Raw genomic sequence first — 144,179 nt, 5'->3', positions numbered from 1 at the left:
TAGTGAACTGTCTTAATACTTAATAAATGATTAGTAATAACAACAGAAATAATAAGCAAGTTTTGCTGAATGACTTTAAATCTGAAAAAGAATAAAAGTAAATATAAGAAAATGAATAATTTTTGTTTTCTTTTTGAATGTGGTATAGATTTTAAAACTCTTACCTTGTAAGATACTGAAATTAACAGCAATAAAATTTTATCTCTAAAGAATCTGAGATGACTATTTTAATCCTTATGCTAGCTAATAGAAAATTGGGTATTTAGGAGGTGGGAGAGAGGGGAAGTGTAGAGATTTGCTTCAGCCACTCCTCTAGAGGCATTATCAAACTTAGAATTTCTAAGGTTTTCAAGGGACTCAACCAATGGGAATTGTTTTAGTCTACTGACTAAATATGTAAATATGTAAATATGTAAATTAATATATGTAAATTTCAAGTAAAAAAAACACACACACACACATGAGAACCAAACTAACAGTTGAATCACTATGTCTAGAATGCTCACCACTTCTTACAATCCCTCATTTCCTTCAAAACTCTGCTTAGGAGTTAAATTCTGTATGGAGTTTTTCCTTTTTCCTCAGATGTTAGTGTATGTCTCCCCCTGTACCAATAAATTAATTTGAATTTATTTCATATATATTTTGTATATGCTTTTTTATACACATATTGTCTTCCTTGAGAGAATGTGAAGTACTTGAGGACAGGGAATACATCCTGTTTGCCTTTGTAACACTAAAACCTAACATAGTTTCTATACTATAGTAGGCAGATAATGCATGCTTATTGGGCTATTGATTAACACAATTTTGACAGTCTTGAAGAATAATTTATTAGGTTTTGGAAGGAAGGGAATATCCAAAAGGTATGGAAACATCTCTAAGGATATTAATTACTACTGACAATGATGCCTACTTTCCCATACCTTTACAATTTTTATGAAAAAAATCTGCAAATATATTAAGAACCATCTTGATGAGAGTATTAGAAGGGATAGCAGATTTATTCTAGCAACATTTCATAGAAGATCTCATATTGTACCTTAGTGAAATTCATTGACAGAAGTAGAGATTATGAGAGACCACTATGACTATTGTCAATAGATTTTAGAAAAAGCATTTTTTTGGGGGAAAGGAAAGCAAAGTTCCATTTTAGGAGTTTCCCATGAACATGTTAAAATTATACACAATCTCATGAAATGCACAGTACAGTGAATTTTGCTTGAAGACTTTTTTCTTTTTTGACCACTGATATCAGATGAAGTATACTATATGGAGAAATTTGCTGGCCGCAAATATTCACTACTAACACGGTCAACCTCAATTTTAAGGAGGACACCCGAGCCAAACATATTTTCATTCTTCTCTAGACTTCACTCTTGGCTCTTATAGGCTTCTTCTACAATGTTTCTTTTGCAAATGACAATCACTCAAGGATGTTATTTAGTTTAATTTTGCTTATGAATATGAAGCAAAAATTAAACCTATTCTCCATTATTTCAACACGCATATAATGCCAGATAAAAAATGCTCTTTAATAAGAAAATGAGTTTATATTCTTTGTCTAATTTCCTACAGTATACTTGGAGAATTATGGTGTGTTATTGTGCAGCACTCTGAGTTTCCCACTTAAAGAATCAAAGGTAATCACGTAGAAGCAAAATGAACTGCTAAGACACTACAATACTATGTTTTGGAAGCACAGCTACATAGAAGATGCCAGTCAGTGTGACAAAAAAAGATGCAGATGAGATAATATGGAAATTAAATTAATGAGGAATTGAATGTTCTATAGTATCTTGAAGGGTAGAGCATTCCCAAATATGAAAATAATGAAATACAAGAGTTTTTTAAAAAGCTTCTTTAAACTAAGGCAAAGTTGAGTTAATAATTCCATAGTAAATGTAAATCCCTTCTTCTTAAGTACTTTGGTTTATAATTAAAAGAGATAGTGATATTTGTCAAAAAGGTATTATTGAGTTTTATTTGAAATAACAAGAAAAAAGTCATAAAGACAGGATAAGATCACAAAAATAAAATACAACTGAAGCATTATTTCTGGTAGTGTATTATTTTACCATATTGTAAAATGAGGACAGCACAATAAATTTTAAATTTTCATTGACTGGTATTCAATAAACATGTGGTTGAATAATGGGAAAATTGGATTTGTTTTTAGTATCTACATTTTTTTACTAAGTACTATGTCCCCGGGATATGCCCCCTCCCCTACTTTCTACAGCTTTTCTTCCTTCACTTGGTGGGGTGAGGGGTGAGGAAAAAAAATATTTCAGTTATTATATCCTTATAAAAGTAGAATAATTATATATCATTTGTGTTTTATTATTATGTTTTGCAATAATAAATAGATAATTAAGGAATCATTTCAGAAGACATGAAACAATCATTTTGAATGAGCTCTGATATTAAATGTCTACCTCATTAAAAAAAAAAAAACCTTCACATTTTTCACCTCTTCACAACTTAAACGTTTGGTAATTCTGAAGAGGTTTACTAAATGAAGATGCTTCCTGATGTGAATTAGCTCCTAAGGCTGGGAAAGCCCACAGAAAATTCCAAAATCCCTTGTTCAAAAGTTAATTTAAATTTATTCTAATATTTATAGCTTAAAATAGACCACCCTATCACACAGGAAAGTTGTCAAACATTTTTCTGCAAAGGAAACCTTACCAAGGTTTTGAAAAAAAAATCATACTCAGATTTAAGTAAATAATAAAGCCAAGCAAGAGGCTGTGTGGTCTAGCTGTATTTATTCCTTACACTGAGAGCTCTGCGTTAAATGGTGTGGATATTTTATTAACTTTTTCAGCATAATTCCAGTTACTCAACACAGGCTAAGTCTATATCTTGACAATGCTGCTGTATTGAGGGGTAGTTAACCTAGACCAAGTCAAATTTAGGCTGCCAATGAATGCATACTCTTGTTTTTATCTTTAAGAGGAACTAGATGAAGTTGTCCAAGGGAATATGGAATATTATCAATGGCCTCATTGATCAAAAGTACTTGAATATATGGACAAACACTCAGGTGATGACCAATGATATTTCCTTCTGTGCACTATAAAGAAAGGATAGATAGAATTGCCTTAAATTTAATATTTCTTTTTTTTCCCTTCTATATGGGGATCATTATCCATCTATGTCACCTAGGTTTTCATGGAGCAACAGACTGAACTTTTCAAAGATACCAGTTCAGTGAATGAATAAATAAACCAGTTTTTCTTTTGTTTGATTTTTAGTTTGACCCTGTGCAGGACTCTCTGAAGATACAAAGACAAAAAGGAAACAGTCTCTGACCTCAAAGAGCTTATAAGAGGAGGGTGCACGTGCGCGCACGCGTGTGTGTGTGTGTGTGTGTGTGTGTGTGTGTGTGTGTGTGTGTGATATAAAGTGACTTTGGAAGAATGAAGGCCTGGCACTTGGGAGTGGCCATAAAAAGTGCATGAAGGTAAAGACAACAAGTGAGATGGACTTGGAAGGAAATAATAAATTGGAAAGGTGTACATGAAAAGTGTGCATTCCAGGCATGGGGAACAAACTAGTGCAAAATACGAAGATTAGAGATTGAGTGTCTCTTTTTGAAGAAAAATAAGTCTGGTTTAATTGTATAATAGTGGAGAAAAGGGAGTGAAGTATACTAAGGTTTAATAAAAAATAGTCTAGAATCAGATGTGGAAAGCTACTGTTAAACCTTAAAGGAGCCAATGAAATTACTGAGTAGGAAACTGACATGGTGGAACTTTCACTTTAAAAAAATCACTTTAATAACTATATGCAAGGTAGATTGGCATAGGGAAGTGTGAGGCAGGGAAGTCAATTAGGAGTCTCTTGTAACATTCCACATAAAAGAAATGAGTTACTCAACTGATGTAGTGGGAGAAAAAGGCAGATATGAGAGATGCTGTAGAGGCAAAAATGACAAGTTTTGATTGCATACCTAGGTGAATGGAAAAACAGTAGTGTCCATGACAGAAATAAAGAAGTTTGGAAGAAGGGTAAGTTTTAGAGGAAAGATGGTTCTGTTCTGAATGTATTGATTTTGATTGCATCCTTCTTAACAATCTAAGACTTTTTTCCAGTCTGAATCCTTCTTCCAGGGGCAGCTAGGTGGTGCAGTAGATAGAGCTCTGGCCATGGAGTCAGGAGGACCTGAGTTGAAATCCAGCCTCAGACACATGACACTGTGTGACCCTGGGCAAGACACTTAACCCTGACTGCCTCACTAAAAAGCAAAATAAATAAATAAATAAATAAAACCTTCTTCCTGCATGATGTAAGTTCTTGATCTCTGTGATAATTATAAACATTGTCACCCAACTGCTGCAACTTGAAGTTATGGAAAAAGTGGTGTCTGAGGTCATGCCCACGTTAGAAATGCTGACACTTCTCTCTGGCCTCAGAATCAAGGTTTGCATAAAAATTAAAAAAGAAAAGATTTAAATTTGTTGTAAGGGAAACTTTCAGGGAGAAGAGTAATCTTCCTTAGGGCATGTTACTTTCCTTCTCATATGGTCTCCTGGTTGATCTCCTGCCTTCTCTGTAAAGAGTCAGTCAAGTCAGTTAATAATCATTTAAGTACCTTCTATGGGCCAGGCTCTGGGCTACAGTTGAGGATACAAATACAAATAAAAACAAAGACAGTTCCTGCCCTCAAAGACCTCAAAGAGAAGAAGATAATACACACCAGGAAACAGAAAAAGCCAGGGTTGGGTGGGGTGGAATAAAGAAGAGAATAGGTATCAGGTACTATCTAAAGCAGTCCCAAAGCAGTATAGCTGGTGGTAAATGGAGAGAAGAAAGCTGAGCTTTCTCTTTTTTCTTTTCTTTTTATTTAGTTTATTCTGAACTTAAGAAATAAAACAAGCATTTCCACAGCATAGTAGAATAGAAAAAATGATCGTATATGAAGGTGCAAATCTATTATGTACAACAGGGTTTTCCTTGTAAATATATAATAAAATAATCATGTAACTTTCTTTCCCCCCCTTTTTTTTCCCTCTCCTTCCCCCCCACCTCATGGCTACCATTAGACACAGATATGTACATATATGTAAAACCATTCTATATATGTCTATTTGTCAGTTCTTTCTCTGGATGCAGATAACATATTTCTTCATATGTCCTTTGCAGTTAATTTGAGTATTTAAAAGTCAAAATGACTTAGTCACTCCAAGTCACTCTTAAAACAATATTGTTGTTACTGTGTACAATGTTCTTTTGGTTCTGCTCATTTTGCTCTTCATTATTTTGTGCAAATCTATTCATGTGTTTTTTTTCCTAAAATCATTGAGCTCATCATTTCTTATAGCACGGTAGTATTCTATCATGATCACATACCATAACTTGTTCAGCCATTCCCCAACTGATGAGCATCCTCATGATTTCCAGCTCTTTGGCATCACAAAGAGAGCTGATATAATTATTTTACAACATATAAGTCTGTTTCCTTTTTTTCAAGTCACCTTTGGAAATAAGCCTAGTAGTGGTATTGCTGGGTAAAAGAGTAGAGGCATTTAATAACTGGGCATAATTCCAGATTTCTTTCCAAAATGGTTTGATCAGCTCACAGTTCCACCAACAGGGAATCAGTGTCCCAATTTTTCTACATCTACTCCAATTTTTGTCGTTTTCTCCTGCAATTGTTTTAGCCAATCTGATAGAGGTAAAATAATATCTCAAGGTTGTTTTAATTTGAATTTCTCTAATCAATAATGAATTAGAGCATTTTTTATAAATTGTTTTGAAAACATTGAAAAACCATCTGTTCATATCCTTTGATCATTTATCTATTGGGAATGACTTGTGTTCCTATATATTTGACAAAGTTACTTATATATTTTAGATACGAGACCTTTATATGATAAACTAGCTATGAAAATTCCCCCTCCAATTTTCTGCTTTCCTTCTGATCTTGGTTACATTTGTTTTATTTGTACAAAACCTTTTTAATTTAATGTAATCAAAACCATCCATTTTACACCTTATGCTGCTCTCTCTTTATTCATAAATTGTTCACCTATATAAGTCTGATAGGTGATATGTTCCATATTCTTCAAATTTTCTTGTGATATCTCTCTTCATATTTAGCTTATGTATCCATTTGACCTTACCTTGGAAAATGGTGTAAGCTATTGGTCTATGCCCAATTTGTACCAAACAGCTTTCCCAACAATTTTTACCAAATAATGAATTCTTATCCCCCAAACTTAAGTTTTTACATTTGTCAAACACAAGGTTGCTGTAGTCATTTGATGTTGTAAATTGTATAAATTAGTTTAGGTAAAATTTTCATTTCTATTGTATTGGCCCTGTCTACCCATAAACAATTAATATTTCTCCAATTATTTAAATTTTATTTTATATATAATTTTGTTTATATATTTCCTAAGTTTGTTCTGGCAAGTGTACTCCTAGGTATTTTATACTGTCTGGAGTTATTTTAAATTGGGTATCTCTTACTGTTTGTTCTTGCAGGGTTTTTTTTGTGATATATAGGCATGCTGGTGATTTATATGGATTTACTTTATATTCTTCCACTTTGCTAAAATTATCAATTATTTCTACTAGCTTTTTAGTTGAATCTTTAGGATTTTCTCCTTAAACAGAGGTCCTAGATCCTACAATCCTTCCCTCTAGTCAGAGGGTCAAATCAAAGGAGCAGAGGGTATTGATGAGATAAGAGTACTGAGGTGGATTCAGTCTCTCAGGCTGCTTAGATATTCCACTGATGAGCTTCCTAGAGAAAGAAGGCATGGTGGAGAAGTGAAAATAGTGCAAAAGTAGTGTAACTGGTGGGAAATGAGAAGAGGAGTGACAAAAATCTTCCATTCAATAAAGAATATTTTCACACTTGATCATACTCTAAACATTCTGGTGATTCTGAATCCCTGTAGGTAGCAATCCAAACCCCATTCCCCATATCCCAATACCCAATTCTTTATTTCCATCCCCCCTAAACTTTCACCTGCTAAGTCCTGGCCAAATACCCCCTGGCCCTGCTACTGTGCCATCTGGAATGCCTGTTCCATAAGCAACATACTTTTCTTTCATTCTAAATATTTTCCTCTCCCACTTTTTTCATCATCTACAAATCTTTGAGATTTGGCTCCCACAAGATGATATCACCTCCCTGGCCACCCTTTCTGGTACTGACTGTATTCTTCCTCATTCTTCACAGCTCACTGGAAGAGGCAGGAGTGTTAGGATGCTCCTTGTTCCCCATACACTTCCAGTTTCTCTCTCTACTGTCATCACCTAGTATCCTCTCTTCCTCTGGGATTTATACAAACCATACATATCAACATGTCAAAAGTCTGGTAGCAATGATCTATAGATTTCCAGACCACTCACTTTCTTTCCTCAACAAGTTCAGTACCTGGCTCACAATTTTTCTCTCCTCAAATCCTGTCTTCATACTGAGGGAGTGCAAAATGAATATTGATTTTCCCTTAAAATACCTTAACCATTAGGTACCTCAACCTACTCACTCCTCATGAACTATTCCTCCACCTTACCTCAGCCACAACAAAGATGGTTAATCTTGCCATTACTAACAAATGTACCACCTCCATGTTCAAGAATTATGAATTACCCATTTCTGACAATAATCTATTATTTTTTAATTTCTGTCTCTGCTTTAACTTGCATAATCCTCTCTTTATCTGCACCATGACTTCCAATCATTCAAACCTTCTTTTTCCCAGGCATCCCTGAACCAGCCACTCCTCTTCTTCCCATCTTGAACCCTCGGTGAACCAGGTTAAAGCAACACTTTTTCTCCTCTCTTGAAATGTGCTCCACTTCTCACATTGCCAGTTGTGTTCTGCCAAATCTCAGCCTTGGATCACTCCCATCATGTGCTGATTTTACTACTAAACACATGACACTCAATGGAGGGGGAGAAAATCATGCAACTGTTCTGACTATGTACAATAGAAATTTATGTTACAGACCCTCACCTGGGCTCTCACTGATGCTAGGTAATTTTACTACACCTTCCTTATCAATTTATTAACCTAGTCTTCACTTTTCCAAATTTTCAAAATTTCTTTATCCTCTTCAAACCTTTCATGGCCCTCTCATTTCTTCTTTGGCTCCTTTGCAGGTCCTTCCTCCAGATCAAGTCCTCTGACTGTAGTATTCCTTCAGGGATCATTCTGGGTCCTCTTCTCCGTCTATACTACTTGATGATCTCATCAGCTTCCATGGATTTAAGTACCATCTCTATGCTGAAGATTTTCAAATTTACCAATCCTTCTGCAATGTCTCTGCTGACCTCCAGTCTCACATATCTGACTGCCTTTCAGACATCTTAAACTAGATGTTCAATAGACATCTTAAACTCAATCTGTCCAAAATGTAACTTATTATCTTTCCCCCTAAACCATCCTTATCTGCTAACTTCCATATTACTGTAGAGACCAACACTATATTTCCAGTCTCTCAGGCTTTCTACCTAGGAAACATCCAGGATTGATCACTATCTTTCACCTCCCTCTTTTGCAATATCTCTCAAATACTCCCTCTTCTCTCCTCTGACACTGTAAGGTCCAGAATTTCCCTGTTTGGGGAACCCTGTACCTCTCCCATAACCATAGGGTGAGTTTGATACCAAAGGAAGAGGCCAAGAGGCTCCAAATTGATTTTAGGAATTTAATCAATCATTATGATTACTTACAAATAGGGGCAATCTGGGGCACCAGCCAGATGATTCAGTGGATCCTCACACAGACCCCCCCTAAAGCTCCCATGGTAATTATAGAAATCAGACAAAGGGAAGAGAAACAATGGAATTCATCACTACTGATTGGTGGATATTTTGTGTTTTCTGCTTATTAATGAGCTCATTTCCAAGCTTGGGCATTAAGGCAATGTTGTTGTATAAATGCCCAAACACAGGTTGTGTACATGATTTTTATGGACACGTTATCTGAGTTATGACTCAGTGTCTGAATTATGATTTTTAACAGGTGACCATGTCCAGGCTTCCACCTTTCACAGAGCTTAAGTTTATGCCTTTCACTTCTTACTGTGTATTATGGCTTTCATCTGTTGAGACCCCACAGCCACTGTCACCACTCTAGTATAGGTTGTCATCAATTCACACTAGGATTACTACAGTGGCCTGTTGCTGAGTCTGCCTGTCTTAAGTGTCTTCCCACTCCAATCCATCTTCCATTAAGGCTCTAAATTGTTTTTCTTAAAAGGCAGGTCTGGTCATGTCACCTCCATACTCGATAAACTCCAGGTACTTCCTATTGCCTCCAGGAGAAAATACAAAATGTCCTGTTTGTATTGAAAGCCCTTCATAACCTAATCCTCTCCTAATTTTCTAGTCTTCTTATATCTTACTCCCTGACACATACTCTTCAATTTAATGGCATTGCCTTCCTATCTATTTCATAAGCAAGATACTCCATCTCTCAGATCTAAGAGCTCTCTGGCTGTCCCCCATACCTGAACAACTCTCTCCTTTGCTTTAACTTCTGACCTCTATGGCTTCCTTCAAGTTCCAACTAAAATTCACCTTCTAAAAGAAGCTTTCCTCAACTCTTCTTAATTTCAATACATTCCCTCTGTAATTAGTTCATATTTTTCCCATATAGGGCTTGCTTTGTGTATATTTGTTTGAATTTCCCCTATTAGATTGTAATCTCCTTGAAGGCAGAGGTTGGTGTTTTGCCTCTTTTTGATTCTCAGTGCTTAGCACAATATCTTACACACAGAAGGTATTTAGTAAATGTTTATTGATTGATGTGAAAAATAGAATAGAATATGCTGATGCATTTTTTCTTTACAATATCTTTCATGGTTGTCTTATTTCAAATGTTATAAAAATCTACAGCATCATTATTTATTACTGGATTACCACAATCATCTTTATTTAGAATTTGACAAATTTTCTTTAGATCTGTGCGGTCACACACAGCTTTCAAGGAAATATTTTTTAATCGAAGCCTTCATGTTTCTCGATCATATCTTCCCAAAGCCAGTCTGTTCTCCCTTCTTTCCTCTTCCATGCATGTAGAAACTGACAAACCCAAATGAGTCTTCAGCAAGGTTCCATTTCAGATGAAAGGCACTATCGCGTGATTCAGAATTTGCTATTGTTGCTTCCTATATTAGGTCCCCTCAAAACTACACACACACAGACACACCCACACCTATACACACACACACACCCCCACACACACATTCACACACATACACATACACCTGCCCTCCAAGTTTATGGTGCAAATTCTGCCCAGTAGCACTATTCATGCGTTGTACATATTATTTTCAAGCACACGTAAGTGGGAAAAAAAATAAGTTCTCATATGTAGTTTGGGCAAAGATTGTTCTAGAAAGATTAGCCTTCGTGATTAAAAAAATATATACTTATTACCATGGATTTGTCAAGCATTCTTATCTGATCTTCCTGTCTTCTGATTCCTCCTCTTTCCCTCAATTGTGTTGCCAAAATATTCCTTCTGATGTATTTTATTCATTCATTCAATGAATATTCATTTGAGCATATACTAGAAAGGCAGAGTGTTGTGCTAAAAGATTGTATGTATTATCTTCAAATGAAGTATAAATGATGCAAAGGAATTTTTAAGCCTTGCTAGCCAATTTTTTTTTCCTCATTGCTTCCACATTAGAGAATGAACTCTTTAAAAGCAGAGACCCCCTGCTTTTCTGTTTGTATCCCCAGTGCTTAGCAGTATTTTTGTTATATATTAAGCATTTGATAAATGCTTCTTTCATCCTGCGTACGCCCATTCTTCATTCTTCATTCATTCATTCATCTAATACAAACTTTCTGTTCTATCACTGGCTTGATGGTAGAAGTGAATGGATGGGACAATAACTTGCCCAGGGCCAAGGATGTTAATTCTGGAGGCTCATCTCATAAAATGAAGAAAGCTTTTGAGCACTGATTTCCCAATCATCCACTACTAACTCTTCCTCGGGAGACAAAGTTGCAATACTCCAGAGATTGGCTTTTTCCCTAAGGATGAGGGAGGAATGGCCTGGTCATAACAAGTGCAAGTTGAGACTGCAGAAGATAGATTGAGAGGGATGAAGATTAAGAAAAGACCATCAGACTGGAAGAGAGCAGTTTCAGTTGAATGAGGATGTCAGAAGCCACATGGCAAATTGTTTTATTTCTTTTCACAGCATATAATAGACATTCAAAATGACTGTTGAATTGAATTGAACAGTTGGTATGACAGAGAACTGATATTATAAAAGTGAAATGATTATAAGAAAAGCAGAGAAGGTTTGATTGATGCTGTGCACCATAAATTTGTACATGTGACATCAGTTTTATTCTGTAACTGTATGTAGCAATTCTCAGCATCTTGGAAGCAGAAATAGGTAAATCAGATGTTGGAAGTTAAACATGTATGACTATTAACAAGCCAGGAATGTCAGAAGATCACAGAAAAAGGTATTCTAGATCAAATGTTAGCTGAATGTTAAAACAGCAGAGTCAGGGATCAAGTTTGGGTATGAAGGCATGTGAAGTCAAAGCAAAAAAAGATAAAATAGAAGAATAAAAATGAGTCAAGGGATGGGAACAGAAAATCACAAATTTAGAGTTATAGTCTGATCCAAGCCCTTCATTTTGTAGATAGGAAACTAAGGACCAAAGAGATTCAATGATGTTCAGAATCATCAGACAACAAAAAGGTAAAACCAGGATTTGACCCCAAGTCCTCTGACAACACACCTAGTAGTTTTTCCTTTATTTTCTCACAAAAATGTCTCATGAAAAGGAAGAAACGTGGGTTTACTATAGGTGACCGAAAGAGATAGGTTTAAGGAGAAGAAGTTTGGATATATAGTGTAAAGTCATAGTCTTAGAAGTGATGTAATTCCAAGAGATGACATGGTCTGTGGTGAAATTTTGTTGGTGTGTGACTGAAGTGGAGTGAAGGAAGACATCATTAAAGCTGATGAAGTTTAAGAATAGTTTGGTCATGTTGTTAGGGGATAAGTTATTGTGAATATTAAAAACTATAAGGATGATGATAAAGATTGTGGCTGAGAGGAAGACCCTAATTAAAGTCTTAAAATCACTGCAAAAATTACAATGCTGATCAAGAGGTTGGGAGATAACTAGAGCAAGAATAGAGGATGGTTTCAAGAGAGTATATGGCTTTTTAAAAAGGCAAATGGACTATTGACTGGTAGGGGAAGAGGAATGGTCTGGAAACAGCAGGGAAGATCAAGAAGCAGGTCAATGTCTTCTTCCAGCTTGGTGAGTAAGAGGGAGTAGGAAAAAGGGTTGCCTCCAGTGGAAATGTCTGCAAGAAATTTGCTATGTTCATTCAAAAGTCTTATATCAGCTAAAGTGAGTTTCTTGAAAAGTGCAAGGATTCACACAAATTTGTTGAAAATACTGACTGAGATCCAAAGAGCATAATCAGAGTCTATAGGATAGAAAGCCCATTTGGAATAGATCTAAGGAGGAATAGAGATCATTAGAATAGAAATACAAATTTGTTTTTTTAATCATTTTGTTATTTCCCAATTACATGTAAAAAAAAAGAATCATTCAAAAAATACTGAGCCAAATGCTCTTTCCCTTTTCCTAACCTCTTCTTGAAAAGTCAAGCAATTCAATATGAAGTATACATGTGAAGTTATGCAAAACATGTTTCCACATTAGCCATGATGCAAAAACAAACAAACAAATACAAACAAAATAAAACAATAAAAATAAAGGAAATAAAAAAGTAAGCACTACTCTGCATTCAAAGTTCATCAGTTCTCTCTCTGGAGGGGGATAATAATGCTCATCATGAGTCCTTCAGAATTGTCTTAAATCACTGTCTTGATCAGAGTAGCTAAGTCTTTTACAATTGATAATCCTTAAAATATTGCTCTTATTGTATACTCTATTCTTCCGGTTCTGCTCACTTCACCTTGTACAAGTTCGTTTGTCTTCCCTGGTTTTTCTGAAACCATCCTACTCATCCTTTCTTATAGCATAATAGCATACCATCATAATCATACACCACAGCTTGATCAGATATTCTCCAATTGTTCTCCAGCATGTTTGGGCTAGTTCATAGCTCCACTAACAGTGCATTAAGTGTCCCAATTTTTCCACATTTCCTCCAGCATTTATCATTTTCCTTTTCTGTCATGTTAGCCAATCTGAAGGGTGGGAGGTGGTATCTCAGAGTTGTTTTAATTTTAATTTCTCTAATCAGTAGTGATTTAGGACATTTTTCATGTCACTATTGAAAGTTTTGATTTCCTCTTCTGAAAACTGTCTGTTTACATTATTTGACCATTTATCAACTGGAGAATGGGTCTTATTTTTGCAAATTTGGCTTATTTCTTTGTACTTTTTAAAAATAAGGCCTTTATCAGAGAAACTCACTATATTTTTTTCTAACTTCCTGTTTTCCCTCTAATTTTAACTGCATTAATTTCATTTACGCAAAAGCATTTTACTTTCAGGTAATCAAAATTATCTATTTTATTTCCCCTAATGCTTTGTTCCTCTTGTTTAGTCATAAACCTTATTCATAGGTAAGGCAAGTGCATTTTTCCATGCTCACCTAATTTGCTTTTGATATCAACCTTTATGTCTAAAACATTTACCCATTTTGACCTTGTCTTGCTATACAGTGTGAGATGTTGGTTCATGCCTAGTTTCTGCCAAACTGCTTTCCAGTTTCCCTAGCAATTTTTGTCAAATATTGAGTTTTTACCCCTAAAGCTTGGATCTTTAGGTTTATCAAACATTACATTACTTTGATCATTTACTATTGTGGATTGTGTACTTAATCTTCCCCACTGATCAACCACTGTATTTCTCAGGTAGTAACAAATTTCTTTGATGATTACCACTTAGTAATTTAGTTTGAAATCTAGAACTACAAGGCCATCAAACTTAGTTGTTTTTTTTTCAGTAACTACCTTGATTTTTTTTTATCTTTGATTCTTCCAGATTAATTTTGTTTATATTTTTTCTAGGTCTATAAAATAATTCTTTGGTAGTTTGATTGGTATGAAACAGAATAAGTAAAAAGGGGTGTAAGCCAAATAGCAGAGTAAAAGCAGTGACTCGCTTGAGCTCTCCCACAAATCCCTGCAAAAACCTGTGAAAATGACTATAAAATTCGAGAATAGCATAACCCACAAAAAGACAGAGTGAAACAAATTTCCAGCCCCAAGACAACTTGCATGGTTGATAGGAAAGGTTTGTTGCACCCGGCTGGGAGAGGAGCTCAGTTCAGTGTGGGCTGCTCAGGCAAAGACACTGCCAGAGGAAACCCAGAACAGGGGTCAGGAGACTGAATCATGGGAAGCTGTGGAGGTTTCAGGACTTCTCAACCCACAAATGCCAAAGACAGCTTAAAAGGTCAGTGGAAAAGGTCTGTCAGAGCTAGGTGAGAAAGGAACACGGTCCAGCCCTAGCCCTAGCACAGCCCGGGGCAGTGACCACTGAGGCAGTGATTGCTTCTGGAGCTCTTAGTCCAAAGACGGTAGAGGGATCAAGTGGGGGGGGGATTGCAGGATCTCTTTTGCTGGCACTGAGGCAGGATTCTCTTGCTTCGCTCCATCTGGGTTGCAGTCCTGGGTGGTAGTCCTGGGGCAAGGAGGAAGGTTGGTGTGGTAGAGCTTGTGGCAGCAGTGGAGAAGGAATCCTTCTCACAGTTCCAAGGCAAAAACAGTATTATGGTCACTTATGGACCAGAGCACATGACAAGAAAGGAATAAACACATCACCTTTGATCATACCACCTTGGAAGAACTAAAAATTTACAGGTCCCTAGAAGTATCTCTGAAAACAGCTGCACAAAACCCCTGAAGCTTGAGACAGTATATCCTCCATATTGTAAGCAGAGCCTACCTTAACAAAGAGTTTAAAATTCAAGTAATGAGATGAGAACATAAGCAAAGAGAGGCAAAAACAGACTATAGAATCTTACTTTTGGTGACAGAGAAGATCAAAACATACAACCAAAAGAAGATAACAAAGTTAAAGATCCTAAATCCAAAGCCTCCAAGAAAAAATTAACTTAGTCTAAGGCCAAGGAGGAGCTCAAAAATGATTTTGAAGAGCAAGTAAGAGAAGTAGAGGAAAAACTGGGAAGAGAAATGAGAGTGATGCAAGAAAATCATGAAAAACTAGTCAACAGCTTGCTGAAGGAGAGCCAAAAAATGCTGAAGAAAATAATACCTTAAAAAATAGACTAACCAAAATGGCAAAAGAGGTCCAAAAAGCCAATAAGGAGAATAATACCTTAAAAAGCAGAATCACCCAAATGGAGAAAGAAGTCCAAAAAAGCTCACTGAAGAAAATACTTCCTTAAAAATTAGAATGGAGCAAATGGAAGATAATGATTCTATGAGAATTCAAGACATTATAAAACAAAACCAAAAGAATGACAAAATAGAAGACAATGTGAAATATCTCATTAGAAAAACAACTGACCTGGAAAACAGATCCAGGACAGATAATTTGAAAATTATTGGACTACCTGAAAACTATGATTAAGAAAAAAAAAACCTAGATATCATCTTTCAAGAAATTATCAAGGAAAACTGCCCTGATATTCTAGAACCAGAGGGTACAATAGAAATTGAAAGAACCCTCTGATCACCTCCTGAAAGAGATCCCCAAAGGAAAACTCCTAGGACTATTATAACCAGATTCCAGAGTTCCCTGGTCAAGAAGAAAATATTGTAAGCAGCTATAAAGAAACAATTCAGTATTGTGGAAACACAATCAGGATAATGCAATGTTTACCGGCTTCTACATTAAGGGAGCATTATGTTCTGGAGGTCAAAGGAACTAGGATTAAAACCAAGAATCACCTACCCAGCAAAACTGAGTATAATCCTTCAGGGGAAAAAATGGAAATTCAATGAAATAGAGGACTTTCAAACATTCTTGATGAAAAGACCAGAATTGAATAGAAAATTTAACTTTCATATACAAGACCCAAAGGAAGCTTGAAAAGGAAAACAGGAAAGAAGAAAGGAAAGGAAAGGGAGGTGAGAGTAGATTATACTGGGAGAAGGAGAAAGGGAGAGGTAGAATGGGGTAAACTATCTCACATAAAAGAAGCAAGAAAAAGCTTTTATGGTGGAGGGAAGGAGGGGGGAAGTGAGAGGGAATGAATGAACCTTACTCTTTTTGGATTTGGCTTAAGGAGGGAATAACATACACACTCAATTAGTCATGGAAATCTATCTTGCCCTACAGAAAAATAGTGGGAAAGGGGATAAAAGAGGGGTAGATGATAGAAGGGAGGGCAATTTAGGGGAGGGGGTAATCAGAAATAAGGGAGAGACAAGGCCAAAGGAGAGAATGGAATCAATGGAGGGCAGGGTGGGATGGAGGGAAATATAGTTAGTTTTTCACAAAATGGCTACTATGGAAGTGTGTTGCATGACTGCACATATATACGCTGTATCAAGTTGCTTGCCTCCTCAATGAGGGTGGATGGGGAGGGAGGAGGGGGGGAAAATTCAGAACCCAAAGTTTTAAAAATGAATGTTAAAAATTGCTTTCACAGGAAATGGGGATATAAGATATACAGGTTCTGGGGTATAGAAATCTATACTGCCCTACAGGAAAATAGAATTGGAAAGGGATAAGAACAGGGAGGGGCATGATAGAAGGGTGGGCATAGTAAAGGAATATTAGGATGCATACTGTCTTGGGGTGGAGGAGGGGAGAGATGGGGAGAAAATGTGGAACACAAAATCTTGTGAAAGTGAATGTTGAAAACTAAAAATTAATTATTAAAATAAGGAAACAAAAAGAATAAGTGAATTAAATTAGGTAGTATAGTAATTTTTATGATATTAGCTTGGCCTACCTGTGGGCAATTAATATTCCTCTAATTGTTTAGATCTGTCTCCATTTGTGTGAAAACTTTTGTAATTATATTCATACGGTTCCTGGATTTGCCTTGGCAGGTAGACTTACAAGTATTTAATATTGTCTGCAATTATTTTAATTGGAATTTCTTTTTCTGTCTGTTGCTACTAGGTTTTACTAGTAATATATAGAAATGCTGATGATATTATTTTATATCCTATGATTTTGTTAAGTTGTTAATTCTTTCAACTAGTTTTTTTTTTTAGTTGATTTTCTAATGTTCTCCAAGTAAGCCATAATATCATCTGCAAAGAGTGGTAGTTTTTTTTTCTTTCATTGCCTATTTTCATTACTTCATTTTGTTTCTCTTATTGCTACAGTTTGCATTTGTTACACAATATTGAATAACACCGGTAATAATGGATGTTCTTGCTTTACTCCTGATCTTATTAGGGAGGCTTTATCTTTATCCTCAATATAGATAATGCCTGGTCTTGTTTTTAGATATATGTTACTTACCATTTTAAAAAAGGCTCCATTGGTTCCTATGCCTTTTACTGTTTTTTAGTAGGAATGAGTGTTAGATTTTGACAAAAAGACTTTTTCCACTTCTATTAAAATAATCATATGATTTTTGTTGTTTTTGTTAGTGATATGGTCAATCATAATGAAAATTTAAATACTAATCCATCCCTTCATTTGTGGTAGAAATCCCACCTATCTTTGTGACATATTACTGTAATCTCCTGTATATTATTTTATTTAAAATTTTTGCATTGATAGTCATTAAGGAAATTGATCTATAGTTTTATTTCCCTATTTTTGTTCTCCCTAGTTTAGGTATCAAAACAGTATTTATATCATAAAAGAAATTTGGTAAGATTCCTTCTTTACCTATTTTCCAAAATTATGCATAAATTATTGGAACTAATTGTTTCTTAAATGTTTGTAGAATTTACTTGTGAATACAGCTGAGCCTAGAGACATTTTCTTAGGAAACTCATTGATGGCTTGTTCAGTTTCTTTTTTTTTTCTAAGATGGGGTTATTTAAGTATGCTGTTTCCTTTTCTGTTAATCTGGGCGATTTATATTTTTATCAATAATTATCCATTTTACTTAAATTTCTAATTTTACTGGAATATAATTATAAAAAATCATCTGTAAAAGTTGTTTTAATTCATCTTCACTGATCGTACACTCACTCTTTTCATTTTTGGTATGAGTAATTTGGTTTTCTTCTTTCTTTTTTTTTAAATCAAGTTAATTGATTTCTTATCTATTTTATTGGGTTTTCTCTCCATAAAATAAGCTTAGTTTTATTTATTATTTCAATGGTTTTCTTGCCTTCAATTTTATTAATCTCTTTTGATTTTTAGGATTTCCATTTTAGTGTTTAATTGTTGTTTTTTAATTTGTGCTTTTTTCTGATGTTTATAGTTGCTTGGTTAAGTCATTAATCTGTACTTTTATTGACGTATGCATTTAGAGAAATACATTTTTTTCCTAAGCACTGTTTTAGCTGCATCCCACAAATTTTGAAATGTTATCTCATTATTCTCATTCTCTTTAATGAAATTGCTGATTGTTTCTATAATTTGTTCTTTGACCCACTCATTCTTTAGGATTGTATTATTTAGTTTCCAAGTAACTTTTAACATATACTTCCATCTCTTTATTAAATGTAATTTTATTGAATTATGGTTTGCAAAGGGTGCATTTAATATTTCTGTTTTTCTACATTTGGTCATAAGGTTATTATGCCCTAATATATGGTCAATTTTTGTGAAGGTGCCATGTACAGCTAGGGAAAAAGTACTCCTTTTTATTCCTATTCAGTTTTCTCTAGAAGTTTATCATATCTACATTCTTAAAAATTCTATTCATCTCTTTGATTTCCTTCTTATTTTGTGGTTAGATTTATCTTGTCCTGAGAGGAGAATGTTAAAGTCCCTCAATAGTATAATTTTACTATTTCCTACTGCAATTCATATAACTTTTCCTTTATGAATTTGGATGCCATTCCATTTCGTCCATATATGCTTAGTACTGAGATTACTTTATTGTCTGTGATGACCTTTAGAAAGATGTAGTTTCCCTGCTTATCTATTTTAATTTGATCAATTTTTGTTTTTGCTTTGACTTAGATCAAGATTGCTGCTTCTGCCTTTTTTACTTCACCTGATGCATAATAGATTGTGCTCCAGGCCTTATTTTAACTCTGTGTGCATCTCTCTATTTAAATGTGTTTCTTGTAAGCAACATGATGCTGGATTTTAGTTTCTAATCCATTCTGTTATCCACTTTTGTTTTATGGGTGAATTCATCCCATTTACATTCATTGTTATGATTACTAACATTGTATTTTCCTCAGTTGTATTTTCTTTTATTCATTCTTCTCTCTCCTCTCTCTCTCTCTCTCTCTCTCTCTCTCTCTTCTCTCTCTCTCTCTTTTATCCTGTCTCTCCTCTAAAATTTATTTTGCTTTGTTTTATTGTTTCTCGGTTTCTCATGAAGTCATTAGTTTCCACTTGCCCAATTCTAATTTTGAAAGAACCATTTTTTTCAGGGAGCTTTTATATCTCTTTTTTCCCCCATGTGACCAATTCTTTTTTTTAAGGACTTATATTCATTGATGAATATTTGTAACTGTTTTTTTTTCATTTGACCAGTTCTGTTTTGTCAGATGTTATAGTCTTTAGTATTTTTCTGCCTCTTTTATCAACCTCTTAATTGTCTTTTCATAATTTCTTCTTTTGCTTTCATTTCTTTAACATTTACCCACCCCCACCCCATCGCTCTTATTTGAGTTTGAAAATCATTTTTATCTCTTTTAGGAATTCTTGTTGGGTTTGTGTCTAATTTACACTTTCCTTTGAGGCTTTGTTTACAATTCTTCTGACTTCATTGTCTTCTTCTAAGTTTGTGTCCTGATCTTCCCTGGCACCGTAGTAGCTTTTTAATGGTTTAATGGTTTAATGGTTCTTTTTTGTTGTTGTTGTACGCTCATTTTTCCACCATAATTCTTGATCTGAAACATGTTGAAATTGGGCTCTGTTCCCACATGGTGAAGGACAGGCACTGTATCATACTTAAGGCTTTTTTGCACTGCTGTTTTCACAGTTAGTGCTGGTGGTTTGGAAACTTTAGGTGCTTTCAAGGTGGTGTGAGCTTGTGAGAGGTGGAGTCAGTCTTCTCTTAACCAGTATTTTGGGCCTCACCAGGGAAGGGCCCCTGATGTCTTGGGATTTTAATTGATAATATTCCTCAGGGACCCTAATTGCTTGGAGCCAAAAGTGATACTGCCCCTCAGGGCATTCACTCCCTCTTCATTAAAAATGCTCCTCTCTGCCCTTGAGCTATGACTTAGATATGGATATAGGCAATGAAGTTACCAAAACAGTGTCTTGTCCTACATCCATTGCTAGCACAAGGCTCCTCTATAATCTCTTCATGATCAATTTCCAGGTCCCCTTACCATCTCTGGCTTGAGAGCTTCTGAAGCTACTACTGCTCCTGTCACTACCACCTAGTCCCACCACTGGTGTTTTATCCACATGGGACCAGTCTTCTCTATTAATGCCAATCTCTTTTTGACCTCCTATGTTGCCTTGGCCAGGAAGAACATCTCACTCTGACCTTTTTGGGCTCTGCCACTCCAATATTCAATTTGAGGTGATATTATAAAGTTGTTTGGAGGGGAGTGTTGGGACAGATGAGCTGAGTTCTTTCTCTGCTCCCCTGTCTTCAAGGATGAGTATTTGGAAGGAGGTAATGTAAGCTTATTAAGTCCCTTATAATTTCTCTTTCCTGTTTGCTTCCTGTATTTGAAAGTCAAACTTTCTATTCAGCTCTGGTCTTCTCATCAGGAATGGTTGAAAGTTTTATATTTCATTAAATATCCCTTTTTGCCTGGAAGGATTAGATTCTGTTTTGCTGGGTAGGTTATTCTTGGTTGTAATCCTAGCTCCTTTGCCTTCCATATATCATATACTAAGCCCTCTGACCCTTTGTGTAGATGCTGCTAAGTCATATATTATTCTGACTGCAGCTCCATGATACTTGAATTGTTTCTTTCTGAATGCTTACGATATGCTCTCTTTGACCTGGGAGCTCTGAAAACTGACTATAATATTTTGGGGAGTTTTAATTTTTGGATCTCTTTCAGCAGGTGATTGGTGGATTCTTTCAATTTCTATTTTAATTTTTGATTGTAAGATATCAGGGCAGTTTTCTTTGATAATTTCTTGAAAGATGGTGTTTAGGCTCATTTTTTTTATCGTGTCTCTCCTCAATCTGTTTCAGTTATTTTTCCCAATGGGATATCTCATATTTTCTTCCATTTTTTTCATTCTTTCTGATTTTGTGTGGTTGTTTCTTGACGTCTCAAGGAGTTGTTAGCTTCCACTTACCCAATTTGTTTTTAAAGAATCATCATCATCGTCATCACCATTATTGTTAGTGAGCTTTTGTACTACCTTTTCAATTTGTCCAGTTCTACTTTTAAGAGTTCTTTCCTTCAGTGAATTTTTGTAATTTTTCCCCTACTCCATTTGCTTAATTCTGCTTTTTAATGAGTTCTTCTCTATAGTGAATTTTTTTACCTCTTTTTCCCTTTGGCCAATTCTACTTTTTAAAGAATTCTTTTCCTCAGTGCAGTTTTCTACATTTAAAAAATTTGGTTAATTCTACTTTTTAATGAGTTCTTTTCAGTGAATTTTTGTGCTTTCTTTACCACTAGGCCTAGTCTGAGTTTTTAAGGTATAATTTTAATCAGTAATTTTTGTGTCTCTTTTACCAAATTATTGACTTCTTTTTTCATGATTTTATTGTATAATTCTCATTTCTTTCCCAATTTTTCTTTACCTCTCTTATTTAATTTTTAAAATCTTCTTTTGAGCTCTTCAAGGAATTATTTTGGTCCCTGAGACAAATTCAAATTTTTTTTGAGGCTTTGGATGTAGCTGTTTTGATTTTGTTGTCTTATCAGTTTACATTTGGATCTTACCTGTCACTATAATAAGTTTCTATGGTCAGGTTATTTTTTGTTCTTTGCTCATTTTTCCAGCCTATTTCTTGACTTCTAACTTTTCATTTAAGTTGGGCTCTGCTCCTGATGTGGAGGGAGCACTGTCCAAAGCTTCAGGGTTTTTATACTTTTGTTTTCAGAGCTAGTTCTGGGGGTTTGCAAGTTTTCAATTCTTCCAAAATAGTATGATCTAAGAAGTGTTGTCATTTCTCTCTTGGTTTATGGTGTATTCTGTGAGTGACTACAAGCACTCTTTTCCACCCTGGATCTGTGACCAAGTTCCCTGCTCCCCTGTGGCTATAGGCTTTAAATGTGCTAGTGCTCCTCCTCACCCTGGAACTTCAACCAAGAACCACTATAGCTATAGTCTATCATCTATCATCTAGCTATCTATCCATCTGTCTCTCCATCTTCTATCTCCATTTATCTAAATATATATGTAGTTGTGATTGAAATGAGTCCTACCTACTCCTAGGCTGTATATAAAAACAAAAACTGGAAGTTTATAATTATGCCACATCTGAGAACACTACTTTATCATTTTCCATCTTATTAACTGAAAAATCTGCACCCTTACCCAATATGTAATATCATGCAATACAATACATATTTATTAAGTGTCTTTTATGTGCCAGGTACTGTAATAAGTACTGGGGATACAATTAAGAAACAGAAAGAGTATCCATGCCCTTAAGATGCTTACAATCCAATGGGGGAAGACAACAAAGAAAAGGAAGCTGGATGGGGAGGGGCATCATTTTCCAGGGAGCTGAAACCAGTTAGAATTGTAGATGAAAAACAGAGAGTTCTCTGGAAATTTCAGGTCTCAACTCTATATGAAGGAAAGCTTTGGGAGAATTTTAGTTCTCCACCCTCCAGCCCTCACTATATTTTTTTAATGAGCATAATGAAAAATGAATCACATACTGTAAGGCACCTTCCTGAATTCACAGTAATCTGAGATAGTTATAATTGTAAATGGAATACACACACAGAAATGTCTAACATGACTTACTATTCTTTTAATTGTTAGGAATACTTTCAAAGAACACATTCATTCTTCTAGCAAAAATTCAGTTTAGTTGTTGAGCTAACTTCTATATAACAAGTATAATTTTAAGATTTTTTTTTACCTTTAAAAAGGCCAGAGATGCTTGTCCATAGGAATGTAGTATAGTGACAGTTCTTACATATTATTAATCAATATCAGTTGCTTAAAGAATCTGTCAATGTACAACATGAATCATGTTCCTATTTTTTAAAATAAACTGCCATTGGCTAATTTAATTAAAAAAAATAAATTGCTGATTATAAACTGGATCAATGATAACTGGTTTGTATAGACACAATTATATCTACATACCTCAAATAATCAGATTTCTTTTAATATCTGTTGCTTTAGAGAAATTAGAACTTTAGTGATATCAAAATTACATGGCTCAAAATTTAGTTGAAATTAAACTCCTGTTTCTGATTGTTTATCAGATTCAGAATCAGATTCTGTTTATTAGCCCACTGATATTCTTTCAAGATCAGAACTTGGTCAATTTAGATAATTATTATCCTCAATTTTCCTAAACATTTCTCAAAGTTCTCTGCAGTAAGAGAAAGAGTTCTAATGCATGTTGCTTACATTTGTCACATGAAACTACTTAAAGGTTATTTCGATTTCTGAATAAAATAACCTAGCTTGCTTCCAGTTTGTTCTGTTTTTTGGATCATTCCTGAGTACACAAAGGATAATTAAATTGATAATAAAAGAGTGATATCAACTTAGTTTTCTCCTTTCACTTTAAGAAGAATACAATAAGACCTTCTAGGATGCAAGTGGAAAGGGAACCTCTATAATCTTATCTATAAGAGCAGCTGCCATAGCCAAATTCATTCCAGAAAACCACCTGAATCTGGTTTCCTTGTATGATTCTGAGCTAAGAACCAACAAAACCTAAACCCTGATTGTGTGCGTACACACACACACACACACACACACACACACACACACACACACACACGGTTATTGTGACATGAATTGCAAAAAGAGATCTATGATCTCCAGGAAAAAAAAAAAGGTAGTTCTACTATACTGTACTCAGACCATCTTTGAATTTTGTTCATATCCTATGGTTCTATATTTTAGGAAAGACACTAACAGGCCAAAAAGTTCTGAGAGAACAGTGACCAGGGCGCTCAGCGATCTGGAAACATGGGGCATGATAACCGTCTTCAATAATTTGGAGATACATAGAATAAACATTGGACTTCTTGTTGTTGGTCCCACGGCAGGGAACCAGAAGCAAGGGAAAAGAAGCTGCAGGCAGCCAGATTTAAGCTCACTGCAATTAAAAATTTACTAACAATTCCAGCTGTACAAAATAGCAATGGGGTGTCTCAGTAAGCAGTAGGATCCCTCTCACTAAAGTTCTTGAGGTGATTTTTAGATAATCACTTGTTGAGAAGTCACAAATCTTACCTTGCTCAGGTACAAGTTGGATAGAGGTGTTTGGAGTCACTTCCAGTGCTGAGAGTAAGTGAATTATGGATACCCACATCTACAGATGAACTGACACAAGAACATACAGGAGAGCACCTACAGAGCAAATTCTTCTCAAACACATACATTCTTCTTCAGGGCAACACCTCCAGAATGGCCACCTAGAGGCAGTTAGGTGGGGCAGTGGATGGAGCACTGGAAAAAACATCAGAAAGATTGCATTCATTTTGCAACCTCAGATATTTTTAAACTGTGCTAACTTATTCAAGTTACATAACCTCTATTTGCTTCAGTGTTTTCAACTGAAAAGTAGGGATAATAAGATTACCTCTCAGGTTGTTGTGAGGATATTAATTATAAAGCACTTCACATAAAACTGAGCAGATATTAAAGAATTCAGATCTCTGACAAGAAGTCAGAATTTGAATAAAAATCCAAAAGTTTAAAGCACATAATTTTTATGAAGGGCATTTTAAAATTTATTTATTTATTTTTAGTTTTCAACATTCACTTCCATAAGCTTTTCAGTTTCAAATTTTCTCCACCTCACTTCCCCCCTCTCTGATATAGCCTCTACATATACATTCTTATCAAACATATTTTCACATTAGTCATGATGTAAAGAAGAATTAGAACAAATGAGAGGAATCACAAAAAAGAAGAAACAAAACTAAACCAAGAGATAGATAGATAGATAGCGAGCGCAAAGAGTATGCTCCAATCTGCTGTTGGACTCCAAAATACTTTCTCTGGATGTAGACAGTATTTTCCATCATGAGTCTTTTGGAGTTGCCTTAGATCCTTGCATTGCTGAGAAGAGATGTCTAACAAAGTCAGTCATCACACAATGTGGCTGTTACTATGTACAATGTTCTTCTGGTTTTGCTCACTTCCCTCAGTATCTGTTCATGCAAGTCTTTCCAGGTTTTTATGAAGTCTGCCTGCTCATCATTTCTTATAGAACAATGGTATTCCATTATATCCATATACCACAACTTGTTCAGCCATTCCTCAATGGATTGGCATCCCTTCAATTTCCAATTGTAAGCTACCACAAAAAGAGTTGTTATAAATATTTTTCTACATGTAGGTCTTTTCCTGATCTTTATGATTTCTTTGGGATACAGCTGGGTCAAAGGGTATACACATTTTTATAGCCCTTTGGGTACAGTTCCAAATTGCTCTCCAGAATGGTTGGATTAGTTCACAACTCCACCAACAATGCATGAGTGTTTCAATCTTCCCCAGCGCTTATAATTTTCCTGTTTTGTCATGTTGGCCAATCTGATAGATGTGGGTACCTCAGAGTTGTTTTGGTTTGTATTTCTCTAATCAATAGTGATTTAGAGCATTTTTTCATATGATTATAGATACCTTTAATTTCTTCATCTAAAAACTGCCTATTCATATTCTTTGACCATCTATCAATTGGGAAATGACTTGTATTCTTATAAATTTGATTCACTTCTCTATATATTTTATATATGAGGCCTTTATCAGAGATACTGGTTGTAAAAATTCTTCCCCAATTTTCTGCTTCCCTCCTAACTTTGGTTGCTTTGGCTTAGTTTGTGCATAAGCTTTTCAATTTAATGTAATCAAAATTATTCATTTTGCATTTGATAATGTTCTCTATCTGTATTTGGGCATAAATTCTTCTGTTCTCCATAAATCTGACAGGTAAGTTATTCCTTGCTCTCCCAGTTTGCTTATAGTATCAGCCTTTATATCTACATCATGAGCCCATTTTTACTTTATTTTAGTAGACATGAAAAATGTTGGTCTATGCCCAGATTCCACTATTCTGTTTTCTAGTTTTCCCAGCAGTTTTTGTTAAATAGTGAGTTCTTATCCCAGAAACTGGGGTCTTTGTGTTTATTGAACAGTATATTACTAGTCATTGACTACTGTGTCTCATATACCTAACCTATTCCACTGATCCACCACTTATAAAGGACATTTTTAAGCAAAAACAAAAAAATGAGCCTTTGTTCATGGCTTATTACATAGATAATATTTTCTGTGTGATGGTTAAATTCATCTTTTGCTCACTATAGATAGCCAAAACTATAAAATGGTGATTATAATAGTACTTACTTCCCAGACTTGTTGTAAGGATCAAAAGAATTAATATTTGTAAAATATTTAGCACAGTGTTTTGTACATAGTAAGCACTTGATAAATCTTACATTCATCCTTCCATCTTGTGTATAACTTATGTAGATGTTATTGCTATCCAGGTTCCCCAATTAAGTAGGAACAATTGGGATTTAAGCATTTTTAACTCATAGTAATATTATCTAGAATTCAAAATGCAAAATAATTCATATTAAAAGTTACTGTAGATTCTTAAACCCCAGGTATTTTTAAAACTATTTTGTCCCACCAGACATTTTGATACTTCTTTGATAATTGGCATTTATGCTAAAAAAAAAAAAAACATGACAGTATGTATGGGATTAATGATTTGAATATTCTATATAATGTATTTATTTTATAGATTTGCTTTTATAGACGACATTAAATCAAAATCAGAGCATAAAGCTTAGTGCTAGCCACATCACCATCAAATCCAATTTGTTTTTATCATTAGTATAACTGAAAGTTCATGTCTGTTAACAACTATGTAAATTGATGAGATGCTTTCAGGTCAACTGTCAATAAGTAGTGATTTGATTCATTTCCTCTGTGAATATTCATATTTAATCAAAGTAAAGCATTTATAGTAGAGAAGATAAATGGTAGAACACAGGATTAATAATTTATAGTCTCCTATTTATATAAGTCGAAAAAAAAAACCCCAAAACCACAAGTATCATTGATTAAATAGAAAATAATGCATATGCACAAGTATGAGATGAAAACCTGTAAATAAGTCTTAGCAAAAATATTCCTTTCAACCATCATGCATAAACAAAGATTCAGCTGTTAGTAAGTGAAACATATGCAAAAAAGATATGAAAAATAATTCACTTTTAAAAATGTTCATGTGTAAAGGTAATAATTTTTCCAATGTATTGGCAAATAATGTGATTAATTATGCTAATTTATAGTTGCATAATATGCTTTCCATACAGACAGCCAAATAGAAATCTATGTCATGTGACTAAAATTTAAAGGCATCCATGTGCTAGAGAAGTGAAATGTTTTGTCTGGGAGCGCAATGCATACTGTGTGTATTACCTGGTTCCTTACTATTATCATCTTTTCCAATATACATACATCTACTCAGATCAACAGAGGCCACTGACAGTTCAACATTATTAAATAAGATCATTATGTACATAGTTGATAACAAAGGTACTGAGAAATATGGTGGCAATGACATATCATAGTGATTCTGGAGGTTCTTGTTTACTGTAATGTTAGACACATATTTTAGTATGATAGAACAAAATAGCATGACAAAATACAACATTAGTTTATGCTATCAAGTTCATAAATTTTATGAGTCATTTAAGAGTCGTTTTCATGAGTTAAATAATACATATCTAACATTTGTGATGAAGAAACTCTAGAAACTTTCTTAATAAATGTAAAAGTAAAGGAAGGAATCACCATTTTCCCACTACTATTTAACATAATTCTAGAAATGATAGCAATAGCAATAAGAAAAAAAATGATTGAATGAACATAAGTAAAAAGGAGACAAACTATCCCTATTTGCTTATGATGTGACGTTCAGCTTAGAAAACCCCAGAAATTCAACAAGAAATGAATAGAAAAAAGAATCATAACTTAAGTAGCAGGATAAAAATAACTCCATAAAAATTGACAGAATTTTATGCAGCAATGACATTATCCAAGAGGAAATAGTAGAAAATTCATTATTAAAATTTCATTTCATTCAATATCAAACTAAAGAGGCACAACCAAGATATAAATATAACAATTAAATATACTTAAAAAAAAGACTAGATTGGCTAGCCAGGAGAGTGGAGTAGCATGAGATAATAAAACCAAGCTATCTCACTTACTACTTTTACACAAAGATTTAGAAAACATAACCAGATTGAGTCCTGATTGAGAAATGCAAACAAACAAAAAAATTCACACTGCTACTATTCAGTTCCAGGTCACAGATCCAGGGAAATACCAAGGAGGGGACTGGAACCCAAGGTTGGTAGTACTGCACAAGGAGCAGTCAGAGGCCAAGGAAGGGTAATGAAGGAGGGGCAATTTCAGCAACAAGGAGCAGCTGTATGACTCTGATCCGAGAGGTAGAACAGGATATCACTTACAGCCCCCACCCCTCTGAAGCCTACAGTGAAATAGACAGGATGAGAATCTTAAACCAAAAGGGATCTGTCAGCTCTGTTAACAATTAGAGCTTTGCTGCTAGTTGATCATAGCTGAGTATAGTACAAGCCCAAGGAACTCCAACTAGATGTATTGCTCAGAAAAAACTTGGGTCAAAAATTTGCTGAGCTCAGACTTACAGGCCAATAATTAAACTTTGCCTTTGATCAGACCATTTTGGTAGCACTAAAAGTTTGCAGGTCTCCATCTAGACTGTCCTTTAAAACCTCGAATAATAACACTCAATAACACCAAAAAAAGTATCAGAAATATCTAGGAGGTCATGAGAACAGCCCAGATATCTGCTCCAGAAAAGTGCAGAACCCAGACTTAACAAAAAGTTAAAGTCAAGAAGTAGTTTAAAAAATCAGCAAACAAACAAAAATAAATAGCATCAGAATCATTATGACAGCAGGGACTTTTAAGACACAAAAGTAGATCATGACTTCAAAGCATATAGAAGCAAAGCCTGAAAGGAAAATATGGTTTGGATACAAGTTCAAGGAATTCTTAGCAAATATTGAAATGATTTTATAAATGAAATAAGCACTATAAGAAAAAAAATAATTAAAAAAAACAAGAGCTAGACAAAAAATAATTGGAAAGAAAATGAATAGCTTGGGCCAAGAGGTCCAAATTAATTTAAAAAGAGACATCTAAAAATTAGAATGGATGAAATAAAAGTTAATGATACCATGGAACAAAAATATATATTAAGATCAAGACAAAAGATTGAAAAAAATAGAAAAAATATAAGGTATCTCACAGCAAAAACAACTGACCTGAGAAATAGATTGAGCAGATATAATTTAAGAATACTTACGCTACCTGAAAGTCATAACAAAAAAAGAAAAATATAGACATCATATTTTAAGAAATGGACCTCTTAGAATCAGAGAGCAAAGTGAAAATATAATGAAAGAAATGCAAAAAAAAATTGCTAGGAACATTATGGCAAAAATTCGAAGCTTTTAGGTCAAAGAAAAAACACTGCAAGCAACAAGAAAGAAAGAATTCCAGTGCTAAGGAACAGTAATCATTTAACTGACTAGCGTTTTCAAGCAATTACTATGTGCTGGGCATTGTGCTAAGTGCAAGGAATACAAAGAAAAGCAAAAAAGCCAAAAACAACAACAACAAATAAAACCTTGCTCTCAAGGATCTCACAATAAAATGGGAATGCAACATGCAAATAATCATGTACAAACAAAATGGATAGATGGATAATATATAAATACACAAATAAGATACAAGATAAAATGGCACTAAGATCAAGGAAGACTGGGAAAGGCTTTTTGTAGAAGGTCACACTCGACTTGAACATGAAGCAAGCCCAGGAAGCTAGAAGGCAGAAATGAAGAGGGGGTAAATTCTGGGTCTGGGGTGGTAGTGAAATACTTAGAGGAGGGACATAGAATTCCATATGCAAAGAACAATAGAGGAGACCAGTGTCATTGGAGCAGGGTTCATGGACAGTAATACATTATAAGAAGTCTGGAAAGGTAGAAAGGTCAAGTTTATGAAGGATTTCAAAAGACAAGCAAGATTTTATATTTATTTGATCCCGAAGATAATAGAGAACCACTAGAGTTTATTGACTAGGAGGTGACATGCTCAAAATAGTATGTTAGGAAAATCACTTTGACAGCTCAGCAGAAGATGCATTAGAGTGAAGAGATACTTAAGGCAGAAGAAGGACCAATCTATTTAAACAGCAGGCTGTTGAAATTAGACTCAAGCTAAGCTTGAGGTGAAGCAGTCCTGCACCAGGGTAGTGGCAGGAGATGTCACGAGAGATGTTAGGAAGACTAGAGATATGAGAGTTCGGAGTTGAGGATGACACCTAGATTGTGAGCCTGAGTGAATGGGAAAATTGTAGTAGTCATTTCAGTAAGAGAGTTTGGAAGGGGGATGAAGGGAAAGACCATTAATTTTGAAAATGTTGAGTTTAAGATGTCTATGGGACGTCCAGTTCAAGATTTCAACAGGTAGTTGGACGCGTGAAACAAAGTCTGGACAGAGAACGGATCTGAGAATCTAATAGATTGAGATCATCTTGCTCTCAATACCTTGAAACCCTTGTAGCTAATGAGGTTCACTAAATGAAACAGTATAAAGGAAGAAAAGAAGGTCCAATGCAGAGCTACAGATTGAATTGATTATGTGCTTAATAAAAGTAAGTTATACATAATAGACATCTGCATTATCATGTGCAATTTTCTTTTTCTTTTCCAGTATGTTACAGGGAAATGATAATTTTATTTAGTCTTTGCTAAATTTTGAATAAAATAAAATGAAATAAAATTAAATTAAATTAAAACAAACAATAACAAAAAAAAACCCATATATGTTCCTGGGAGATTGGATTCACTGTAAGAGGGTGTGACTATCAAGTAATTTCAAGTACTTTCCCCTTATGGGGTAAGGTAGCCTCAGCCTCAGGGAATTATTAGTATCTAATTATCTATGTAGATCCCTAGAAGGTGAAATTCTATTAGAGAGTGAAGTAAAATTGTGTTGACTATATATGGGATCAGGAATGAGTCTTTTAGATTTTGACATGTTAAATAAAGACTGTCCTATATTTGATAGGTTGTTAACCCGAGTGCTTACATGAGACCTGAGAAACTCTTTTATCGACGTGGCTACAAACAAATAGCCCATGTCTTAGTGTTTCTTGGTGGGAAGCTTAAGACCCAAAAAAATAAATGTGACTATTGAGAAGCCCCCTAGATTGATTCCAGATCATATAAACCCAAAACTTCAGTTCTAGGCTGTATGCACAAAGCATATAGTTTAATAAAAAAGATTCTCCTTCATGAAATCATAACAAGTGGATATTTTTTGGTCTACCAGAGTTAGCCCCTGTATTGATAGATGGCACAAGCCTCACCTTGAACATGACATGGAAGGAACTCCCTTCACTGGGGCACAGGCATTGGGCATAGGAGTCTTTTGTAGTCCTGGTCAGTGTCTCATGGATCTAAGGGATGCTATAGGAGGAGAATTCCATTTCACTTTTACTGAGGCATAAGGTTTAGGACCCTCAGTCCTTGCTCTATTTGGTGAAGGCAGGAAGTTCTGTTCACGAAAGTGTGGCTGCCCAGTATTGCAGCCCGAGCTGTGGTTTGTGACTTATATTCAGGGGGAAGAGAAGAATTGCCTATCATTTCGGTATAGGGTTCTTATGCTCATTACTTGTTCTTTTTGGTAAATGAAACAGGTTTTTCCAACAGATGTTATGCCAAGAGAGCTAATTCCAGCCCTGGTCAGTGACTTATGTACTGAAAAACTAAGTGCTTCCCTTATCACTGAAATATAGGCTTTAGTTACCCTGTCCTTTCTTTCTCTAGAAAAGACAGACGTTGGCTTATCCATGATTGTGCAGCTGCTAGTGGTCATAATCTCAGTGTTGGTCTGTGAGTCATGAACTAAAATGGAGGAAGGGAAGGGAATAAACATTTATATATCATATATGCTTTTTTTATTAATTTATTTTTAGTTTTTAACATTCACTTCCATAAGCTTTTGAGTTTTAAATTTTCTCCCTCTCCCTCCATACCACCCTCCCCAAGATCACATGCAACCTGACATTTCTATTAAAACATATTTTCACATTAGTCATGTTATAAAGAAGAATTAGAACCAATAGGAAGGAACCACAAGAAAAAAGAAACAAAACAAACAAGAAAAAAAGAGCAAATAATATGCTTCAATCTGTATTCAAACTCCATAGTTCTTTCTCTGGATGTGGATAGCATTTTCCAGGATGAGACTTTTGGAGATGTCTTAGATCCTTGCATTGCATAGCATATACTCTTTGCCAAACAATGTGCTAAACACTATTAGCTCATTTAATCCTAGTGACCACATTGCAAGGTAGGGGCTGTTATTACATTTTACATTTTCAATTTAAATACATTAAAACTATTTTTTATCAGTAAGGAAACTGAGGCAAACGGAGGTTAAGTGACTTACCTAGAGTCACACAGCTAGTAAAAACGTTTGAGGCTAGATTTAAACTCATGTTATTTAGTCATTGCACCACCTAGCTGTTTCCGAAGGAAAGTACTAGTGGTCCGAGATCAGCCTGTCTTCCTTCTAAGAGACTGGTTGGATTCTGACAGGAATGCATCAAAGGAGTTTTTATTAGTGGCATATTGATGCACAAAATTACAATTACCAGTGGTGGATGAGAGAGAACAATGGTACAGAGGGCAAATAATTGGAGGGTGAGGGAAGCGTCTCCCACTCGGGGAGTTAGATAAAAATAGTGGGACAAAAGAGCTGGCATCCAGACATCAGCTGAGGGTGGAAGACAACTACGCAGTCAAGGGACAAACAGCTTTGCTGACTACAAATCTGAGTGGGAATTTTATAGGCATTTGTATAGACCTCCCCCCTGCCCATCTGCACAGTGATACAATTTTATCTCCCAGTTCAGAGGTAAGCAAAAGCCCACCTAATATTCTGATCTTAACCATATCAGGCAATGATGATCTCATGCCAAGAAGCAGAGTAAGGTGTGTTCGCTTAGGAAACACATACAGTCAAAGAAAGCCAAGGCACAGGAAGGGGAGGAGGGGTACATTCAGTAAGCCATCCACAGCAAATTAAAGGTTTATCACAAGTCAGAGTTACAAGAGGAGCCCAGGTTACAAAATGGAGCTTAAGAACTATCAAAGGATTCCTGCAATGCATATTTCCATTACAACCTTAAAGGGCTAAGGTTGATTACTTATATGAACTTTGCATCTTCCCTCATTACTATTTCAGAGTTCTGGAAAGAGAAGGCAGCTCATATATATGTTTTGAATCGAAATGCTTTCAGATTACTGACTACCTAAATAACACTCAATCCAAAGTAGCAAAACAGCAAATGATTTCTTCCCTCCCCCAGAAATCCTGAGTGATCCTCTCTTAAAGAAAGACAGTAGAAAAACAACCTCCCCTTCAAAAATAATTTTTAAACATTTATAAATTTTTTAAATTATAATATATTTTTAGGAATTCCAAAGATTTTTTTTTTCACTTTCTGTATGTAGCCTGTGAAGTTAAAATGCACAAGAAATATTGAAGCAGGGGAGCAAGAAGAAAGGTATTGCAATAGTCTAGGAATAAAGTATTGAGAGCCCGTACCAGATTGGTGGGGATGTAAGTAGAGAGAAGGGGGCTTTTAAAAGAGATTAGTTCATTTATTACTTCATTTCTGATAAAAAAAATATTTAGAAGTTTTCTTTTCTATAGGTCTTTTGTATGTCTGCTTAAATTAATTCCCAAATATTTGATACAATTTGTATCAAATAATAGTTTTGTTTTCATCCATTTCTCTTGATTCTTCATGGTGTTATATAGCAATGCAGGTGATTTTTTGTTTATTAATGTGTATGCCACAACTTTATTAATATCATTTATCAACTCCTTAATTTTTTGTCATTGTTTCATATTTTCAAGGTAAACAACCATTTTATCTATAACAAGAAATATTTTAACTTCATTTTGATTTATTATTATTCCTTTCATTTATTTACTAATCCTTACAGCTATTGCTAAAGTTTCTAAAATTGTTAAACAGAGGTGAGAAGTGGCTAGTGTTTCTCCATTGCATGTATAATAGCTCATGTTTTTCAAATAAATTCTTTTTAGCATATTAAAGTAAATGTCAGCTTTCTGTACTAGGTAGAGGACCAACCTTGGTATCAGGAAGACTAGAGTTCAAGCCCTGATTCTATTGCTATTCTTCATCTGTAAAATGAGGTGGAGAAGAAAATGGCAAACCACTCCAGTATCTTGGCCAAGAAAACCCCAAATGGGGTCACAAAGAGTCAAGCATGACTAAAATGACTGAACAGCAACAATAAAAATCTTCCATATAAATTTTTGTGTAATAGCTAACACTCATATATATCTATATATCTAAATATAATATATAATATATATATATATATATATATATATATATATATATATCATTTTAAGTTTTGCAAAGTACTTTACAAATATTATCTCATTTTGTCCTCACAACAACTCTGGGATGTAGGTTCTATTTTAATCCTCAGTTTTTAGATGTAGAAACTGAATTGTATAGAAGTTAACTGACTTGCCCAGGGTCACACATCTATTAAGTGTCAGTGGCTGGATTTGAACTTTGATCTTGCAGATTCAAAGTTCAGTGCTCTGTGCTCTATTGTGCCATAATTTGAAAATATTTTGGAATCATAAAACCATAATACTTTGGGGTTAGAAGACACCTTAGTGGCCCTCCAAGGTAAACTATATTTGAAAATGTGAACCCACTAAAACATGTCTGATAAGTAATCTGAATGTCTCAGCTTTTTCTTGGAATTCTCAAATAATAGGGATGTCAGTACCTCCTGGAGCATCCTGTTAAACTTTTGGATAGTTCTAATTATTGGAAATATTTCCTGAAATCAAACCTAATTTGCCTCTTTGCAACTTTCACACATTCCTCTTGCTATTACTCTTTAGGGTCAAATGAAAAAAATAATCTAATCTCTCTTCTATTTGACAGCTCTTCAAATACTTTACCCCAGCTATTATATTTCCCCTGCATCATTACTTCTCTAGGATAAAGTTGCACACTTCTTTCAAATAATTCTCATTTGGCATCAAGATAAGGTCTTCTACCAATCCAGTTCTACTCCCTATGTTCTCCTTCAGCTGTGACACCCATAACTAATTGTAATACCATAAGCATGATCTGACCTTCTCTGCTCCCTTTTTTGTATCCTCAGAACTTAGCATAGTCAATGCTTATTGTTTGGCTGATCTATTAAAGAATTTTTTTTTACTTTTTCATTTTTAAATTTTATATATTTTTTGTCTATGTGTGTTAGACAAAAGGATGATATTTTAGCTATGACTCTTCTTTTTTGGTATTTCTTTTGGTAATTTTTTTATAAATTGGGTGTAAGGAAGTGGGTTCACTTTGGCTCTGATTTGCCATAAGGTGGTACAGTGGCTAACATGTTGAACATGGAATCAGGAAAAACCTGAGTTCAAATCCAGCCTCAGACACTTACTAGTTTTCTTGCTAACTTCTTTTTGTTTCAGTTTTCCCATTTGTAAAAATGAGGATGATAATGGCACAACCTCCCCGGGATGTTATGAGGATCAAATGAGATAATATTTGTAAAGAACTTAAAAAATCTTAAAACACTATGTAAATGTCAGGTGTTATTAGCTCTCATTATTGTTTCTTTCCCGTGACAAATATTGTTGCTACAGTCAGGACAGCAGGGAACTTTATGGATGTCCTTGATATGTTCATGATGAGGAAACAGACCACAGTAAATATAATTGCAGCTTAGAAATTACAAACCATTACCCAGAATAAAAAAGCCGGACAATTTAATGAAGAATTTGAGATCTGTCAAGCTGTCAATATATAATTTGAGTCTCAGTAGCTTCAATATGAAAAAGGGTGAAGAGCAGGCAGGTAAAAATTATGTTGGAAAATATGGTTTGGGATCAAGAAGCGAAAGAGAGAAAATACAGACTACTAAAAAGCCTTATGCCTGTTAGAGATAATTGAACTCTTTTTTCACTGCTTCCCTCTGAATCTACCATAAAGAGTTCTGAAACTCTCTTAGAGCTGATAACACCCATTACTTCCTCCCTTTTTTGAAGTTACCTGAGAGTCAACAGATGATAGATGTCTTGAACATCTAATGCATTTTTAAATGGAATTGACTATATATTAACAAGCAGAAAATAATGGTCTATAGAAATGATTATTATTTCAGAATTGGTTCTGTATGTAATGCATTCAGATCATAAATTAATTAGATCAAAATTCAAGAAAATAGAAAAGTAAAAGAAGATAAAGATATTTCTTTCAATTATAACAGTACCTAATTGGTTTGTTTAGACAAGCTGTTAACTTTGGAAAAGCAGGAAGTGGATAAAACTAATTTCCAGATTAGGTCTGACTTTCACCATTTCCTAAGGATGTTTAAGTATTGTTAAATAATCAGAAACATGATGAAATAAAAAAAGAGGGAAATAGTCTCAGCCAGTATACACTTTACTGATTATTGAGTCATGACAGGCAAGAACAAAACTCATTTGGGTTCTATGGACTTATTAAACATTATGGAGATTTTGGAATACAAAAATGCAGTCAGTCATTCAGTCAACTACTTATTATGTGACTAATATGTGCCAGGCACTGTTCTAAGCACTAGGGATACAAAGAAAGGCTTCTGTACGAAAATGGAACTTTAGTTGGTGCTTGAAGCCAGGAGGTGAGAACGATGATAAGGAGTATTCCAGGTACTGGGAATAGCCAAGGGAAATTCCTGCATTCTGGAGATGGAGTGCCTTCTGAAAAGAACAGCAAGTCAGCGGCACTGGATCACAGAGTCCCTAGAGGGGGGTAAAGTGTTAAAAAAAAAAAAGGAGTAGAGGAGCAAGTTTGGAAGGGCTGTTTTATTGGTAATATATACAAAGCTATAGGTTTATGTGCATTAATTTTGTTTCAAGAAACTGCCGAAAGTATTTGTTTTACTTAAATTTTGGTTGACTTTCTAGGATTCTCTAAGTAAACTATTACATCATCTATAAAAAATGATAATTTTGTTTCTTCTATTTTTATACATATTGCTCCAATTTCTCTTTTTCTTATTGTCTTTTTACTATAAGGATTTCTAGCACAATATCAAATAGAAATGATGACAATGGACATCCTTGCTCTACCCCTGCCATTATTAAAAAGGCCTTTAAGATAAATGTGAGCTCTATTTTATCAACTTATTTTCTCCACCTGCTGATATAACCTTGTTTTTTCATTCTTGTTGTTAATATGGTCAAAAATGTCTACAGTTTTCCTAATATTGAACCAAGTCTTCATTCCTAGTATAAACTCAACAGTTCATTATAGATGCTCTTTTTGATGTGTTTCTGTAACGTAGGATATTTATAATTTTCTTTCTCAACTTTTGCTTTCCTCAGTTACAATATCAAAACAGCTTATATCAGAGAAGGAATTTTGTAAGAACTCTTGTCTTCTTAATTCTGCATACAGTTTTTGTAATATTGTAATTGAACTTCATTGGATAAAATTTGCTTGAAAATCTGCTTTGGTATGTGCTGTGCCACACATGCTCATTTTTGATATGTCTAGTCTCTTTTATAAAATTGAATTGTTTAATTTTTTTTCTTTCAGTATTCTGGGAGTTTTCTATTTTTTTGATAAATATATATATCTATTTCATTTAAGTTGCCATTTTATTGGCATATGCTTGGGCAAAACAGTCTTCAATAATTTTCTCTGTTTCTTTGTTATAAATTCTCCCTTTTTCTTTTTTATAATGTAAATTGGGATTTATGCTTGCTTTTATTTTGTCATTTCTAGAATTTTCAACTATATCAATAAGTTTTAGAATCTCTATTTTGGTTTTTAATTATATTTAGATTTTGGTTTTCTGTTTGTTCCTTTTTTCTAGTTGCATGCCCAATTTGTAAATCTCTTCTTTCTTTTGTTGATGAAAATATTTAGAGATACAATTTTTTCCCATATGACTGGTTGCATTCCAAAATTTTAGTATGTTTTTTCATTGCAATTATTTTCAATGAAATTATCTGTTATTTCTATGATTTGTTCATTGACCCACCAATTCTTTAGGATTAAGTTATTTAATTTCTAATTAGTTTTAATCCTTTACTCAAGAGCCCTTTATTGAATATGATTTTATTGAATTTTGATCAAGGAATAGAGAGAATCAGATAAGAAATAATGAAAAGTTTTAGTACACTTTTTTTACTTACACAAATGAAAATAATGCAATGGAGAACAGAAGAGAAAATATTAATGGGGAGAAAAAATATTTTCAGGGAGCTTCTCTGATAAAGACCTCATTTCCAAGAAATTTAAAGAACTGATCTGAGTTCTTAAAAGTAGGAACCATTATGCAATTGATACATGATTAAATAATATCAATACATAGTTTATAAGTAAAAAAATCCAAGCTATTTCTAGAAAAATGAAAAAAAATGTCCTTACTAATAATAAGAGAAATGCAAATTAAGGCAGTGCTGAGGTTCCACCTCACACTTATCATTCAAGAGCACGACTTTGATATTCTTAAGAACTTACTTTGTGCAAAGCACTGTCCTAAGTCTTGGTGATACAAATAGATAAATAAAGGCAGTGTCTGCTCTCAAGGAGCTCACATCCTAATGGGGGAGCCAAGCTATATGGAACATTTCAGCTGCAAGTCAGATGCAAAAAATCCCATGGTCTTTAGCTTGTAATGGCAAAGCACATGTTAATGCATTCTTAATTTCTTTATTCAATATAATTATTTCAAGGGCTGTTGGATTTAGGGGGTCTGAGGAGAGATGTTGGTCAAGGTTGTGGTGGTGCTTTGACTTGACTGTTACATGCTGCTACTTCCCTGTCTCTCACTCAGAAGACTTCTCTGCTCCATCTATGTTAGTTTGCCTACCCAATGTGTGGAGATTGACTGGTGGTTGGTGGGGATAGCTGGTTTACTTTCCCAGATAACGGATGTGCTGCAAGTAAGTTTGGTGTTTTAGATGCTGCTGCTATTCCCTAGGCTTTTGAATTCAAGGCCCTGGGATGCCCCATCTGGGTTCCAAAATATGTTGTTCAGGGTGATGAAGGTGGTTTCACTAGTCTGGCACATGTTGCTGCCTCCCATCGCCAAAAGAAAATTTATAACTACTGACCCATATGCTTATTTTCTCATCATCATAAATTGTTTTAGGAGAAACATATCCACATACATTGAGGGTATACTTGATGAAAATATTAGAACGTAATAGGATACTCTTGGAAATTATTTTCTAGAGCAGATCATTCACATAATAAATTCACATAATTAAATGAAAGGTACAGAGAATACAAGAGTCTATTACTACTCTCATTCTCTCTTAAAATCTTATTATTAAGGGAAAAAATACAGCCTTAAAAATACTCTACAATGATGAATATCTGGTGCTTATATTAAAATCATGAAATATTCAATGAAAATCACAACCACATGATGTCAGGTCAATGACCTTCCATTCTTTGAGATCAAATAAGTCATAAATCAAGTAAAATCAAATAAAGCAAGGAGAATTGTGCAAAGATGTTTGCTACTGTCACCAAAGTCAAAATGGTAGATGGATTTTCTACAGAGTGTGAGATCCCCTTTATTTTCCTGTTTGCAGGTGATACTGAATTGATTGCAGTAAGACCCAGAACATTAGAAGAGGTCCCTTATTACTATCCATTCATATTCAAAAGTCTATCTCTCTAAAAGAAAAAAATAAATAAGTAAAAAATGCCCATTTCTTAGAAGGATTGGCAATGAAATGACTACCCAATGAATATCATTCATTCATTCATTTACTAGGCATTTATTAAATATTACCTACTAGGTTTAAATCATGGTTCTATATATTGAAAGAAAAGAACAAACTCTACCCCCTCTGAAGCACATTATATTATATTCTTCAGATAGAAAACATACACAAATTAAATGTGAAATAGTTTAGAGAAAGGCACTAACAACTCAAAGTATCTGAAAAGTCCTCTTATAAGGGATGGCACTTGACTTGAGCTTTGAGGGAATGTAGGTTTCTTAAGATTCAAAAAGGGGAAAGGAAGGGTATTCTAGCCATAGGAGATAGCCTATGCAATGGAATAGGTATTAAATTCAATAAAATAAACATTTTTAAATGCTGCCTATGTGCCAGGCCCTGTGCTAAGCTCTGGGAATGCAAATTTTTAAAAAAGCAGTCTCTTCCTTCAAGAGGTTTACAGTGTAATAAGGGAAGGGAACACACAAAATGAAGCTGAACAGTGGACGAGGCAAGGGATGTGTATGTAGAAGATGAAGCACAATGTTTGAGGAAGAGTCAGCAGGCCAGTCAGGTGGACATATGTAATGTGAATCAATTAATCCATGTATATTTATTAAACTCTTATTATGTGCTAAGCATTGTGCGAAGTACTGAGGATGAAAAAAAATGAGATGTTCCTTTTACTCTAGGATTTTGCTTTCTACTGAGAAGATACAACATTGACAAAATTGAGAAAAAATAATTCGTGTGCAAAACTGGAACAAGGATTTCTAGAAGGAAGAGAGAATAACATACATACTCAGTTGAATACAGAAATCTATCTTACCCTGCAGGAAGTTAAGAGGGGAAATGGATAAGAGATGGAGGGAGAGTAGATTGGGGACATGGTAGTCAGAAGCAAAAACACTTTTGAAGATGGATGGGAGAAAAGAGAAGGGTGAATAAATGAAGAAAATAGAATTGAGGGAAATGCACAAGTCATAATCATGACTGAAAAATAACAGGAAATGTCTAGATAAAAGCCTCATTTCTCAAATATAAATTCAAATTTATAAAAATAAGAGCCATTCCCCAATTGATGAATGGTCAAAGGATATGAATAAGAACTTTTCAGATGAAGAAATTAAAGCTATCTATAGTCATATGAAAAAATGCTCTAAATCACTATTGACTAGAGAAATACAAATTAAAACAATTCTAAGGTACTATCCCTCACATTATCAAATTGGCTAACATGACAGAAAAGGAAAATGATTAATGTTGGAGGGGATATGGGAAAACTGAGAAACTAAATGCACTGTTGGTGGAATTGTGAACTGATTCAAGCATTTTGGATGCAATTTGGAATTATTCCCAATGGGATATAAAAACCATGAATATCCTTTGACCTAGCAATACTACTACCAAAGAAATAAAAAAAAACTGAAAGAAAAAGGACCTATATGTACCAAAATACTTATAGCAGCTTTTTCTGTAATGGCAAAGAATTAGAAATTGGGGGGGATGCCCATCAATAGGAGAATGACCAAACAAGATGTGGCATATAGTTGTGCTTGAATACTATTGTAATATTTAAAAAATGATGATCAAGATGCTCTCAAAAAACCTAGACTTGCATGAGCTAATGAAAAGTAAAATGAACAGAACCAGCAAAACATTGTACACAGTAAAACAGCAATATTGTTTGATGAAGAACTTTGAATGACAGCTATTCTCAGCAATACAATGATCCATGACAATTCCAAAGGACTTATGATGAAACATGCTATCCATCTCCAGAGAATGAATTAACAGAGAGTCTGAGTGCAGATTGAAGCATATTTTATTTTACACTCTTTATTTTTCTTGTTTTTGTTTTGTTTTTTGGTCTGTGTTTTCTTTCAGATGACTAAAATGGAAATGTGTTTTGCATGATTGAATGTGTATAACACATTAAATTGCTTGTCTTCTCAATGAGGGGGAGGAGAGGAAGGTAGAAAGACAATTTGGAATTCAATTTTATTTAAAACTAACTTTTAAGTTGTTTTTACATATAATTGGTAAAAAAAGGAAAAGATTAAATAAATTTAGTTTTTTAAAAAAGATTTCTTGAGGGAAGCAGATAGGCTTGAAGGGAGCTATGGGTTTCAGATGTGAGGAGGAAGAACATCTTAGGCATGACTAATAATCTGTGGAGAGATATGAAGGTAGGAGATGGGATGTCACGTACAGTGAACCTCATGTTGGCCAAAATTTGGCTGAAGTAGAGAGTATGTAAGGGACATAATAGCATCATAATATCATATATAGAGCTGGAAAGGAATTCAGCAGACATCTATTCCAATGCATTCATTTTATAGATGAGAAATATAAGGCCCAAAGAGGTTAAATAATTTACCCAAGTTATAGGTATTCAGGAAGGGGAGGGGTGTAACAAATAATACATCATCCATATATTGGTCACTGTTAACATTTTACAAATATTAACTCATTTGATCCTCACAAAACCCTGCAAGGTAGGTGGTATTATTATCTTCATTTTACAATTGAGAAACTGAGGCAAACAGAAGTTAAGTAATTTGTCCAGGGTCACACGGCTAGCAAATATCTGAGACTGCATTTGAACACAGGTCTTCCTGACTTCAGTCCTAGAGCTCTGTCCACTTCACCATCTAGCTGCCTCTAATTAAATACTGTAATCATTAATATTAGAGGTATTCAATATTAGAGGCAATTATTGATCAAGTATTTTAATACTTAAATAAATATTAGATTACAGAACCAGGAATTGTAATAATTTCTTCTGACTAGAGAGCCATTGCTGTTTCCAGTATTTCATAAGGTATAATAAGACTGGCTGCCTCCCAGCAGAGTGCAAGAACACACATGCGGGGGGTGGGGTGGGGAAACACCCTTGGCGTCCCTGAAATGACATAACCATGCTGTTTACCTATTATGGAGATTACATCTAGCTCCTTATATTCCTCCTCTTGTTCTCTGTTGTTTACTGGCTAAGCTATATTAAGGGCTGCTCTGAAAATCAGCAGCAACCTTGGTAGAAATTCCCTTGCACTCTCTAAACACGATGGTGACACCTGCTTCTTTTTGTGCCCGCTAAAGTCCATATTTTATGTCTTTGTCTGCATAATTTGTCTATTTCATTGAGAACTGAATAGGATTCTGTTCTTCCCAGTAAACGTCAAGGACACTGCCCCATTTAGGAATAAAGTGATTTTGATTTTCTTTGGCATAAAAGAGTTTTGAAAAATCATTCTGATTACTCAGTAAGAGAACAAGAGTGCCTGCTCACTCAGAACAAGAAACACAATCTTCCCTTTCTGGGAAAGATGGAGGTTTCTACAGATTTCATTGTAACTGAATTAACAAAGTTGGCACATTAGACTACTTACTCAAACAGAAAAGGCTATAAAAAAAATTGCATTTCATTCATATTTGATTTTCTTAAAATAGTCTCCCCAAATAGCCTATAATATTGACATAGTCCTTGAAAATCTTTTATTTTCCCTCATACTATACATAAGACAATCTAAAAAGCTTTTGCAAACAAATGTCAAAGCTTCTTTATTCTTCTTTAATGATGATAAAGATATTCAGACTAAAATATGCATACATATTACTAATAATTATTTATTTCATTGCTTTGAGGACACGTGATTTTATTCATGTGGCTTATTCCCTCTACCTACATTTATCACTGCCCTTTATGCAATAGTTCTACAAGTTGCTGTTTCACAGATGCATACGAAAACACACAAAATCATCACCTTTTTATGGACTTTTTTTTGACTAGATAATAATAATGCTTTTCCTGGCACATGATTCCTCACTTCTGGTATCCATGCTTTTGTACTTTCTGCACCTTTCCCCCTATGCTTGGAAGGAACTTCATTCATGCCTCTACCTCTGGGACCCCTTGGTTTCTTTTCAGACTTAAGTGTCACTTTCTGCATAGTCTTTTTCTGATCCTTTGGTGATACAAAAGCCTCCCCAAAATGGCCGTGGTTTCCTTCTAACACTTTTTGTACGTGTTTTAGATATGTCTATATATGTATTCAACTTGTATAACTGTCTATAGAAGGGTTGTATGCTGGTAGAAGGATAGTAGATAGAATGCCAGGCCTCAAGTCAGTAAGACTCAGAGCTGCAAAAGGAAATGTCAAACTACTCCAGTATCTTTGCCAAGAAAACCCCAAATGGGGTCATGAAGAATCAGACACAGCTGAAATGACTGAACAACAAAATTCAACTTTTCAACCTTGGGATCATCTTTTACTCTTTTTCCTTTCCCCTACCTCCTTCCTGTAAGTGTCCAAATCTTGTTGATTCTACTTCCATGTCTCTTCACTCCATGGCAATGAAACTCCCAGCACTTTAGTTCAGGTTTTCAGCATCAAAAGATGCTAAACTATTAAAAGATACTAACATATGGTCATCCTGTGTCTTTTGTCACACCTCTTTTCAAACAGAGAACAGATTTTTGTTTTTGGGTTATTGTTGTTGTTGTTTGTTGTTGTTGTTGTTGTTTTGGTGAGGCAATCGGGGGTAAATGACTTGCCAAAGGTCACACAGCTAGTAAGTGTCAAATATCTGAGGCTGGATTTGGACTCATGTCCTCCTGACTCCAAGGCTGGAGTTTTATCCACTGTGCCACCTAGCTTCCCCTCAAACAGTGAATAGTTTTGAAGTAACTGTCAAAATAACATTCCTAAGGCATCATCAGTTTGACTAAGTGACTTTGTGCTCAAAAATCCTTAGTAGTCCATGATTTGTTTCTAGTATAAAATACAAACTCAGCCACTATTTAAAGTCCTCTACAGTATGGCTTCCACTTAGATGTTCTCAGAATTCAGCATTCTGTCTCCTGTCTTTATGCTTTTGTACAAGCCAGCTGTCACTCCTGGAATATACTTGCTCTTCCTTTATATCTCTAATAGTCTCATCTTCCTCCAAGACCCAACAAGTTGATATTTCCTCAGTGAAATCTTCCCTGATCATTCCAATTATTAATGCTCTCTCACATTCCCAATTAATCTTCTAGATCTATGTATGCATTATAAGGCCCAGGATGATGTAAGATCCTTGAGGGAGAGGAACTATTTCATTTTTGTCTCTGCATTCTCAGAGCCTAATTGATTCCATGGATACGTATGCTTTATATCTATATATCTACATATCTATATATCTATATCTGCATCTATATCTGCATCTATATCTATATCTATATCTATATCTATATCTATATCTATATCTATATCTATATCTATATCTATATCTATATCTATATCTATATCTATATCTATATCCATATCTATATCTATATCCTATATCTATATCTATATCCATATCCATATCCATATCCATATCCATATCCATATCCATATCCATATCCATATCCATATCCATATCTATATCTATATCATATCTATATCTATATCTATATCTATATCTATATCTATATCTATATCTATATCTATATCTATATCTATATCTATATCTATATCTATCTTTCTATCTACACACACACAGAAGAAATTCTTGTCATATTATATTATTCGGTAAAACTCATCATAGAGAAATTTACAAAAAAGGTTTCATTATATTTCTTCTCCTGTATTAGGGTAACTTATGTGACCATGATAAAGATGACATGAACATTTGAAGAGGGGGTTATCTCATTAATTTAATGTGAGATTGGTGTCCATGTGTAAATAGGTTTGGATTAAAGGTACAAGGTACCAACTCAATCATTTGCTTCCATCACCGAGAAAATTAAAGTTTCTTGTAATTTTTGATAAAACTGCCATAAGTTACAAAGTGAAGAACAGAGACTATATGTTTGAAATAGGAAAGACAGGGGGCAGCTAGATGGTACAGTGGATAGAGCACCAGTCCTGGATTCAGGAGGACCTGAGCTCAAATCTGGCCTCAGACACATAACACTTACTAACTGTGTGACCCTGGGCAAGTCACTTGACCTCCACTGCCCCCCCCAAAAAAAAGAAATAGAAACAGGAAAGAGGGAGGGAAAGAAAAAGAATGCACATTTATTAAGTGCCTTCTATGTGGCAGATATTATGCTAAGCATTTTTCAAAGAAGGAGGGAGGGGACATTTGATTCCAGCAATAGACAAAACCATAGATCCTTATGAATTAACTTGTCCCACTAAAATGAATGAGCTACTTCAGCTCTTCATTGCCACTGTAAATCCATTTTAGTTCTTCTAGATTTTTATGAATTAAAAAATCCAGAAAATAACTGATCATTTAATATACTAGTAGAAGATTCATTTAGACATATTAGTGACCCAGCCAAATAAATTACCACAGTGGCCAGTCTCTGGATCTGAAGGTTCTCTATTTTATACCTGCTTCACTCAGTGTACTACTCCATTCTCCCATCTTCAATATACATTTTGAGCCAAAGCATAATAATAATCCTTGAAGGGATTTGGTACTCCATGAAGTCTTGTTTTGAACATCTCTAGGAGGTTTCCTGCATTCAGAATAGGCCCTGAAGACCATAAATAATCCTTCTAAGGCATCTTTGAAGGATTGAATCACTATTCAAAGGAGTCTATATACTTGAAATAGCTCCAGAATAGTCTCTCAATTTATACTGAACTGGCCCAATTTATATTTGACTGGCATCCAAAGAAAGAAGCTCTCCAGGGAGAAAAGGAGTAAACTCTAGGTTCATTCTTATTCAGAGTCATAACCCAAAGGCTGTTTTTTGAAACAGCCCAGAGAAAACCCCTTTAACATTTAGAAGGTTGCACAGGAGTTAGAACAGCTGACCCACAATGCATGGGCTCCCTAGATTATGCAACAATGACAAATATCATACTGATCTGGTACAACTTGGGAGGTAGATGTATGATTCAACAATAATCATAAATTGCACCATTTGTTTACTCTGTTAACTTTCCCATATCACGTTATTTTCCTTATCTGTTTAGATGAATATCTCCCAAACTGAAGAACTTCTTGTTTAAATGAAAAGAGGGGAAAAAAAATCATGAGAAATGATGAGACCAAAACCCTTGGGGGGACAGTTTCCTGTGGTTCTCAAATTTAAACAATGTAATCAGTTTAAAATTACTTAGGTACTCCATTCTATGCTCATATTATGAACCAAGCTTATGAGCCTGAATGATAGGAAAAATCAAACCCTCTCCAAACAAGAAAACTGTAATTTCTGGGGATTCATTTCAAAGAAGTAAAAAGAAGTTAATAGAAATTTTACGAAGTATAGATAAAGCAAAACTGGCAAACAGAAATATATAAAAGTATGATATTCAAAATCGATCACACTGAAACTGCAAATATTTCTTAAAGGAAAAGCAATTGCATGAATATAACCATCAATCTAGTCCCCTGCTTTAATCATGTGACAAATACTTCATGATAGAGAGAATAAAACAGCATTTTGAAAGGAAATAATGTACTTAGGAATAAGTAAATATTCTCTACATACTAAAGACTGAAATCATGCTCCTGAAATGTATCATGTCTAGAAAGTGATAGAAATTACATGATCATTTTATTGATGAATAAAACATTTGAACATTCACCATAAATAGATATACTGTGCTACATTTAAAAAAAAAACTTAGTTAATGCAAAGGAGACATTGTAAATTCACATTGGAACTCATTCTCTCAAAGAGGTTACTTCAAGGACAAATAATCTCAGGTCTCCTGACTAATGAAACTCTACAGTCACTGAATCTTATTCTGGTTCAACCTTGAAGTCCCATTCTTCTTTCAGTGATGGTAAAGATATTTTAACAACTTAAAAATTGTCACTCTCAAAGGGATCATCACTTGATTTTCCATGGACTCATATGCTTAAACCTTTCTTCTCTTCGTTTCCATTTCATCCATTCTCTTAATTTCAAGTACATTCATTTCAAATGTCATATTCTACTAAAGCTGCCTTCTTTCCTTTTAAATTCTCAGGATTTCTCAGAATCATAGTACTCAGCCTAGCTGGCAAGCAAAGATTGTCCTTTTGATACTGACCTATTACAGTTTAACTGTATAATTGATACCTAAAAGTGTAGTAAACATGAGGTACGAGAGGCTACCTTAAGTCTTCATGGGCTGCATGGTGTGGGAGTGAGGGGTTTTGACTGAATAGACAGAATCAGAGGACCAATGTTCTTTTTGTATAAGAATTGCATCATGATAGTTTCTTTTGTTGCTGTTGTTCCTTATTGCAATTTTTGTTATATTTGGAATGACTTTTCTTGCATATGTTTTTCCCTAGAAAGAAAAGGGAAGGGGAAAGCCATTATAATCTAAGTTTCCTCTAATTTACCATTTCCCAAGGATTTTTTTTCAATGGTGTTCTTATGGAAGAAACAGAGAGGTACACAACATGGTAGTACAGTTAAGTGAATTATGCATTTATTGACTACACAAACTCAAAGAGCAGACATTTATTGTTGGATATCAATTTGGAAGAATAGTCTAGAGGAGCTCCCAGGGACATTTGCTTCACCTTGTGTTATTTAACATTTTAAACAATCACTTGGATAGAGGCACAGATAATACACTCATCTAATCAGTAGGTGAGACATAATTGGGAGGGAAAGTGAACATGCTGAATGATAGGATGCAAAAAGGTTTTGACAAGCCAAGTAATTGACCTTATTCTAAAATAAATTTAATAGAAATAAGTGTAGAGTCTTATACTTGGCTTAAAATATTAACTTAATAGGTAAATGAGATGGGATTGATATGGCTGTACAATTTTTTTTCTAAAACATATCTGGAGATTTTAGGGGATTGCAAGATCAAAATAAATCAACAGCACAATATGCCAGCCAGGAAAAAAAAAATATTGCAATTATTTATTACAATAAAAGAGTCATAGAGTCAAAGACTAAAAGGTTGATAATACCACTGTACTCAGATTAGATCACTTCTAGAGTACAGTGTTGTGGGACCTGATGTTTAGGAAGTATATTGAAAAGTTGAAAAGCAGGAGAAGATTCTGGGAAGAGGCAGAATAGGTTGGAAAACTTTTGGCTCTTCAAATTTGTTCACAAAAAATATAGAACAGTACCTCAGAAGGACTGTAGAGCAACAGAAATAAACAAAAGTGGGGGTAAAGCAGTTGTTCTCCTAAGACAACCTGAGAAGACCCTAGGAAAACCCTGACTTCCAGGGGTGGAGGTTTTGCCTGAGTGAAGTGCAAACATCTCCAGGTCAACTTGGAGGAATCAACAAACAACAAGCCCTGCAGGCAGCTGAGTTATGAGGCAGCCTCAGCCTCAGGAATTTTCATTTCATGGAGAGTGTGGGGATAAGAAGGCTGAGTAGGAGAAGATTGAAGGATTTTCCCCTATTGAGGGATTCCAAGTACAGCAATGCTGACCAGATGGGTCACAGGTTGCAGTTGCTGGAAGAAGTAGCTAGCACATGTCTGGTGAGTGCAGTAGCAGAGGTGCAAGGACCCTGCTGGCTGTGGGCACTTGCAGGAGAACAGAGTCCTGGTTTAAGTTCTAGGGCAGAGAGGACAGCTGTAGTTTGCAGCCACTGGAGACACTTCAGGGAGCAAGAACAATTGTGGGACAGCTTAGCTGGGCTCCTTAGCTGTGTCTTAGAAGTGTAAAGGATAGCTCAAGGTTGCCCTGGGACAGGCCTCATAAAATAAGAGTAAGAAGGAACTGAGGCTTAAGGCATCATTCTCCACATCTCGGGAGTAGAACTTGATTGTATTAGTAGCTGTTAAAAACAAAATAAAATAAAAATGAGTAAACAAAGGAAAAACAACCCAACCATAGATAACTACTATGGAGATAGAGAGGATCTGGGTTAGTATTCAGAAAAAGATAATGGAGCTAAAAAAAAAAGCCACACTTTTTTCAATGAGAAACCACAAATAGTCCCAAGCACAAAGAACAGTTCTTGGAAGAACTTAAAAAGGACTTAAAAATCAAATAAGAAAGAATGGAAAAAAAATAGAAAAAACTAAAAACCATCCAAGAAAATTGTTAAAAGAAAGTCAACCAACTTGAAATAATCAAATATTTACAGGAAAAGTATTTCCTTGAAAACTAGAATTGAGCAAGGAGAAGCTAATGACATTCTAAGACACGAAGAAATAATAAAACAAAGTCAAAAGAATGAAAAAATAGAGAATGAGTAACACCTCATTAGAAAAAACAACTGATCTGAAAAACAGAGCAAGGAGAAGTAATATAAGAATAGTTGGAGCACCTGAAAATTACAATAAAAAAGAATCTTCATATAATATTATACGAAATTATCAAGGAAAATTGCTCTAAATTTGAAGAACAAGAAGGCAAAGCAGAAATAGAAATAATCCACTGATCACCTCCTGAAAGAGATCCCAAGAGGAAAACTTAAAGACATATCATAGGCAAGTTTCAAAGCTCCCAAGTTGAGGAGAAAATATTGCCAAAAAAAAAAAGAAAAACAATTTAAATACCATGGAGCTACAATAAAGATTATTTAATACCTAGAAATTACTATGTTGAAGAACTGTAGGTCTTGGAATACTATATTTTGAAGAGCAAAAGAGCTAGAGTTAAAACCAATGGTAACTTACCCAGCAAAGTTAAGTATAATCTTGAATTTTAAAAAATGGACATTTGACAAACTGAAAAGACTTTTTAGGTGTTTGTGACAAAAACAGCAGAAATGAATGGAAAATCTGATGTATAAGACTGAGGAGAAATATAAGGTAAACATTATAGACCAATTATAAGGGACTCAATAAGGTCAAATTGTTTGCTTCTTATATGTGAAAATATTATCAGTACCGTTATGACTGTCATGAGTATTTGGTTAGTTTCAAAGAAAGAGTTCGGCTGAGTTGTGTTTGATGGGGTGATTCTAAAAAAACTGTAGGGAGAGAAAAAAAGAAATTATCTCATACAAATGAAACATAAAAGGAAGAACTGTTAAAAAAAATAGAAGCTACTGGGGGGAGGGTGGAACCTTAGTCTCATTGGGAATGAGTTAAAGAGGGAACAACATTATGTATTCACACATGTCTATATACACATGCATACATTTATGTGCATGTACATACACATACATGTATTTTGTGTGTACAAAAATCTTCTAAATTCAGAAAGAAATAAGGCAAGGGGATAGGGGAAGGGGAGAGGATAAGGAAAGGACTCTTAGAGGGCTGAGTAAGTAAAAGAATAGGAGGGCAAGGTAGTGGGTAGAAGTAAAGTAGAGGAGTGAGGAGGGATAGGATAAATACAGTGAGCAGGATAGGGAGGAAAAGACACAACAAGTAATCATAGCTTAGAATGTAAATGGGATGAATTTGCCCATAGCATGGGAATGGAAGCAGATTAAAAATTTGAATTCAACAATATATTGCTTTCAGGAAACACAATAAAAATGGGAGATACATAGAAAGATAAAATAAAGTAGAGTTTATTATGTAAAAAAAAAGCATGATCAGTAATCATGATCTCAGACAGAGTTAAAGCTAAAATAGATTTAATCAAAAGAGAAAAATAGGGAAACTACATTTTTTGTCAGCAATATTATTCAGCATTGTTTTAGACCATTTAAAATACCTAGACAGTATAAAATACCTGAGAGTGTGCTTGCCAAAACAGACATAGGAACTATATGAATATAAACATAAAACACTTTATACAAATAAAGTCAGATCTAAGTAATTGGAATAATATTTATTATTCATGGATGGGTAAAGCAAATATAATTTTTAAATGACAATTTTGCGTAACTAATCTATTCAATGTGATCCCAATTAAATTACTAAAACATTATCTTACTGAGCTAGGGAAAAAAAAACAATAACAAACTCCATTTGGAAGAATAAAAGATCAGGAATTTCAGAGAAACCAGGGGAAAATATGTAAAAGAAGGAGATTCAGCAGTGTCAGACCTCAAACTACATTATAAGGCAAGAGCGTTGTTGAAGTGTAAAATGGATAATTTTGATTATTTTAAATTAAAATTTTCCTGTATAAACAAAATCAATGTAGCCAGGAATCGAAGGAATAAAGAAAATTTGGGGAAAATTTTTCATAGACAATCTGTCAGATAGGATGTGATTGTGTTGGAATATTACTATAGTATAAGAAACTGGTTTGGTTGATTCAGAAAAATAAAAAAGGAAAGACTTGGATATATGAAGGAAGATGCTATCCACCTTCAGAGAGAGACAACAAGGGGAAATATGCAAAGTACAGTCTTACATATGTGTGTATGAAAGAATATGTGGATATGTGTAGTTGTTTATAGATATTTGTGTGTGTGTGTGTGTGTGTGTATATATGTATGTAATTGTAGTTGTAGGGCAGGACGAGGAGAAGGAGGGGGAAAAATAAAAAGCAAAGCTGAGAACATAAGAAAACCTACAAGGAAGCAAAATTGGGTAGCTCTGAAAATAATGTAGTACTTAATATATAGGTTTTCTTGAAATAGAAATTTATTGTTTTATATTGAATCCTCTCATATTTTGTTCTGTACATGGCAATGTTCTTTTTTTCCTTATTTTTATTTAAGTTTAAAATGAATACATTTTTTTAAAAAAATTAAAAATAACAGTTCCAAAAAAAGAGAAAAATTAAAAAACATTCAAAAAGGGCAAATAAAATGATAAAAGCCCACAAGTTCATACCACATAAGGATAGCATGAAGGAATGAAGGAACTGGGCAGTATTGAGCCAGTAAAAGACTTAAGAGGACATAAGATCTGTGTCTACATGTAGGCCCCTTTTTATGTGAGCATTTTTGTATCTCTTAAGGGTCAAGGAAAAAATATTTGAGTGAAAAACATTGAGAAACTCCTCATTCCTTGTAATTAAATACACACACTTATGATGTGATATGAGACGAAGCAGTTTTTCAAAGCAAAAAACAAAAACACAAACAAAAAAGAAAACACCTTAATGAAAACAACAATGATGGAAGTGTCTTCTTTCATGGCACTGCATTTATTTATGAAGGATTATTGTGCAGAAATTGAAGATGGTAATTCAGAGATCCTTATGTCTAGAACTTTTTGGTAAATACAGATTATACATTGCTAATCAGTGGTAGTATGACCAAAAAATAATGTGGATTTTGATTTCTCACCCTAAGATAGAAAAGAGTCACGGCATAAAAAGAGACTCTGCTTTGAAGCAAGATTTAATGAGTTCCCAAAAGATAGAAGAATCAGTGACCAGAGTAGAGACCAAAGGCAAAGTGGCAGAGACACATGCTGAACACAGGAGAGACCACAGAAAAAAATAGAGTATAATATTACAAAATGAAAAAAAGATTGATTGTTATCCCAAAACAATCTCAGAAGGCAGAACTAGGACAACAGGTAGAAGTTGTAAATTTAAGTTTGATATAAGCAGGGGGAAAAATTTCTTAAATAATAAAGCTCTCTAGTGGTTTAATAGATCTTAGGAAATAGTAGCTTTCTCATCATAGAGAAAGGCCTTCAAGAAAGAGTTGATGAACGACCACTTGTCATGCATGTTATACAGAGAATCGCTGTTCAGATACTGAAAGCATGAATTATATTTTATTTGAGATTTTATTATTCTATGAAGATGTAAATAACGATTGAGTAAAAGAAAGGCAAAAAAAGTTAGAATTTTGAATTTTAAGAAGTCACATAGATAACAAAGAAATTAGGTCTTATTCCTTCTGTCCTTCATCTTGCATCCCTTTTTATTTTATTCTTCTTTTAATTTTAAAAAGATTATAGTTCTTCTTCCATCCATGATGCAGGCTCAGTCAGCATTCCTCATTCCAAATGGTCACATGGAAGCTTAAGGTTTTGGAGTGAGGAGGTGACAGGTGCCTGCTTGCAGCCACATACAACTTAGGGCTAACAGGCTGCCCTTTGAGATGATTAATAGACACATAATTGGTTGCTGATCCAGACAAGCTGATAATTCATTTGATGTCTAAAAAAGAAAACAGCTATTAAACATTCCACCCTGTCTCTTGGCTTCAACTTTCTAAATTTCATGATGTGGCTCCACTGAGGTGGGTGAAAAGATGAGTCTTTGACTATGACTGTGTCAACATTCCCCACATGGAGTGCCAACTCAAATTGCCAAAGGATCCTGGTCACCTTCTCTTCTTTTGTGTCAGTTCTTTCCTAATCTTAGACAAAGGTACTTGTCTAGCTATCCCTAAATGAAACTGAAAAATGAAATATACAAAGAACAATTAGCATTCTTGACAAACTGCTTAGATTCTGATAAAATTCAAATGCTAACCAATTATAACTGTAGTTATAAGTTCAGTTACAGAATACTGTTAAATCTTTTAATATGTGCTATGATTCTTTGTGTTTTTGTATATAGTAACAAGTTATCTGACCCATACTTAATTTATATTGTATGTTGGATATTTCTTTTACTTTCCTACCTTTTTGAAAATCTCTAGACTTGTGAAACATATTCAAATTGACCATAATTTAAAAACCATCCCCAGGAATTCAGGATGAAGACTTAACCTAGTTCAAAATGCATATCTGGGTACAGAAGAGAGACAGGGTAAGATGTCACACCCATTTGGGCTTAGCCCAACCATGCTTAAAGTCTAGGAAATTAAATACCTACAAATTTTATCAACGGTTACAGGTCTGTGTTAGCATAATTATTGTTATGGAACTTCTTCTGACTAGCACTATCCTGAACACCTATCCCTTAGGAATGATGCTTTAGTAGCTACAGATAAATAACATCTGTTAATTATGCAGTTTGTAAGTGGAATGAACAGTACAGTGATGTTAATGTGTTTCCTTTATTCTTTGCCGCAAAATTGATGGGTCATTCATTATTGCCATTCCTTGTGTTGTGTCAATGATTCTCTGGGGAGACTGTTGGTTTAATATCAATAACTCTCAATCACGTATCCATGCTAAAAATATAAATATTACACACTCTTCTCAGGTAACCACAAAATTCATCATACTCTCCATCCTTTCTGTAACTGAGTTCTTCAACCCTTTTTTCTCAGTCGAATGTAAGTTTTCTGAGGGAAGAGATTTCTTTTCAATAGTCTTTATATCACTAGCTTCTAATATAGCACTAGGAACAAAGTAACCAATTAACAAAAAAAATGAGGGATTGAAGAAATTTGATTTAATTTGCTTTTCCTGTTGGGTTTTTGTTTTTGTTTCTGTTTGTTTGTTTTATTGCCTCCATTTCCTGGTCACTTAAGGGAACATCTCTGTTAAGGAAAGTACATTTGAAAAAGTCAGAAAGTCCAGATAAACTACCAGCTTAATTTCTCATTGTTAAACTGTTTACTGCTAACATATAACAATCTGCCAATACTTCTCTGCATTCACTTTGGACCTCATTCAGTTTCTCAGTGCAAAACTCCTTTTGCTCTCCCATTTAAAATGAGAGGGAAATTTAAAAAAGCAAAATAAAAAAGATAAAAATCTAGGCTAAAAGGTCAAGGTCTTAATTTACCTGGCTGAGTTCCTGTCTTTTAAAATGTACCTGTCGTACTTTCACATTACTATTCTTACTAGAAATCATTAAACTCAGCATATCTCTATCTTCTTCTTCTGCCCATTCCTGCAAAGTTTCTACTCTTGTCTTCCTTTATTTTCTTTCTAAATTGTTGGATCTATAGCCTTTTGGCTTCATTTTCTTTCTTCAAACTGTTGTAACTGAAAATTAAGTATTTTTAAGTATTTCATTGTCCTTTTATGTGTACTTTTAAATATACAGAACTATGGAACATCAGAATTGGAAAGAGGCTACAAAATTCTCTTGTATTAATCTCATGATGGAATACCCTCAAATTGATGGAATAATCCTATACATTTTATTGGCAGATAGAATTTTATTGTGGCCGCTAGTTGTCTATGAAAAGCTCTTTAACCCTGTTTTGTTCAATAATTCTGTCTTTGCATTAGATGAAGGATATGAAATTTTCTTATTAAATTTATCAATCAAATGCAACTGGGATTTGTTAGCCATGACAGACCAAGTATAACAGGGTGAACTTTTATAAAGATAAATATAATAGGGGCAGCTAGGTGGATAGACCAGCAGCCCTGAAGTCAGGAGGACCTGATTTCAAATGTGGCCTCACACACTTGACACTAGCTGTGTGACCCTGGGCAAGTAACTGAAACCTGGTTGCCTAAGGAGGGAAAAAACTTAAGGTAAAAAAAAAAAAAAAGATAAATATAATATCCTGCACTGAGGTTTAAATAGTCAACAGCATAAGTACATGATGCATGATCTGCCTTAGCATGATCCCTAGGCAAATTATTGACCTCTAGCAAATATTCAAAAACTGTGATGTTACAGATATTAGAAGCTAATGTGATCATAAATCATGTAAGTATGATAGTTTCCAAAGTAAGAATGGTGATTGTCTCATTATTCTAAGCTAATCAGACCACATCTAGAGTGCTATGTCCATTTTTTTATTCTTTTTTTTTTCTTTGAGGCAATCTGGGTTAAGTGACTTGCCCAGCTACTAAATGTCTGAGGCCAGATTTAAATTAGGTCCTTTTGACTCCTAAGGCCAGTGTTCTATGCTGCACCAATTAGCTACCCCAGGAAGCCACATTTTAATACAGGTATTGAAAAGCTAAATTGCAAATCAAGGATAACAAGAAAGATGGTTAAGGGAAGGAAGCCATGTTCAAAGAATTGTGGGTATTTCCTTTAAAGAAATTTTAAAGGGAACATGATCACTATATAAAAATACTTGTGAGGCTATACTATGATAAAGGAATTAGAAGTATTTTTTCATGGTTCCAAAGGACAAAATCATAATTAAGGAATAGATGTTACTGAGAGACAGATTTGGTGTCAGTGTAAAGTAAAACTTCCTTACAACTAAAGCTGCACCCAAATGAAATGAGCTACTTCATAAGATAGTAATAACATCAACATGGAAACACAACTAACATTTATATAGTGCTTTGTTTTGCAAAACATTTTTATGCATGGTTTCACTGGACCCTCACAAATACCCTGTGATTTATATACTATAGGTGGTACTATGCCCATTTCACAGATGAAGAAACAGATGACTTGTGCTTGATATGATTCCTCGACATTTCTAATATATAACACTCTATATTTCTCCTCCTTTTCAGTCTAACTCCTAGAAAGAATTCTCTAAATTCCTCCTTTACAATTTTCATCTGGTCATTTTTCATTCATGTTTGACTTTTTGTGACTCCATATGGGATTTTCTTGGCAAAGATAATGAAGTGATTTGCCATTTTTTATTCCAGCTTATTTTAGAGATGAAACTAAGGCAAATAGGTTAAGTGGCTTGCCCAGGGTTACACAGGTAGTATGTGTTTGATTTCAACTTAGGAAGATAAGGCTTTCTGACTCCAGGCCCAGAACTCTTTTACTGTAGTCTTTGTGTCACCTAGCTACCCCTAAATCATTTCTTTTTATTTTAATTCTCTTCAGTTTGACTTGCAAGCTTATCACAACTGAAACTGCTCTATCTAAAATTTCCAATGCCATCTCAATTGCAAATTTAATGGCTTCTTCTCAATCCTTATACTCCTCAACTTTTCAGCAGTATTTGCCGCTGTTAACCAACCTTTCCTGCTGATTACTCTTTTCTCTGGGTTTTCTCTTGTTTCTTTTCCTGTCCATCAGACACTCTTTCTAAGTCTTGTTTGCTGTTTTATTATAGTATAAGGACCCAAGGCTCTACTGCAAGAATTATCTCTTTATACTTTTCCACTTGTTGAAATGGGCTTAATTATCATCTCCATGTTGATTATTCAAAAATCTGTATATTCAGTTATAGCCTCTCTGAGCTACATGTGCAACACATCCAACCACCAGATGAACATTTTATATTGGGTGCCCCATAGGCATCTCAAATTCAATATGTTAAGAACAGAATCTACTTCCCTTATTAACTTTCCTATTTCCACCGAGGTTACCATCATCCATCATCCATCCATTCAACCATATTTGGAACCTCAGCATCATTCTTGTCTATACTCTCCATTATCTCACACATTCAATCCCTTGCTAAACCTATCATCTTTAATTACCTCATCATCTGTCATATCTATCCTCTACTCTCCTCTTCTCACACAGATATTACTACTAACCTCTAATTGGCTAACTACTAACTCTTGGATCACACATTAACTGATATATTCAGCTTTTAAAACTCTTTACAACCTGACCACAAACTACTTAGGGAACCTTGTTTTATATTATTTATCCTCTCTTACTTTTTCATTTAACCAACTTTCACTTTTTGCTGTTTCTCATAGATTCTCTATATTCCATTTCTGTGACTTTATACTATGGATATTACATGGCTTACTTTTGGTGGAGCGAAGATGGCGGAATAAAAGCAGGGATTTGCCTGAGCTCTCCTCCAAACCCCAACAAATACCTTTAAATAATGACTGTAAATAAATTCTAGAGTGGCAGAACCCACAAAAATAATTTTCCAACAAAAAATCTGCTGCACCAGGGACAGAGAGGAGCACAGTCCAGCACAGGCCACAGAAGTACAGACCTAGCCCCAGCAAACCAGAAACAGGTCTCAGGGCAACTGAATCAGTGGTAGCAATGGAGGTTTCCAGACATCTCAGCCCATAGATAGTAAGGGGACCATACAGTGCATCACAAGAAGATGTACAGGGGTCACTTTGCTGGCAGCCAAGGCAGAACATTTTTTCATTGCCTATGCTTTGATCTGGGTTGCAGTCTTAGTCTTAGTCTCTGTGCAAGGAGGAACATTAGCACAGCAGAGCTTTCAGTTACAAGAGATTAGAGACCCTGGTCACAATTCCAGAGTTAAAAGAGTGCTTTGTGGTCACTCACAAACCAGAGCATAGTATAGGAGATTGGTCTCCTTAGATCATACCACCTTGGAAGAACCAAAAACTTATTGGCCCCCAGAACTACCTCCCAAACTAGCTGCACACACACACACACACACACACACACACACACACACACACACAAACTGAAGCTTGGGACACTGCCCCTTCCACTTAGGAAGCAGAGCCCCACTTTAGCATAGAGTTAAAAGTCAAGAAATAGGCTGGTAAATGAGCAAGCAACAGAAAAAATTCTAATCATAGAAAGTTACAATGGTAACAAGGACGATCAAAACACACACTCAAAAGAAAACAGAATCAAAATTCTTGCATCCAAAGCCTCAAAGAAAAATATGAATTGATCTCAGGCCATAGGAGAGCTCAAAAAGGATTTTAAACATCAAGTAAGAGAGGTGGAAGAAAACTGGGAAGACAAATGAAAGTAGTGCAAGAAAATCATGAATAAAGAGTCAACAGCTTGTTAAACGAGGCACAAAAAATATTGAAGGAAAGAACATCTTAAAAAAAATAAAATAGGCCAAATGATAAAAGAGGCACACAAATCTAATGAAGAAAAGAACTCCTTACAAAGTAGAATTAGCCAAATGGAAAAAGAGGTATGAAAGTACATTGAAGAAAATAATTCTTTAAAACTTAGAATTCAGCAAAAAGAAGCTAATGATTTTATGAGAAATCAAGAAATAATAAAATGAAACCAAAAGAATGAAAAAAATAGAAGACAACATGAAATATCTCATTTGAAAAACAACTGACCTGGGAAATAGATCCAGGAGAGATAATTTAAAAATTATTGGACTACCTGAAAGCCATAAACAAACAAACAAAAAATTTAGTTATCATCTTTCAAGAAGTCATCAAGGAAAACTGCCCTGATATTCTACAACAAGAAGGGAAAATAGAAATGGAAAGAATCCACTGATCATCTCCTCAAAGAGATCCCAAAATGAAAACTCCTAGGAATATTATAGCCAAATTCCAGACTTTCCAGATCATGGAGAAAATACTGCAAGCAACCAAAAAGAAATAATTTAAATAAAACACAATATTTAGCAGCTTTTGCAAAGATTGGAAGGCTTAGAATAAGATATTTAGGAGGGCAAAAGAGTTACAACCCAGAATCACCTAACCAGCAAAACTGAGTATAATCCTTCATGGGAAAAAATGGATATTCAGTGAAATAGAGGACTCTTAAGCATTCCTGATAAAAAGATAAGAATTGAATAGAAAATTTGAGCAAATACAACATGCAAAAAAGAGAAATCATAAGTTATTTGATAATGTTAAATTGTGTGTGTGTGTGTGTGTGTGTGTGTGTGTGTGTGTGTGTGCCCTACAAACGTTCTCATTATTAGGAGTATATATAGACAGAAAGCAGAGGTATGAATCAAATGTAATGGTATGATTATCTAAAAACATAAAATTAGGAGATGAGAAAGAAGAATACACTGGAAGAAGGGGAAAGGGAAAGATACAATAAGATACTTGTCAATACTCCTTGCCAATACTCCTCTTTTATTATGACCCCTTCCCCGCATTTTGGGATTTTGCTGAATCCTTTTTTGTTTGTTTGTTTCTTGCTTGCTTTTATCTAGTTATTTAGTTCTTCCTAGGGTCAAATGGAGGAAAATATAAATCTAACTCTCAAAACTTTAAATGCCAGTGGAATAAAAAATCAAACAAAATGAAAAAAAAGAAAGACTGTATACATAAACAAAACCCAACTATCTGTTGCTTACAAGAAACATAACTAAAAACAATGATATATACATATATATGTAAATGAGGGAAGAAATTACTATATATTAGGTGAATGTGAAAAGGCAAGAGTTGCCATCATGCCATCAATCAGACAAAGCCAAAACAAAAAATCACAACATAAAGAGATAAACAAAGAAATTACATTATGCTGAATGGAACCATAGTAAACAAAACAACATCAATATTATGTTTTAAATCAACTATCATATAAATTCGTGAAGGAACAATTAACTGAATTATGTATATACATACGCATGTATAACTAAAATCCATTACCCAAGACAAGTAGTCAGAGGATGTGAGCAATACTACTCAAAAGAAGATGTATATAGTATTGTTTTAAGAACAAGTTTGAGTGAATAATAAGTTATTTTGACTATTTCAAATATCCAAATTCACTATAAGGGACATGTGAAAAAATACACAATATGCATCCAGAGAAAGAACTGATAAATATAAGTACGTATAGGACTATATACCTATTATTGTGTAATAGAAGCCATTTCCAGAATGGGTAGAGGAAAGGAAAAAAAGAAATTTACATGATAAATCTGTTGTATACTTGAAAGCATTAGCAAGTTGTGCCTAGTATATTTGCAGTTTCAAGTGCAATCATTCTTTTATTGTACATGGAAATGCTAGTTTTATTCCATAAATTAAAAAAAACATATATATTAAAACTTGCTCCAAATCACTAATATAATAGGAGAAATGGAAATAAAAACAAACCTCAGTTTTACCTTACATCATGCAAATTGGCAAAGATGAAAAAAGGTTGTTGGTGGAACTGACTGTTGAAACCATTTTGGGAAAGAATTTTCAGTTGTGTGAAGTAATTAAAATATGCATAAACTTAAGACCCAGAAATTCCATTACTGACTCTATAACCCCAAGGAAGCCATTGATATGTGGAAAGTCCCTAAGTACACTAAATATTTATGGCAGCATTTTTTTGTGACAGTAAAGATTTTGAAACAAGCTTATGCCCATCAGTTGGAAATGGCTAAGCAAAGTATGTAACGGGAGATTATTATGTTGTAAAAAATGATGTGTGTGATAAATGCAGGGATCTATATGAACTCATACAAAATGAAGCAGAGCCACCCAAAACATGCACAATGACTACAACAAGGTTGTTCACATATACAGACATGTGTATGTAAGCACATGACATACACACATGTCTATATGTATGTATATTCATGTAGGGGTGGTTAGGAGGCCCAGGAGATATAATGCTAGGTCTGGAATAAAGAGGACCTGAGTTCGGATGTGCCCCTGGGCAAGTCACTTAACCTCTGCTTGCTTCAGTTTCCTCAATTATAAAATGAAGATAATAATACCACCTTCCTCCCAAGGTTGTTGTGAGGATCAAGTGAGAAAATAATCATGAAGTGCTTAGCACAGCATCTGGCACCCACTCAATTCTATGTAAGTGTTAGCTATTTCTATAAATGGAAAGAATAATTACAGAAAAAAATCGAAAGTGAATGTTGAAAAATAAAGAGCAATCATGGCTCAAAGGACATGTAGATGACATGCCTATCCAACCGCTTGCAAAGGTGGGAGGTACAAGAGTGTGATGCATTTTACATAATTTTAGAGTTTTTCAATGTATTGATCAGCTATGCTAAGTTTTTTTCCCTCTTGATTTTTTAAATTTGTTATTAGCACATAATATTTGCCATAATAGCAAAGCTCTCTGGGAGATATACTAGGAGAAATTATGGTTATGTAAAAAAAAATTAAAATAAAAAGATCAATTTTGACATTTGACATAATCATCATTAGCATAGTTTTTTATTTATTGGTGATCAGTTGTTTTCAGTCTTGTTCAGCTTTTTATGATCCCCACACCTAGGCGGCCCCTTAAAAAATTACTTTGTATTTATTCTGAACAGGTTGTCATTCAGCTGTGTCTGACTGTTCATGACTCCATTTGAGTTTTTCTCGACAAAGATACTAGAGTGGTTTGCCATTTCCTTCTCAAATTCATTTTACAAATGAAGAAACTGAGACAAATAGGACTTGCCCATAGCCACACAGATAGTAAGTGTCGGAGGCCGAGTTTGAATTCAGGAAGATGAGTTTTCCTGACTCCAGGCCTGTCCTCTATCCTCAGCACCACATAGCTGCCTTAAATAATTTTTATAGCAAGAAAGCAACCAACTGAACACCATTTATTAAGTAATTCATAGGTGTTAAGCACTGAGGTAGGTGCTAAGGATACAGAGACTAAAATGAAACCATCTTAACTCTGTAGGAGCTCAAATAGTAATATCTGCAGTTAAAGTTCCCAAGGCAGTCTTCCCATCACAATGTTGTGAGGTAAATAGTTAGAGTAGTAGCTTCCTTACTTTATAAATGAAAACTGGGTTTGAAAAGTTACAGGCTTAGGAGCTAAATACTCTTAAATACTGCAGTTCTTGCCTGATTTGCTCCCAAAGTGCTCAGTCCGTATGTACATATGCATGTGTGTTGTGTGTATATGGCTGTATCTGTATGTGTGTACATGTCTTTGTATGTATACATAAGTATGTATGTTTTCTCCTCTTCTCATCCAGATTTTAGCTCAGTTTTCGTACCTCTCATTCAAAACATTAATTTACTAGAAAAACATCAAAGATTTTCATCATTGAAAGCTTTATGATAATATTTCTTTAAAAGTCTGTTATTGAGATATATTCTGCAAAATACTCTCTGAACTAACAAATGCTCCAAGCGTTATGGTTAAATGTGTACAACTCAATTTATTGGTGGGAGGAGCTATATAGGTTTTCCTGAGTTATAAAATAGATGGTTTTCTGTGCATTTCGTATCCAAGCCCATCCAACAAGCAATCATTAGGCAATGCATGAATGGGCAGTTTAAGTGATGCAGCACAGTAGATAGAGTGCCAGCCCTGGAGTCAGGAAGACTCATCTTCCTGAGTTCAAATCTGACCTCAGATACTAGCTGTGTGATCTGAGGCAAATCACTTCCCTCTGTTTACCTCAGTTCCTCATCAGTAAAATGAGCTGGAGAAGGAAATGGCAAACCAATCCATTACATCTGCCAAGAAAATCCCAAATGGGGTCATAAAGAGTTGGGCATGACTGAACAATACAACAACAATACATGCATGACACTGGTAAAGGCTGCTTACATGCATAAATTTTGTTTATTGATTTTTTTAAATATATATTTTGAATCAGAGGGAAAAAAAGTTGTTTCAGGTATATGGAATATAAGTTTGATCAACTCTATGTTCTGGTCAGGGCAAGAAAATAAGCTATTTGGTTGAAAAAACTCTGAATTTCAACCTTGCTCCAGGCTGCTTGTGAAGAAAGGTGTAAATGGATGTCAGTATAGTGGTGGGTGATAGCCTCCAGCAGAACCTAGTAGTATGACTTGTCCTGCATAAGCCCCAGCATGAGCATTCTATTCTCCTGCATATGCTGCAAAGTGATTGGAGAGTTAGGGGATTGGGCATATAAGGCATACGAGAGTGATAAGTAGAAGCAATATACCAAGAAAACTAACTCCAAATAGGGTCACAGAGTAAGAAACTACTTAAGATGACTGCACAAGAAGAAGCAATGTAAGACTCACTTGATGCAATTTATGGGTCTTGAGACTGAAAGGTTTTGATATGGGGAATTACTTAGCTAAAGTAATCAGTTGAGAAAGGTTTTTTGATTGCAGCATTTTAAATTAATTGGTTGAAAGGACTAAAACTGAGTGGGTCAACAAGAAAAAGGGTCAAGAGAGATCAAATCCTTTTCTGTGGACGCAAAGAAGAAGGAACATACATAATATGTGTCAACAAAGAAAGCAGTATTGTTTGAATGTAGACTCAGAAAATACAGAAGTTAGAGCACGTTTGCTTATAGAATAGGCAATGTGATTAGCCAACATCAGTGAGATTTGGTGGACTGAAATTTCTCTCTGAAATAGAAGTCTGTCTGACTTTCTCAGAAAGGTTTATTTTTCATTTTCATGATTATAAAGTCATTCTTGATCATTTATATATACAGCAATCCCAGCTTCATATGTTTCTTAGCTAATAAATCCTATTGCTTGTCTCTTTAGAGAAATGCTGTCTGTCCCTGTACCCTTACAATGCTTCATAAATTGCAAAACAGGTGCAGATTATTTACAAATGATCAATGATAGAATTAGAGTAGTTGAATAAGGAAATATTCTTTTTTGCTATTGAGTATTTTACAGTATGCAACAGGGGTATAATAATACTGAATTCAATTAAACAAACATTCATTGAGCTTAAATTTTTTACTGTGTTTTGTGGTGGGTGTAAGAAGAGAAACAAAGATGAATAAAACATGAATTGTCCCTTTGAGGAGCTTATACTATAGTGGAGAAAAAATTAAGAATGTATGTTTTAAAAATAGTTATTAAGAATTAGTCTTCATATAGATAAGGTGAACATGAACTTGTTTACAAGTCCCATAATAGCAAAAGAGGAAAATCCTTGGAATGTGAAGGAAATATGGGGTTTTTTGTTTGTTGGTTTTATAAACACAGTTTTATGCAGTTGATAGTAAATAAGCATAGTTATTTTACCCAGGTAAACTATCTAGTATAGAAAACTATGTAAAACTATTTAAGATAAATTCATGAGTAATAAAACTATAAGAATCAATTTATAAGAAGTCAAGGACCATGTATCCACACACATTGTTCTCTTTAGGACAGTGTCAGAGATGGAAAAATTAATTGAGCAGACCATTGGCAGCATAGTAGAAGTTGGAGATTGGAGTTAAAAAGACTATGGCCCAGCTGTTGGAAACTTGTGGAAAGCTGACTTTAATCTAAGTAATTAAATTTTTTTTTTGAAGATAAGGGGGTGGGCTGCAAGGTCTTTTCTAGCTCAAATTGCTATGATTCTTTATTAAAGTGATATTTCATAGATACTTAATAACTTCTTTGGGTCATAAAAATATGCTAAATGCTTAACAGTCAGCTCTCTGAAAAAAAAGTGCATATGACACACATTTAAGTCTAATCTACGTTATTAAAATTTCCTCCAACATAACTCATCAGGAAGAAATGGAGAAACGATATTTAAAGTAACTATAGAATCTAAAATAATAGAAGTCTATCTGCCAAAGATACACTCGGGAATAGAATGGAAACAATTACAAAGAATAAATAAAGGAAGACCTAAATGATTTAAGAAACGTTAATTGCTCATGGGTAGGCCAAGTCAACATAATTCAAATGAAAATGCTACCTAAGTTAATTTACTTATTTAGATCCATGCCAATCAACTCACCAAAGGATTAGATTATACATTACACAAAATAAATAAACCTCATCTTGAGTATTAAAAGATCAAGAATACCAAGAGAATGAAGGAAAATGAATGGGAAGGAAAGGATCCTGGAAGTAAATGATTTTAACTGTATAAAAAAGTTGTAATCACCATACTCTCCAGCTTCTCCTGCTGGCTCTCCAATTTCTCCTTTCTCTCCTTATTTACATTTTATTTATTTATTTTTACTCTTTACCAGTACCCTGCTGTGTTGCTAATATCTTAAAGTAATGATTCCCATATTTTTACTCAGTATACTCTCTTGACAATCTTATTATTTCATTCACTTTATAATGTCAATTATCACCTCTATGAAGATGACAAGTAAGCCTATAACTCCATCATTGAATTGTTTTCTAAACCCTAGACCTACATTTCCTGTTATATACATAATATCTAAAGGAAAGGCAATGTTTTACAAGGGAAACCACCCTGGGTAGGACTTTTGGTTAATATAGCAAAGTGAAAGATATTGACATCATCCAGCTTACAAATGTCTCGTTTTAAAGTTTTAAAATGTCATCAGTTGAAATAATAATGATCCATTTAACCAATAATTAACCAGTATAGCACTGTAAAGTTTGCAAAATCATATAAACATCTCTATATATATAGACATATCTATGTATTTAACATATATGCCTCTATATATTACATACATCTATATACACACAGTCTATATGTCTGTATACTCACACACACACATATATACACACACTTCTATCTTTCTATCAGTCAACAGCTCTGAGGTAGATGTTGTTTGCAAACCATTTTCTGGAACAGAAAACTGAATGCTTAAAGAAAACATGCATAAGTTCCTCCGTACAGCCTACGATCACATAAGAAGACGGTTAGAAGTGTATAGGATTTATATCAGTATATAAGGAATATGTGTGTGTGCGTATGTGTGTGTGCATGTGTGTGTGTGTGTGTGTGTGTGTGTGTGTGTATGTGAGTGTGCAGGGGAGAAGGGGGTGGAGTTTGCAATAGAAACCACTGTTTCAGCTCTGGCAAAAGGACCTGAAGCCAGAAAGATCTTGACCATGTTCTATTACTTCTGAAGCAGGATATTCAAGCTAGCTCCCATCAAGTCACTGTGCAGAGAGCCTGGAAGAAGCAGAGCACATAGGATTTGGTTTCTTTGACCATATTTATCTATTTATTTATTTATTTGTTTGTTTGTTTGTTTCTTTATTCATTTATAAGAGAGGGCTTTTATTTTGGAAGAAAAGAGTTGGAGTAGGGAGTTTTATAAATGGGTAGCAAAAATCTCCCCCCCAAAAAAAAGAAGGAAAGAAAAAGATAATAAAATATTTTTAAAATGCATAAAATGGATCAGAAGGAAATTCAGAAGAGGTTAGAGGCAAAGAAGTCAGGTTTGGCTGGTGTTATTCTTTTTAATTTAATATGTATTTAAAAACTGTTCTTAGTAGAAGTTCACAGTTTCATATACAACTTACTTTTTATTTATTGCCTATTAAAATATTAATGATTTTTAAGTTTATAATAAGGAAAGTTAGGTGTTAGTGGATAGAGTATAGGCCTGGTGTCCAGAAGACTCATCTTCCTGAGTTCAAATATTTATTCAGACACTTACTAGCAGTGTAAACCTAGGCAAGTCACTTAATCCTGTTTGGCTCAGTTTCCTTATCTGTAAAATGAGCTGGAGAAGAAAACGGCAAACCACTCTGATTTCTTTACCAAGAAAACACCGCATGGGGTCAAGTAAAGTCAGACATGACTTAAAAAAAAACTGAATAGTTTGTAATAAAATAAGGAAACAAAAAACCCAAAAGCAGTAATTCTGTATTCAGAAGACTTAACATTCAAATCCCATATTTGACACAACCTGTGTTACCTTTGGCAAGTTAGCTTCTCTGAGCCTTTTTTCCACATCTGTAAAATGTAGGAGTTAGACATGATAATGTCTATGGGCCTTTCTACATCCAGATCTATGACCTTATTGTGTTATCGTCTCCTAGACACTACATCAACACCCCACATAAAACATATGGTAAACCAAGCTTGGCAACTTTCCCCAAAAGTCTCTTATCTCTTTTGACTTTCTCTGGTGGTCATTGACCTGTATCTCTGACACCAATATTCATTAAATCTCTTATGTTGTAAACCTTGGTCAAATTTTATTGCTATCTCACTTCTCAAAGTCTAGAAATCTTCAAATTATGTGAATTGTACCCAATGGTATTTCCCACACCTGTCCCTTCCTCTCTATTTACATCACTATTATGCTGCTGCAGTCTCTCATTACCATTGGCCTAGATTACTGCAGTAGTATGTTAATATACCTCCATCCCCAATATCCCCTCCTCACACTATCCATTAGTCTTGTGGTAGCCACCTTTGGCTAGGAATGAACATGTGTGGCTGGCATAACTCCCCTATACCCATACCATTCACTGGTCTCCCAGTCTTATTCAGACTTCTCTCTGCCTAGCTCACTATTGTGCTTCGTTTTGTTGTTCAGTTGTGTCTGACTCTTTGTGACCCATTTGAAGTTTTCTTGTTGAAAATACTGGAGTGGTTTGTCATTTCCTTCTCCAGCTCATTTTTGTAGATGAAGAAATTGAGGCAAACAAGGTTAAGTGACTTGCCCAGGGTTGCACAGCTAGCTAGTAAGTGTCAGAGGACAGATTTGACCTCAGGAAGGTGAGTCTTCCTGACTCAGGTTCTGCACTCTATACACTGTACCACCTAGATGCCTTACTCTGCTTCCTACTTACGCACAATTCCCTCCAACTAATCCTTCTACCTCCCACATAAGCTTTCAAAGATCATTGACAGTGGCTTGGCTATCACAGCTTTAAAGTCTTTGATTATCTCCTGACTTGAATTCATCAAGGTCAAATAAATAGTTTCTTCCTTTATTTATTTGTGGGTTCAACATCTTATCAGTGATTTTGGTTCTATCCAACCCAGTCCAACGGTCTGTCTCCATTCTAGAGAAAAGAGAAGTAAAATGAAAACTGACTTGGTCTCTTCCTTCTTTGTTTCATCTCCTATTTTCATCACATTCAGCTGAAGTAGAAACCCAGACTTTTCTTTGATACTCCTTTTTCTTCCACCATAGTTAAACAACAATAATAAAAATAAAATAATCTTATGGTCCTTAGCATTCTTCTCTTTAGCTCTCAACACAATTTTTATACCTCTTTCTCAGCTGCTAGGCAATTAACTTGTTTATCCCTCAGTTTTTTCATCTGTAAAATGGAATTTATAAAACTTATCCTACCTATCTTACAAGAGTGTTGTGAGGAAAGCATTTTGTAAATTGTAAATTACTGGGGACAGCTAGGTGGTGCAGTGGATAGAGCACTGACCCTGAAGTTAGGAGGACCTGAGTTCAAATCCAGCCTCAGACCAAACACTTGATACTTACTAGCTGTGTGACCCTAGGCAAGTCACTTAACCCCAATTGCCTAAAAAAAAAATACATACAAACAAGTAAATTATAAATTACTCTGTAAATATAAGACATGATTATACTCCATAGTACAGCTTCTACAATTCTCCAATATTATCACAATCCATGTGCATTATAATTGCTCAACTTACATTACTGAATTCACCATTTGAATAGTATTTTGGCATCTCAACAGAAGAGCCTGAAAAATGGGACTATTCACTAAGTTATATTTTATTGTATTTTAGACTTTTTTTTTTGGCTGACATTTTCAACTTGGCTTTAAGGTGATTTTGGTTTCACTCAGTGAAGACAGGTATGATTTTTTTGTTTGTTTTAAAATTTTTTGGAAGCTTTTCCATTAAAAAAGCTATAGCTACCAGCACATATCCTCCAGAGATTCAATTAGGAACATAGTAAAATTCTTTAATATTTCATTTAGTTTGCAATATAAACCTGACATTGAAATGCTTTCCTCTTCTTGCATGTTTTCTCATAATCCCCACATGTAGATTTTTGAAAGAAGAATGATTATTATTATTATTACTATTATTTTGCAATCCAAGCGTCTATAGAGTAAACATACAATTTTTCTCACTTGGCAATGCAACTGGAAACTGAAAGCAAATGTGTGGCTTGTTAAGCAATTATTAGTGCCATGCTAAGATGATTGTAAGGTATTCAAAAAACACAGTCACCTTACCTACCAAAGAATTATGTGTGTGTGTGTGTGTGTTGTGTGTGTATGTTAGGTGTATGTATACAAAATCAACTGAATATTAAAGGCCTTACATATAAGGATAATGAAGTGCTTGAAGTCGTCAATCCTGATAGTTACAGTAAGATATACTAGTCCGAAAATATCAAACAAAAAACTTTTTAAAAAATCAACTCATTTGAAAAAATTATAATTTACCTAATTCTTTCTGTCCTGAAGAGACTTAGAAAAAATACAATAATCAGTTCTACAGCAAAGTCTGTTTGAAATTCTCCATGTGCCCAGGATATTATTTTATTTTTTTCCATTAAAAAATTGTATTAATAGCATTTAGAAAGTCAACAAAACAGCTGCAGCTTTTTTTGTTGCTTTTGCAATTACAGTTAACAATTGCAACTCAGTTGCAAGTCAGTTAACAGAACAATTATTCCATGTGCTGCATCAAAGACAACTGAAGATGAAAATGAACTACATCCCCATATATAACTAATTTGTGCTGTGCTCCAACAAGAACCTGCTTTAAATTTCCATGCCAATTCACAACCCTCATACTGTATGAGGCAAGGTTAGTGGCTATTGAAAATAGCACTAAAGTATAGGACTATCTAAAAACACATTCAGTAGTGTATATACAAATAAAGACACTGTACAGTTTAAAAACAAATTTTACACAGCCTTACATCTCATTTTTTTTCTTTAAAAAGTGAGTTGTATGCAGGGGGGTTAAATGCTTTATAGACAAGAAAAAAAAACTTCTGTAGCACCAACTTATTCATCATCATCATCTTCATCCTCATCATCATCTTCATCTTCCTTATTTCTTCATCTTCCTCCTCTTTTTCTTTCTTTTCTCGGTCTTGACAACTCCTCCCTTTTTACTATTAGCCTTTCCTTTAGTCTGGTGTACAGTAATATCCTTTTTATATTTTTCCTTCAGTTCAGCTGCCTTTTTTTCATAAGGTTGCTTGTCATCTGCAGTAGTATTATTCCACATTTCTCCCAATTATTTGTCACACCTCCAACAGAAAGACTTGGATGCTCCCCTTTGATTTTTGGACAATACTCAGAACAGAATAAGAAAAATGCCAAAGAAGGCCTCTTTGGTGCATTGGGATCTTTAAACTTTTTTCTTGTTTGTTTGTTTCTCCTTTAGGTAGTATGTGGCTTTTCATTTCTCTTTCATAACGAATCTTATCAGCTTTTTCCATGTCCCCAAATTTTATTTTCTCTTCAGTTAACATGGTCTTCCACCTTTCTGAGCATTTTTTAGAAAATTCTGAGAAGTTCATAGAAGCACCTGGGTGCTTCTCCTTGTGTTTTTCTCTGCAGGTTTGTGCAAAGAAGGTATATGAAGGTACTTTCCATCTCGCCTTCTTAGGATCACCTTTGCCCATTTTTGATTACTTTCCCTTAGCACCTCACAGAGTAACCCAGTGCCTGTCGGGCTCTTACTTTCCCCAGCACTCTCTCTATGGAGCTCAAGGTACTACAATGACTGTCCAGAACACTATTTTAAAAGAAAATATATTTTGTAACTTCAATAAACCGAAGTGCTTTTATATTTTCTAACCTGATACTGATTTTCAAGAGGCCCCTACCTTCCTGACTTGTTTTCCTTCCTCCATGCTCCCAGTCCCCACTGTTAGGAAATATCTGTATACTAGTTGTTTGATTTGTGAGAAAATAATTCTTCAGAAGAAAGCAAGATATTGAGTCAGGGAGCCAAAGTTCTGCCTTGAATTGCTCTAACTCACTGTGGGATCTCAAGCAACTAATTAGTCTTTCCTTTCCTCACCTTAGAAATCTGTTTAGCTCTGGAGATTTACTTGTTGGTAAAGTAGCTTGAAATTTTGCTGACTGGGGGGGTTCTTAGAGGTGCTTCTATCAGGGGTTCAAGAAATGAGCAAGCGCTGTTTGTCTATTTTATTTTTACATCTGTCAACAAGAGTTGATATCAACTTGACTACTTAAGTACTTTCAATGACTAAGATGGCAGACTTCATTACAGATTTAAATAGGCCATAGGTACAAAAAAGATCTGCTTTTAGGCTTTCCCCCCCATCCTCTGATTGTCTGTTTCCTGAACACAAACTCACTGTCTGTTTTTATATTTGAAGTAGCACAGAACCAGAATGTGCCACAGTCATTGCTTTTCTCTTTCTTCTAGCCATAACCTTAATGGACCAACAGCAGGAGTTAGGGAGGTACTCCATCACATGATAGAAACCTGGGGCACGGTCCTCTCTAACTCAGTGCAGAAATTTCCTTTTATTTGGTACATGCTTCTTGATTTCAATCCACTGTGTGCTCTATCCTGAGAGACCCAAATATTTTCATTGAATTAATGGTCTGAAAATTATACTATCATTGATTTTACTTTTCCCAGAATGATTTGAGCCAAGTAACAATTTATGAGTGTGAAACTATAGACAAATGACCTCTTAATGTAGCAAATTAATAGTCGTACCTATTAAATCTAAACATGCTTGCATTTTTATGACAGATTGACATCAACTATATACAATACCATTCATTCAATTAAAGTCTCTCATTTCAGAGCACCATAACATAAGAGTAATAAAGGGCACTGTGTTGTTTAAATCTAGATTAAACGTGTTCTCAGTATGCTTTTTTTCCTTTTTTTTTTCTTCTCTTGAGCCAAGATTGCATGACAGTGACCAGCAGTGTATGAGAGAAAGGGAAAGCAAAGAAGCTCTGCTGACCATTTTCTAGCCCTTTTTTTTAAGAGAAGAATTACCAATTACTCAAAGTTCATATGCTATTGCAGAAATAATTTTTGAAATCCTGCAAAAGGAAGTGAAACAAAATAAATAACGGTAAGGTGATGTAAAATATTTCCCCCAAGAATCTTATTACAAATGCATTAGTCACATATATTAACTAGTACTTATGAAAAATTAGATTTCTGATAAAAAGCTTAATTAACTGGCATATAAATGTATGATTGGATAAGAAGGTCAAAAGAGAAGGGTGGTTAGGACAAGAATTTAGACAGTAGAAGAAATTTCAATTATTGCCACTTATTTAAAAAAAAATTATGTGTACCAGGATGCATTTTTTTTTTGTTATCTGTGTTACTTTAGTGTATTTCTTAATCAAATAATGGTAGGTAATATTATCAGATGAGCCTGTTAGCAGTCATTCAGTTAACCTACAATTGAGTCAATTATACTGGCATTATGCCTGAGTAATTCAATGACCTCTGCTACTAGTAGGAATGAAAGTAGGCAGGACTTCATCTTAGAAATATGATGCAGTTGACACTTTGCAGGGATGGGTACACAAGAAATAAATTTTACTTAACATTTAAATATTATTTTTTGCAAAGTGGGCTGTCCTCTTATATAGGATATACTCAAAATCAAATGACCCAATTTTAGAGGATACAAATTCATTACTATTCAATTTTACCTCTTATACTTTGCATATTTCCCAAACACATAATTATTCCTGAACATATATAGCTATCATTCTTCCCTTACTATTCATACAATATTAATGCTTCTTTTTGGCCATTCCAAAGAGAAGGGGACATTTAAAGCTTACATATACACACAAACATTGACACCGATACACATACATATGTATGTATATATGTATATATATGTGTGTATATATGCAATATATATATGTGTGTGTATATATATGTAAACTTGTGGTCACCTTTACCTGACATCTCCTTAATAGCAGAAAATGACATTTCAGGATGGATGAAACCAGTACAAATACACACGAGTGATAATTTATTAAGGGAAATTACATTAGCTCCACAAAATAAAATTGAGTATAATACTTCTTTTAATGTGATTGTTCTGACATAGGAAATAAAATTTCCCAGCGGAAATAATAAACTAGTTAGGACATGGCAGTGTAAGTTTTAAAATTTCTGTGTGTCTGCACATATAAGTAGCAAGCAAGTCCAGTATTCTATTGATTGCCAGTGGGTAATAATTAATTATTAAGATAAGACATTTAATCATTGTTCCACAAAGGCAATTTTAAGGTTGAGATGTTTGTGGGTGTTTATGAATGTATGTATATGTATGTATATAGATGTAGATGTAGATAGATAGATGCACACACACATATATATGTTTCATTAACTATTTCCCAGTTACATTTCTAAAAATTTCAACCTTCATTAATTTTTTTAGAATTCCAAATTCTCTCTCCCTTCTACCCCTTCCCCATCCATAGAAAAGTCAATTAATTTATCAATTAACATGTGACATCATACAAAACATGTTTCCATATTAGCCATGATGAAAAAGAAAACACACACGTCATCATACTACTTGCTGTTGCTATGTAGTGTTCTCCTGATTCTTCTCACTTCAGTTTGCATTGGCTTTATAAGACTCTCCAGGTTTTTCTGCAACCATACTGCTTGCCATTTCTTACAGCACAATAGTATTCTTCCACAATCATATGCTGCAACTTGTTCAGCCATTCCTCAAGTGATGGTAATCCCTTCAATTTCCAATTCTTTGCCACCCCCAAAAAACTGCTATAAATATTTTTGAATAAATAGGTCCTTTTCCCTTTTCTTTGATCTCTTTGGGATATATACAGGACTTTGGGATAACAAATCCTTTCACAGAATACTTGCTATGTAGTTATTTTTTATAATTAATGTTCTATGGGGTCTTGTACAGATAGATAAAATAAAGGTTTTTAGTTGAATAAAAATATTAGATGTAAGCTTATCCTCCAGAGGCTCATTAAAGTCATCCTTGGTAAAATTCTGATAGCATAAAGGACAACAGGCATCCTTTTCCCACATGAGAGTGATCTGTTTGATCGAGTTTCTCTATTTGGAAAATTTTTGGGTTCATGTTGGAGATTATGATGCCATAGCAATATCTAAATTTTGTTTATAAATTTTTTTCATAAATCAATGAATCTCTAAATAATTAATGGGGCAATAACTTTATCTGTGGTGGTCACAGATCAAGTATAGTTTCTAGCTTGAATTTTCCAGAATATTTTGAGCTCTTTGTTTGTATTATGGGAATTTGTTATTGGTTAGTCCAAGAAAGATAGCAATATTCACATGTATCATTCTAGACATGAAATAATGTTTTGTTAAGTATTTGATAGTTGTTAAAATTTTTCAGTCTTAAATTATGTAGTTTACAATTTTTACTGTTTTCTACTGTAGCAATAATACTAATTGCTCCCATAAGGCTGGGGGCCAGACATTGGGGTACTCATTCTCTCTCTTCTAAGCTGTTGCTCTTAGCTCTAGACCCATTTGTATGGGCAGAGTGGTTTGAATCTTAGGGGTTCCTGCTGTCTAAAAATGTCAAGCTCTGTCTCATGTTCTTTATATTCCTACTCAGAGTTTCCTCAAAGGAGAAAGGGAAAAAAATGCATATATTAAGTGTACAATATAAATCAGCTACATACTTCTTCCTCACAAATAAAATACTAAACACAAAATTTCAAAAGAAGACATAATAAATTAAAACTACTGACTACTGTCACACTTTTCCAGGAGATTTAGACTTAAAACCATCAAAATGTAAAACAATTCGTGGGACTGCTAAAATAGACATTATTACATCTTGTCTCAGCTCTACAGAGTGTCCTTCAAAGCCTATTTCTTCTGCCAAGCCAGGTCAGAGAGGGGAGTTTGCCTACTATCCTATTTCCAAGAAAGTTTTATATATATATATATATTTATATAAAAATGTATATATTTGCAGAACACTATTTCTGTTGCCAGTTAACCCAGAGTAATAGATTTAAGGTTTAGCAGAACAATAGTGGGCTTAAAACATGTCCCTAACAGTGTCATGTTTAATATCAGTTTTTCTTAGATTTATGGTATTGATGAAATATTTTAAAGAAGCATTTTCCATATAGATATCAAATACCTAGGATTCTCACTATACTTAATTTTTATACATACACACACACACACACACACACACACACACACATATATATGTGTATATATATATTTAAAGCACATGAAGAGTTCATGGATATGGACCTGAGTCAGACTGCAAAAATCAACAAAGACAATTTAATTGTCATGGAGTTCTCAGGCATCTTCTTCAATAATTACTGAATTTTTAATATGTTGGTTAAATGTTTAATACATTATTCTTTATGCTTTTTTATTTTTGACACATCCTTTTTGGTTCTAAGACAATACATTGTGATAAAATGAGATAATATTTGTGAAGCACGTAGTGTAGTAAGCACATAATGGATGTATGTCATACATACACACACATACACACACTCACAAAGATAATATTAGTAAATTTCTGGCACACATAGGCACTTAATAAATACTTATTTTCTTTACTCCTTCCTTCTTCCTTATAAATGCCTATTTTGATGATATAAGCTATGTATGTGTTGTATAAAGCATTAATTTTTATCATTGTTATTATCATTATTGCTGTTATTATTTCAGGGTGGTAAGTCTAGATTAAGGTGGGAAATCCATCACATGGATGGATACATTGCTAACTTTTCTTTCAAATTTCTGATATCTCCATGTAGCAATGCCTTTGTAGTATACTCTCTTCTATCTGTAACATTCTATCTAAATACCTCTTATAAAAAGTTGTCACAGTCCTATCACATATTAGGCAGAATAGGTGTTCTGAATTCACTCATCCTAAGTTACTATGAATGTATGGGATCAGTGAGCGAAAGGCACACGCAAAAATCGCGACAAGTTCATGTTTTTTGTTTCAATTTCAGAGGTTGACAAAAGCATTTAAGGATGACTGATACAGTAAAACTAAAAACTAGTGTTACTATCACCTTAATTTTTCCTATTGTGTTCTTGAATCTAAAATTTCATTGTATTTTCTATTAAAAAAGGCATTTTTAAGCCATTAAATGGTCAATGATCTTTATGGCCATTTAAAGTTGTTATATTCCCTCAGCACATCTAATGGTTTGGTTTTAAATTTAGCAAGTCCCACTAGATACTGATGTGCTACAAAATGAAATTTCTTTCTTTCTTCTTGTGTTATTTTTTTGTCACCTTTTAAGCTACTGAGCTGAGCCCTGTAAGTGCAGTGCTTATGATGTTTCATTATAGACACAATCGTACAATTAAAATGCATGCATGGTGAAACTCAGAGCTACATTCTCAGTGTAGAGAGAGGGAATACAGTAGCAGAGCAGCAAGAAACAGCTATGGTTGACAAAGCTAATTTGCCAGTAAGCAGGAAGCTTCAGAATCTGTGTTCTACCTGGGTTCACTTCTATTGCCTCAAATTGCAGTTAGAAGAGAAAGGAAAGAAGGAACAATAGGAATGAAATAGGGATGGGGAGAAAGTCAGAGAGAAGATTGAAAAAGTATTTGGGGGAATGGGAGAAGGAGAAAGGGAAGACAAAGAAAAATGGAGGGTGCCAACTAGTTATCAATAACTGCCTTCCACTCCCACCCAACAGGATGACATATATTGCATATGAGAGTCTTGAAACATCACTTTTGGTCCCAGGTTCTACCATTTCCTCATAGTCTTTTAGAGCTGCATGTAACTTTGTGCTTTATTTAGTGCAGTTTGCCCTTTTTTGTCTTTTTCCTTTCCTTTCTGTTTTTTTTTTTGAAAGAAAGAACAAGTTCCAAGTTGGGGGGGGGAAGAGACAGTGTCACTGAAACAATAGAATACAAAATCAGAGAAGTTCATAATCAATTTCAAGATTCATCTTTTTGTCTTCCAACTCTAAACTACTTAACATATTTCCTTTTTATGATGCTAGACATTTAATTTTATTACAAATGAAATACAAGTATGAAAAATAAAATTTAAGATCTTTTCATCTTTTCTGTCCCCAGGTTCTTATACATAGAAAAAGTGCTAAGTTTTTCTCTGTAAGATATCAGCAATTCTTGTGCAAAGAACTGTTGCTTATTCTTATCTTTCTAGAACTATGGCTCATTTTGTAATGAGAAAAATCAGGGGAAAAAATCCTGTTATTGATCCTGCCAATAGGATCCAAATGGTAATTGGGCTGGAGAAAACTGAAAAAAAAATCAACTTTATGAACAGGTCCCTTTGGAAATGTGGCAGATGCAGACAGCTAAAATAAATAGTTCTGACTCAGGCTAGTCCTTTGCTACTTTAAATTCTATGATGGAACGAAATACAACACTTTTAAATCATTCAAAAGTTAATAAAAACAGGTTTACATAGCCACAACATAAAATAAAAAGATATTCCACAAAGATAATGTAGCACTTAATTCAGGTAGATGCATTTGGCTTTCCCTCCAGCTGCATGATCTTGGACAAGTAACTTAAACCTATATGTCTCAGTTTCCTCACTTGTAAAATGAGCAGGAGAATGAAATGGGAAACCACTCCAGTATCTTTGTCAAGAAAACCAAAAATGGGGTCAAGAAGAGTTGGACTTGAGTGAAACAACTGAACAATAATGATGCCAATAAATTCCTGACTAAAGCTTTGTCACCTAAAACTAGCCTAACTCCTCTGATGAGAAGAAACCTGGTAGATAGTGAACCTATCAAAACATGATACTAGCTCCTTTCATTAAAGTTAGTAGAGTGGCATCCAATGAAGCTGAATCAACTGTACCTACACTATGCAATTTTCTTGCCAATATAGTTCCCTGTTAAAGCACCATTTAAAATGGAGGGCCATGGAATTTCTTTCCCTCACTACTTTCTCCATTCTGGAATCAGTCTTCAAAAAGAGATTTAAACAGCAAAGCGAATTCCCAAGTGTGGTGCTCTGGTGCTAAGGGCTGTCAAGTTGCTTCACAGTCTGTGGGTTTACCTCAAGTGGATAATTGCAAAAAACCTTTAATTTCTTGGAAGATGCCCCATTATATGGTATTTATAGTAAAAGTCCTACCATAGTCACCCACAACTTGTCAGGAGCAAGGTTCACCAGGGTAATCTTCCATCTTGGATGTTTAAGTGGCTACTATAATAAACTAATGATATTGCCATTGTTTTTCCAAATGAAAAAAAAATGAATAAAATGAACTATAAAAAGGAAAGATTTGGCTTGCCTATTATCACCTGGCCTGTAAAAGATAGAAACCGGGCTCAAAAGTAGGTCTTTTGACCTTGTCTGTACTTTTTCTGACATGTCATAAGCTTATATGAAGTCTTTGTCAAACTTCACAGACTCCAGTGATATTCATATAATCCCAAATCCCAATCGTATAAAAATACACATTTTTGAGTAATTATTTAAATGCATTGTGTTTTGAGGCAGCTAGGTGGTTCAATGTGGAGAGCTCTGGGACTGAAGTCAGTATGACCTAAGTTCAGACTCAGATCCTTAATAGCTGTGCAACACAGGGAAATTTACTTAACCTCTGTCTGCTTCAGTTTTCTCAATTACAAAAGAATAGTACAGAAATAGAGAATAATAGAGAAATAGTAGAGAATAGTAGAGAAACAACTCATAATGTTGTTTGGAAGATCAAATGAGATATTTGTAAAACTTAATATAGTGCTTGGCACATAGTAGGTACTTAATAAATTCTGCCTTGTTTCTTATTTGTAATTCCTTCCTCCCTCTTTCCATTCCTTCTTTCCTTCCTTCCTTTTTTCCCCCTTCCTTCCTTTTTTCCCCTTCCTTCCTTCCTTCCTTCCTTCCTTCCTTCCTTCCTTCCTTTCTTCCTTCCTTCTCTCTGATTTAAGGTGTAATCTCCTTGATGGCAGATGGAATTAATTATTCTTTAAATATTTGGTAGGGGACCTAGGGAGTACAATGGATAGAGTACTGAGCCTAGAGTCAAGAAAACTCATCTTCCTGAGTTCAAAGCTGGTTTCAGACATCTTATATATAAATATATGTATACATTAAATATATATAATATGTGTATATATATATATACACACACACATGCACACACACATACATAATGTATATATGTATAAGTATATATACACACACATATATACACATACAAAACACATATATACATTATTGAGATTACTTCATTGTCTGATGCCTTTAATCAAAATATAATTTATTTGATTATCTTTTTAAATTAGATCTATTTTTGCTTTTGCTTTATCTAAAGCATAAAAATTCTACTACTGCCACTTATTTTAATTCTGTGCTTGTCTTTCTATTTCAAGTGGGTTTTTTGTCAACAAAATGTTGTTGAATTCTGTTATCCATTTCCATTTTATGGGAGGTTCATCCCATTTACATTCATAGTTATGATTGTCAATTGTGTTTCCCTCGATCTTTTCCTTTTGTTTCTCTTTCTCTTTATTTTCACTGTCGCCTCAATTTTTTCTGACCTCTGCCTTTCTTAACCTGCCCTCTCTTTTATACCACTCTTACTTTCTCTTATTACCTTTCCCTCCTGCTTCCCTTTTGGATAAGATAGGTTTCTATACACAACTAAATGTATATGTGGGTGTACACACACACACGCACACACACACACACACACACACACACACACACACATATATATATATATATATATATATATATATATATATATATATATATATATATATTCTTCCTTCTTTAAACCAGTTCAAATGAGTATGAGGTTCAAAAATTGCCCACTCCCTACTAGCCTACATTTCCCCTAGAATTGCAAAAGCTGTTTCTTGCTTGGCTCTTTTATAAAACTGAGATAGCTTTCCTTATTATTCTTCTCCCTTTACCCTTCTCCTAATGCACCCCTCTTTCTCATCCCTCCATTTTTTTTCCTCTGAAGTATTATGCTTAGTTTTACTGGGTAGGTTATTCTTGGTTGTAATCTTAGATCTTGTGCATTCCTGAATATCATATTCCAAGCCCTTCTGTCCTTTTTCATGGTAGCTGCTAAATCTTGTATGATCATGTGGCTCCACAATATTTCAGTGGTTTCTTTCTAGCCATTTTCAGTATTTTCTCTTTAATTTGTCACTTCTAGAATTTGTCTATAATATTCCTGAGACTTTGCATTTTGGGATCTCTTTCAGGAGGTAATCGGCAGATTCTTTCAATTTCTGTTTTGCCCCATGGTTCTAGGATATCAGGGCAGTTGAAATATGATGTCCTGGCTCTTTTACTGGTCATGGCTTTCAGGTAGTACAATAATTCACAAATTATTTCTCCTTAATCTATTTTCCAGGTAACTTGTTGTTGTTGTTGTTGTTGTTTTCATGAGATATTTCATACTTTCTTTTATTATTTCATTCTTTTAACTTTGTTATATTTTTTCTTGATGTCTTGTAGAATCATTAGCTTCTACTTGCTCAATTCTAAGTTTTAAAGAATTCTTTTCTTCAATTAGCCTTTTAAACTCTTTTTTGTTTTGGTGAATTCAGTTTTTTAAGGAGGTCTTTTCTTCAGTAAGTCTTTGTACTTCATTTACTATTGGTCCAATTATATTTTTAAGGTCTTAAACTCAGGACCCCTTATCCTTTGATACAAAAAGCACTCTTTTCTGCCCTGGAACTGCAACTAGGAAGGAGGTATAGACCAAACAGCACCTGGTCCAGTGCATAGTGATGGCAAAGAGGTCCTCTGTAATCTCTTTTTGACCATTTGACTTATCCTTTTACTGTTTGGGATGAAAGTTCCTGAAACTGCTGCTGCTGCTGCTGCCACCAAGGCCCATAGCTAGTGTTGTTGTCATTTGGGCTCCAGCTCAGCCCCTACTTCAGAATCACAGACCTTAGAGCCTCAAAATTGTCTTTGGCTGGAAATAAATCTCATCCCAACCTTTTGTTGATTATGCCACTGCAGAATTTGATGTGAGACATTATTTTGAAGTTGTTTGGAAAGTAATATTGTTAGGGCTCAGCTGTGGTGCTTCTTCTAATCTGATAACTTAGCTCTACTCCTAAAGGAATTCTATTTTTTTTAAGTTATAAAGTCAAAGCTAGCTTTGCTAAAAATTACTTCTTAGATATTTACTGACCCCCACTACATAGGTGGCCTTTTAAAATTCCTTTGGACTTCCACTTCTGGGAGCCAAGATGGTGGAGTAAAAAGGTAGTCACTCTCAACCTCCCCTATCAATCTCTCAAAGGCCAGAAAATAAGGAATTAGCAAATAGATTACAGCAACTTGTCACAAGAATAATACACTATGATGAGGTAGGATTTATACCAGGGATGCAGGGCTGGTTAAATATTAGGCAAACTATCAGCATAATTGATCATATCAACACCAAAACTAACAGAAACCACATGATCATCTCAATAGATGCAGAAAAAGCTTTTGACAAAATATAACACCCATTCCTATTAAAAACACTAGAGAGCATAGGTATAAATGGAGTCTTCCTTAAAATAATAAATAGCATCTTCAGCAAGCAATATATGTAATGGGGACAAGCTAGAAGCATTTCCAATAAGATCAGGGATGAAACAAGGATGTCCATTATCACCACTGTTGTTCAATATTATACTGGAAATGTTAGCTTTAGCAATAAGAAGAAAAAGAAATTGAAGGTATTAGAATAGGCAAAGAAGAAACAAAGCTATCACTCTTTGCAGATGACATGATGATATACTTAGAGAATCCTAGAGAATCAAGTAAAAAACTACTTGAAATAATAAACAACTTTAGCAAAGTTGCAGGCTATAAAATAAACCCACATAAATCATCAATGTTGCTATATAATACCAACAAAGCCCAACAGCAAGAGATAGAAAGAGAAATTCCATTTAAACTGTAGACATTGTAAAATATTTAGGAGTCTACCTCCCAAAACAAACCCAGGAACTCTATGAACACAATTACAAAACACTTTTCACACAAATAAAATCAGATCTAAATAATTGGAAAAACATCAGTTGCTCATGGGTAGGCCAAGCTAATATAATAAAAATGACAATCCTACCTAAGCTAATTTACTTATTCAGTGCCATACCAATCAAACTACCAAAAATTATTTTATAGAGTTAGAAAAAAAATAACAAGATTCATTTGGAAAACAAAAGGTCCAGAATATCAAAGGAACTAATGAAAAGAAATGCAGGGGAAGGCAGCCTAGCCATTCCAGATCTTAAATTGTATTATAAAGCAGCAATCATCAAAACTGCTTGGTACTGGCTAAGAAATAGAGTGGTGGATCAGTGGAATAGGTTAAATATGCAAGACACAGTAGTCAATGACTATAGTAATCTATTATTTGATAAACCCAAAGACCCCAGCTTCTGGGATAAGAACCCACTCTTTGAAAAAACTGCTGGGAAAACTGGAAAAGAGTATGGCAGAAACTAGGCATAGACAAATCTCACACCATATACCAAAATAAAGTCAAAATGGGTTCATGATTAGATATAAAGGCTGATACTATAAAAAACTAGAACAAGGAATAGTTTGCCTATCAGATCTATGGAGAACAGAAGAATTCATGACCAAACAGGAGATAGAGAACATTATGAAAAGCAAAATGGATAATTTTGATTACATTAAATTGAAAAGTTTTTGCACAAACAAAGCCAATGCAACTAAGATTAGAAGGAAGGTAGAAAATTGGGAAAGAATTTTTACAACCAGTCTCTCTAATAGGGGCCTCATTTCTAAAATATACAGAGAATTAAGTCAAATCTATAAGAATACAATCATCCCACATTGATAAATGGTCAGAGAATATGAACAGGCAGTTCTCAGATGAAGAAATTAAAGCCATCTATAGTCATATGAAAAAATGCTCTAAATCACTATTAATTAGAGAAATGCAAATCAAAACAACTCTGAGGTACCACATCACACCTTTCAGATTGGCCAAGATGACAAAACAGGAAAATGATAAATGTTGGAGAAGATGTGGGAAAATTGGAACACTAATGCATTGTTGGTGGAGTTGTGAAATGATCCAACCATTTTGAGAGCAATTTGGAACTATACCCAAAAGGCTATAAAAAATGTGCATACCCTTTGACCCAGCAATAGCACTTCTAGGGTTATATCCCAAAGAGATCATACAAATGGGAAAAGGACCCACATGTACAAAAATATTCATAGCAGCTCTTTTTTGTGGTGGCAAAGAATTGGAAATTGAGAGAATGCCCATCAATTGGGTAACGGCTAAGCAAGTTGTGGTATATACATGTAATGGAATACTATTGTGCTATAAGAAATGATGAATAGGCTGACTTCAGAAAAACCTAGAAAGACTTGTCTGATCTGACGCTGAGGAAAGTGAGCAGAACCAAGAGAACATTGTACACAATAAAAGCCACATTGTGCTATGACTAATGTTGATAAACTTAACCCTTCCCAGAAATACAAGGATCTAAAACATCTCCAAAGGCCTCATGATGGAAAATGCTATCCACATCTGAAGAAGGAACTATGGGATTTGAATGCAGATTGAAATATATTATTTGCTAATTTTTTTCCTTCTGTTGTGTTTTGTTTCCTCTTTCTGGTGGTTTTTTATTGGTTCTAATTCTTACTTACAACATCACTAATGTGAAAATATGTTTAATAGGAATGTATATGTATAGCCTATATCAGATTCTGTGCCATCTTGGGCAGGGTGGTGGGGAGGAAGGGCAAGAAAAATTTCAAACTCAAAATCGTATGGAAGTGATTGTTGATAAAGAAAAATAAATAAATAAATAAAATTACTTTGTATTTATTTTCAAAATGTTTTTGTTGTTCAGTTGTGTCTGACACTTTGCGACCCCATTTTAGTTTTTCTGGACAAAGATGCTGGAGTAGTTTGCCATTTCCTTATCCAATTCACTATACAGTTTAGAAATAGAGGCAAACAGGTAAATGGTCTTTCCAGTGTTGCACAGGTAGTTAATGTCTGAGACTGGATTTGAACTTAGTGCTTCCTGACTCCTGGCCTGGCACTATATCCACTGAGCCACTAGCTCCCCCATTCTGAACATTTTTTTGGCTTTATAATTGTGCAATTTATTTCCCTGGATAGAATATGATCTCTTTCATGATAAAAATTATTTCATTTTTATATTTATCTCTAGCACCCTGCACAGTTCCTAGCACATAGAATGCAGTTAATGAATATTAGATTCATTAATCAAGTTGATTAATTGATTAAAAACTCATTGTGGCTTATAGGCTACAGAGACCACGTTAAAGGACTAAATTTTCCAACACTCTGTCCCATTCTTCTTTGATTTTTAAAAAGCGCTCTCATAATCTTCTTCCTCACAACCCTCCACCAACAATAGTAACTGGTGATAGTAGAGGCGACAGAACCAAGATGGTAAAATATCATCCAAATTCTCCCCCTCAACTCCTCTAAACAGATCTTGAAAATGATTAGATTAGATTACAATGATTGCTGAGAAATCAAAGAAAAGCAAAACACAATCTTTCATTTTTTCACCACAGATCTTCCTAGGGAGACAGAGAAAACAGTGGTTACTAGAAATCTAGACAGGAAAGGAAATGTGAAGCATTCCATCGCAGGAATTGGAAGAAGAATGTGACTATATACTGGGGTCAGAAGAGTGCCAAAACACACGTAAGGGGGCCTGACTTTTTTTAAAGTACAGAATAGGTGCCAATTAGCAATACTGTTGCTCATTTCCCAGTTAAAGTGTCAGGCATCCGAGGTGGATTGAAGAGAGGACCTGTACGTTGATTTTAGGGTAAAAAGACTTAGGTTGAGTTCCCATTAAATAGCAGATTCAGAAGCAAGCAGCAATGTGGTTCTGACCCCAAGAACTGAGTAAGGTTTCAGTATCAGTTTCCATCTTTAACTGAAATAAAGTGAAAAAAGCAGTGCAGGAGTACCAGATCATGAACCAGAAGAGCCATGGGGATGACTAATATTGGCTGAGGCTATTCAAAGTCTATTGAAACTCCAACGAAGGCAAGTCCAACAGAGTGTTGCTCTGAACCATACCCAAAATATAAAATTGCAGAATTAAGTTCAGTTGAACATCAACAAACATTTTCCGGATAAGACCAATTTGTTAGTATTTAAAGCTTGTGGTCCCCAGATTGAGCTATAACTGAGAGTTTGTATTAAATCAGCAGTCTATATCCCAAGAAAAAAGCAACAGGACCAGGTCAAACATTCCCCCTTAAAAGAACACAAAGCCTGGTCACAACATAAAGTCTAAAATCTGAAAGAAGGCTCTAAGAATATGCAAGCAAGCAAACCAAAAAAGGAATCCAAGCATTTAAAAAAAAATGATTCTCAAGGGATTCTCAAGATTCAAACACAGAAGAGAATAAACCCAAAATGTCTATATTCAAAGTCTCAAATCAAACACAGCACAGTCACTAGTTCAATTAGAATTCCTGGAAGAGATAAACTTGGAATATATCTATACACACACACACACACACACACACACACACACACATATTTATAGGTAACACAAATGACAATGCTAGAAATAAAGGAAAATAAATGAGAACTATGGATGAATGAATTGCAAAGGAATTTAACAGCTTAGTTATAAAACTTACAAAACCTTACCTAAGCAATAAACTCCTATTAGAATGAAACAAATAGAAGATAATGAATCCATGAGACAACAAAATATATCAAAGCAAAATTAAAAGTGAAAAAGTGGAAAAAAATTTTCCTGGAAAAATAAGTGACCTGAATAACAGATCAAGGAGAGATACTTTAAGAATTATTGGTCTACTTAAAAGCCATGACAAAAAAGAAGAACTTAGACATCATATTTTAAGAAACCTTAAAAGAAAACTACACATATCTCTTAGAACCAGGGGGTTGAAATAAAAAAGAAATTTGCAGTTGTCCACTGAAAGAAACCACAGAATGAAAACTCTCAAGAACATTATAGCCAAAATCCAGAGTTTTCAGATAAAAGAAAAAAAAATACCACAAGTAGCCAGAAAGAGCTCAAGTATTTAACTGTATTAAGTATTTTCAGGATAACACAGGATTTAGCAGCCACTAGTTTAAAGGAGAAGAAATTTTTGAATATGGTATTCCAGAAGACAAAGTCTTACAATCGGGAAAAACTTACTGAGTGAAACTTGGATCTTTAATGAAATAAAGGGCTTCCTAGCATTCCTGATGAAAAGATAAAACCTTCAAAGAAACTTTGAATTACAGACACACTAGTTACAAGAAATATTAAAAAGGTAAATATAAGTAAACAATCGTAGGTTATATAGCAGACAAATTGTGTATATTTTATTATGGGGAAATTGTACATGTGTCCTCTCAGAATTCTATCATCCTCAGGCATCTTATAGTTTAATTAGATAGAGGAACTGAGAGTGGTTCTATTATGTTTTGATGAGTAGAATGGAAATGGGAAAGAAGAATACAGTAGGAAGGGGAAAAGGAGAGAAAGGATAGGGGAAATTCTCTCATATAATTAGAGTGCATAAGTAGAAGTTTATAAAAACCTTGGAGAAAGGTAAGGAGAATGGTTGAACATCATTTCCATCTGAATTGGACAAAGGAAGTAAAAATACACACATAAATAGGGGTTGTTGTTACTGTTGTGTCATTTTAGTTATATCCTACTCTCCATGACACTATTTGGGGTTTGTTGGCAAAGATATTGGAGTGGTTTGCTACTTCATTCTCCATCTCATTTCACAGATGAGGAACCGAAGCAAAGAGGGTTAAGTGACTTCCCCAAGGTCACACAGCTAGTATGCGTCTGAGACTGCATTTGAACTCATAAAGATCCACTGTGCCACCTAGCTACTCCTTAGTTCTAACAAATGAGTCCAAAGAAAGGATAAAAAAATACTTTAATGTAGGACAAGTGTTCCACAGAGGGGATTGGGGGTGGGGAGTGTATTTACATACCGCACCAATGGATTTCAGTTACATTTCTTCATTGTGTGGTCAATCCCTTCCTCAGTCATTAATGTTTCATTGTTGATGGCAAGACCATTGTGGCTTTTTTCTTAGCAGCCTTTTCTTTTTCAGCCCTTCCTGGTAACACCTTTCAAAGTAAACCATATAATCCTCATTAGGTCTCCTTAAGGAAGACACTTGATTATTGGTACCTTGAACAGAACTAAATGGCTCTTGAAATATTGTTAGAAGTTGGTGGTTTGCAGCAGTCACTGAAGATTCTAAAAATTGAAATGGATGTGCACCTATTTTGCTGTCATCTTGTTTTATATAGTCTTCTGCTAGTGAACTATATCCAGTTAATACTCGAACTGCAGTATAAGAAATATCATGTCCTGTGGGCTTTCCCTGGACAAGCCTCTCCTTTAATTCCCACTACTTTCTAATGTATATATGTAGAGTGACCACAACTACAAGCAAAAGAATTATGAAATCCTGAGCATTTGGTACATGTCCTGCAAACCTCTCCTGGATCTGTACTGTATATACTATACTATACCACTTAAAGACATATAGTAAAAGACATTGCAAGGGCACAGGTTAACTTTGCAGGGCAGGGAAATCAGGGTTTGTGTTGGGATAACTTCAGCATTAGTTTTATGCTGTTTATACCTATGTGTACGAAGACATGGGTACTGAAATAGACTAAGTCATCAAGGAAACAGGAAGGGAAGGGGAAAATAAGAGGGAGGATTAATTGAGATCAAGAAAGCAAAACAAATGCTAAGGCTGCACAAAAATGTTCATAGAATCTCTTTGCAGTGGCAAAAAAATTGGAAGCTAAAGGGGTGCTCATCTATTGAGGAAAGACTAAACAAGTTGTGATATATAAAAGTAATGGAATACCAATGTGCTGTAAGAAATGATTAAGGGAATGGTTTCAGAAAAACCTGGGAAGACTTCTGTGAACGAATGTAGAGTGAACTCAGCAGAATCAGATGAGCAATTTACATGAGGACAATATTAAAAAGATAAAATCTTTGAATAAATTGGAACTTGGATCAATGCAATGAACAGCCATGGTTCCACATGACTTGTGATGAATCATACTACCCACCTTCTGATAGAGAGTGATGGCCTCTGAGTGTAGATTTGGACATATTTGTACAGACATGATTAATGCAAAAATTGGTTTTGCTTGACTATACATGTGGGTAATTTTTTTTTCTCCTATTTTTCTAAGTGGGAGTCGGGAGAGAGATGGGAGAGAGACAAGGCAGACTTTTGCTGTTGAAAAAAAAATTAGAGAAAAAAAGTTATAGTAGAAGGAGAAATTCTCTTGTCACCCTACCTTTGTATTTCTAGATAAAAAAAAAAACAGGTTAAAATTTTTTGGTTTTGATTTTCATAGCAACCAGTCCAATCTAACGGTTAGGTGAGCCCATCATCAGATATGTCAGCTAGTTGCTCCAGTGCAAGTGACCGGCATCTTTGTTTTGGGCTCTTCACCAGGTGTCATAGCTTTTCCTCTGGAGTCAAATACAGTTAGTGCTAATGTGTTCAAGGCTTCTTTTGTTTGTCCTCTGGGATCTTTCTCACAAAGCACTATGAATGTTGACTGAGGTGTCCCCCTTAAGAGCAAAAATAAAAATAGGCTCAGATAACCATATTTATAATATAAGTGCAGAGGCCATATCAGCTCCATATTTCCTGTTCTTTCAGGAATCTAAAATTTCCAGGAAATTTCAGGGCAAAAGCAATAGCTATAAGCTAAAACAGAAGCTGCTTCAGACAGAGGTTCATTAGGGTTTATAAGTGTTTAGGATTTAGCTTATTTGTTCTTTTATTAGACATAAATTTTCTATCTCTAGTAAATGTGTATCACTAAGCATCCTGGTTTAATTCAGGTTTTGAAATAAAGTAATATATCCTTAGGCTATGAATAAAAACATTGTGCTTTTTGGCTTCTTAGTTCTGTCACATATTTGTTTGAAGACAGAATTAAGATAGTATTTATTTATAGCAAAATCATGGTGATTAAATGTGCATGTATTAAATAAGAATATTTCTTCAATTTAGTGTTCACTGTATAACTGAAAACTGTTTGAGTCTTATATAACTTTCCACTTTGACATGAAATCAGTTTATGCGCACCAAAACATATGTGGACTGTCAGTGTTCATTTTTTGCTAAGAGTCATCCAACTTTACACTGTTTCTTTTCTTTGTTCTTCCTAAACCATTGACATTTTTTGTAGGGAAAATTTCTTAATCTGTAAAAAAATATAATAATAATATATGCAGAGAATAATAATATTGGTATATGGAGGGAATGATAATAGTAACATAGAGAGTCTTTGTATATATGTATATAATATATAGAGAGAAATAGAGTGACAAAGAGAGGGAGACATTCCCTCCCCCCTCATACATGTGTAAAACAAATTGATCCATATTCAGTTTAATTTATTTCTCATAAATCTGTGTTTTCTCACACAGACACACACAGAATAATTTATGGCAGAAGAGAGTATCAATAGTATATATACTATTTTTCATAAGAGAACTTATGTAAAAGGGTCTTGACACATTATCTGGGTATCCCTGGGCAAGTCACTTAGCTTATCAATGCCCCAGAAAACATGCTTAAACTCTAAATTTCTAAACGGTTGGTGATCTGTACTAAAAGAGATAATTTTCTCACCAGGGACTCACCATTTCAATGAAATCAAAGGTCTTAGGAAAAAATATAAAATAAGTCCTTATTAATTATTCTTTTTGTGAATAATAAAATGGCATACAAGTTGTAGTTCATTTTTCTGAAGAGAAATAACAATAAACTTTTTGTGGGCCTTCTTTGGTGTTTCCTGGGAATCAGTGTAACCTGAGAATAGCTTTTGATAATGACTAATCCTGAAATAAAATTTGAAGAAACCCTAAGACCCAGAGAGAGATTTGGGAATGCTCTGTATTTATTTCAAGGGACATTCTTTTATTTTTCTCTGAACAGGCTTGTAATAGGGATTAATGAGAACATTTGTAATGTGATTTGTTCTTTCACAGAAAAGGTATTATCTCTTAAAAGGGGAAGAATAAGATGTTCCTGCATTTATTAGTAACAATTCACACACAAAAAAGTTTCCAAGTAGAACTCTCTAGACAAGAGCCATAAATGGATGTATGTCGGTACATTCCAAAGTGAAATGTGATACAATCACAGTTATGATTTTCAAATTTTAATAGAAACTTCTAATTTGAGAATGTAAGTGCCTAAAAAATATTAACTCATATGTCTGTGCTACTTTTATAAGATACGTATGTTGTCGTCATCTGTGAAATGGAAACAATAATCAATCCTCATTATCAGAGGATAAATGGTGACAGAAAACAGCCACTCTAAGTGAATCCATTTTAAATAAGGACTAACATTTCATAGTAAACAGTGGGAAAAAAAGAGTTTATTGGGATTTAAACTTTTTTACATCATAGTCTTTTTTTCCAATTACGTGTAAAGAAAGGTTTTAGCATTCTTTTTGGAAGATTTTGAGTTTTAAATTTCCCCCCCTGCTTTTCTTCCCTCCCCAAGAGAGCAATCTTATATAGGTTATACATGTACAATCATATTACATATATATACATATACTCATAAGTCATGTTGTGAAAAAAGAATCAGAACAAAAGGGAAAAACCATGACAAAGAAAAAAAAACATTAAGTGAAAATGGTATACTTCTATCTGCACTTGGATTACTCCATATTTCTTTCTCTGGATGTAGACAGCATTCTCCACCACAAATCTTTTGGAATAGTTTTAGATCATTTGGATTGCTGAGAAGAGCTAAGTCTATCATAGTTAATAACTTCACAGTGCTACTGTTACTGTGTACAATTTTCTCCTGGTTCTGCTCACTTCACCCAGCATCAGTTCACGTAAGTTTTCCAGGATTTTCTGAGAGCATCCTGTTTATCATTTTTTAAAAATTAATTAATTTTTAGTTTTTACATTCTTTTTTTTTTTGGGGAGACAACTGGGGTTAAGTGATTTTCCCAGGGTCACACAGCTAGTGAGTATCTTGTGTCTGAGGTCAGATTTGAACTCAGTTCCTCCTGACTCCAGGGCCAGTTCTTTACCCACTGAGCAACTTTGTTACCTGTCACATTCATTTTTATAAGATTTTGAGTTCTAAATTTTTTCTGCCTCCCTCCACTCTCCTCTCCCCAAGGGGGCAGACAATCTGATATAAGCTATATATGTACAATCGTATTAAACATATTTCCATGTTAGTCATGTCAAAAAGAAGAATCAGAACCAAAGGGAAAAGCCACAAGATAGAAATGCACACAAGCACACACACACACACACACACACACACACACACACACACACGAAAGAAAATAGTATGCTTTGATCTGCATTAAGACTCCATAGTTCTTTCTCTGGATGTGGGTAGCATTTTCCATTATGAATTTTTTGAAATTGCATTAGATCATTGCATTGCTCAGAAGGGCTAAGTCTATCAGAGTTATTCATTGTACAATGTTGCTGTTACTGTGTACAATGTTCTCCTGGTTCTGTTCACTTCACTCAGCATCACTTTATGTAAGTCTTTGTAGGTTTTTCTAGAATCCACCTGCTCATTATTTCTTATAGAACAATAGTATTCTATTACATTCATACACCACAACTTGTTCGGCTATTCTCTGACTGATGGGCATCCCTTCAATTTCCAGTTCTTTGCCACCATGGAAAAGCTGCTACAAATATTTTTGTACATGCAGATCCTTTACCCTTTTTATAACCTCTTTAGGATACAGATCTAGTAGTAGTACTGCTGGATTAAAGGGTATGCACAGTTTGATTGCTTTTTGGACATACTTCCAAGTTAGTATCCAGAATGGTTGGATCAGTTCACAACTACACCAATAATGTATGAGTGTTACAATTTTCCCACTTCTTCTCCAACATTTATTCTTTACCATTTCTGTCGTATTACCCAATCTGATAGGTATTGCTTTAATTTGCATTTCTCTAATCAATGGTGACTTAGAGTATTTTTTATTTTTTAGGTTAGGCAATGGGGTTAAGTGACTTTCCCAGGGTCACACAGCTAGTAAGTGTTATGTGTCTGAGGTGGATTTAAACTCAGGACCTCCTGAATGCAGGGCCGGTACTCTATCCACTGTGCCACCAAGCTGCCCCGACATAGAGCACTTTTGATATGACTATAGATAGCTTTAATTTCTCCATCTAAAAACTGCCTGTTCATGCTCTTTGACCGCTTATCAATTGGGGAATGACTTGTATTCTTATAAACTTGACTCAGTTCTCTACATACTTGAGAAACACTGGCTGTAAAATATTTTCCCCAGCTTTCTGATTTCTTTCTAATCTTGGTTGTATTGGTTTTGTTTGTGCAAAATCTTTTTAATTTAACATAATCAAAATTATCCATTGTGAAACTCATAGTGTACTTTATCTCTTATTTGGTCATAAATTTTTCCCTTCTCCAGAGATCTGACAGGTAAATTATTCCTTGCTTTACTAATTTGATTACAGTATAATTTTTATGTATAAATCATGTACCCACTTTGACCTCATCTTGGTATACAGTGTGAGATGTTGGTCTATGTCTAGTTTCTGCCATGCTATTTTCCAGTTTTCCCAGCAGTTTTTGTCAAGTAGTGAGTTCTTATCCCAGAAACTGGAGTCGTTGATTTTATCAAACAGTAGATTACTATAGTCATTCACTGCCATGGCTTGTGTGCCTAACCTATTCCACTGATCCATCACTCTATTTCTTAGCCAGTACCTAATAGTTTTGATGATTGCCACTTTGTAATATAGTTTTAGCTCTGGTGTGACTCGGCCACCTTTCTTTGCATTTTTTTCTATTATTTCCCTTGTTATTCTCCATCTTACCTTTTGGAGCTTTATCTTTTTTTTGGGGGGGGCAATTGGGATTAAGTGACTTGCCCAGGGTCACACAGCTAGTAAGTGTCAAGTGTTTGGTATGAGGCCATATTTGAACTCAGGTACTCCTGACTTCAGGGCCAGTGCTCTATCCCCTGCACCACCTAGCTGCCCCGGGAGCTTTATCTTGAAAACTAAAATAAGTATATTTAAACAATTTTATCTCTTGTTTAATAAAAACCCTAGGTTATAAATGTGCTTACTCTTAGAATGAAGAGAGAAAAAATCGTATTGATTTGGAGGGGGAATAATTTTTCTAAAGAAAATATGATAGCATGAATAAAACATCCTTGACCTCATGTTTCATAGCAATATCATAATCAAGAATTAGTTGTAAATATACATGTTATACACCCATATATGTTTACAACCTCACTGTGTGTGTGTGTGTGTGTGTGTGTGTGTGTATGTGTGTAAAGTGTTGTATTAGGATCAAATGAGCTAATATTTATGAAGTGCTTAATACTGTGCCTGGCATATAATAGATGCTTAATAGATGCTTATTCTCTTCTGCTTCATTCTCTGCCTCTCTAATACATACATACACATGCACACGTGCACACACCCATACATATGTAAATTTATATATATATATATATATAAATGTATATATATATATATATACACACATATATATGTATATATACACACATATATATATATATGTATATATACACACACACATATATACAATTCCCTTCCCACATCCACCCCAGGCTTCTCTTAAACCTTTAATAGTCTAATCATTCCCTTCAAAAATGCTTAATGAATATCAAGAGACTGAAGGATATTGAGGCAGTGATTGGAATTGAATGAGGACAGAGGCTAATAGAAAGTGAGGCTTGAGTGATTGCATCTAATTTTATGTCTTCCATTGATTAGTGAAAATTTTCATGACACAATGACTTTAGTTTCCCTACACATGTTGTACTGAGGAAGCATAACGTCTAAAAGATCTAGGCCCAAATCATGTCTCTGACACATATTGGAAAGTCAATTAACTACTTATTGTCCTCCTGGGGAACTCTTTAAGGTTGTAAGCTGTAAAACAGTTGCTGATCTCCAATGTTGGAGGCCTTTCCTGAGGAACCATCACACCAATGAAATCATGAATCTGAATTAAAATAAAACACAAACTTATAGTTATAGATATGGATGCCACTCGCCACTGATTTCAAAGGATTGTTATTATTTTTTTTTTTTTGGTCAGGCAAGGGGGTTAAGTGAGTTGCCCAGGGTCACACAGCTAGTAAGTATTATGTGTCTGAGGCCAGATTTGAACTCAGGTCCTCCTGAATCCAAGGCCAGTGCTCTATCCACTGCGCCATATAGCTGCCCTTGGATTGTTATTTTTTTTAAGTCTTTTATAAATCTTGAAATTCTAAATATATTGAAATTATTACTATGTAAAATTGTTGTCATCAAACTCTCAACCAAGTGGGGTGGGGGCACAAAAAGCCTTGTACTGCATGTTGCCTACAGAATATGATTTAGGTTTTCAGGGTAGAATTCTGACATGACCCAGTATGACTGTGACTGGTGGAGTTCATTCTTTGGAGAAGAAAGATACTCCTTATTCCTTCTTTGAAAGAGGCATTCATACTTCCAGACTCTCTTCTGGATTGATTCCAAGGAGAAGAAATGTAAATGTGTAAGGGAATTTACATCTTGCTTCCCTAGAGACTTTGAAGATTTACCCATTGGTGATGTTTGGACCTCTCTCTCTTGATTAAGGGCAGCTTGGTGGCTCAATGGATAGATTGCTGAGCCTGGAGTCAGGAAGACTCATCTTCCTGAGTTTGAATCTGGTCTCAGGCACTTATTACTTGTGTGAACCTGAGCAAGTCAATTAATCCTGTTTGCCTCAGTTTCCTCATCTGTAAAATGAGCTGGAGAAGTAAATGGCAAACTACTCCAGTATCAAGAAAGCCCAAATGGGGGTAGCTAGTTGGCAGGGGATAGAGTACTGGCCCTGGATTCAGGAGGACATGAGTTCAAATCCGGCCTCAGGCACGTAACACTAGCTGCTTGACCCTGGGCAAGTCACTTAATCCCATTACCTAGCCAAAAGAAAAAAAAAGAAAAGAAAAGAAAGAAAGCCCAAATGGAATCACAAAGAGTAAGACATGACTGAAAAATGACTGAACTGAACAAGATTATGGTTTTGCAAGAGATACAAAATCTGTACATGGAGAGGGAGGAGGATTATACTTGTGACAACAGGGCTGAAGCCAAAAAGATGACTGAAGTAGATGGCTAAATGGTGAAGCATGATGTAGATGGTCTGGTCTGGGGCTAACTAAATATGGTACTTACACTTACCATTCACCAGTCAGAATAGCTCTAACCCAGAGTGAAAAGTCCTAGGCTAACCACGAGGTAATCTCATCCCATTCAGTTACCCATCTGTGGTGAGCGAAAGATGAAACCAACAAAGTTTTGTGCTTCTGTGCATACTGATTTATTAAGCAATATATGTCAATTACATCACAAATCATGACCAGACCCTCTCAGTTTTCACACTGGACCACAAATAGAGTGGGAAACGGACTTTTATGCATTAAAAACGAATCAATTTAGACCAACTAATTAAAAAGAAATAATTAATCAGGATACAAAATTAAGTAAGTTTATTTCTAATTGGAGGAAAGATTAGGACTTTTCAAGTTGGGAGAGTGAGAGTAAACTGATTCCAATCCCTGAAATCAGAAAAAGAGGTATGCCACTCCCCTGCAAGTGTCTGTGGAAATGGAAATAATAACATTGATCAGTGTGGGGCCAGTTTTCAGCTAAGTCTTATATGTTGCTTGTGTAAATGTGAAAAAAACTCCTTGTGTCAATCTTTGGATCTGACACGGTTTCTGGTGAGTTTAACCTAGGTCCTTGGTGAAGAGTCTCTAAGCAACAGGTAGAATTGGTCCAGTTTCCCAGCCACACTAGGTTCAAACTATGCAATAAGGTTTTCTGACAGTTCCCACAATTGAATAAAGTTTTCTCACAAGACAGAATTTGGACTAGAGCCACTGTTGAATAGAAAGGGAACTGAGCTAGATCCAGAATTGAGTCACAAGCTGGAGTCAGTGTGGTTCACTCAATTCCCACTGCCACTTGCTGTTTTAATTCCTTCACATCCTATCCACCTTTTTGCTGCTTTATAATATAGTTTTAGATCTGGTATGATTAGGCCACCTTCCCTTGCATTTTTTTCATTACTTCCCTTGATATTCTTTACCTTACCTTTTGGAATTTTATCTTGAAAATTAAAATAAATACATTTAAATAATTTTATCTTATGTCTAATAAAACCCCAGGTTATAGTTATAGCTGTGTGCTTACTCTTAGAAGAAAGAAAAAATCATGAAGATTTGGGAGGGAGCAAAACCTTTCTGAAGAAAATATATGATAGCATAGATAAAACATCCTTCACCTCATGTTTCTTAGTAACATCATAATCAAGAATTAGCTGTAAATATATGTTATAAATACATTATCTGTATAAGTACTTAACCCTGTTTACCTCAGTTTTCTTATCTGTAAAATGAGCTGGAGAAGGAAATGGTAAACTATTCCAACATCTTTCCCAAGAAAACCCCAAATAGGGTAACAAAGACATAAGTATAATGACTGATGACAAAAAAAACCCAAGCTTTTGATTACCCAAGCCTTTGATTCATTGGACTGAAATATATTTAAGAACATACAAAATTTTTAAAAAGACATATCTTGATTCTGTATCTTAAGCAAGATATTCCTCTCTGGTTCATTCAGGTCTTAAAAGACAAATTCCCTTGTTTCTCAGAATTTTCCAAGAGAAGAACAAAGGTGCTAACAGTAGACAGATATAGGAGCAGCTGTGGAATTTTGAATGAGAGTTCATTTTTTCTCCTCCCTTTCTTGTTAAGTCTTGGTAGGATGACAGCATAATGTAGTAGATAGAATGCACTGAAATTAGAGCCTTTAATCTTGCATAGGAGTTCCACCTTTGCTACTTCCCGTTAGGCTAGTATTTGTGATCTTCAGAAAGTGACTTAATTTCTCTGAGACTCAGTTTCCTGAAGTATAAAATGTGGATAATAATACTGAATCATTCTTAATTTCAGGGTTGTTTATGGATCAAATTAACTCATGTCATCATCTCTTTGAAGATATAAAACTCTGTACTAAATGCAAGTTGTTATTCATATTCACAATCATTTTTTATACTTTAAGTTCTTGATAGGCAATCTCATCAATGTAGGTGCTAATAGCTAAGTTTGCTTTCACAACTCATTTAGCTCTTCTATGAAACTCTTGTTTGTCCTTCCAGAAATTAACCACAAAAGGTTCCTTTTAGTGTGCTGATATCATTCCTATAGCTCTACCGATATTTCATTGTTAACAATGAAGCAAATGGATTGTCTGATTATCCCTTTTTCTACCCATATGACCAACCCAACTTTCTGATTATAAAGATTCTTTGGTTTTTAAGCATCTCACTCCTACATTTTGTGAATTCTCCACTTGCACGCTATCCATGGTGCCTCCTGGTGGCTGCCCAAGATATTGTTTGACAACCTGTCATGTGTTCAAAACAGTACCAATGTCAGTCAATGTCAGTCACCCAGAAGTATTTGCTAGACTTTTGTCCCTATAAACTTACATTCTAATTGTAGAAGCACGAAGTAAAACATAGACTCACAGATTTAATAAGTAGAAGGGAACTTGGACATCATCTAGTGTAGCGGATGAATAAAATGAGTCTGAGAATGATAGATATCTAAGTATTGTGGGAGCAATGTCTTAACTTGAAAGTTATCCAAGAAAGTTAGGCTAATTTTTCAATGAAAGGCAACAAAGATGTTCTCTGGATTTGATTGATACAGATATCCAAAGTTCAAGCTCTGCTTCACTTGTCACAGCTTCATGGTAGCTTCTAGACACATTGACATGACTTCTGAATCACCTGAAGACATAAAAAGGCCCACCCATATGGAGTAAGACTATTCAGGCTTCATGGATGTCTCAAGACCATTTTGCCCTGCTTACTTGCCTTGATAATCTTACTTTTTCCCATATGTAAATGAGGGAAGCAGCATCTATCCAAGTTTTTTGGGTAGAATACCCTTATGGAATATCCTTTCTATGCTATAACTAAGTAAATCTCCTTTGGTAACTGTTGAATGACCTACAGCTTGTTCTTTCCAACATTGAACCTGAGCTCAGAGGGTACCAGTTTGGGTCAAGTCTATCCGTAACACTAAATACTGTCATGTCACTCCTTCTGGCCTTGGGTCTGTATCTCATTCACCTTTGCATCCCCCACAACATACCTAGAATATAATTTCCAATTTTACCATACTTTAGGCATCCAGTACTAGAAATTTTAACCTGTAGCCAGTGGTTTGTTTTATTATTTCAATTAATGTTTTTCAGTAGAATTGGTTTCTTTTATTACATAACATTTTATTTTAGACATTTAAGGATATTATTTTGAGAAAGGGTCTACATGTTTCACCATACTCTCAAGAGGTCCATGATGACAAAAGGATAAAAACCACTAATCTAGTCTTATCTGATCTCATTATTTTGAAATATCTTATATTTTAATATCTACTTAATATTACTTTAGGGGTCATTATTGTGTATGGGCATGTGTAGCTCCCTCCTAAGCCATTTTTTTTTCTTTTTTTGTTTAAGCTAGGTTATGGATTTTTAACTTGGAGTGCATAGACTTCCAATAAGTCTGTGCACAAATGTCAGGGAATCCATGAATTTGGATGGGAAAAAAGTCTTTACTTTCACTACCCTTAGGTTACTCTTTCTGAATCCACGTATTTTATTTTATGCATTTAAAATATTATTCTGAGAAAAAAATCCATAGGCTTCACCAGACAGCCAAAAAATTTCATGATGCACACAAAAAAAAATGTTAGGTACACGTGGTCTTATGGGAAGCATAATATGTATGAAAAAACCTCCTGGTGGTTGCCTTTCATGATATGTTTGACAAAGAAATTGTTAGCTTTGACTTTACATTTGATGATACATTGTAAGATATGAAAATGAGGGAGCTAAAAATTTAGCTGCGTTGTGCCATGCCCATAGCCAATACAGAACATTTATAAATAGCTAAACTAGATCTACCCAGAAAGAGGAATCATTTACTTTCCACCGTATGGAAGGCATAGCATCAGCATCAACCGAATTAGACAGTCAAAGAAAACAGAATTAAAGGTCTGGTTGAATAAAAGGTGTGAAATGTGTCATGATTTCTTGTCTACCATAAAATATAGTCTACTTCTGGTTGACTTCTAATTTTTAATTCATCAGGCAAAAGCCTAATTATTAAAAATGATTATTTAAGTTGAATCTTGGCTATTCACAGTGATATAATCAGTGATATTTGCATAGAGTTTATCCACATGTATGCAGATCTGTGGGCTTTTGGGATGTTGATTTTTCCTCTCTGGAGCCAATAGTGAGACATACAATCTATGACTGACCAATCTATGGGTTCAAGGGATTGGGGAAATGATTTGTTCTTTTGATTTTATATTGTGTCATTAATTCAGCAAATGATTGTTTACAGGAATCAAGGAATCTAGAGCTCCTGTGTTTGGTGGAAAGTGCTAAGGATTCTATATTTTAAACAGATAGTTTCATTAAACTGCATTGAAATTTAGTTAAATTTCCTTTAAGCTATTTGTAAGTGATTATCTTGTCCTATAAGAAATATATGCAGTGGATTAAAAATATTACAATGGTTATATTTAGTTAGCCCTTTTTTGTTTGCTTTTTATATGTACATTCTATCTGAACCTCATAACTCTGTAAGTAAATAATACAGGTATTATTGTCCCCATTTTACAGGTGATGAAACTTAGATTGTGGCAGATTAGAAAAATGAAAACTCTTTAAGGTCAGAGATTATTTTTTATTTTGTTTTTGTATCCCACCACTTAGCACAGTGACATGTCCTTTTATTTGGAGGGTTGTATCTGCACCTATGATTCCATAAGGATAGGAAAGGAGTTATACAAAGAAAATCAGCTACTGTTTTGTAATTTATATGCTGAGAGTTTCCTGGGACATTGAGAGGCTCAGTAACTTGCTCCAGGTCAAACAGTGTATCAAAGGCAGGACTTGAAGCTGTCTTCCTACCTTTGAGGACTGCCCAATACCCACTGCACCCCACTGCCTCTCATCCTACATGCATCAGGTATTTAGGAAACGCTTGCTCTTATTGTATTTGTGAAGAACCTTACTGACAGTTCAATAGTAAGCAGGGGAGTGGGGATTTGAATCCAAATCTCTCCCGACTTCAGATTTGGTGTTCTTTCTACACACTATTTTCTTTTCCCCAAGAAAACATAAAAGTCGGAAACCTTTCAGGTGAGGATAGGAACAGGGTTTGGACTGGTGATTTCATTGGTATAGATAACTTCCCGGTGAGGAAATTTCTTCTACTAATGCAGGTTGCTACTTCATTAGCTAATATGTATGAGAGAAAAGACTTGAACCCAGTTGTTTCTGGCTTCAAGGCCAGGAACTCTATCCACTATCCCACACTGCTGCTCCACATGACCATTGCAAAAGAATTTTATTTGTTTTGTTTTTTCTTTGCTCGCAGATACCAGGGGTTACTAAAATCTGTATGGATGGATGGATGTGTGTATTGTATCTGAATGAAGCATTCATTCAGAAGAGATTCTCGGCTATTTAGTCCTCCTTTTTCCCATCTATCTTTGCTGAAGACATTTGAAGGTGAATAATTTGCATCATGAACTAACTACAATTGTTCAAGGGACAGCATTTAATTATAAACCTTTAAATGTTGAACAGGATTGCATTTTCCTTGAGTACCTTTTATACAATGTCAAATTGTGAAGATATGGCTTTTGTATTCTATAATTAGGAAACAATATTTCTAAATCAGGTCAAATGGCAAATCTCTTTTGAAGTGTGCATAATGATATGTATTTACGTGTTCTCTTCTCAGTCACATTTTTATTATTCAGTGAGGATGGTGCAGAATACATACCCCCAAAAATGCGTTTATCCTGCAGTATGCAATGCTTTAACAAAGCTATCCTGGGTGTGATTCAAGCCAGTCACTTTAATGACATTCTCCAATTTCTACCAGGCTTTCAGAACAGAAATATTCTCACTAAATCATGCTGACTTTTATTTAAACTCTTTGTTAAGTTCTAACAAGGATTCCTTGAAGTCCCCCATGCTTTTTTTAGATATTTGATATGAAACCTAATGCCTATGCACTATCTATTTCCCTCAAATATAATCCTGTCTGCTGGGAAATAAATGACCATCATGTTGCAGGGCCATTTCTATACTTACAAAATGAAAAATACTCATTTCCAAAAAAGGTGATGACAGAGTGAGGGAGGTAAAGAGAGGAGAAAGAAGGAAAGGACTAAGGGTGAAGTATTGGAATAGTTTGAAGCTAAGCTTGACAAAATAAAAATGGTTAGTAAATTGATTTGGGTTAGAAAATATTCAATAAATACTTTTAGATTTGATTGATTGATGATTAAAGAGAGAACAGATTTGAGTAATATTGTGAACAAGGCTAGTGGGAAGGTTAGGGTTCATCAAGAATAGCCTCCTCTGCTGATTCCTACTGTCAGTTTGATGATTTTCACTATGACTCTGGAGGTTAAGAATCTGCACCTAATCCCCGCCTCTCCCTCCTTCCTTAATGCAATGCAATGCATCATCATTCACCTATGGAAATTCTCTTGGAAGACTTGTATACTGAAAACCTCCCTATAAACACTATGTTCCTAAATCCATGGCTTTCTGTCCCTATCCACTCAGTACAATGTCATCATTCATCTGCATGAACTCTTATGTTACAATATGAAGAGAGACACTAATTATCAGGAAGGTGGCCACTGAATGAATGAATTATTTGGCCATGGCAACCCATGAAGCAGAGATAAGATGTGCAAGAAAACTGAAAGAAACATGATAATATAATACATTGTGATCATAGCTCAAGCTGAAAGAAGTCTTAGAGGCCATCGATCTGACTCCCTCATTTAATAGACGAGGAAACTGAGGGCCAGAAAGGTTATAACTAGTCCAAAGTTATATAGGTAGTATGTGGTAGACCTGAGATTTTAACTCAAGGACTGTTACTCTAAGTTACTTGCTCCTTTTACTGGGCCTGGCTTTTGATCACAAAAAGGTTATTATCAAAAAAGACATGAAATTAGAAAATTATTGCAGTTCATATGGAGAAACTGCATTTTAGAGAAAATGTTTTTGTTGTCATATTGTCTCTTTCTGAATATTAATTAGTGAACTCTGTTAGATTGGAGTGTCTTTAAGAACAGGATTTGGCAACCAGGAGCATATATACCAAAGATGATGCTTTTGGTAACTTAATAATATGGTGGCTAGATTATGAGATTTATATGTAAGTACTGTAGATCTTCATAGAAAAGAAAATAAATAAATACAGTGACAAAACCAGTCTTTGATTCCTTCCTCATTCCCTGTTAGTGTCCTTTCCCTGCTTCCTATCTCCCATTCATATTAATTCTTGATAAAGTATTATAATTTAATTGTGTTTGTAAATTGCTTATATTACTGTTATGTAGCAGTGCTTAGTAGAGTTCCATGAACTTAGTAAGTGTTTGATAAATGCTTGTTGACCAGTGAGTATATTTAAAAAAAAATGCTATTCTTCCTCAGCTACAGATGAAATGAAGACATTCTGAGAAGGAAGAAGGTGAATATCAAACCAACATAGACTGACAAAGGTTTTGAAGATGAAGAAATGGAGAGAAAAGTGAGAGAACAGTCACTGTTCTTGCTAATACTGTGTGAGTGTTAGAATGGAGGTGATTCTAACTATAAAACATTTCCAGAAAAGCAAGGAGAAGTAGCTTATTAAACTGCTTAAGTTGGTGATTCAAGTCAATCATAGCCACAAAGAAAAGAGAATTATCATTGCCAGGAAGGAAAGAAGTAGAAGATAAATCTCATAATGAATGAAAGGGAATTTCTGGCCTACAACCACCTGTTTAGTTTCTCTAAGTCATGTGCTGCTAGAAGCTGGAGCATTAATGACTAGATATTGACCTCATGCTATTGTATTTCATACCCCTATGATAAGAAGTTAAATACATAATATCTGTGGGCCCAGTTAGCGGTCCTTCACTGTCAAACAATTTTCCTAGACTATAATTCTGATTTGCTTTTATTTACTCATCTTTAGTTCCCAAGTTCTGGTGGTCATCTTTTATACATCATGGTAGAGGGTTGGACATAGTAAGGGTGGTGAAGAAGTGGGGATCTGCAGTGCCTTCTCTAGTACATTAGGCTCCTAAGAAACTGAAAACAAAGTCCAACATACGTAGTTCTTAGATTATCCCCAAATTATCAATAATGTGTGTTGGCCTAGTCTGGAGGCATCAAACTTGGGCCATAATTGTGAAAGGAAGTAGATTAAAATGTAATCGTGAAATGTTTAGTGAAAATAAATAAAGACACACAATACAAACTAATGTTAATTTGTGATTTTCTAATTCAATACATTGCTTACAGGTATCTTGTCTTTTGGAGTTTGATGCCACTGGCATAGACTTCCTGTGATGTGTGTCAGGTTCTTAGGCTCACCTTTAACCAAATGTGCAAAACGTTGTAAAAAAGAATAATGATGCCTTGACAGTTGTGAGGCTCTGTCCTAAAATGGAAAAAAAAATAATAACACCCATATGCAAATAGAAAAAAAATGGAAAAGTAAGAAAATAACTAAGAGAGGAAAGGGAAGGGGAAGGGAAAGATGGAGAAAAGAGGAGACGTAAATGTACACCATTGTAAACAGAAATCTCTGAATTGCATGCTTATGTGTCTATACATCAATTTTTTAATGTATTCCATCTAAAGCAGCCAAGCACATCATTCCTATTTTTTAAGCCATAGTCTAGAAATCCGAATCCTATTTTCAGGCAGTATTTTTTTTTCTAGCCAGGCATTCTCTTTTCCCTTTGAATTTCTCTTTTCAAATTGAGGAAGGAAAACTCTAATCATTGAAATCTTATGTTTTTTGCAAACCATTTTATAATCCTTTGCAATATTTTCTAGGTTTCTTTTGGTAGCATGATTTGCACCTACTTTAAGCATCAGGAATGGGGAATGGTTATCATGTAAGACAAGTCTCAGAAGATCCTCTGTTATGTCTTCAATATATTGCCTGGCAAGTTGAAGTCTTGTCTGTTGTAACAAGTACTCATAGGTATGGGAGTACTAAATCATCTTACTAGTCTCCTGAGGAACCTGTATGTGGGCCAAGAGGCTACAGTTAGAATTGAACATGGAAGAACTGATTGGTTTAAGATTGGAAAAGAAGAATGAAAAGATTATATTTTTTCTTGCATATTGTCTCCTTATTTATTTAACTCATGTGCAAAGTACAACATGAGAAATGTTAGGCAGGATGAATCTAATCCAGAATTAAGGTTGCTGGGAGAAATATCAATAATCTCAGATATGCAGATGATACCACTCTGATGGTAGAAAATGAAGAAGAATTAAGAAGCCTCTTGATGAAGGTGAAAGAGGAAAGTGTAAAAGCTGTCATGAAACAACATAAAAAAAACTAAGATCATCACTTACTGGAAAATGGAAGGAAAAGAAATGGAAGCAATGTCAGCTTTTATATTTTGGGGCTCAAAAATCACTGCATATGACAACTGCAGCCTAAAATTAAAAGACACTTGCTCCTTGGAAGGAAAGCTATGGCAAGTCTGGACAGCATACTAAAAAGCAGAGATAATACTCTGCTGACAAAGGTCTGGATAGTCAAAGCTATGGTTTTGTTTTTGTTTTTGTTTTTGTTTTTGTTTTTTCCCCAACAGCAATGTATGGATATGAGATTTGGTCTATAAGGAAAGCTGAGCATTACCGAGTTAATGCATTCAAACTGTGGTGCTGTAGAAGACTTTTGAGAGTCCCTTGAACAGCAAGAAGACCAAATCAATTAATACTTAAAGAAATTAATTCAAAGTATTCATTGGAAGATCAAATATTTAAGCCAAAGCTTAAATACTTTGGCCACCATAATGAGAAGACAGGATTGGAAAAAGACCCTGAAGTTAGGTAAGACTGAAGATAAAAGAAGAAGGGGACAGAAGAGGATGAGATGGACAGAGAGGGTCATGGAAGCAACAAACCTAAGTTTGAACAGGCTTCAAGAGATAGTGGTACATGAAATCATGAAGAGTTGGATATGTCTGAATGTCTGAACAACTGTTGTTTGCACATCATATTTACATAGAGCCACCTTAAAATTTCATAGTCACAATGCACTGCTACTGATTTCTTCTTCCTCTGTTACATGCTAACTGCGGGTCCAAATTGCAATTCTTTGCTCTATAAGAAACTTCTTTCTCCTGAGAAGGTTCACCTCTCCCTTATTTGAGGAAGAAGTTCATACCTATTACATATTTCCAGATATTTAGTGTTCTTCCTTCTTCCTCTCCTTCTCTGTCACATTTGGTTACTTTCTGATGTTTTAATCCATGATCCTGTTCCCTTCTGTTTCCTTAATTCCTTTTTCTTTATTGTCTCCTCATTGACATACTTGATCCATTCTCTTGAGGAATACTTAATTCTCTCTAGTAACCTGCATGCCAGAGATGTCTTCCTCTTTAACCTTCTTTAGGAATAAATAAAATTTTGTCTAATCACACAGTAGATGTTTCTTGGTATTGGAAGAAACATCAGCAATAATATTTTAAGATCAATGTAAACTTCTGATCCTCCATTCTTCTTTGAACTGATATCCTTTTTTTTTTGAGGGAGTAGCTCTTTTTAGATAATTTTCTTTAGTAAATGTGTCTGTTTATCCCATATATTCTTTTTATCTTGGGTGCTCAGTCTGGGAAGTGCTGAGTGATACTTAGTTACACCTACTGGGCTTCCTGCATCTTCTCATGATATATGCTCTACTTGAACAAATTCTTTATTTGTTAGTTAGCAATGTTTTAAGCAAACAAGTCTTTCAGTTGTCTGAGGGACAAGCATAAAATCAATAACCAGCAAAAGATTATATAATTAAATCTAATTGCCCACTTTGTTTCACCTTTCCCAGAGAGCTCCAGATAGTATCTTATATTATCCTGGTCACTTTGCCCTGTATTTTTAATCAGAATAACGCAAATTTTCAGTGCATTTTTTGCTATATTTCTCAAATGACCCTTAAAACAATCCCATGAAGTAATGTAGTAGAACATATGTATATACCATTATCTCTTCCACTTCATGACTTTCCCCATCTTGGTCGTGATATATCGCAGTTTGGCATAACAAATTAAATGGAAATTTTGGGGGAGTTTTACAGAAGCCAGTGGAAGCAGATGGTAGACCAGCTGATGACACAGAGCCTATGACCAAATACTTAACCCATATTTTACAACAAGGTACTCTAAACACCCCATAAAAGAAAAAAGAAATAATTGAGACTTCTTCTCTGGTACAAAGATAGGGCAAAAAAATCTTACATGAATTTTCCAGATCATGGAAGGGATAGCTCTATGTACATATGTATACATACACGTGTATGCATGTATATTTATGTATAATTACCTTGATATGATTACTAATAACACTAAGGCAGAGAAACATTGAGTTATTTGGTTAAATTCCCAAAATTAGATGTCAAAAATGGGGCTAGACTCAAGATCTATTGATTTTTAGTTATTTTCCCCCATGATTTGATTAAAATATGTCTCTAAAACTTGAGAAGATAAACCTCTTTTACCTCTCATTCACACACGAATTTTTAAATTTCATACTATTTTAAATACTTTTAAAAATTTTCTTGTTCAGAATTTTTTAACTTATTTAGTTATAAGACCCCAAAATAACAGATTCATATACTGATTTAAGGTTTTTTTTAAATGCTCTCCTCACAATAATTCTGTGTATTAAGCATTAATGTTCCCAATTTTCACACAAGAAAGCTATTGCTGAGACAATAAATGAATTGACTAAGGTCATAGGTAGGAAGTTGGATTATGGGAATTGAAGCCCAAGTTCCCTGTTACCAAGTTAAATGCTATTTTCTATATACTATGCTACTCTCTAACATCCTTGAATACATTCATTAATTCAGTTCTCTTATTAATATATCACTGTCTGACAGTTGAGCCATTCCATAATTCCATCCATGCATTACAAAACACTAGAAATCCCAAGAGAGTTGCAGCCAGCCTTATTAAATGTTTTTGACTAAGTCATAATTGAGTCTTCTAAGAAATCTGAAACGCTCTCTTGCACTTATCCATGTAACAAACTACGGACTGAAAAATGTCAATCAAAAATATTGAATTGCCCTTAAAAATAAAGTGTTATTTGCACTTAATAAAGTGATATGTATTTCAGTCAATTAGAAATTATTATTAATGTTTCATGTTTTTGCTTTTCTTTATATTCACAGAGCTCAGCACAGTGCCTGGCACATAGTCAGTATGTAAAAATGCTTGTTGATTGATGAATTGATTGTTGATTGATCCTTGCAAATGTTTAAATATATTTCTTGATTACATCCTGCCTTTTGGAATTATAACCCAGTTATTTACTGTACTATAAAACTTCCTGGAAAAAAGTACATTATGTGAAATATTGATATGTTCTTAAAAATGGTGACATAAACAGCATAAAGCAGTCAAAACAGACCCATCCCATGAATTAATCATGAGGTAATGTAACTATATAATTCTAAGAAGCGTGTCTGGAAGATAGGAGTGCAGTCACAGCCAAATTTGTCTCCATGTTCAGTAACACATGCTTAAACACTTGGCTATGTTTTAAATAGTCCTTTGTCTCTTTGGCATGTGTTTTTATAAGTCCTTACTAAATCAAAAGAAATCTTAAGTGCAAATTATTAGGTTGATTGTGTGACTGGAGAAATTCAAAGGATCTTGGTAACATTTTGAACTCTCATAGATCATAAAAATAATACCTTGTATGAAAGCTATGATCAATAACTTTTATTTTCTTGGTTTTCATACTATTATAGTACTTTGGACTAGAAAGGATATTGTTGTTCAGGCATTTTTCAGTTACCATCTGACTCTTTATGATCCCATATGGAGTTTTCTTAGCAGATACACTGGAGTAGTTTGCTATTTCCTTCTCCAGCTCATTTTACATAAGGAAACTGATGCAAACAGGGATAAGTGACTTGCCTAGCATCACACAGCTACTAAATGTCTGAGGCTGGATTTGAAATTATGAAGATGAGTCTTCCTGATTCTAAGCCCAGTGTTCTATCCACTGCACTACCTCGCTGCCCTGAAAGGATATAAGAGGTCATCTAGTACAATCCACTCAGTTTGCAAATGAGGAAGCTGAGAATTGTAGAGCTAAAGGGATTTGACTAAGGTCATATAGGTAGCATGTAGCAGAAATAGGATTAGAACCTAAGTCATCCCCTTATCTTTCCTCTTTCCACTGATAAATTACTTAGATCAGCACTTATTATTTTCTTCTAATTCCTTCATTTAGTATGTTATATAAGTTTCATTCTATAGGAGATCAATCAAAATTGGGTTATGCTCCTTTGGTGTTTTGGAATACATCAATTCATTTATTTGTTGCTACATATTTATTTTTATTTTATTTTGTTTTGTTTTTAGGCAGTTGGAGTTAAGTGACTTGCCCAGTGTCACACAGCTAGTAAGTATCAAGTGTTTGGTCTGAGGCCGCATTTGAACTCCTGACTTCAGGGCCGGTGCTCTATCCACTGCGCTACATAGGTGCCCCTAGTTGCTACATATTTATTACCTTCAGTACAAATACCACTGCCTTACTCATTCATGGCTCAGCATACTAAGGCAACTGTTTCTCTAAATTCTGTGCTGGCAATTCTCTGAGAGATGTTTTGAGGTCCTTTTATTAAAAAGCCAATGTTTATGCAAATATTTTAACTATGGTCAAAGAACTAATGATGAAACACACTTCCTCTAAATAGATAAATGGTTTACTGTGAATGTGGATTGTTGCATCTGCTGCTAGACATAGTATCTATGTGATTTGTTTTGCTTTGTTTTTTTTAAAGGTTTCTGTAAGAGTAAGGATTATCAGAAAATAATAGTAGTGCATAATGCAAAAGAACCCCTCAATAAAATATTCTTTAAAATCATTACTAACAATTTGGCCATTGTTTTTTTTTGTTTGTTTTTTGTGGATTTTCCAATAATGTATAAAATGCTGTTGTCAAAAAAAGCATCTTCCTTTCCTACAGTACTGAAATGTGAGAGTGATTTTAAAAATTCATATAGATTTAGATGTTTAGATATAGGTGTGCATGAACGTACATATTGGCCTTAACTGTATCTTTAATGGATTCATGATCTCAATATGAATATTTCTGTGATTCCTTACTTTCCAAGCTTTATCATGAAAGTCATTATTTCTAACTTTAATAATCATCACTAAAAATATTTAACACTTTTCTTACACTTTAAGGTTTGCAAAGTACTATATATAAACATGTATGTGTGTGTGTGTGTGTGTGTGTGTGTGTGTGTGTGTATGTAATCTCTTTCGAAGCTCAAAGCAAGCCCTGACTTAAGTATAATTAGTACTCTCATTGTAGACATATGGAAACTGAGTGAGACATGTTAAGGACTTGTCCAGGTTCACACATTAAGTGTCTGAGGTAGGATTTGAGCCAGTCATCCTCATTCCAACTCCAGTTCCCCACCTCTTATGTCAAATAAGAAAGAGACACTTTGTTAATCTTTATATCAAACCCTAGAGAGATGACTGAAGCTTTACCCCACAGCAACCAAACTTAGTTTGACTTGACGGTATTTGATATCCTTTTGGCAGAATGAAAATGAGTAATCTTAGAATTTGGCAAGAATAAAGAATTAAAGTAGGAGGCTACAGACAATGCACTACTCTTGTGGTCCCTTCACATCAGCCATCCTTCAATATTCCTGGGTCTCTATTTCCCATCAAGGACTGGTATCCTGGGATTTCTACCAGTAGGTGACTTTGTGTCCCAGATGTTCATCCCCCACTCTCAGTGGAATTTAATCTTAAAAAGGTAATGTAAGGATGCTTTTTGTGTGATTTCTTCAGGATGCCAAAATCACTAGTTATGCCTAATCAAATTATGTCATACTTCATTGGGTCTTTTTATCCTAGAGTATATCCTCTTTAGATAATTTAGCCAATGGCATAGGCAGGAATTGTACAGGAAGGGAGAGCATGGATAATTGTATTGGTGTAATAAGTACCTACATTGATCAGATCACAGATCCATTTGAGTATTAATTATGACATATGAAAACTTTCCTTTCATTTGTGCTGTTTACCTACCTCTCTCATTATGTCAGCCTCCTGGGAAGAGCCCTTAGAGGCCATTTAGGCAAAATACTTCTTTTTACAAATGAGAAACTGAGGCACAGATGTGAAATGAATGACCCAAGGTTGTACAGATATCATATACAGATATATTCAAGGAAGTACGAGAATGACCAAAGTTAGCATTGTACATTTAGAGCTAGATTAGACCTGGGAAGATAATAAGGCCAATTCCCTTATCTTGCAACTGGGGAGCCTGTATCAGAGAAGTTGAATGACTTGCCCAAGGTCACCTCATTAGTAAGACATAGAGCAAGGATGAATACCCAGATCCTCTGAGTCCAGGCAAGCACTCTTTCCACTACACTAAATGACTAAAGTTTTGCACTGATTTTTTTTGACAATGACATATATCTGTAATTAAAAGACAAAAAAATATATAAAACCTAGATAGGGGGTCAAAGAGAAAAGAATAATTGTTTTCAAATATTGTTTTGGATTTTATAGCACATTTTAAAAAAGAAGATATAAGAAATGTCTTAAGAAAAAAAATTAAGTTATGTTTGGCAATATTTATTTTTGTGTTACTACCACTATGCATTTCTCATAGTATAAAAACAATTTACAAAAGTCTATCAGTTAATCTTAACAATATATTCTTTGTTTTTAGCTTTGAAAACAATGTGTAGTATTCATTGTAAAATTTTTTTTTGATCTGGAAATGTGTTGTTTTATATTGAATCCTCAATGGAAAATGCTATCCACATCCAGAGAAAGAGTCTTAATGCAGATCAAAGTATACCATTTCTTTTTTTATTTCTCATGATTTTTCCTTTTTGTTCTGATTCTTTTTTTCTTTCTTCTGAAATTTTTATTAATTAATTTGTTTTTAGCTTTCAACATTCACTTCCACAAGATTTTATGTTCCAAATTTTCTCCTCATCTCTCCACGCCCCTCACCCCAAGATGGCATACATTTTGAATACTCCTTCCCTCAATCTACCCTTCTTTCTATCACTCCCCCTTCTTTTATCCCTATCCCTTTCTATTTTCCTGTAGTGTAAAATAGATTTCTATATCCCTTTGCCTATGTATCTTATTTTCCAGTTGCATGTAAAAATATTTATTAACATTTGTTTTTAAAACTTTGAGTTCCAACTTCTCTCCCTTCCTTTCTACCCTCCCTCGTTGAGAAGGCAAGCAATTTAATACAGGTTATACATGTGTAGTAATGCAAAACAGTTCCATAATAGTCATGTTGTGAAAGATTAACTATATTTCCCTCCATCCTATCCCACCCCCCCCATTTATTCTATTCTGTCCTTTGACCCTGTTCCTCCTCAAAATGTTTACTACTTATTACCTCCTGCCCCAGTATTACCTCCTTTTTGTCATCCACGCCTCTCTTATCCCCCTGACCCTTATTTTCCTGTAGGGTAAGATAGATTTCCATACCCAATTGAGTATGTATGTCATTTCCTCCTTAAGCCAGATCCAATGAGAGTAAGATTCACTCATTTCCTCTCATCTCTCCCCTCTTCCTCTCCACTGTAAAAACTTTTTCTTACTTCTTTTCTGTGAGATAAATTACCCCATTCTACTTCTCCCTTTCTCCTTCTCCCAGTACAATCCTCTCTAACCCCTTTAATTTCACTTTTTAGATATCATCCCTTCATATCTAACTCACCATGTGCCCTCTGTCTATATATATACACTTGTGGTGAATTCACTCTTTTCATTGTCGATACTGGTAATTTGTTTTACTTCTTTCTTTTTTAAAATCAAATTAGTTAATGATTTATCTAGTTTATTATGTTTTTTCATGAAACTAGCTCCTAGTTTTATTTAGTAGTTCAAAGATTTTCTTATTTCACTTTGATCAATCTATGTCTTGATTTTCAGGATTTCTAATCTGGTGTTTAATTGGGAACTTTTAATTTTGACTTTTTTCTGTTTTTTTTTTCCTTTTTACTTGCACAGTTTATTGATCTGCTTTTTATTTTACAGATATATGCATTTAGAGTTATAAATTTTCCTAAGTACTACTTTGGCTGCATCCCATAAATATTACTATGATGTCTCATTGTTGTCATTTACTTCAATGAAATTATTGATTGTTTCTATCATTTGCTCCACTTATTGAACCACTATTTTTCAGGATTATTTATTTAATTAATTTAATCTATTAATTAATTAATTGGTATATTAATTAATATAATTAATAATTAAAATAATCCAATTAATTTAATCTATCTTTCTACAGTCTTTTGTTGAATATAATTTTTATTCTGTTATGATCTGAAAAGGATAAATTTAATATTTCTTCTTTTCTACATTTGGCTGTGAGGTTTTTATGTAATACATAGTCGTGTGTGTGTGTGTGTGTGTGTGTGTGTGTGTGTGAGTGATATGTATCACTGAGGAAAAAGTATATTCCTTTCTACTCCCATTTAATTTTCTCCAATGGTCTGCCATAGTTAACTTTTTAAAAATTATATTCATCTCTTCAAGTTCTTTGTTGTTTATTTATTTTTGTTAGATTTATCTAGTTCTGAGATAAAAAAAAAGTTCAGGTCCCCCACTAGTGTAGTTTTACTTTTGGTTTCCTCCTGTAACTCATTTAACTTCTCCTTTAAAATTCTGGATGCTATACTTCTTGGTTAATATGTGTTTAGTATTGATATTACTTTTTTGTCTATGGTACTTTTTAGGAAGATGTAGTTTCCTGTCTATATTTTAAAAATTAGATCTATTTTTGCTTTTCCTTTGTCTGAGATCATGATTGCTGTCCCTGCTTTTTTTGTTCCTTCAGTGAAGTATAATAGATTCTGTGCCATCCACTTACCTTTACCCTGTGTGTTTCTCTGCTTCAAGTGTAGTTCAACAACATATTTTTTTAAATCCACTTCTGTTTTATGAGTGACTTCATCCCATTCATATTCACAGTTACGATTACTAACTGTATTTCTCTCCATCCTATTTTTCCCATATTTATTCTCTCTCTCTCACCTCTCCCTTCTCTTTCTTTCAGTGTGTCTGTCTTTCTTATCCCTTATTTTTTTTTATATCATCCCATTATGGTCAACTCACATCTATACCCTTTGTCTATCTATATCCTTCTAATAGCCCTAATAATGATAAAGTTCTTTATAGTTACAAGTATTATATTCCTGTGTAAGAATGTAAAAAGTTTAACCTTGTTGAATCCCTTGTGCTTTCTCTTTCTTGTTTACTTTTTTTTTTCTTCTCTTGAATCTTGTATTTAAAAGTCAAATTTTCAGTTTAGTTCTGGTCTTTTCATCAGAAATGTTTGAAAATTCTGTTTCATTGAATATCTGGTTTTTTGTCTTGAAGAATTCTACTCAATTTCTCTGGGTAGGTGATTCTTGGTTGTAATTTTAGTTCCTTTACCTTCTGGAATATTATATTTGAAGCCCTCAGATCTTTTAATGTAGAAGTTGCTAGATTTGTGTAATCCTGGCTCCATGATATTTAAATTGTTTTGTTTTGTTTTTCCTGGATGCTTGTAGTATGTTCTCCTTGATCTGAGAGTTTTAGAATTTGGCTATAAAATTTCTTGGAGCTTTCATTTTTGGATCTCTTTCAGGATGTGATTGGTAGATTCTTTCAATGTCTATTTTATCTTCTTATTCTAGAATATCAGGGCAATTTTTTCTATGATAATTTCCTGAAATATACTATTCATGCTCTTTTTTTTGTCATAGCTTTCAGATAGTCAAATACTTGTTAAAATTTTTCTCCTGGAACTATTTTCCATTTGTCTTTGTTTCACTGTTTCTCGATGTCTCATGGAATCATTAGCTTTCCCATCTAATTCTAATTTTTAAGAAATTATTTTCTTCAGTGAACTTTTGTACCTCCCTTTTCCATTTGGCTAATTCTACTTTTTAAGAAATGCTTTTATTCAGTGGTACATATTTTTTCCCTTTTTTTTGTGATTCTTTTACCAAGCTATTAAGTTTTTTTTTCATGATCCTCTTGAATTAATCTCATTTCTTTTCTTTCTTTTTTTGATGTTTCTTCCTTTTTAATTTTTATTCCTTTTAAACTTAAATACATAAAGACAAAGAAAAAAACATTTTTATATACACGGAACAATTCAAAAAGAGGGTTCAATGTGAAGCCATGAATCTCTCTTTCATGTTGTTTACTTTAAAAAAAATGACAACTATGTAATAAATACTCAGATTGTTTTCAAAGCTACCCTGCTTTTCTGTGCTTCCTTCTGAGTTTTCTTTTATTCTTTGCTTTGCTTTTTTTCCCTCTCCCTTTCTCCCCATTTCACACTTGAGAAGGCCACCATTAGGCACAGATATGTATATCTGTGTGTGTGTATCTCTATCTCTATCTATCTATCTATCTATCTCTATCTATCTATCTATCATCCATATCTGTGTGTGTATATATAGATGTAAGATATATGTATATGTGGGTGTGTGTTTGTGTATATATGTATGTATGCATGTATATGTATGTGTGTGTGTATATGTGTGTGTGTCTCTGTGTATATATACACACCATACTATGTGTAATACTATTTATCAGTTCTTTTTTTGGAGGTGGATAGCATCTTTCCTCAGAAGTCTTTTGATTTGAATAAAATACTCAAAATAATTTAGTTCTTCACAACTGTTCTTTGAACATTATTGATCCTACTGTATACAATTTTCTTTCTTCTGCTCATTTCACTCTTCATTATTTCATGCAAGTCTTTCCATTTTTTTCTCTAAAATCAACCATCTCATCATTTCTTATAGTACAGCAGTGTTCCATCACTATCATATATCACAACTTGTTTAGTCATTCCCCAATTGATGGGCACCCACCAATTTTCATTTCTTTGCCACCACAAAGAGAGCTCCTATAACTATTTTAAAACATATTCTATTTTCTCTGATCACTTAATATCAGCATACCTAAAAATGGTATTGGTGGGTCAAATGGTATATGTACATATATTTTTTTTTTACCGCCTTCAGCATAATTCCTGGTTGCTTTGCAAAATGTTTGGATCAGTTTGTAGTTGAATCAACAATGCACTAAAGCCCTGATTTTTCTGTATCATCTCCAACAATTATTATTTTCCTCTTCTATCATTTTAGCCAATCTGATAGGTATGAGATAATATCTCAAAGCTGTTTTAATTAGCATAATGATTTAGAGCATTTTTTTCATGTGGCTAAAGATAGCTTTGATCTTTTCTTCTGAAAAATCCCTGTTCATTTCTTTTGACCATTTATCAGTTGGGGAATGACTCATTCTTATAAATTTGACAAAGTTTATATATTCTAGATATGAGTCCATTATCGGAGAAACTGTTTGGAAAAAAAAAATTCTCCCAATTTTATGCTTTCCTTCAAGTCTTGGCTATATAGGTTTTATTTTTACAAAAAAAAATTTGATTAAATGTAATCAAAATTTTCCATTTTGCATCTCACAATGTTCTCCATCTCTTGTTTATTCATAAATTCTCTTTTCCATAAGCTGGAAAGGTAATATTTTTCATGTTCTTCTAATTTTTTTTTAATGATATCTCCCTTTATACCATGGTCATGTATCCATTTTGACCTTATCTTGGTAAATGGTGTGAGATTTTGGTCTTTGCCCAATTTCTGCCAGAATGTTTTCCTGTTTTTGCAACAATTTTTACCAAATAATGCATTCTTGTCCCCCAAACTTAAATCTTTACATTCTTTCACTTCTTTTTCACAATGTTTCTTCTACCTTTCTTATTTAATTTTTAAAAATCCTTTTTTGAGCTCCTCCTAAAGTCCTTTTGGAACCTGACACTAATTCACATTTTGTTTTTGAGGCTTTGCATGTAGCTGTTTTCCTCTTCTCAGTTTGCGTTTTGATCTTCCTATCACCTTAGTGACCTCACCTCAGTTTTCCAGTTTATTTCTTGACTTCTAATTGTATGTTGAAGTTGAAAGCTCTGCTCCTTCGATGGAGGGAGCATTTTCCTGCTTCATTTTTTTTCCAAGAGCTAATTTTGGTCGTCTATAAGTTTTTGGTTCACCCAAGGCCGTATGATCTAGGGAGAGGTTCAGTCACCACTCTCATGGCCTGTGCTCTGGTCTACCACTTTTCCACCCTGGTTCTGTGACCAGGATCTCTGTTCCCCAAAGCTACACACTCTAGCCTGCTAATGCTCCTCCTCGCCTTGGTACTATGACCCAGTTTAGTGATTAGGATCCTCATTTGGGCAGTTAAACAGAGTCCTGCACCCAGTGCCAGCAAATATCTCTTGTAATCCTTGAACCAGTTTTCTAGCTCCTTTACTATCTGTGGGCTGAGAGCTAGCTCTTAGAGATGCTGTTGCTGATTCAATTGCCCCCAAGGCCTGTACTGACTTGCTGGGGCAGGATCTGCTCCTGGCTTTCACTGGAGCACTGAAATTTGCTGCTAGCTTGCTCTGGGCCTGGGAGTGGAGGACTTGGGTCCTCATTGCTGGCTTGCACCAGGACTGGGGAGAGGAGGCTCTGGCCCTCCCTGCTGACTTGTTTCTGCTACAAGGTCTTGCTTCTGGTTTCTGACAGAGCAAGGGGGCTTGCTGCTGGATTGCTAGAGCATGGCCTGCTGCTGACTTGCCTGGGTCTCCTGTGCTGGACTGTGCTTTACTCTCACCTTGGTGAGACAGACCTTTCCTGTTGACCTTCTAACTTGTTTTGGACTAGAAAATTGTTTTGCTTCATCCTTTTGTTTGTTCTACTGTTCCAGAATTCATTTTGAGGTATTATTTTAAAGTTGTTTGGAGAGGAACTTGGGAGAGTTCTGGAAAGCTCCTGTTTATTACGTCATCTTGACCCAGTCCTCTCAAAAAAGAACAATTTAGTTAATGCTCAAGATAACATTAGGAAAAATAATTGTAAAAGGTTTCAAAGCTTGGGTCATTTTAATGAGTTCAGAAAACTGATCATAAAGCAGGCTTCCTTTTGGCAGAGAGGGGTCGAGAGGTGCAGAAACATAAATACATTGACAAATATAGAGAAAGTGTTGATTTTTTGGGGGAGGGCAGGAGGCGCTGGCTATGCTTATTGGTTTCAATGGACTACTTTTCTGAGTGGAATGGGAAAAGGCAGACAGTGATAGTGTCACCAAAAAAGAGGAAAAGGGATACAAAAACACTAATAAAACAAAAATACACTTAACAGTATAAGGAAGTTCAGAAAGAGCAACAGTTAAGCAAGGGGCTTTGTTGCTATTCTGTTCAATTTAACATACACTTGAAAAAAAAATGAAGTGTATGGAAGAGAAGTTCCTAGTTTCACACGTAGTCCTATTTTTCTATTCACTGTTTATTAAAATGTCCACAGTTCTTTGTGTTTGCTTATGCTGTTTTTAAAGTGTTCAGTACCCTTGTTTTGAATCATTTTTTTTTACTCAGAATGAGATTTCCTTGTTTGTGAAACCAAGTAGTGTTAAATCAGATAAAAATTATACCATTAACTTTATGTGCTTGAAAGATTCCCTAAATATAAATTTGAGGGCATATATTATCTGCCCTCAGTCATGAAACATAACAGAGAAACATACTCCATGTGGTAAAAACAACATGCTATGTCAATAGTATGGCAATTTGAACGACCATCAGGTTTTGCAGAGATATGTACGAATTGTTAGCACACACTTGCAAATTGGGCATTCAGTGTGCTGTTCAATGCCATTTTTTTTCACTGCCTTTAATTAAGGCTTTCACTGAGAGTAAAATTTTTGGTCCTGGAATCATGCTTGGCAATACCTAAAAAGTTTGCATTCCCTGTTATACAGTGCCATAAAACTACCTGGCAAGATGACGACAATTATTAAACTGCACGTGGTGGCTAAATCTGTATTTAGTTAGCAACCTCAAGCAGTTTAATATGGGAGATAATCAAATGTCTTTGGAGACTTTGTTTCCTGACAGTTTATCGTTAACTATTTTTTAAGTAAATGAATACATCCAAAACACACAGTTCTATAAGCATAATATAAATAAATAAATAAATAAGAAGGCTACACTATACATCATCATTTTATTATTTTATTGGAACAATTTTGGTTAGGATTATTGGCTTAGGAATTGCACAATCAATTATTGTTATGTGTTTAAAGCTTCATGAAGTGTCACTTATTTGCCTCTGCATTTCCTTTTGGGTGATCAACATTTTCAATTTTTTTGGAGACCATAGTGTTTCATGATTCATGGGTATACAATAACTGGAGAAATATTAGAATTTTAAAAATTGGCCTTGATTTTAGGCAGAAGCTTGGAGTCATTAAAAGAACTTTATATTTTCCCAAAGGCAAATCAAGCCAGCTTTTCAATTTCTGCTCAGTTCTGGGCCCAGCTTATTGCCCATTGGCAGAGTCCAATCTATGTATTTGTGGCAGGTCAGCACCCTGGGTGGTTCATTCTCCCTCATATCATAAAAGTCTCAAGGACACTAGAAAGCCAATACCTTGTAACAAATGTTCTTGTTTCTACCTACAAATCTCTTCTTAGACACTTTCTTGACTTCCTCTGTACCTCAGAATCATGTTTCCTCTATTCTGAAGCTCTCCCCAGTGCCTAGGGCCTCCTCACCCTAAAAGAGTCCACCAAGACTATGAACCATTTACCATGGTATATCCTTTTTAAGGCCTGCCACTTCTTCCATTGGTGAATTTCTCCTGGAGCCTCCATTTTGTGGAAAAACCTGTGCCCTACCTTCATTCTTCTCCTGGCCCTGTTCTTGACTTCCTCTAGATTCTAGAATCATATCCCCAAAACCAGGCCTTCACCTCCCCATCAATACTTTTCAGCTTCATTTTGTGTGTTTATAATATATTTATAAGCATTAGATTATAAACTATTTGGGGAAGGATTTTTTTTGCTTGTATTTGTATCCCCAGTGCTTAATACAAAGCTTGTCACATAGTGCTAGCTCAGTAAATGGTTTCCACCTTCCTTCACTCCTTCCTTACCTTCCTTCCTTCCCTCCTCACCTTCCTCTTTCCTTCCTTTGCTCTTCCCTTCCTTCCTTCCTACCTTCCTTCCTTCCTTTGGAAACACAGTCTAAACTCATAATTGTTGAAGCCCTAGGTCATTAAGATAATCCTGCAGTTTTCTCAATTATGATTCAAACTCATAGGCTTATGTTGTATATAAACAACTAGAAGATATTACAAACAAAGTTATTCAAGTTTCTTGCCTTATTTTCTGTACCCTCTCACTGGAATATAGAACCAATTCATCTCATGTGGTCAGTGTTCTCATGGATGATCCTTCCTGTTTTCATGCAAATTCAACTCTTGGTGGCGGTGGGAAATGATAGATTCATTCACACTGAGTTGGAAATAACTTATTCTATATTATTATCCCTCCCAGAGCATTTCATTTTCATAAGCATCAAATCTTTAAGCTAAATTTTATAATGGTAAAATTTGAGGGAACAATTAATGGAGGAAGGAAAGTATTTGGGCAAAAGACCACAGCCCTTACTGGTACTTCTGAATCACGCTGTTTAAGCAGTATGATAACCAGGTGTAGTAATGTTATACTCTAACGTTAGAACCAAATCTGACTACATGGACAAAGGACACCATAGGCAAATGGGAGGGGGGAAGTTTGTCAGTCCAAAACTGAAGATTTTTTTTAATCATGGTAACCTATTGTGGAGGGGAATAGAAATTGTCTTCATTCCTATGTAATCTCTTTTTGCCTTGTAATGGATGAAGGATAATGAAGAGATCAAAGAGTTTTAAGAAATATTTTTTAATAGCATCTATAAATATGAATTTAGCTATTGCCAGCCTGAATGTATCTCCACTGATGTCCTGCTCTGATGATTTGTCCATGCTATGGTTATAACCCTTGGTTCATCATGACTATACCAGAAAATCATAAGCTATGGCATACCTTACCAAACTTGATAAGGCTTTGATGATCAGCCTAATGATAAACAATGTGTCTGAAATCAGAGGCCTAACTTGGTTTAGCTCAGAATAAGTCATAGCCAAGTTGGCCAAAGAGTGATAAATTTTTCAGAAGTTATTATGCATGTAAGTAGAAAACTGATATCATAAAAACTACAGATCTTGATCCATTGTAATATTCTAAATGTGAAATATTTGGTCAATAATCAATATATTGTTATTCTACTAGAAGAAGTCACTTTAATATTGAAGGCAATGTAGTTCACTGGGATGCATTGCGTTTGAAATCAAGAGTCCTATTTTCAAGTCATGGATCTGCTAATGATAAATAACTTTGACAAAGGACATTTAACCTCTCTGGGTCTCAGTTTCCACATCTGTAAAATGAAATGTTGGAATGGATGATTTATAAGGTCAAGCATATATAACCTTAAAAAAAATGAGATGAAGACAAAATTGCAATTAAATGGAATGATCCATGGGTCCCTCAAATAAAGGATTTGGGAAATGCTAGTGCTTCAGAATTCTTGGAATACTTGGTTATCTTCCCCTTTAGTACTTACGATGAACACAAATGGTGAGAGAGAAAGCCTGAGAAATCTGAGCACAGACCAGAGACTTTAAAGCAGTCCTGGGTTCCTGGGAGAGCTAGTATAAAGCCTATGCTCCCAAGAAATTCATCCCAAAAAATGAGTCATGGCAGGCATGAAAAGAGGTGGGTGGGTAGATTCTGGGAGTTTGATGAACCCCAGGTTCTCTAATAACCTAAAACTTCTTTCTTTTTCTGCTAATAGTTTTCTTTTGGGGTTGTTTGAAGTATTTTTATCTGTTTACCCTATTTTAACCTCCCGTCTTCCCCCCCCCCGATAGAAAATCAGCTCCATGAGGGCGGGAACCATTGTGTTTTATTTTCTTTTTATCCCCAGAATCTAGCACAATGCCTTGCACATAGCATAGAAATAGCTAAATTTAACTGAATTGAAGCAAGTAGACTACTGTAAATTAAAGTAAATAAAGACACATGGTAAATAACAGTAGTCTGTAGGTTTTACTAAGATGCTTTATAAATAATAAGTGAGATATAGGAGCATCAAGGAAATGTATAAACAGAAAAGGACATGGGTCAATCATGTAACAATGGCTATGGATAATGGATGAACAGATTTAATATTGCACTGGTACCCATAAAAATATATGAGGTAGAAGAAGTCCTCTAGGACCTTAGATAAGATTGTTTTTGAAAGATCTATGGGTGGATATGACTAGAATTACACAGAATGAGAAAATATTAGGACGTGTTCCCAAAATTATACAATCTTAAGAGTTGTGATGGGGCAGCTAGGTAGCACAGTGGATAGAGCATTGGCCCTGGATTCAGGAGGACCTGAGTTCAAATCCAGCCTCAGACACATAACACTTATTAGCTGTGTGACCTGGGCAAGTCACTTAACCCCATTGCCTAACAACAACAAAAAAGAGTTGTGGTGGACAAAACAGTCCATTTTCTCCAATACGGAATCATCATCATTACATGCTCAAGAAGTGTTTTTGATGGGAGACTTAGAGTGAGAAGGAATACATTATGAAATGATGAAATAGTTCATTTTTTGATAGCTATAATTTTGAGGTAATTCTTTAAATTGTGCCTCAATCTGCCTTTTTGCAAATTTTGTTAGTTATCCCCAATTCTTCCTTCTGTGGCCAAGCCAAACAAGTGTAGGTCTTCTTCCACATGAAAATCTTTTAAATATTTGAAGACAACTATCATGCCTACCATCCATGCCTATCAGGCAAGTAAAGAAAATAAATTATAAAATAATACAAAGATCATTTCAAAATGAAGATATTGCTTATAATTGAGAGATCATTGACGGTCTTTGGTAGGACATGGCATGAATTCTGCTTTGAAGACAGAGGAGAGAGTGCCTTCCAGACATAGCAGATTTCTTATGAAAAATAATGGAAATGGGAGATTGAATGTAATCTGCTAGAAAGAGCTAGCAAACTAGTTTGATTGTAATGAGCAATGCAAAGGAGTTTTTCATTAAATAAGAGGAGAAATGTAGGCAGGAATTCTACTATAGGAGGGGCTTTAAATTCCAGGCTAAGGTGTCTGTATTTTATCCTGGGGGCAATAGAGAGCCTTTGAAAAATATTTTGCGGTTTTATGAAAGTGCAATGAAAATGTGGTGGTTGCATGGTCAGATCAGTATTGTAGGTATTTAATTTGGCAATTTTAGGGGATGCAATGGAAAGAAGAGAAACTGGATACAGGGAGCAAATTAAGAAACCATGAGGAGGGTACCTGAACTAGTGTTTAAATGGGTGAAGAGAGGTAGCTGTGAGAGATGTTGTTGAAGGTAGAATCAGTATGATTTGGCAACTGATTGACTATGGGAATTGAGGGGGAGGAAAACATCAAGGATATTTTCAAGATTCTAAACTTAAGTGATCAGAAGATGTCATTAATACAAAAGGGTAATTTTAAAAGAGGGATCTCAGTTTGAAAGAAGCAATATTGGTGAGTGGTCAGAGAGGCTAGGAGGAGTAAGAGTATAGAAAGCAAAGATACAAATCACAAGGATCTTAAACCTACTTTCCTTTTCATTTAATGTATCTGTTACATAAAGATGCTAATAATCTGAAGGTCAATATTAGGAAAATAAAATGGATGAGAGAAGATGAGGGACATTGATAAATGGAGGGAGGGAACTATCTAAGGTGAAAATGCAAATGTTGCAGACCAAATAGTCTATTTTCAAGGTGAATAAGTTTAATGAATCATTGTAAAGCTGCCATAAGCCACAATACTGAATCTCTTTGTGTGTGCTATATTCTAAAAACTTCACCGTCTTACTATGACATTCATCAGTAATGATTCAGTGTGGAACTTTTCTTTTGTTAGCTGTTCATTAAGACTATACCCAGTATATCAGTGCTGAACTGTTCACTGTTTCCACATAGGATCTAATTAAAGGGGAAGAAATATTATTTTTCCAATGCAGTTCATTCTATTCTGACTCACCATCATATTCTATTTAAAACATCCTTCTTTTCAAGATGAATCTTCAACTGAGGCTGATGCACACTGTACCCGAACATAATCATTGATCAGTTGTATCTCAGTCTCACATTGTGCATTTTTTCGTGGTAAATGCTTTTTATAGTAACTATCATATTAAATCAGAGCTTTAACATTATGATTCATAACTACTGTGGAACCTGGCATTAATAAATCAAGGCACTAAATTGGAAGTTTAAAGTTAAGATTTATAAACTAACATACTAAATCACTACTTTAAAATTCAGGATTCATTAATAAGAACTTTTCTATACAGGGCACGTAAATCAAAAAATCTACCTGATGGCTTAAAGATAATGTGTATAAATCAGAATTCTTAGCATTCATATTAATAAATCAAGAAAAAGGCATTATACTTTGTAAGCTTCCTATATATAAAAAAGAACATTCATGTATTATACAAAATACACTAAATTCTAAGAGATATATCTCAGAAGCTACCTTTAAAACCATTTCTGAAGTTCTGCTTATGTTTAACTGAAATCTTTGGCTTCCTTCACTTACATCCATTTTACCTAGTATGTTTTCCAAAGGCCACAGAAAGATGAAAGTAGACATTTGCTTCCCTAAAAACCGTCATTAACTTTCGAGCAATATTCATTGCCCTTTAACCTTCCCTTAACATGCATTATATAGTCTTAGAATGGATTAGAATTTTAGAAATTATCTAATTTAACTTCCTTATCTTACAAATAAGTAGACTGAGGCCCAGAGAGTTTAAATAAGTCATCCAAGGTCAAAAATGGGCTAGGAATATAATTCAGATCTTACTAATAATACTTTCTCTAATAAGAAAATTATCAGTAATGATGACGGCATTTATAAAGTATCTGCAAAGTTTGTTGCATATATTAACTCAAGTGAGCCTCAAAATATGCCTAGAAGGTGAGATAATATATACAAAGTGAATTTCAACCTGAAATTATTATTATTATTATTATTATTATTATTATTATTATTTCAGTTTTCTTAATTAAAATGAGACTCAGAGATTCAGGAAAGCTATATTATTTTCCTGTGGCCACACAGCTGGTATCTGTATGACGTCACAACTCTTTCAACTATTATCAACCTGATTCTCTAATGCTAAAACAAAAAACAAAGAAAGCTTAATTTTTTTGCATTTGGTTTCTCTCAAAGGATTTATAATTTATACCTTTGAACATTTTTGTCCTTCACATCTCTGTGATATTTAGAAAACCAAGGAATAATACTGTAATAAAGTTGTGACTAGTGCAGAATATAGTGAAGAGATCTCTCCCTGTTGATCACATATCATGTATGCTTCATACATATTATCATTTAGCACAACCAAAATTATTTGTGCAGTTTTTATTCCCTCCTTTAAGTCCTATAGAACACAGCAAGTTCTTCTGACAGGCACATGTAGAAGAGATCCTTTATTCTGTCCTCTTTTGAATTTTTGGGAATGACTAGAAGGTATCAGAGAATTAACTGCCTGCTTAAAAAAAAAAAAGAATCCATGCTCTGAATTTTGTGATGTCTGAGAAACAGCTGCCTCCAGGCACAGATTTTTTATATAGATGCAAGAGCCCTTTTTAAATCTATCTCATAAATCACTTGTCTGATCAGAATAGAATGGGACTCTTCCTCATCAGTGACCACTACCCCTGTCTATGTTTCCCATTTCTTGGAAAAACAAAGGACATAACTTTTAGTATCTCTCTTAAACCTGTGGCCAAGATGCTGACCCAGAGAGAGCTGCACACAGCATGGAAAAAGACAAGTTGGGCAAGTCACCAGACACTTCAGGAACATAATTCCCTTAGTTACCAATTCCAGTATGAGTCTTTCTCATTCAATAACAGCATGAGGTCTTCACTCTGCCTCTACTTATTACCGTACTGGAAAAAGTCCACCAATAATCTTTGTGGGGGCCCTGCTTTGACAGAGGACTAATCTGACTTCAGTGAGCCACAGATTATCTCTGTGATGTTGTTGTCTCTGTTCTCAGCTAAGCCAGATGTTCTTTTTCACATGAATTGTTGCCTAGTCACATATCTCCTATCTTTTATTTGTATACAGTTGATATTTTGAATGTGAATGTATGACTTTACATTTAAACTTTTATCATTTTATCTCAGCCAATATGCCTCATTATTTCTGCTCAGTATGGTCATTTTGCTTCCTAAATAACTTATTTTATTATAAAAAAAAATGAAACAGTTAAATGGCATACCACTGGAGGACACTATTCATTCATTCATCGACACTATTTGTATATTTCCACTCAATAATCTTCACCTACATACAAAAAATATATTTAAAGTTGAACACTTTTCATCTAGCTCATACCAATACCATGAAAGAATTTTCAAAAGAAGTTGCTGAAAGTCACATACACCACACCTAGGGCATTTGTCCAAACTCCTCATCCAATGACTGTTTTAAAAAAAGAAAATTAGGGTAGTTTAGCATGATCTGTTCTTCTAATCCATATTGATTTTTGGTTAACCTGCTAAGGACTTACAAGTGAATTTTTTTGGCATTATCTGATCATTTTTGATGAATTGATTAATTTATATTTAGTTTTCAACATTTGCTTTTATAAGATTTTGAGTTCTTTTTCCTACCTCCCTCCACACCCCCCTCCTCAAGATGGCATGCAATCTGATATAGGCCATACACTTATGATCATATCGAACATATTTCCACATTGGTCATATTGTGAAAGAAGAATCAAAACAAAAGGGGAAAACCATGATAAAGAAAAAAATAAACAAACAAACAAAAAAAGTAAAGAAAGTAGTATGTTTTGTTCTCCATTCAGATTCTGTAGTTCTTTCTCTGGATGTGGACACCATTTTCTATCATGAGTCTTTTGGAATTGTCTTAGATCATTGCAGGGCTCAGAAGAACTAAGAAAGTCAGTCATTGCACAATGTTGCTGTTACTGTGTACAGTGTTCTGGTTCTTCTCACCTCACTCAGCATCAGTTCATGCGAGTTTTTTCAAGTTTTTCCTAAGTCTGCCTGCTCACCATTTCTTATGAAACATTAGTATTCTATAACATTCATATACCGCACATGTTCAGCCATTCCCCATTGATAGGCATCCCTTCAATTTCTAATTCTTTGCCACCACAAAATGAGCTGCTATAAATATTTTTGTACACGTGAGTCATTTTCCCTTTTTATGAACTCTTTGGAGTACAGACCTAGTAGTGGTATTGCTAGATCAAAGGGTATACACATTTTTATAGCCTTTTGGGCATAGTTCCAAATTGCTCTCCAGAATGGTTGGATCAGCTCACAAGTCCACCAACAATGCATTAGAGTCCCAATTTTCCCACATTTATCATTTTCCTGTTTTGTCATGCTAGCCAATCTGATACGTATGATGTTTTACTTCAGAGTTGTTTTAATTTGCATTTTTCTAATCTATAGTGATTTAGAGCACTTTTTATGACCACAAATAGCATTAATTTCTCCATCTGAAAACTTCCTGTTCATATCCTTTGAAAATTTATCAATTATAGGATGAATAGTATTCTTATAGATTTGATTTCAATATATATTTAGAAATGAGGCCTTTATCAGAGACACTGGCTATAAAAATTGTTTCCTAGCTTTCTGTTTCCCTTCTAATGTTTGTTGCATTGATTTTGTTTGTACAAAAACTTTTTCATTTAATGTAATCAAAATTTTCCGTATTGGATTTAATAATGATCTCTATCTCTTGTTTGGTCATAAATTGTTCCCTTCTCCGTAGATCTAACAGTTAAACTATTCCTTGTGCTCCTAATTTGCTTAAATTTTCACCCATTATGTCTAAATTGTGTACCCAATTTGACTTTATCTTGGTATAAGATGTAAGACGTTTTGGGTTTTTTTTTTGCCTAGTTTCTGCCATACTGTTTTCCTAGTTTTCCCAGAAGTTTTTGCCAAATAGCAAGTTCTTATCCCAGAAGCTAGAGTCTTTAAGTTTATCAAAAAATAGATTGTTACAGTCATTGACTACTCTGAGTTGTGTACCTAACCTGTTCCACTAATCCATCACTATTTCTTAGTCAGTACCAAGTAGTTTTGATGATTGCTGCTTTATAATACAGTTTTAGGATCTGGTAGAGCTAGGCAACCTTCCTTTGCATTTATTTTCATTAATTCCATTGATATTCTGGACCTTTTGTTCTTCCAGATTAATTTTATTATAATTTTCCTAGCTCCATAAAATAACTTTTTTGGTAATTTGGTATGGCAATAACTAAGTAATTTAATTTAGGTAGAATTGTCAGTTTTTATCATATTAGCTTGGCCTAGTAATGAGTAACTGATATTTTTCTAATTATTTAGATCTGACTTATTTGTGTGAAAAGTGTTTTGTAATTATATTCATACAGTTTCTGAGTTTGTCTTGACAGATAGACTCCCAAATATTTTTATATTGTCTATCGTTATTTTAAATGGAATAGCTCTATCTCTTTCTGCTGGGATTTGTTAGTAACACAGAAATGTCAATGATTTGTGTGGATTTATTTTATATCCTGCAACTTTGTTAAAGTTGTTAATTATTTCAAGTACTTTGTTAGTTGATTCTCTAAGTATACCATCATATCTTCTGTAAAGAGTGATAGTTTTGTTTCTTCTTTCCCTATTCTAATTCCTTCAATTTCTTTTTCTTCTCTTATAGCTAAAGGGAACATTTCTAGTGCAATATTGAATAACAATGCTGATAATGGACATCTTTGTTTCACCCCTGAACTTATTGGGGATGCTTCTAGCTTATCCCCATTGCATATGATGCTTGCTGATGGTTTTAGATAAATGCTACTTATCATTAAGGAAAACTCCATTGGTGCCTATGCTCTCCAGTGCTTTTAATACGAATGGGTATTGTAGTTTGTCAAAAGCTTTTTCTGTATCTATTGAAATAATCATATGATTTCTGTTCATTTTGTTATTGGCCCTATCTAAATTTCCCCAGGGCTGGCTGAAGTACGGGTTTGTCCATCTGCTGGACAATACCTGCCTGCCTGGGCTGTTTTGAAACACTTGGAGGTCCGCTGCTGGAGGATGCCTACCAGTCTGGGGCTTCACTGAAACATGGGGAGGTTCCACTGCTGGAGGATGCCTGCCCACCCAGGGCTGTGCTAGGCACGTGGTGGTTCTCCGAGCTGTTGTCTGCCAGTTCCTGGCTGTGCCAAGGCATGTGAGGTGAAAGGAGGGGTCCTGGCGTTGGTGTTTGCCTGCTCCATCACTCTGGAGCTCAGGATCTCCTAGTTTGTTAAGGTGGAACCTACTGCTGGCTTGCTGGGAGGATTCCTCTCCAGGGCTGTGCTCCCTTTTACCCAAGTGATATAGACCTTATTTGCCAATACTCTAAGTTTCCTAGATCAAAAGACTGGTCCACTCCATCTTTCTGCTGGCTCTTCTATTCCAAGATCTGTTCTGGGGCACTGTTTTATGGCTGTTCTGTGATGAGAATGGGAGAGACACCATGATCCACTGCTTACTCAGCCATCTTGGCTCCCGGAAGTCTCAAGTGGTTTAAAATATATTTTAGAGTTTTACAGAAAATTAGTGTAACATCAGTTTGTTGTTTACAAAACCCTCATTCTTCCCCTTTCTGGAAATTGGGACAACATTTGTCCATCACTGATCCTACAATGTCTGTGTCATTCTTCACAGCTTCTCAGAGATTGCAAACATCAGTTTGGTAAACACATCTGGATGTTCTTTCAATAATCCAAAATATTTTCCATTCAGATCAGATGACCTGCATGTATTCAGGTTACCTAGATTCTAGCTTACTATTTGTCCCCTCCCTTATATTGAGTTTAAATATCCTCTTAACAGCATTGTTCTATGCTTTTTAGTCCAAATATTCTTCTTTGTAGAAAAAAAAATGAAACCAAACGTCAGCTGAGTATTTTTTGCTTTCTTTATCATCCCTTAATACTCCATCTATCCTAAGACCCAAATAGTAGTTCTTCTGCATAATTATTTTTCCTCTTGTTTTCAATATAGCTTGAAAAGTCCTTTCTGCTATCCTTGGAACTTTTTGAAAGTTTCCCTTCAAACTAGGCTTTAGCCTTTCTAACTCTTCTCATAATCATTTGCATTTGACCTTAGTTCAGAACCATAACTTGGAATTTTTGCACCTAAGACAGGTAGTCACTGAGGTGATTAGGGTCCATCTACAAAGGCAAGAGACAAAGACCCTGTGATATCATTTGGGCAGGGAGAAGGGATTGAATGAAACAGTTTAAGGGGGGAGAGGAGCTCATCCTAGTCCATAACCTCACAGCTTTTCATTTTAATTAATTATTCTTATTGAATAAATTGGAAGCTCTGTCAATGCCCTCTAAATTCAACACTTTCTAAATTTGACACCTTGGGATAAAGTTCTAATCATCCAACCTTAGTTATAACTTTGCCTTAATTTTGTGCATTTTATCCAATAGGACTTATCCTATTTATTTTACTATTCTCCTAATGAATAGGGTAAGTTCTATATCCTCTAGCACACATTTCCTTTATTAGGACATTTTTAGTACCTGGAATGTAGTACAGGAGCTGCACTATGTAAAATACAGTCCGATGGCGTTTATATTTTTGCAGAGGTATCTCTAAATTGATGATCAGTAAGATAGATTTTGATTAAGTCACATGCAGAACGTTCTGAAGGAGTCTCCAAAATATACCATCACTATTGCTTGTATTGACAATCCCATCCACAAAAGTTTAGTTTGGGAAATGTCCAAGGCTCTGTTTGTGGTAGTGCTTTTACATCATTTAAATATTCTGAGTAGATGTAGTCAGGAGAAGAGTTAAGTTAAAAATAATTTTTGTCTATTCTATGGTAAAGATTTTTATTGAGAGCTATGGAGCTTTGATGAAGAAATTTTGTGTGAAAGAATATACAGGCTGAGTTTTCCTTGACAGTCTAGCTCCATACATTTCATTTTAGTAATATTAGTACTTCTCACAACTTATTTCCACTGAGTCGCTTCAAACTGGAACTTCCTTCTTTGAAAAGAAAAATAATAGAAATTACAGAGGAGAATATATGGGTGTTAGCCATTGCGCATAATATAATACATGCATGAACAAGTAGGGTTTACACAATGTATAAGTGATTAAGGAGAGAGTGGTTAGTGTTATTAAATTATTTGAAAAAAAGTTTATTGAAAAGTGATTAAATCCTTGGTACGACAACCAGTAATTTTAATCATTATTTAGTATAGCATAAATTTAAAAGAAACGTGATTATGAATAATTCTAACATTCTTAAAAGAAACATATTTTTATTTATTCTGAAAAGTTTATGACCTTTCTATTTTTAAAAAATATTGCAACTCTTATTCTACAACATAGAAACAAAATTTCCTTTTCTCCTTTTAATCAATTCAAAGAATCTAACAGCTAGAAGGAATCTCAACAGTTCATTTGGTTGGGGATCCTTTTGTAAGGCAGTAATAATCAATCTCTAGTTACTAAGGCTTTGTCCTTCGCAATGAAAGGCTCTTTACAACTTCCAAATGCTGCTTTCATATGAGCTTATATAAGACCATACAAGATAGGAGAATAAATTGAAGTTGAGGCAATTGCAAATGTGGTTCTAGAGCCTCTAGCTGTGCTACCAGATACAGTAAAGTTCATTAGTCTGCTTTGAAAGATATCTAAGTATAAACCTATGTGATCTTAATAGATTCTATAATCCATAAAATATAATTAATAAATAATAATGTAATATAAGAATATAATAAAATATAATAAATAAATAAATAATGGATTGATTTACATACACTATCTAATCTTCACAGAGCCCTATTTATGGTTATGTATTATTATCCTCATGTTATAGATGAGCAGTCTGAAGTTGAAATAGGTTAATTGACGAGACTCAACTATTAAATGCCAAAGCCAGGATTTGAACTCAGATTTTTTGACTGCAAGCTCACTGTCCTTTTACTTATCTGGGCATATGATGTATCCTCCCGTAGAATAGAAGGTTTTTGAAGGAAGGGACTGTTTTTATATATAGATAAAGCACTGGACCTGGAGTCAGGAAGACCTAAGTTTAAATCCAGCCTCTGACTCTTACTAACTTTGAGACCCTAGGCAAGTCACTTAATATCTTTTTGCCTCAGAGGAAGCTAGGTAGCTTAGTGGATAGAAAGCTGGGCCTAGAATCAAGAAGGTCTGAGTTAAAATCCAGCCTCAGACACTAGCTAAGTGACCCTGGGCAAGTCACTTAACCTTTGTCTGTCTTAATCCACCAGAAAAGGAAATGAAAAACCACTCCAGTATCTTTGCCAAGAAAACCCCATTGTCATACTATGGTCCATAGGGTCATGAAGAGTTGGGCATGACTGAACAACTAAACAAAAGAACAAACAGAACTTGAAATAACTGCACAAAAATCTATATATTTCTATATAGCAATAACAGTATCCAAGACGAAATAACAGAAAGGGAAGCCCTATTCAAAATAACTGCAAAATAGATAAAATATCTTTGAATCAATCCACATATGCTTACTGAATGATAACTTAATTTATGAATTTAGTTGTATGCAGTTACAAAAGAGCGAGGCTATTAAATTAAATAATCAAAAGGGGTAGGAATGAAGGGAGAATAGTAGTTCTAGATATCACACTATATTATAGCACAGTAGATATCAAAATCATTTGGTATTGGTTAAATATAGAGATATAAAACAAAGGAAAAAACTGGACAGGAGGAATAAGAAAAATGGGAACTCAGGCCTTTATAAACTGGACGACACAAATAATTTATGGAACAAACTCTTCCAAGATTAAAACTGTTGGAAAATCTGAAAAACAGTTTGGTTGAAATTAGATTTAGACCATCATATTATACCTCATGCAATTGCAAGCACAAAATAAATGTGTGGCTTGAATATTGAAATTCAAACCAGAAAAAATAGAACCAGAAAATGTACCTTTTTGTGGCTGTGACTAGGGAAAGAAGTATTAATCGATTAAAGTATAAAATTGATTGCAAAAGACAAAATAGATAATTTTGATTACATGAAAATGTACAGTTTTTGCATAGACAGAATTAATGAAACTGGGATAAAAAGTAAAGTGGTTGGTTGGTAAAATATCAAATATATTAGATGATTGTCTGGTAGTTAAAATATTTAGAAACCTAACACAAATAGATGAGGGCAGAAGTCATTCTTTCAAAAAATGAACAAATGTTTCTCAAAAGAAGAATTGCAAACTATTAACAACCATATGAAAGATTTTTACAAATCATTAATAATATAAGAAAAGTGAATCTAAGCTCTGAGATTTCAACTCACCAGAAAATTGGCAAAAAAAAAATGAAAATAGTCAATGTTGAAAGGAGTATGGAAAGGCAAGCAAAGTAATACACAGTTAGGGCTTATGAAATGGTCAGAATATTCTGGAAAATCATTTGGAATTATGTGAAACAAATGACTAAAATGACTATACCCCTTGATGCAAATAGGAATCTCCTAGGCATATAGTCCAAGGAAGTCAATGATTAAAACAAATATACTATATACATCAAAATATTTATATCAACACTTTTCATAATAATAAAGAACTAGAAACAAATTACATGTACATTAAAGGCTTAATAACTAAATTAATTGCTGCATATGAACATAAAGGAACATTACCAAACTGTAAGCAATGGATATGAAAAATGCAGAGATTACATGAATGTGTGGAAAGAGAAGTCAGCAAGACCAGGAAAACAATACACATGATTACCATAATACCATAAATGAGAATGACAACAATTTATATTGAATGCAACGAACTTACAATAACCAAGCTTCTACCACCACCACTGCTACCTCAAGTAAGAAGGGATATGAGAAAGCATCTGCCTCTGGTCTTTTCAAAGATGGATGACTCTTGGGTGTGGAGTACAACCTATACCGTGGGAATTGGTTGACACATTGGTTAGTTTTGCTGAACTACTGTTTTTTTAATTCTTTGTTTTAATATATGATTCTCTGTGATAAAGAGAAGGGAGCAATATGTTTAAAAATTGAGCTGATCTAAAAACAGAAGTATCAATAAAATTAACATTAAAATATTAAAAAATATAAAATTTATACCTATCACGGGTGACAGGTACCACAAATTTAAAAATAAAACATTTAAGATAATTACATATTGAAGAATAGTATGGAAAATGGATAGAGAGACCTTAGAGTCAAGAAGACCTGGGTTCAAGGTCCATCTCTGTGACATGGTTTTCTATTTTTATGACAGATATTCTGCCCTCAACTTCCTTTCATTTGCAAGCTTGATAGCATTGTTAAGTTTTAAGCTACTCAAATCCCTTGCTTCCTTATTAAACCACTTTTCATTTCTTTCTTTTCCAAACCCCAACCCATAGTCTCTACTACTATATATATTCTGCTGAAGGCTCAGAAGAAGCCACACAACCCTGCTGGCAAATTTATCTTAGTTAATAGCTCTCACTGCAGCACTGTCAATCTTTTTAATCTATTGTAGAGTCTGTTCTAAACTGTCTTTTCTTCTCAAACCACCTAGACCCTCCTTCCTTGTCAGCCGAGGAAATCTCATACTTTGCCAGGAAAATTTAGCTTCTACATTAGTGAGCTCCCTTTCCCCCTCAATTCCGTTCCTTAAATGCCCTCAACAGTATCCCCCTATTATCCTTTCCTTTGCCCTGGAGAATCAACTGTTTTTGCTTTTGCTTTGTCTGAGATCATGATTGCTACCCCTGCTTTTTTGTTTTTAACCTCAGTTGACATATAATACATTCTGCTCCAGCCCCTTATTTTACTCTGTGTGTGTCTCTCTGTTTCAAGTACGTTTCTTGTAAACAATATATTGTTAGATTCAGGTTTTTAATCCATTCTGTTATCTATTTCCATTTTATGGATGAGTTCCTCCCATTCATATTCACAGTTATGATTATTAACTCTGACTTTTCTTCAGTACTATTTTTTCTGATTTGTCTTCTCTCTCTCTCTCTCTCTCTCTCTCTCTCTCTCTCTCTCTCTCTCTCTCGTTCTCTCTCTCTCTCTCTCATTTTAGCCTGTTCTTTCTTAAAAGTTTGTTTTGTTTCTCATTAGTCCTTCTCTTAATATGCCCTCTCTTCTCTTCTCTACTTTCTCTACTACTTCCCTACGGAGTAAGATAGGGTTCTCTTCCCAAGTGAGTGCGTATGTTATTCACTCTTTAAGTCAATTTCAGCAAGAGTAAGGTTCAAGCACTGCCCACCACTCCCTATCCCCATCTTCTCCTCCTTTGTAAAAGCTCTTTTATTTGAGACACATGTCTTTGTTTTTCCTCTCCCTTCCCCCTTCTCCCAGTGTATCCCTCATTTTCACACCTTAATTTAATTTTTTTGAAATCATCCTATCGTGGTCATCCCACACTCATGCCCTCTGTGTATACTCCTCAATGGCCATAATAGTTATAAAATTCTTGTTGTTGTTCAATCATTTCAGTCATGTCTGAACCTTCATGGCCCCATTAGGATTTTCTTGACAAAGATACTGGAGTAATTTGACATTTTCTTCTCGAGCTCATTTTACACATGAAGAACTGAGGCAAACAGGATTAAGTGACTTGTCAAGGATCCCATAGCTAGTACATATCTGAGTCTAGATTAGAACTTAAGAAGATGAGTCTTCGGAGGTGGAGCCAAGATGGCGGAGTGAAAGCAGTGACTTGCTTGAACTGTCCCCCAAACTCCTCCAAATACCTATTAAAAATGGCTCTAAACAAATTCTAAAGCAGCAGAACCCACAAAAAGACAGAATGAAGCAAATGTCCAGCCCAAGACAACCTGGATGATTGATCAGAAAGGTATATCGCACCAGGCTGGGAGCCGAACACAGTTCAGCATGGGCACACAGGCCACAGTGAACCTGGAGCAGGCCTCAGAGGACTGAATCACAGGCAGCTGTGGCAGTCTCCAGACTTTTCAACCCACGAACACCAAAGACAACTTAGAAGATCAGTGGGAAAAGTCTGTTTCTGTGTGAGAGAGGAGCTAGGTCTGAGCCCCAGTTCCCAAGAGAGCGTAGCCCTCCAGGTGGTGGCTGCATCCTGAGCTTCCAGTCCACAGACTGAGGTGGAATCCAGTGGATGATCAGAGGGGGACTGTAGGCATCTCTTTGCCAGTGCTGAGGCAACAATCTCTTGCTTTGCCTGTGCTTGGACCTGGGTTACAGTTCTGGGTGGCAGTCCTGGGGTGAAGAGGAGCCCTGGCATGGTGGAACTTGTAGTGGCTGTGAGGAAGAAACCCTCCTCACAGTTCCAGGACAGAAAGGAGTGCTTGTGGTCACTAATAGACCAGAGCACAGGCCAGAAAACAAGTAAACAGCTTGCCCCTTATCATACCACCTTGGAAGAACTGAAAATTTACAGGTCCCTACAAGTATCTCTGAAAACAGCTGTACAAACCCTTGAAACTTGGGACAGTACATTCTCCACATTGGAAGCAGACTCTTACCTTAACAAAGAATTTAAAACTCAAGTAATTGGCTGGGATCATGAGCAAGCAGCGCAAAAAAAGTCAGACTATATTATCTTACTTTGGTGACAAAGAAGATCAAAACATACAACCAGAAGAAGACAACAAAGTCAAAGCTCCTACATCCAAAGCCTCCAAGAAAAATATGAATCAGTCCCAGGCCTTGGAAGAGCTCAAAAGGGATTTTGAGAAGCAAGTAAGAGAAGTAGAGGAAAAACTGGGAAGAGAAATGAGAGTGATGCAAGAAAATCATGAAAAACAAGTCAACAGCTTGCTAAAGGAGACCCAAAAAAATACAAAATGAAGAAAATAACACCTTAAAAAATAGCCTAACCCAAATGGCAAAAGAGGTCCAAAAAGCCAATGAGGAGAAGAATGCCCTAAAAAGCAAAATTGGCCAAATGGAAAAGGAAGTCCAAAAGCTTACTGAAGAAAATACTTCCTTAAAAATTAGAATAGAGCAATTGGAAGCTAGTGACTTTATGAGAAATCAAGACACTGTAAAACAAATCCAAAAGAATGAAAAATTAGAAAACAATGTGAAATATCTCATTGGAAAAACAACTGACCTGGAAAATAGATCCAGGAGACAGAATTTAAAAATTATTGGACTACCTGAAAGCCATGATCAAAAAAAGATCCTAGACATCATCTTTCAAGAAATTATTAGGGAAAAATGCCAGGATATTTTAGAAGCAGAGGGCAAAATGGAAATGGAAAAAACCTACCAATCTCCTCCTGAAAGACATCCCCAAAGGAAAACTCCTAGGAATATTGTAGCCAAATTCCAGAGTTCCCAGGTCAAGGAGAAAATATTACAAGCTGCCAGAAAGAAACAATTCAAGTATTGTGGAAACACAATCAGGATAACACAAGATTTAGCAGCTTCTACATTAAGGGACCACAGGGCATGGAATATAATATTCCAGAGGGCAAAGGAGATAGGACTACAACCAAGGATCACCTACCTAGCAAAACAGTATAATCCTTCGGGGGGAAAATGGTCATTCAGTGAAATAGAGGACTTTCAAGCATTCTTGATGAAAAGACCAGAGCTGAAGAGAAAATTTGACTTCCAAATACAAGACTCAAGTGGAACATGAAGAGGTAAACAGGAAAGAGAAATCATAAGAGGCTTATTAAGGCTGAACTGCTTACATTCCTGCATGGAAAGACGATATTTATAACTCATGAGACCTTTGTCAGTGTTAGGGTAGTTGGAGGAAGAAAATATACATATGTAGATAGATAGATAGATCGATAGATAAAGGGCACAGGGTGAGTTGAAGATTAAGGAGTCATATCTGGAGAATAAAATTAAGGGATGAGAGATGATTATACTAGGAGAAGAAGTAAGGGGGAGGTAGAATGGGATAAATTATCTCACAAAAAAAAAACAGGAAAAAAAAGCCTCTTACAGGGGAGGGGAAACGGGGAAAGATGAGAGGGAGTGAGTGAATCTTATTCTCATAGGATCTGGCTTAAGGAAGGAATAACATATACATTCAATTGGGTATGAAAGTCTCTCTTACCCTACAGGAAAATGGGGGGGAGGGGACAAAGGAGCAGGGGGATGATAGAGAGGAGGGCAGATTAGGAAAGGGGATAATCAGAAGCAAATACTTCTGAGGATGGACAGAGTCAAAAGAAAGAATAGAACAAAGGGGGGGGCAGGATAGAATTAAAGGAAAGAGAGTTAATTTTTCACAACACTTCTACTATGGAAGTGTTTTGCATAGCTGCACATATATAACCTATATTGAGTTGCCTGCCTTTTCAATGAGGGTGGGTGGGGAGGGAGGAAGAGAGAAAATGTGGAACCCAAATTTTAAAAGCACATGTTTTAAAAAAATGTTTTCACATGCAACTGGGAAATTAGAAAAACAGGAAATGGGGTACAGAAATCTATCCTGCCCTACAGGAAAGTAGAATGGGAAGGGGATAAGAAGGGGGGGGAGAGATAGAAGAGAGAGCAGACTAGGGGAAGGGGTATTCAGAATGTATGCCATCTTGGGGTGGGGGAACGGGTGAGATGGGGTGAAAATTTGGAACTCAAAATCTTGTGGAAATAAATGTTGAAAACCAAAAGATAATAAATATATATTCAAAAAAAAAAAAGAAGACGAGTTTTCTTGACTTCAGGCCCAGCACTCTATCCACTGTCCCATCTACCTGTCCTATAAAATTCTTAAGCATTGCAATTGTCATCTTCCCATATAGATATATAAAAGTTTAAACCTCATACATTTCCTTATGATTTCTCTTTCATATTTTCCTTTTTATGTTTGTCTTGAATCTTTTCTTTGAATATCAAATTTTCTATGCAGTTCTGTCCTTTTCATGAGAAATGCTTAAAAGTCATCTCATTTTCCATTTTTCCCTCTCAAGAATTATACTCAGTTTTGAGAGATAAGTTGCTCTTGGTTGTAATCCTAACCCCTTTGCCTTCTGGAATATCATATTCAAGCCCTCCAATTCTTTAATGTGGAAGCTACTAAGTTTTATATTATCCTGACTATGGTTACACTATATTTGAATTGTTTCTTTCTATTGTCTGGGTCTGTTGTTTTTCCAATGAGATTTTTCTCCTATTTTTTTTCCATTGTTTTGGTATTGCTTTATTTTTTTCTTCTTGTCTCTAGGAACCATTAATTTCTACTTAACCAATTCTAATTTTGAAGGAAATGTCTTTATCTGTGATCTTTTGTACCTCTTTTTCCATTTGGCCAATTCTACATTTTAAGTATTCCTCTTTTAAGTGAATTTTTGTGCCTCTTTTGACATTTGACCAATTCTCTTATTTTAATGTTATTTTCTTCAATACTTTTTGAGCCTCTTTTACCAAACTGATGACTATTTTTTCATAGCTTTTTTTGTACCATTCTCATTTCTTTCCCAATTTTTCCTTTACCTCTCTTATTTGATTTTTAAAATCCTTTTTGAGCTCTTCCAGGAATTCCTTTTGGGCTTATGATCAATTCACATTTTTCTTTGAGGTTCTGTGTATATAGCCTCCTTGATATAATTTTCTTCTTTTGGGTATGTGATCTTCCCTGTCACCATAGTAACTTGTTATGATCAGATTTACTCATTTTTCCAGCCTATTTCTTGACTTTTAATTTTATGTTAAAGTTAGCCTCTGTTCTTCAGATGAAGGGGGCACATTACAAGCTAGTTCTAGGGGTCTATAGGTTTTTGTTGCTTGCAAGGTAATATGATCTAAGGAGAAGTTTGATCACCACTCTCCTGGCCTGTGCTCTGCTACATAGTGCTTACAGCTTGGTCAAATCTAGAAGATACCATGATCATCCACTGCATCCTGGGCTGTTGCCAGTCATCTTGACTTTTACCTTGCTACTAAACTTTGATGACTCTGAAAGAGAGAATGAGACTGACCATATTGTGCTACTCTGTCTCACTTAAATCCAATTCACACACAAGTCAAGATGTCACCTCATATTGTCATTGATCCTCTTTGAAAACAAATGACAAATGACAATAACAACTTGCTCCCAGATAGCCACTAGTACTAGTGTTCCTCTTTGCCCTGAGATTCTGACCAGGCCCCCCAATCTCATGGTGCCATAATTGCCAATGTTTCTTTATGCCTTGGAATTGAGACCAGGGTCCTTACTCTCCCATGAGAGACTACAAGCACTCCACTCAGTCCTGGAATCATGACCTTGGTTCCTGCTTTCCTATGCAACAAGTGCTGTTGATCCTTTTGTCTCTGGGACTGTGATTCAGGACTGCTTATGGGCAATGCAACAACATCTTGAATTCATCACCAGCAAAGTGTCCCCTGCAATCTCCTGCAGCCAAGCTGTCTGACCCCCTCACCTTCAGTGGGCTGAGAGCTCCTAAAGCTGCTGCTGCCACTAATGCAGCCACCCTTAAGGTGAGGCCTGTGCTGCCTGGACTGTCCTCCAAGGGGTCATCACTTAGTGAGACATTCCTTTCCTGTTGACCTCTAATCTGTCTTGGGCTGGACAATTGTTTCATCCAAGCTTTTTTTGGTTATGCAGCTCCAGAACATAAGTTGAGAGTTTATTTTAGAGTTGTTTGGAGGGAAGTTTTGGAGAGCTCAGATAAGTGTTCTATATTCTATCATCTTGATTCCATCCCTCCAGAAAACTGTTTATTACTTGGTTTTCTAGAATATATGTTTCTAAGTGGCTCAGTGGATAAAGTGTTGTGCCTGGAGTCAGGAAAACCTGAGTTCAAATCTGACCTCACTCATTAGCTGTGTGGCCCCAGACAAGTCACTTAATCTGTATTTGCTTTAATTAACTAGAGAAAGAAATGGCAAACCATTCCAGTACCTTGCCAAAAAAAACCCACAGGGTCAAGAACTGTCACATATGACTGAACAACAACAACAATTCCTAATCATATGAAATTTCTGGATATGTAACCAAATTCTGGGTAATGTTCAGGTCTACCTGACTCCATCAAAAATATTCTCTTTTTTTCAAATATCATCACTGAAGAATACCTGGACTCATCACTGAGATGTGCATGGAATGAAAATTCTAGACAGATTGAAAATAGTTCATTCTACTAAATGTTACTATTTCTTTTTTTTTTCAGCAAAATTCCCCAATAAGTACCACTAGGCCTTGTAAAAAGTTTTTTTTTTAAATTTGTTTTCATGTTAATGTTTAAAAAATCTAGTTTTTTAAGACCTAGGATACCTTTTTATGTAATTGTTATCAGAAATTATTTTAAAAAATCATTTGGCCTGAGCATGTATGGATTATGGATCGCATGACACATTATTGCAAAAAACTCTGGTTGACATGCTTTTGGGGTGAATCTTACACAAAGTGTACTCTCTGATTTTCCTCCATCTATTATCATTTATGGATCAGTTTTTTTATGCTTCAGGAAATCTTTCTTGAACTTAATATATCTTTTCTTTAGCCCTATTCATCATTCCCTTTCTCCAACTCTTGCCTGGTTTCTTCAGTGAGATCTATCTCCCTTCTGAACTATATATTCTATTCCCAAGCCAAAAATAGCCCTAATCATGACTTACAATCATAAGAGTGATGTAGTTGTTTCAAGAAAGGGAAAACTGCAGGGTGTGAAGTGAAACTAGAAATAAAAGCCAAATGCCATCAATCTTTAAAGCTTTTGAAAATCTTTTGACATTGTTAAAATTTCCATAAGCCTCTATATAACTCTTCATCTTCCTCATAATTAAACCTTTTTGTTTCAAGCATAAATTAAACAATATTTATTTAGAAAGTATTTAATATTCTTTATTTTGTTTAATTATTACTATTGCATTTGTATAGTATTTAAGTTGCATTATTCATTAAAGAAGTTTTTGTGGCATAATCTGTGAAGCAAGTCATCATTTATAACATAATTCCAATTGTAATAATTATTCCATAATTCCAATTCCAATATAACAATAATTCCAAAATTCATTCTGAGTGTTAAACAAGAACCTGACTCCTGCACAACTGAAAGTAGGAGGTGTAGAGACCATTTAAGAAAGTATAGATGAAATCTAGGAATTAGGTGTTTAAGCTATGGATTGGAGCATTAAGTGACAGAGAGAAGGGAAAAAAGAATATGAGATTTAAAGGAGAATTGATATTATCTAATGTATAAATGCAGATGGGGAAGGAAGATGAAGGAATTAGACAACCAACCTTTTGAACAATCTTGATGATTCTGAAAATGTAGTGTTACCAACAGAAATAAAGAAATTGGGATAGGGAGCTACTTTTGGGGACAAGGTGAATAATGTAGGTTATGAATGTTGAAATTGAGTTGTTGGTAAGACATTCAGGTGATTGATACAGTTGGTGGTTGTTGTCTTTCATTCTTTAAAGAGGACCAAAATGATATCACTATGCTGAGTCAAAGTACAGTGTATGCAGCTGTGGCTAATCAGACCAATACAAGCTCAGAAGGACCTACCACAGGTCAGATACGAATAGTCCATGTGAACATTTGGAGTGGAGAGGTCTCTAAATTTGTATAACTGACATTTCTTTCGAGCTACCACAATTCTGCTTCACTCATAGAGCACAACACCTTCTTTGATGTGGGCATGCCATAATGGGCGATCCTTTGGCAGTGTCTCCCATATTACACAATCAATTTCAAAGTTCTTCAGAAAGACCTTGAGAGTGTCCACGTATCACGTCTTCTGACTACCATATGAGCACTTGCCTTGTGTGAATTCTCCACAAAATAGTATTTTAGGCAAACATGTGTTTGGCATTAAAACAGTGTGCTCAGCCCCTAGGAGCTGAGTTCTCTACAGTAGAGTTCGAATGCTTGGCAGTTCAGCTTGAGAAATGACTTCAGTGTCTGATACCTTATCTTGCCAGATGATCTTCCCAATCTTCCTAAGACAATTCAAATGGAAATGGTTCAATTTCCTGACATGGCGCTGGTATACTGTGCAGGTTTCACAAACATAAAACAATTGCTGATGAAGGTCTCCAGTTCTTCATAAAATTTTTCTTTGACCTAATCAGGGTTCATCATAGTGGGAGCTTACTCACTGATGATGGTGGCACAGCACTTTCCTGCAAATGACAATCACATCATGAGTTTTTCAATCACTTTTGTGAAGAGGCATACCAACTTATTGACTAGATTAGTTTTGATTGTGAAACATACACCACTTTTATGGGATTTCCCATGACTACAGCCACTTCAGAAAAACACATATATATATATATATATATATATATATATATATATATATATATATATATATATATACAATATATATAATATATATATTATATATATATATATATACATATATATTATATATATATCTCCAATTTCAGTTAACTGGCTTTCATTTGTCAGCCTTGTTTCACTCAGGGCTGCTGTCTGGATGTGATACCTGTTGAGCTCTCTCACAAGTGCTATTTGTCTTTCAGGTCTTCTGGATTTTGTGTTGTCCATAAGTATGCACACATTCCACATACTAACGGTGAGTGGAATCACCTTGCAAAAAGTTTTGTACTTTTTTATGTTTTGACTGCAAGGTAGTATTCCTTTCTTCTGTGTTAAACAGACCAGGATTAAGTTAGGTGAAGCAGACAATTTTTAGGACACCTTTTCTAGTTCCTTTCTCACATCAGGAGGTGAGAGGTAGAATCTTTCAAAAAGGCTGCCAAAACCCACCAATGCTTCAGTTCAGTGACATGACCCAATGTCCTGAGCCTCCTGGGTGCAGAGTTGTGACTGCAGCTCCCTGAGTACTTGCATCTGCTACTTCATCACTTGCCTGTTGCCACAGAACTTCGAGGCAGTTAAAAATGCTAAAATGATATGGCAGATATCTTTGGACTTGCTCATAAATTGGACTTGTGAGTCAGAATGGCACAAAGTCATTGACCTCACTCTTTCTTCCAGAGTCACCAGAGTCCAGTGGAAAGATGAAAGTCATACTACTGGCAGTGGCATGGGATGCAGTGGATGAATTGGCATCCTCGATGTCTAAGTCAGCTCTAAGCATGCCATAGTGCCTGCTTCAGCTGTCTTCATGGTTAAAAATTTTAAACTCTTTAAGTGTAGGACTGTGTATTCTGTAGTCTTTGTATCCGTAGATACAGACTCCTCTGCACTGATAGATATTTA

The 144,179-nt window shown here is 34.8% G+C and overlaps 2 pseudogenes; both read right to left on the bottom strand.

The window, feature by feature from the left end:
- Positions 1-70,831: 70,831 nt before the first annotated feature.
- On the bottom strand, positions 70,832-71,457 carry LOC110210889 (high mobility group protein B1 pseudogene; annotated as a pseudogene).
- Positions 71,458-87,847: 16,390 nt separating this feature from the next.
- On the bottom strand, positions 87,848-129,243 carry LOC110210862 (protein FAM221A pseudogene; annotated as a pseudogene).
- Positions 129,244-144,179: the final 14,936 nt, after the last annotated feature.

This window comes from Phascolarctos cinereus, unplaced genomic scaffold, assembly GCF_003287225.1.
Source record: "Phascolarctos cinereus isolate Bilbo 61053 unplaced genomic scaffold, phaCin_HiC Scaffold_726;HRSCAF=1367, whole genome shotgun sequence".
In the NCBI taxonomy this organism is placed as follows: Eukaryota; Metazoa; Chordata; class Mammalia; order Diprotodontia; family Phascolarctidae; genus Phascolarctos; species Phascolarctos cinereus.
The sequence above is the reverse complement of the archived record's forward strand: the minus strand, read 5'-3'. Positions and strand labels throughout refer to the sequence as shown.